Source organism: Esox lucius, chromosome 17 (genome assembly GCF_011004845.1).
Source record: "Esox lucius isolate fEsoLuc1 chromosome 17, fEsoLuc1.pri, whole genome shotgun sequence".
In the NCBI taxonomy this organism is placed as follows: Eukaryota; Metazoa; Chordata; class Actinopteri; order Esociformes; family Esocidae; genus Esox; species Esox lucius.
Window position 1 is genome coordinate 37,895,182 of NC_047585.1, and position 121,071 is coordinate 38,016,252.

The 121,071-nt window shown below is 41.3% G+C and overlaps 9 protein-coding genes and 1 long non-coding RNA gene across 18 annotated transcripts; 5 read left to right on the forward strand and 5 right to left on the reverse strand.

Annotated features, from left to right (window-relative positions):
- Positions 1 to 1,544: 1,544 nt before the first annotated feature.
- Positions 1,545 to 6,063, reverse strand: LOC105028126 (zinc finger protein 709-like). 2 transcript variants are annotated; one of them, XM_020055883.3, is made up of 3 exons: positions 5,987 to 6,063; positions 4,973 to 5,345; positions 1,545 to 4,856 (listed from the first exon to the last, which is right to left on the reverse strand). In XM_020055883.3, exons 2-3 carry the CDS (start codon positions 5,196 to 5,198, stop codon positions 2,413 to 2,415), a joined length of 2,670 nt encoding a protein of 889 aa, XP_019911442.2. In that variant the 5' UTR covers positions 5,199 to 5,345; positions 5,987 to 6,063; the 3' UTR covers positions 1,545 to 2,412. The 2 variants fall into 2 exon arrangements, with proteins under 2 accessions (XP_019911442.2, XP_019911443.2); XM_020055884.3 differs by having other exon boundaries at positions 5,459 to 6,030.
- Positions 6,064 to 6,087: 24 nt separating this feature from the next.
- abhd14a (abhydrolase domain containing 14A) lies at positions 6,088 to 11,172 on the forward strand. 3 transcript variants are annotated; one of them, XM_013138151.4, is made up of 5 exons: positions 6,088 to 6,197; positions 6,781 to 7,063; positions 7,423 to 7,538; positions 7,906 to 8,141; positions 10,032 to 11,172. In XM_013138151.4, exons 2-5 carry the CDS (start codon positions 6,801 to 6,803, stop codon positions 10,212 to 10,214), a joined length of 798 nt encoding a protein of 265 aa, XP_012993605.1. In that variant the 5' UTR covers positions 6,088 to 6,197; positions 6,781 to 6,800; the 3' UTR covers positions 10,215 to 11,172. The 3 variants fall into 3 exon arrangements, with proteins under 3 accessions (XP_012993605.1, XP_010898928.1, XP_010898927.1); XM_010900626.5 differs by lacking the exon at positions 6,088 to 6,197 and adding an exon at positions 6,243 to 6,352; XM_010900625.5 differs by lacking the exon at positions 6,088 to 6,197 and adding an exon at positions 6,247 to 6,372.
- A 1,148-nt stretch (positions 11,173 to 12,320) lies between these two features.
- On the forward strand, positions 12,321 to 26,877 carry LOC105028113 (aminoacylase-1A). The gene is made up of 15 exons (XM_010900624.4): positions 12,321 to 12,414; positions 13,537 to 13,677; positions 15,467 to 15,531; positions 15,612 to 15,716; positions 17,845 to 17,939; positions 18,242 to 18,318; positions 19,470 to 19,559; positions 21,488 to 21,544; positions 21,831 to 21,904; positions 22,416 to 22,465; positions 22,961 to 23,105; positions 23,183 to 23,251; positions 23,403 to 23,482; positions 23,570 to 23,630; positions 23,720 to 26,877. Exons 2-15 carry the CDS (start codon positions 13,554 to 13,556, stop codon positions 23,882 to 23,884), a joined length of 1,257 nt encoding a protein of 418 aa, XP_010898926.2. The 5' UTR covers positions 12,321 to 12,414; positions 13,537 to 13,553; the 3' UTR covers positions 23,885 to 26,877.
- A 2,941-nt stretch (positions 26,878 to 29,818) lies between these two features.
- cacna2d2b (calcium channel, voltage-dependent, alpha 2/delta subunit 2b) lies at positions 29,819 to 74,674 on the forward strand. Of its 2 annotated transcripts, none has more exons than XM_010900622.3 (38): positions 29,819 to 30,246; positions 39,383 to 39,464; positions 44,983 to 45,099; positions 46,888 to 46,947; positions 48,610 to 48,654; positions 48,771 to 48,909; positions 50,542 to 50,673; positions 51,688 to 51,745; positions 51,845 to 51,895; positions 52,032 to 52,131; positions 53,431 to 53,592; positions 53,736 to 53,846; positions 54,977 to 55,055; positions 55,556 to 55,605; positions 55,923 to 56,012; positions 59,528 to 59,593; positions 59,697 to 59,771; positions 61,797 to 61,871; positions 62,075 to 62,146; positions 62,477 to 62,548; positions 62,684 to 62,745; positions 63,142 to 63,218; positions 63,441 to 63,501; positions 63,589 to 63,686; positions 64,629 to 64,719; positions 64,831 to 64,893; positions 65,100 to 65,203; positions 65,469 to 65,567; positions 65,858 to 65,949; positions 66,064 to 66,111; positions 66,347 to 66,418; positions 66,570 to 66,722; positions 67,122 to 67,174; positions 67,630 to 67,685; positions 70,579 to 70,702; positions 70,799 to 70,908; positions 71,160 to 71,242; positions 71,756 to 74,674. In XM_010900622.3, the coding sequence occupies exons 1-38, from the start codon at positions 30,131 to 30,133 to the stop codon at positions 71,849 to 71,851; spliced, it is 3,294 nt and encodes a 1,097-aa protein (XP_010898924.1). In that variant the 5' UTR covers positions 29,819 to 30,130; the 3' UTR covers positions 71,852 to 74,674. The 2 variants fall into 2 exon arrangements, with proteins under 2 accessions (XP_010898924.1, XP_010898925.1); XM_010900623.3 differs by having other exon boundaries at positions 48,774 to 48,909.
- Positions 74,675 to 75,107: 433 nt separating this feature from the next.
- LOC105028111 (interferon-induced protein 44) lies at positions 75,108 to 92,597 on the reverse strand. Of its 4 annotated transcripts, none has more exons than XM_034287160.1 (8): positions 91,685 to 92,597; positions 89,391 to 89,428; positions 86,630 to 86,663; positions 81,995 to 82,199; positions 81,761 to 81,907; positions 77,237 to 77,408; positions 77,030 to 77,130; positions 75,440 to 75,607 (listed from the first exon to the last, which is right to left on the reverse strand). In XM_034287160.1, exons 2-8 carry the CDS (start codon positions 89,416 to 89,418, stop codon positions 75,455 to 75,457), a joined length of 840 nt encoding a protein of 279 aa, XP_034143051.1. In that variant the 5' UTR covers positions 89,419 to 89,428; positions 91,685 to 92,597; the 3' UTR covers positions 75,440 to 75,454. The 4 variants fall into 4 exon arrangements, with proteins under 4 accessions (XP_010898919.3, XP_028969919.1, XP_034143051.1 ...); XM_010900618.4 differs by lacking the exon at positions 91,685 to 92,597 and adding an exon at positions 90,996 to 91,168; XM_010900617.5 differs by lacking the exons at positions 86,630 to 86,663; positions 91,685 to 92,597 and adding an exon at positions 90,996 to 91,168 and having other exon boundaries at positions 75,108 to 75,607.
- An 82-nt stretch (positions 92,598 to 92,679) lies between these two features.
- LOC114828722 (interferon-induced protein 44-like) lies at positions 92,680 to 94,738 on the reverse strand. The gene is made up of 3 exons (XM_034287163.1): positions 94,546 to 94,738; positions 94,311 to 94,411; positions 92,680 to 94,005 (listed from the first exon to the last, which is right to left on the reverse strand). Exons 1-3 carry the CDS (start codon positions 94,625 to 94,627, stop codon positions 93,814 to 93,816), a joined length of 375 nt encoding a protein of 124 aa, XP_034143054.1. The 5' UTR covers positions 94,628 to 94,738; the 3' UTR covers positions 92,680 to 93,813.
- Positions 94,739 to 96,492: 1,754 nt separating this feature from the next.
- LOC114828874 lies at positions 96,493 to 99,808 on the reverse strand. Its single transcript, XR_004574636.1, has 3 exons — positions 99,643 to 99,808; positions 96,892 to 96,938; positions 96,493 to 96,684 (listed from the first exon to the last, which is right to left on the reverse strand). It is a non-coding gene; the product is annotated as an uncharacterized LOC114828874 (long non-coding RNA).
- Positions 99,809 to 101,076: 1,268 nt separating this feature from the next.
- Positions 101,077 to 104,736, forward strand: LOC114828873 (tubulin polyglutamylase complex subunit 2-like). Its single transcript, XM_034287162.1, has 3 exons — positions 101,077 to 101,337; positions 101,540 to 101,653; positions 103,258 to 104,736. Exons 1-3 carry the CDS (start codon positions 101,223 to 101,225, stop codon positions 103,458 to 103,460), a joined length of 432 nt encoding a protein of 143 aa, XP_034143053.1. The 5' UTR covers positions 101,077 to 101,222; the 3' UTR covers positions 103,461 to 104,736.
- A 997-nt stretch (positions 104,737 to 105,733) lies between these two features.
- On the reverse strand, positions 105,734 to 109,279 carry LOC114828948 (interferon-induced protein 44-like). The gene is made up of 7 exons (XM_034287159.1): positions 109,178 to 109,279; positions 108,937 to 108,970; positions 107,440 to 107,644; positions 107,171 to 107,317; positions 106,809 to 106,980; positions 106,573 to 106,673; positions 105,734 to 106,230 (listed from the first exon to the last, which is right to left on the reverse strand). The coding sequence occupies exons 1-7, from the start codon at positions 109,212 to 109,214 to the stop codon at positions 106,039 to 106,041; spliced, it is 888 nt and encodes a 295-aa protein (XP_034143050.1). The 5' UTR covers positions 109,215 to 109,279; the 3' UTR covers positions 105,734 to 106,038.
- Positions 109,280 to 114,744: 5,465 nt separating this feature from the next.
- Positions 114,745 to 119,407, forward strand: tpgs2 (tubulin polyglutamylase complex subunit 2). 2 transcript variants are annotated; one of them, XM_029114333.2, is made up of 7 exons: positions 114,745 to 114,976; positions 115,177 to 115,256; positions 115,375 to 115,462; positions 117,508 to 117,645; positions 117,848 to 117,961; positions 118,142 to 118,305; positions 118,903 to 119,407. In XM_029114333.2, exons 1-7 carry the CDS (start codon positions 114,901 to 114,903, stop codon positions 119,119 to 119,121), a joined length of 879 nt encoding a protein of 292 aa, XP_028970166.2. In that variant the 5' UTR covers positions 114,745 to 114,900; the 3' UTR covers positions 119,122 to 119,407. The 2 variants fall into 2 exon arrangements, with proteins under 2 accessions (XP_028970166.2, XP_028970165.2); XM_029114332.2 differs by having other exon boundaries at positions 114,748 to 114,976; positions 118,900 to 119,407.
- Positions 119,408 to 121,071: the final 1,664 nt, after the last annotated feature.

Here is a 121,071-nt window from a genome sequence, read left to right on the forward strand (position 1 = left end):
AAATAGACTTGAGGCTGTAATTGCTGACAACGCTGCTTTAAAAAAGTAAAAGGTTCTGAATACTTGTTTAAATATGATATTTCGGTCTGTTTTATTCTAGAAATTTGCAAACAAAAGTTTTTGCTTGGTAATTATGGGGTATTATGTGTAGATTGATCAGCAAAAAATATATTTAATCAAATTTAAAAGAAGGCTGTAACAACAAAATCTGGAAAAAGGGATCTGAATACTTTCTGAATGCACTGTAGCCATCTGTTAAATACACATTTCATAACCTCAGTATTAGCAAGAAATAAGTCATTTGAGGGTTTTATAGAAGTATTTGTAGCCTACATCATGTCCTTTGTTTGACACATGTGAACACCACATATCATCGTCACAGACAACAGTATACCAGGCTTCTGAACAAATTTGCTTGTTTTCAATCAATCAAATTTATTTTTAAAGCCCTTTTTACAACAGCAGTTGTCACAAAGTGCTTTACAGAGACACCTGGCCTTAAACCCCAAGGAGCAAACAACAGTAGTGTTGAATTTCAGTGGCAAGGAAAAACTCCCTAAGAAGGTCGAATTTTAGGAAGAAACCTAGAGAGGACCCAGGCTCAGAGGGGTGACCAGTCCTCTTCTGTCTGTGCCGGGTGAGATATTAAGAGTCCAATTGGAATAATAAATACATTTCTCTGAGCTAAATCCAGAGTCTATTTGATTTTAGACTAGGTCAGAAGTGTGATCAGGTGGACAAGGACAGGGACAGCAACGGGCCCCCCAAACCAGGTAACCAGGTGTTTTACCGTGTCTGTGGTGGTCATCCCTGTTTTGAGTGCCTGTTCCATGTTTAGACCCCAGGAAGAGTAGCTTTAGTGGTTAATGGGGATATGGTTATGCTAGGCCTGGCGAACTTATGTTGGCTGTCAGTGTGAATCAGTAGGGACCTCCCAACACGCCAACCTAACCCTAAGTAAGGTGAAACATCATTTGTCATTTGTTTCTATACTGCATTCTGTTGCCTGAAATGTCTCCGCAAATGTCTCTAGCCTTTTTATGGGTTTCTTTAGGGGCCTCTGTCTGGGTCTGGGTGTTCACTGCTTATGAATGCCGTGAAACCGCTAACAGCTTCTCATTTCATAATTATAATTCATATTATTTAAATTTGATTGTTAAACCTGAAATGAGTAATTCAATTTGGATATTGGACAAATGTGTTCAGTTATTTTTCAAACAGAGCCTTTCACCCAGTAATGATGAGTATATCGATTTCATTTTAGTGGGATGTTACTGTTATCATAACAGAAAGGTTGTGTCTAATGTTTTCAAGTTAGGAGCTTTTGTTTGCTGCTTGGTAGCGTTTCACTTCTCTACTGATTCACCCACCCCTCTGTGCCTATTGCCAACAGTTCAGCCCCCCCCCCCCCCCTACATTTTTTGGGATCTCTACCATTTATAAGGGGGGGTCATCTCCTGCAGCCAAAAGCAATATTATTGGGCTTGAGAGTACAGAGAAAGCCTTGTTTTATAAGTAAAACCAGACTCTGAGCCTCTGCTTGTTTAGGGAGCTCCTCAGTTCACCCCCCTGCTCCTCAGCCTTCCATTTCTGACCCCTCAGGATGATGGGTACTGCTGTCCCCTCGTTCAACAGCATCCCCAGAGTTTGGCACGTGCAACACTATTTACGTATACACAGTTGGAATTGCAAAGGAAGAATGTGAAAATTATGCAAATGTCATGAATCAACAGACTGTCAATGCAAGACCGCTTTTTGTGTATTTAGTAGGTGAATAAAGTCATTTGAAAAAAGATTCAACAGAGGCTAGTAAAATGTAAATGCATATCTGACCTTTTTCAGTGAACACAAAACCTTTTTATTGTACTGTTACAACTGTTTACAAAAAGAATCCATCTATAATATAAACAATTTAGATGTAGGAGAAAGAATAGTGACATATGTGTGGATGATGATCAACACATTATCCTCCTGATCTACTTCTATAAGTCTGGGCCACGAATACATTCCGCCATCAACATAGTGGATGGCTAAAAGGAGAGGTATTTCTTCTGAACACTGTCTGTTTTATTAAGACCACAACATTAAGTTGTTCACTTCCAAAAGGAAAAAAAAAGGGGGGAAACCCAGCTTGAGTATTTGCTAAACTTTGCATGCAAGCTTTCTTCCTAAATGCTACAATACCAGTATGTTTGGCTATGACTGGGGGGGCATACGTGCGTTCTCGTTTTCTACAGTAGGCATTTCATACAGTAATCAAGACATTCTAAATATTCTGATTTTATAACTCATAGTGAAAATGCGTTATACCATAAAATACACGCTACAGCTTACTTTGTACAAATACACAGACGAGTTCTACAAAAATGTAAGTTTTGTTTTTAAATATCAGGTTATAAACCTCAAAGTGGGTCATTTAACAGTTTCTTTTCCGTATCGGAATGAATCCATCATTGTATTCCTTTCTCCACCGCAATTCAGTAGACGGTGTCTCTTCAGATAGTAAAGGCCTCTGAAAGTCTTTTTGCAAACATAGCAGGTCTGGTGTTTCTGCTTGGAGTAGCTTTGGATGAGCTTCAATAGGGCAGATGCCTCCGAACGGCCCAGTTTCCACTTCGAGCTCTCAGAAACTCTGCCCTCCATCTTCAACGTTTTACTTCTGCGGCGGGTGCTGAGGTACTCCAACCACTTGTTTCTGTGATTTCGCTCATGCTTCTTGAGGTTGTCTGCCCTGTGGAATACCTTGTAACAGATCGAGCATGAGAAGGGCCTTTCAGAAGAATGCGTGTTCTGGTGGCGCTTCAGATGATCGGCGCGGCTAAAGCTTAGGCCACACTCCTCACACTGGTACACCTTGCCAGTCTTGGTGTGACTGTGATACCTATGCCTTCTGAGGGAGTTGCGGTCCTTGAATGTCATCCCACAGGCCTTACAAAGACAATTTCCCCTACCCAACGTTGTGTGTTTTTTGCTGAGGTGGGTGTTCAGGTCTTCCTTTCTCACAAACGCATCCCCACAGCAATGACAAAGGTGATGTTTCTCGTTGGTGTGCAGGCTCTCGTGCCTTCTTAGGTGCTCTTGCCTCTTGAACCTCTTACCGCAGTGCGAACAAACATGGGGAGTTTTGTATGAATGGATCATTCTGTGTTTTCCCAGATTTTTGACCTTACTGAAGGTTTTGCCACAGTGGTGGCAAGTATATCCATCTGGTCCAGGATGGGCAACTTCACTGTGCAACATCAGTTCCTCTTGCTGTTCGAAGCGCTTCTCACACAGCTGACACACGTGGTTTCTCACGCGATGGGTCTTTTCATGTGTCCGCAACTCTCCTGGATCTCTGAATCTAATACCACAATCAGAACAGATAAAGGAACTGCCAGAATGAGAATAGCTGTGGCGCTTTAGGTGATCCTTTCGTCCAAAGGATTGGCCACATTCCTTGCAGTGGTACCGCTTAAGGTTTTTGCGAACCTTTAAACATTTCCCACAGAAGTTAAACGAAGCATGATACATGAAACATTCCCCACAATCCTTGCAAATGAATTGTTTTGTTGTATCTCCAGCTCTCTCTCCAACTCTTTTGGAGTTTGTTTTAGTTCCTCCCAGACCAGTTGTCTGATTGTCATCCCTTCGTGTCTGCAAGCCTCTCAACGTGTCTTTAATGATACATTTCTTGACATTGCCTACCGCTTTTACAATTTTTCGGTACTGGTCCTGATGTATGACCCGGGCATGATTCTCAAAGTCCATTCCACTGGTGAGCGTTAAGACACAAAGTTGACAATGGAAAACATCCCACTGTTGGCACACCCTACCTGCCTCTATGTAAGCCTTTACGTGTTTACGCAGGTGGAAGCACTTGTGCTTTTGGAAAATATCTGCCTTTTCAAAATGGCGGTCACATTCACAGCATGTTAAAGTATTTGCATTTAAGACAGAATTGTTATTCAGGTGATATACTGTCTGGTGTTTGGTGAGAGTTGTTTGCTTGTTAAATGCTCTTCCACAAACCGGACATCTTATGTTTTCTTCAGGTTTGTGTTTCTGATTAGGAAGCACTCCTTCACTTTTGCCCTGTGCCCAAGCATGTCTTTTCAGGTGTTTTTGGTAAGATTTGAAAAACTGAAAAACCTTCCCACAATCCTGACAAGGAAAAGGAGGACTACGTTTTGAGTCAGGCTTTTGCTGCTCTGCAGTGGTGGCTAGTTCATCGTCAGAAGATATTACAATAGATGCCTCCTGATCCTCAGCATCTTCACTGTGTTTCCTGAAGGCCTGTATGTGAGTTTCTGTGGGTTCTTTCCTAATGCCTGTAATCATCTCAGAATTTGTAGTGTTCCTCTGTTTTTTTCTAGTTAATGTCATTCTGTGAGTCTTCTCATGCTTTATGAAAGATGTTGCATACTTGAACTCCTTACCACAGTGCCTGCAGGAGTGAAGGCCCTTCATTTTTTGATTAACGCTCAGGCCTACTGCTTTGATTGACCTTCTCATTGTTCTTCCTCTTGGTCTTTCTTCTTGGTCTGGCATATGGGTTTCCTGGTGTTTTGTGAATGAAGTTAGGTATTTAAACTCCTTCCCGCAAGTCTTACAGGTGTACAGCGGTTTGACATTATGAGTTTCCTCATGTTTTCGGAATGAAGTTAAGTATTTGAAAACTTTCCCACAAGTCGTGCACGTGTGCAGGGGCGTGACACCTTCAATATCCACTGACTTGGCTTTCAGTCTTCCTCTTTCACTAGCCAAATCACATATTGAATGAGAGCTAATGAAGTGCTGCTCCAGCTCCGGCCCACTGGTGAAGGAAGCTTCGCAAGCATCACAGGGAAAAAACTGGAGTTCCACGTTGGCAAAACCTTAACAGATGACAGAGCCAACACGGACAGCGTTACAAATTGTTCCAAAGTATTTCTATACGTTTTTAGCAGGTTAGCCTGACCTACAATCATACACCCTCGCTGTTTCCTCTTACCATGCCCATCATCGTCATCTTCATCATCATGAGCATCCTCGTGAAAGTCAGCAGCCGTCTCCATGTCTAGGTCGCGATGGATACTTTCAGGTAGGTGGTTGTCCTTTACCTCGAGAACCAGCAAGTCCGGAGATACGTCCGAGATCTCCAGGGTCATGATCTCCCCATTAGCATATCCAGATAGAGAGCTAGGAGGGTCCTTTGTCTCCAAATCAATGGGCTCCATGTTATCCCACGGAATGCAGTTGTGCTTGACTTAAAAACTTAAAAGCAATAAATTACTGAGGAAATGCTCCTAAATATAAGCAGTACTGGCACCCAAAATTAGTACCAGCACCATATTTCAGCCCGTGTCAAGCACCAGATGTATCACCTAAAAAACACAAACACAAAGCATAATTAATCAATTATAATTAATCAATTATGTAATAAATTAAGAATTGTTTAGGGTTCTCCTCTGCACACGTATTTTACTGAAATATTCACCTAAATTAATTGCTGTACCACCCAGAATGTTGTGCGCTTAGGAAAAGTATACGTTTAATAGTGCAATTTGTGCACCGATACTTATTTGTGCGTCAACGTTGACGTACACGTGCCCCTTGCAAAAACAAAAAAAGGTCAGCGTGGAGCCCTGTTGTTGAAAGGCGTACGCAACATTGACACCTTTCAACTACGAAAAGCAGAATGCCAATCCATGTGCTCTGGCATATCTGCTGAATGCTACCTGTGGCAAATTAACTTAATAATTTGGTTTGACTTCACTTTGATATTATTTTGCCGTTTGTGTAGACCAAGCACGGTTGCACTTATCACTTCCATTGATTGTTAGCAAACGTTAGCAGTGGCTAAAGTTAGCGGATGTTAGCAGAAAAATATTAAAAATAATAATGCATTCTATTTTCTACCATAGACTACTTTCAGAGCGAGTAATTATCTAACTACATATCCAAACACCAAATGCACGAAAAGAGAACCACAGCAAAAACATTTACTAATTTGCCAGATACAAACCTAAAACAACATCGAATCAATCGGTACACTTTCTGTCGTGGCTACCCCGCCATGTTGTTGTGCGTCCACAAATGTGCTCCATTAGAAACATTCGTTATTTGCTCAATTTGACAGATATAACAAACGTTATGATTACTAGATCCCATTGATGTCGTTTTTAATTAGTTGCTACTTCTTTGATTACCTGTACTTGTACATCACTTATTTTAAAGTAAGTATCTTGATCTGACTTGGAACGAAAACAACGCATAGCAACATTTCCTTAACGAAATTATTTATGTGAAACACTAACTGCTACTGGAAATAAGCCTACGCTACGCAACTGTCAAGGACTAGTAACACTGGGATTACTTAGCTATTAACTAGGTGTATATATTTTAGAAATTGTAAGTCATGTATGAAATTTGTGTTACAGGATGAATTACGTTATCTGATCAAGGCTATATATTGCATGCTAGCTTGCTAGCTAATGACGTTTGCTAGGTAGCTTTATTTCACATGGATGGGTGACGTTATTGATTGGGTGTATGGGTTTATTGAATGGGTCGTTTCACAGTTGTTATTGTTTACCGTTTACTCTCACATTTCGTGTCCTACATTGGCTGCCATCCAGTTCACTTGCCACCACTGTTATCACAATACTATAAACAAAAACTTCATTATTCAACTTACAAATGTCAAGCTATAGAGGCAGGAATGATTGAGTACCTGTAGCTAGTCTCTTCTATGCTGTAGTAAGAGCTACCTTCGTGGTCACTGCTTACTAAATCACCACTCTCTGTTATTCTCACCAGGTCGGACACGTTTGTCAGAAATGAATTTTCTTAGAAACCGCCTTGTTGTTTTGGGCCTGGTGTTGCTTGCCACTTTGCTTTTGTACCTGCTATTGCCGTCCATTCGGCAGGGCAGCATGGAGCCTTCCCTGGATGTCCAGAGGATGGGCCTGGCGGCTGTTTCTCCCCCTCAGCCATCGGCCATCAATGTATCTGTCCGCACGGGTCAGCTACCCGGGGACCCCCCGCTCTTCTTCAGGGAAGCGTTGCCGGTTGACGGGGCTGGTAGGCAGATACTTCCCAGGTGAGGCTTGTCACCACCACTGGCAACACTAAATATCTACTTTGAAAACTGTCAGACATTCAAATGTGTAATAAATCTCCTCTCATGGCATATCTCATATGAAGTAAAAATTGGTTTACTTGTGTGTCACCATTGGAATTAGAGCGGCAACAACTTATCTGGAAGCTGTTTAGATGTACACATTGTGGCAATACAAGCCCGCAGTGCATGGGCTGAGGCTAATGGACGTGTTGCTGCATTATGCGCTGTAGAGATTGGATAGCTGTGGTTCACCCGGGCAAAGGTTACCCATTTGATTGGCAGTGAGAGAAGAAGGAAGTAAATGGTCACTTAAACACCTAATTGTCTTTCTTTCACAGGCTGCAAGTGGTCCTTCTCCATGGTCAGGCCTTCTCTTCCAAAACATGGGAGGAACTGGGCACCTTGGCCTTGCTGGCCACAAATGGATACCAGGCCTTGGCTGTGGACCTACCAGGTACTAGCTCCAATCACATTCAGGCTTGAGAAGGTCATGTTGTTCAGCTGTCTCAAATGCATTTACATTTCAGCAATCTGCAATGGTCAAACTGCTTCATCTGTTTGCTTTATTGCAAAAATAAAGAAGTTACTTCATACCATTGGTTTAAATGTATCTGTCTTTATATTGCAGCCAGTAATGTTATATAGACAATATACACAGAACACTGACAAAAAGCATAACATGTTCAGCCTACAGAATATGCGATATAGATGCAGTAAAGTTTCAACTCTGAAGTAATAATGGAGATTGAACTGTACCTAATGCAAAAAGTATTTTTTCTTTCTTGTCTTTTTTCTGCTGATCCCTGCCATCCTTCCACAAGGATTTGGGAACTCTCCAGACTCGGACGCTGTGAAGACTGACCAGCACCGGGTCGACCTTCTGGGAAGGTTCATGGAGGCACTGGGCGTGCGGACAGCGGTGCTGCTCAGCCCCTCAATGAGTGGCCACTACTCCATCCCCTTCCTGATGAAACACAGTGCCCAACTGCACGGTTTCATCCCCATAGCCCCTGTGGGGACCCGGAGCTTCACCCCGCAGCAGTACCAGAGCATCCAGGTTAGAGTTATGCTGGCATTCTGGGTAATGGAATTTTACAGTCTGGAATGTGTGATAGGGAACTTGACTTGATTCTCTCAGTCCACAGGGAAGGGCACCAACAGCAGGTTCAGTTCCATTTTGATCTGGGCTTGTCCTTGATTGGTTTAAGATTATCCCTGACTGGGCTCAAATGCAGTCTTAGCGTGTGTTTTAACTCCGTTAACTATTACATTAAATTACTGAGGGCCTCTTTCAGTAACGTCTCTGTGATCTTTTCAATATTTGCATGTTTTTGTTCATTTCTGAAACGTTTACATAACCATGACCTTTGTTCCCTGTTGTACACTCACCTAAAGGATTATTAGGAACACCTGTTCAATTTCTCATTAATGCAATTATCTAATCAACCCATCACATGGCAGTTGCTTCAATGCATTTAGGGGTGTGGTCCTGGTCAAGACAATCTCCTGAACTCCAAACTGAATGTCAAAATGGGAAAGAAAGGTGATTTAAGCAATTTTGAGCGTGGCATGGTTGTTGGTGCCAGACGGGGCGGTCTGAGTATTTCACAATCTGCTCAGTTACTGGGATTTTCACACACAACCATTTCTAGGGTTTACAAAGAATGGTGTGAAAAGGGAAAAACATCCAGTATGCAGCAGTCCTGTGGGTGAAAATGCCTTGTTGATGCTAAAGGTCAGAGGAGAATGGGCCGACTGATTCAAGCGGATAGAAGAGCAACTTTGACTGAAATAACCACTCGTTACAATCGAGGTATGCAGCAAAGCATTTGTGAAGCCACAACACGCACAACCTTGAGGCGGATGGGCTACAACAGCAGAAGACCCCACCGGGTACCACTCATCTCCGCTCACCAAAATTGGACGATTGAAGACTGGAAGAATGTTGCCTGGTCTGATGAGTCTCGATTTCTGTTGAGACATTCAGATGGTAGAGCCAGAATTTGGCTTAAACAGAATGAGAACATGGATCCATCGTGCCTTGTTACCACTGTGCAGGCTGGTGGTGGTGGTGTAATGGTGTGGGGGATGTTTTCTTGGCACACTTTAGGCCCCTTAGTGCCAATTGGGCATCGTTTAAATGCCACGGCCTACCTGAGCATTGTTTCTGACCATGTCCATCCCTTTATGACCACCATGTACCCATCCTCTGATGGCTACTTCCAGCAGGATAATGCACCATGTCACAAAGCTTGAATAATTTCAAATTGGTTTCTTGAACATGACAATGAGTTCACTGTACTGAAATGGCCCCCACATTCACCAGATCTCAACCCAATAGAGCATCTTTGGGATGTGGTGGAACGGGAGCTTCGTGCCCTGGATGTGCATCCCACAAATCTCCATCAACTGCAAGATGCCATCCTATCAATATGGGCCAACATTTCTAAAGAATGCTTTCAGCACCTTGTTGAATCAATGCCACGTAGAATTAAGGCAGTTCTGAAGGCGAAAGGGGATCAAACACAGTATTAGTATGGTGTTCCTAATAATCCTTTAGGTGAGTGTACATTCATATGAAATAACCACTATGTGGCAGGAATGGTGTATTAAATATCTGTTGGGAATTCACAGAAATTGTCATCAGCTCTTGAAAACAAAACAGACTACACTTTCTGGTTTAGGATATAGATGTGCCGATGTAACACTTACATAAAATACTGATATGATTAGTAAAGCTGACTAACATAAAAAAAAATCCATGTGGTCCATGCATTTCTGGCTCATTTTCAGGGTGAAGGATTCTAGGATAACCTGCTTCTTCAACCCTGATTCCAGTTACCTTGGGTCTTGGCTATCTGTTAAATGTTCATATAGTTTCTAGAACTTTGCGGCCCTGCACTGATGTACTGTCCTGACTGCTGCTCTGTCCTGTGTCCCTGTGTAGACTCCTACTCTCATTGTTTTTGGGGCCCTGGACACCAACCTCGGGGCCCAGTCCCACAAGAACCTGATGCAGCTCCCACATCACTCAGTCCTGAAAATGGAAGGGGCGCGCCACGCCTGCTACATGGACAAACCTAAGGAGTTCCACCAAGCATTGTTGGACTTTCTCAGCAAACTGGAGTGAGAGGAGGGATAAGATGGCGGGAAAGAGGGAATGATGGGATATACAGGGTTGCGTTTGTGTCGAAGCAGAGTAATGATACGCAATTTTTAAAAAGTAGTCCTCTGGGATAATAGGGCACTTTTGATATTATACATCGACCCCTCGTCACCCTGGTACAGTGGCTTCCATTACAATGCTTTTGTTGTCATTTCATCAAATCGAGAGAAAGTCTAAATGAAGTTTACTCTTTGAGTTAAGCATTAAGTACAGAATATATGCAAATTCAAAGGCTAGAATCAGTGACTGTTGGGTTTTACTTGGCATCACTACTGGTTCCATGATGATCAGTATCAGTTGACGTGAGAATGAAGTGGTCAAACCAGGGTCGTATTCATTAGTGCATTCCATAGAAAAGTGTTTTGCAAATGAAAAGAGAAAAGGAAAACAAACAATTCTTATTAGATGAGATCAGGTAATTTATTCCTGTTTCGCCTCATTTGCTTTTGTTTGTGTAATGGTGAATATTATCCTGTTTAGACAAATGAACTGTGACAAATGTGTGACATCTGTGGTAAAGAACCTCTCATTTAAGTTATAAAAAAAAAAAAAAAAAAAGTGATTCAATCAATACTTGTCAAAGATATACTGGATCTCAAGATTCAGAAACTAGGACAACGACTAACAATAACATAACATTCATGTTGAAGTTTATTCTGAATTTGTGTGCGCGTGTGTGCGTGTGCATGCATGAGAAAGATGTTACAGCAAAAAAAAGTACACTCCGTTCCATTTTTATGTTGTGACAATGACCACTATTTATTTTAAATTATGACAAATGTGTACATACTAGGGGATTTTATTTTGACGGGACAACAAATGAGAAAAGCCTCAACATTTAAATGGCTTAAACAATCGTCCTCTCTTTGAGTTTGCTGTTACTGCTTTACATTTCCTTTAATAAAGACTACAGAATATTTTATGTATTTCAGTTATTGTCTATTTTACAAAACAATATGCAATGGATCAAATACAAGGATACAGGCGGTTGATGCTGATTAAAACAATCAATGTTTTCAAGATCTACTGGAACATACCTTGTGATTATAACCGTTTGTTACTGGAAATGTACCATACCAGTCCAACGTTTGCACATACTTATGAAAGGGTATTTTTGTTGTACTATTTTCCATATTTTAGATTAGTAGTGAAGACATCAGAACTAAGCAACAGCATATATGGAACCATGTAGCAACCAAAAGCGTTTTTAACAGATCGAAATAAATTTTATAGGTTTCCTTTGCCTTGATGACAGCTTTGCACACTCCGCATCCCCCCTACCAGCTTCATCGGGTAGTCATCTTGAATTCATTTCAGTCAACAGGTATACCTTGTTAAAAGTTTGTGGAATTTATTTCATTCTGAATGCATTTGAGCCATTCAGATGGGTTGTAACAAGTTAGGGTTGGTATACAGAAGACCATCATTATGTCTGTACTGTAGTTGTCCATATTGTGTCAAGAACTGCTCAGATAAGCAAAAAGAAACGACTGGAGAGGAAAGATTAATTTGAGTTACTAGCCTCAAAAAATCTGTCATTAAATGCACCTCAGATTGCAGCCCAAATAAATACTTCACAGAGTTCATATAACAGAAAAATCTCAACATAAACTGTTCACACGATGAATCAGGCATTTGTGGTCAAATTGCTGAAACAAACCCACTACAGAAGGATCCAATAAGAAGAGACTTGCAAAGGTCAAGAAACATGAAAAAAATTCATCAGACCGGTCTTTCCTTTGTTCTGATGTATTTGGAAAGCTGTCATCAAGCAAAAGGGTGGCTGCTTTAAATAATCTATAGGCTATATGCATTTTGATTTGTTTAACACCTTTTTGGTTACTGCACGATTCCATAGGCGTTATTTAATAGTTTTAATGTCTACACTATTTTTCCACAAGGTGGAAAATTGTAATACAAGGAAATAACCTTGAAATCGTAGATGTGTCTTTACCTTTGCCTGGTATTGTACATGTACGTCGTTTCTTTTGCGTGAGGTTGTGTTATGGATTTCCGAGCCAAGCCGCTGGTGAACAACAGTGATTTGATCTATAGCCGCTAGTGGGCGCTGTTTAGCAGTATTTTGACACCGCTTGTAAAACCATCGAAAGTGAGCTGTTAGTCAATAGGACAGCCATTCAGCCGTTTGGGATCTATCTTCAAGGTAAGTAACTCAATGAAATCGTCTTAATCGATAAGCATTTTTTTCTTATCGTAACTATATAGCTCATTTGTATAATTTGCGAATGTTTCAAATTGAACTATGTATGTAGATTATTTAACGTTTAACGTTTTCTATCTTATCCCTTGTAGGCAGGTAGCTAGCTAGCTGCCTAGCTTACAGGTTTTCAATGCTAGTCATGTGGATGTAGCTGTACAGTAGAGTGCAGCAGAGTAGTTTTGTACATATATGATGCGAAACAATGACCATATGCTAAATGGTAAACTAGTAAAAGTAATTTATAGCAACAGTAACTATATAGCTAAGTGTCTCGGGCTGTCTTACACACACACACTTTTAGTGCAATATGAGGGTCTTTTTGTGGAGTAACAAGTATTTTATATTGAACATTTTATTTCCCCTAACATTTGCTCCCCTAATATTTAAAAATATCTAGTCCTAAACCTAAACTTTACTCGAATTATAACCCTGATCTAAAACACATTTGCAATATTTGTAATCCCTACTTTTTGTTTAAATAAAAAAAAACTTATCCTGAAGCCAAACATTGCCTTTAAATATATATATACACTACTAGACTGTTAAGGAATTTTGGTGCTGACAGAATATCACTACATGTGTACATAAATAGAGAGAAAAAGAGAGAGAGCTCCGGAACAGAACGTGGTGAGTCCGTATGGAAATTGGACTGTTACTGTGCCTACATAACAGCCCAATGTGAGGTTAAGTTCCAAAGCTAACACACAGTTGTGTATTCCTGTCCTTGTGGGGACCAGAAAGAAAGTGAATAAATGATCCTTAAACTTTAACCTAACCTTAATGTCAGTATTAGCATTTGCTTAAACATAACTTAGACTAATGAATAACCCTAAACCTAACCCCTTGAAGTAACCTGCTTCCTAACACTAGACCTAATCTTAAATTTGACCCTCAACCTAACCCCCTAAGCCGGAAATAAATGTTGTTCTCGTGGGGATCCGCAAAATGTCAGAATAACAGCAGATGTTTCCTGTTTTACAATCCTTGCGAGGACTTCTGATCCTAATTCAATCTGTTAAACCAAAAAACACACAACTGTGTACCTGTTTCTTTTTTCCCCGGCAGTTAAAGACAGTGATACCATGTTGCCGGATAAAGATGGAGTTGGTGGCGGTGGTGGGCAGGGCACCATGGGTGAAGATTCCTCAGTGACCCTGTTCAGAGAATACCTCCGCCTCCGGACTGTCCACCCAGAGCCTGACTATGGTAAATCATCAATTCCTAAGAATCTGCCAAAGAAGGTTAGATTAAAATGCTGCATGTCTTAGACATTTATTACACTCTTATTGGATGTTTATCAAAACGTTTATTCACACTTTGCACATTTTGACCGTCAGCTTAGCACTGTATAGAGCAGGAACGGGGGAACTTTGATGGGTTTGGGCCAACCAAAAAAAAAATCTAATTCACCATGATGGGCTGCAGTGGCCTGGAGTGGGTCAAGGATACCTGTCTTTTCTGACAGTCCATGTCAATATTTTACTCTGACTGCATGGTATGTGGTTGTTGTACTAAGTGTTTAGGGCATAAATGTCACACACCTGTGAGTGTCTTATAGCTGTAGGCTTTATTTCTCATTGTCTGTCTGTTTCTGTGACTAGTGGCCTAGTGGTGGCAAAAGTCACAGGCTAGTGGTCTTTGCCTCTTTTAATGGAGTCCAGAGTGCCCATTATTTAACTCAAACCTGCAAGTTAATGATTACGGTGACAGTTTGTGTTTGCTGTATATTGAAGTAATTATTAACCAGAGGGACTGCATCGAACTTCACCCTCTTCCCCTTATTGTTGTTTTAGACTGAATTTATATTTTTGCCATCAGTCTTCACACTATAAGCCACATTGACAAAGCAAGAACATGTTTTTAGAAATCTGTGCCAATTTATTAAAAATAAAATAATTTCAATATCTCATGTAAGTATTCAGACCCTTTATTCAGTACCTGAAATCACAGAGTCTTCTTGGGTATGAGTTATAAATTATGCAGTTTCTCCCATTCTTCCTTGTAGATCCTCTTAAGCTCTGTCAGATAGGATGAGGACCTGTCGTCTTCAGGTCTCCTGGCTGTGTATTTTTGTTGTCGTGGTAATATATTAATTCTCACCCCTGTCTAAGATCCTGTGTGCTCTAGGTCAGGTTTTCTTCCAAGGACCTCTCTGTATTTTGCTCTTTTCGTCCTTCCCTCAATCCTGACAATTCTTCCAATCTCTGCCGCTGAGAAACATCCCCATTGCATGATGCTCCCACCAGCCATGCTTCACCATAGGAATGGTATCAGCCAGGCATTAAACAGTATCTTGTTTTCGCCAGATTTAATGCTTGCCATTCAGATTTAGGACTAGGATTAGAACCAGAATCTTTTTTCTGTGCTTCAAGTGGCATGTCATATGCCTTTTAATCAGGAGTGGCTTCTATCTAACCACTCTACCACAAAGGCCTGATTGATGGAGTGCTGAAGAGATGGTTGTCCTTGGCAGGTTCTCCCATAAATGCTTAAGCAAATATTTTAATAACCTTCCACATATCTTTGTTTCGACACAATTCTACTTCTACTGATAATTCCTTGGACCTTTTGGCTTGGTTTATGGTCTGACTCGCTGATTAAAGTGATTGACCTCATATAGAAAGGTCATGTCATGTCCTATTAATCGAATTTGCCTCAGGCGGACTATAATCAAATTCAAGAAAATTCCCAAGGATGATCAAATGACACAGAATACCTCACAGATCAATTTGGGCGTGTCATGGCAAAGGGTCTGATTACTTAAGTACATTAAATATTAGAAGTTTTTGTTAGCAATTTTTTTTACACGTGTTATTATCATGTCTTGTGTGAAGATTGATGGTAGACATTTAAAAGTGTATAACACAGCAAAATGTTGAGAAAGTGAAGGGGTCTGAATATTTTCCAAAGGCACTGTATTTAGGGTCTTCTATATTAGTGCAACCCTCTTCACAGTTTAACAGTATTGCCCCTTGGGTTGTGTTAATCTCTACAGATGCTGCGCTAAGGTTCCTGGATGGAATTGCTGAAGAACTTGGGCTACCCATAAAAAAGATTGAGGTGTGTAGTACCCCCTCCTCTTTGACACAAATGTCTTTCACATGTCAGTTATCACTTCGGCTCCTCCTCCCTGTCCCTAGGTCTGCCCCGGTAGAGTGGTATCGGTGATGACCTGGGAGGGGACCAACCCGTCTCTGAAGACCATTCTGCTCAATTCACACACGGACGTTGTCCCTGTTTATCAGGTAATGACGTGGTCCACAGTCGCTTACCCAGACATTTTTGAATGTTGCAAATAGAAATCCCATGAATAGAACTCACAGTTTTTTCTCTGCGTGAGTGAAGCAGTGTATTTGTTGTGCTTGGTATATTTCTATCTGAATGTTACACAATGTTTCGCAGTACTGAATGTGCCCTGGTAGCCAACCTCAGAGGTCTGGAAAAGGCTCTGTCATCTTAATGATGAGTGAGTAATAAGGGCTAACACTCCTGCTAGGGAGTTTTTCCATGCCACTGTGCATGAACTCAGTTGTTGCTTTCTTTTTGGGGTTTCAGTCTGGGTGTCTGTAAAAGCCCTTTCCGACAACTACTGATGTACAATTATTTGATACACTGCCGATTTTGCAGGTTTTCCTACTTACAAAGCATGTAGAGGTCTGTAATTTTTATCATAGGTACTCTTCAACTGTGAGAGACGGAATCTAAAACAAAAATCACATTGAATGATTGTTTTATAATTAATTAGCATTTTATTGCATGACATAGGTATTTGATCGCCTACCAACCAGTAAGAATTCCAGCTCTCACAGACCTGTTACTTTTTCTTTAAGAAGCCCTCCTGTTCTCCACTCATTACCTGTACTAACTGCACCTGTCTGAACTTGTTATCTGTATAAAAGAAACCTGTCCACACACTCAATCAAACAGACTCCAACCTCTCCACAATGGCCTAGACCAGAGAGCTGTGTAAGGACATCAGGGATAAAATTGTAGACCTGCACAAGGCTGGGATGGGCTACAGGACAATAGGCGAGCAGCTTGGTGAGAAGGCAACAACTGTTGGCGCAATTATTAGAAAATGTAAGAAGTTCAAGATGACGGTCCATCTCCCTCGGTCTGGGGCTCCATGCAAGATTTCACCTTGTGGGGCATCAATTATCATGAGGAAGGTGAGGGATCAGCCCAGAACTACACGGCAGGGCCTGGTCAATGACCTGAAGAGAGCTGGGACCACAGTCTCAAAGAAAACCATTAGTAACACACTATGCCGTCATGAATTAAAATCCTGCAGCGCACGCAAGCTCCCCCTGCTCAAGCCAGCGCATGTCAATCAATCAATCAATCAAATGTATTTATAGAGCCCTTTATACAACAGCAGTTGTCACAAAGTGCTTTACAGAGACACCCGGCCTTAAACCCCAAGGAGCAAACAACAGTACTGTTGGATTTCAGTGTCCAGGCCCAGGCCCATCTGAAGTTTGCCAGTGACCATCTGGATGATCCAGAGGAGGAATGGGAGAAGGTCATGTGGTCTGATGAGACAAAAATAGAGCTTTTCGGTCTAAACTCTACTCGAGGAAGAAGAAGGATGAGTACAACCCCAAGAACACCATCCCAACCGTGAAGCATGGAGGTGGAAACATCATTCTTTGGGGATGCTTTTCTGCAAAGTGGACAGGACGACTGCACCGTATTGAGGGGAGGATGGATGGGGCCATGTATCGCGAGATTTTGGCCAACAACCTCCTTACCTCAGTAAGAGCATTGAAGATGGGTCGTGGCTGGGTCTTCCAGCATGACAACGACCCGAAACACACAGCCAGGGCAACTAAGGAGTGGCTCCGTAAGAAGCGTCTCAAGGTCCTGGAGTGGCCTAGCCAGTCTCCAGACCTGAACCCAATAGAAAATCTTTGGAGGGAGCTGAAAGTCTGTATTGCCCAGCGACAGCCCCGAAACCTGAAGGATCTGGAGAAGGTCTGTATGGAAGAGTGGGCCAAAATCCCTGCTGCAGTGTGTGCAAACCTGGTCAAGAACTACAGGAAACATATGACCTCTGTAATTGCAAACAAAGGTTTCTGTACCAAATATTAAGTTCTGCTTTTCTGATATATCAAATACTTATGTCATGCAATAAAATGCAAATTAATTACTTAAAAATCATACAATGTGATTTTCTGGATTTTTTTGATTCTGCCACTCACAGTTGAAGAGTACCTATGATAAAAATTACAGACTTATACATGCTTTGTAAGTGGGAAAACCTGCAAAATCGGCAGTGTATCAAATACTTGTTCTCCCCATTGTAAATAGGACTTTTGATTTGATTGATTGAACACGGGGAAATTAACCTGTCATGTGACTGTCTTGTTTTAGGAACACTGGAAGTATGATGCTTTTGCTGCTGTGAAAGACTCAGAGGGCAACATTTTTGCTCGAGGAACGCAGGATATGAAGTCTGTCACCATACAGTGAGTGTAGTATTTTAACGATAAGGAAAAAGTCAAAAATTTTGGGTCTGAAAAATTGATTTATCCAAATATGTTTGTGGTAATATTTTTTAGAATGCAGAAGTAATAAGCACAACATCTGGAATTCTCCAATTTGGATTTGTGGGAAATCTTTTAGTAAAGTTACCAGCATGTTGCCACTCTACACCCATTTCTATTTTTCCATGTAAAATGTTACCATGTAAAATGTTACCATGTAAAATGTTACCATGTATAATGTTACCATTTTGGGTGCCATTTAACCAGTAAGACTCTCCCCGTAGGTATATCGAGGCCGTCAGGAGACTCAAAGCAGAGGGGAAAAAGTTAATGCGTACCATCCACCTAATGTTTGTGCCAGGTAGGATGCTTTGCCATTGGCTAAGACAGGCTTTTCAGAATGTAATACTAACTACTTTAGTAATCTAGTCATTTCCTGAGTGCACCCCAAAAGGCACCATATTACTACCCCTGTGGTCCTATTGGTCCTGTTTAAAATTAGAGAACACAAATGGGACTCCCGAGTGACACAGTGGTCTACGCGCTGCCTCCATAGTGCAGCTGCGTCATTGTGACCATGGTTCTAATCTAGATTCTGGCCTACATACAGTGCCCGGGGGTTCCGCAGATGGCGGTGCAAATTGGCTTAGCACCACCGTCTGGGGTGGGAGGTTTGTTGGACAGGGTTGCCCATAGTTAATGCATTGGACCCACGTTTCTGACCATAGACTATTCCAAGCCTGCTGAGAGTTGTTGTGACAAGGCATGACCTTATTCATAAACTTGACACCATGAAATTGTGTGTGTGTGTGTGTGTGTCGGGGGGGATTGCTATTTAAAACCACCTAGCACATTTAAAACCACCCGGCTTCTGAAAGTATTCCCCTTCACCTTTTCAACATTATGCTGTGTTATTGACTGAATTTATTGATTAAATAATTTTTTTGGCCATCAGTCTACATACCTCAAAATGGTGGTATTATTGAAAATAGAAGAACGCTTGCTTGTGCAAATTAGGCTCAGATGCATCCAGTGTCCTTTAACCGTCCTTGAGATGTCTCTAGACCTTGATTGGTTAGAGCATGAAAGCGATTATGCCCAAGAAACTCCTTGATTACTTATTTTTTATAATGGGGTATTGTGTGTAGATTGGTCAGAAAAAAATATGTAGTCAGTTATATGCTCAGTCAAAACAAGAAAATATGGAGAACGTGTTGAAGTCTGAATACTTTTCCGAAGCCAATATCAATCATTCTGATGTATTTTATAAAGCCCTTTTTATATCAGCAGTTGTCACAAATACTTTTACAAAACACCCAGCCTGAAACCCCAAAGAGCAAGCAACAGCATGGTGGATGTAAAGTGGCTAGGAACAACTCCCTAAAAGGGTCGAAACATAGGAAGAATCCTAGAGAGGAATCAGGCTCCTGATTTACAAAAGGGCTTGTTAGTAATTATGATTGCTATTTTGATATACTTTAATACTTTTTGCTCTGGATTTCCATGTCTTAGATGAGGAGGTTGGAGGTCACAAAGGAATGGAGACGTTTGTGAAACTCCCAGAGTTCCAGGAATTAAATATTGGCTTCGCACTAGATGAAGGTAAATAAAAGAAACTGAAGGGGTTTGGGGGCTAAGTCAAAAGAAAATTAAGAAATGGGCAGGACTGGTGGAAAATAACGAGTCCGTTGAGTCAGGCCTGTCGAATGGGGAGATCTGGCCCTAAACAATTTTTTCCTGTGTAACAGGCTCCACAGTTCTCTAAACAAAGGAAACAGCACGGGAGAGAGATAATTATACCTGCAGGTGCCTGATCATTATCCTCCCTGGTTTGTGTCTGATTACCCATTACTTGTGTGCCATATCAGTGCTGGGCCTTAGGCTCCGCCCCATATCAGTGCTAGGCCTTAGGATCCGCCCCATATCAGTACTAGGCCTTAGGCTCCGCCCCATATCGGTGCTGGGTCTTAGGCTCTGCCCCATATCAGTGGTGGGTCTTAGGCTCCTGCATGCAGGACCACACAGGTCTCGTCCCGAAGATGAGTAACGTCGGAAAAACAAATGGATCCTAGTTTTCTTTTACACACAACCCTAACCCTTATTTAAAGAGAGATCACGAGACAAATGAAAATGACTTATGAAAAGACCATCAGATTAGGGTATGTACTGTTACCAAAATCATTAGGCTATATAGACAATATACAGTATAAAAAATTACAGAATTAACATATTTATGTCACTAACAATATAAATATATGAACGTGAAGACGCTGGATCAGCAACAGCAGCAGAGCCTAGTACAGCTTCAGGAAGTTGTGGGAGGGAGACAAACCATGTGACGTCAAGGCAAGGATGGGGAAAGAAATAACGTGACAAGGCTGCCATATATACACTTCTGTTTCGTTTATGCATGTCTATATTAACAATAACATAGCATAACAACGAAAATAGACAACAATAATATTGACTGTGATTAATTATAAAACTGATGAGTGATTTCATATTTCCTTTTAAATAACATGGGCCTAGGTTAAGAATAAATATTTTGCTTGTATATTTTGGTTGCTATTAGGAAGGACATTGTAGCGTGTATGTATGCACACAATAAAAAAAAAATTTAGTCTTCTGAAAAGCAATCTGAAATAATAAACTCTTTGCAATGTGAGTGACTCTACAAGCTACAACCCTACAGCTCCCATAAGGACTACCTGCATACAGTTTGATTCTGGTCCATTTCTGTTAGGAATATTGTCTTGTGTGACCGACAGCGTGAATAAAGTAGACTATTATGTAGCACATCATAGTCAACTTCAATCAAATGAAACTTAATTCCCAACAACAAAATTGTGGCTAGTGAAAATGCTGAGTGGCTAGTAACTGTGGAAAACCTGTAGCCACAGTGGCTGGTGAGCAAAAAGTTAATGTCAAGCACTGATTATGTTTGTTAATAATTAAGTGTCTGACTCAACAGATTCAAAGTAGATAAGTGGAGTTAAATCGTGATTTAATCCAAGAAAAACTGTCACCTTTGCTTGTTTATAACACTCACAGGGGTTAAAGTTTCCTCACACTTTTATGAATTTACATCATTGCTAGAGAGGGTGTTTTTGTGATAACTGAAGATCCCGGGGGCTGGCCACTGATTACAATGGTTGAATTGAGCACTGTATATTTTTTTAGATGAATATAAAGAAATATCCTGTAAATGTAAACTATATTTAGCATAGGCCAGTGAGAATAGTGGAGATGGATTGTACAATATGAGGACAAATGTACAGTGCACAATGTGGTTCTCACTCAGTTGAAACGGTTTCCTGTAAGTATATGTAGAGAGAGGCCTCTGAAGCCACAAAATAAAATGATCTGTTTGATATTTACGTAAAATTGGTTTTATCTTTAGCAGCAGTTCTGGAGCAAAAGCTGAATGATGCTAAATTGTGGGAGAACACAAAATCGGAGACAACCCTGCATTTACTTTCACTTTCTCCCCCCAGTACTTCAGTGATGTGACAGGCTTTTCTGTTTTCCAGGTCTTGCCAACCCTGGGGAAGCCTTCACTGTGTTCTATGGCGAGAGGAATCCCTGGTGTGAGTACAGTGTGTTGTATCATGGCAAAGATTCTCCCCCTTTGGCCCGGGGCGGTTCAGCTACCGCCTTGGGAACACGCGCACAGGTGTGAGCTTAGGTTCGATTCCAGTCCTCTGCTATTCCAGCACGACCCCCCCCACCCCCCCTCCGTGAGATCCCTCCACTTTGACCTTATCCAACAACGGGTTGGGAGTGGGAGATGGGGGCACGGATTGCCTGGAGTCTAGGGACAGTGAATTGACTGAGAGCCTGTGTGTGTGTGTGTGTGTGTGTGTCTGCTTTCAGGGATTACGGTCCGCTGTCCAGGCAATCCGGGTCACGGCTCTAGGTTTGTGGAGAACACAGCTGCGGAGAAACTGGTAAGACTTCCTTGATCCCCAGCCGGGGGGTTTTCCAAACCCCACCACCCCTGGGTGTTGTGCTGGACCACAGGATACAGTGGGGAAAATGCACAGGACGGATTTATACGGACAAAAACGTCTCTGTTTTATAAGGAAATATTTTAAGGTGGATCATGTTTTGTTCTCCTTTGTTCTGTAAGCATTTTATGGAAAATGTTTTAACTCAATGTATCATCTGTGGGTATGGGAACGGGAATGTCAGGGAATTCCCTGTCTGGGAATTATGCTCAGTAAAACTGAGAACATAGTAAGCGCTGAAATGTGCAGCCAACAGAGGACTCGACATGATCTTCCATGATTTGTACTTTTCATTGATACTTGGTGGAAGTATATGTGTAAGTCTGTCTATGTGTTGTATGTGTAAACTGAAATGTCAGGACAATCTCATGAATTTTAGGTGGGGAAATGTACACACACACACACACACACACACACACTTATCTGCCTGTGTCTGTTTCCCTTCTCTCAGCGCAGTATAATCAACTCCTTCCTGGACTTCAGAGAGAAGGAGAAAGGAAGGTTGGTGAGATCAACAGGAAGAGAGAAAGAGATCCAGTCACTAGAGGGAGCCATAACTGTTGTTAACAGGAAGTGCCATGTCAGAGTTAACCAAGCCAGAATAGGGAGCCATAGCAGTTTAAAGAGAAGAGAGACAACAGGATTAAACCAACCACTAGAGATGAGCCATGACAGTTTAGCACAGTGTTTCTCAACCCTTCCCCTGGACGCCCCCCTGCCCTGAATGCTTTAGGACCTGGGAACACCGGTTTAATAGGAAGAGCCATCTCAGAGTCAACCAAGTCATTCTGACTAGAGGAAGCCATAACAGTTTAGAAAGAGAGACAACAGAATTAAATTGACCACTAGAGGGAGCCATGGGAGATGGACAGGAAGAGAGATGACTGTTAATGGGTTTAAAAGGAAGAGAGATGACAGAGTTAACCCAGCCACTAGAGGGAGCCATGACGATTTTAAAGTTCACGTGTGTGACTTCTGTTCACGTGTGTGTCACAGATTAAACACCAGTGAGTGCTTCACTCTTGGTGACGTCACCACGGTAAACATGACCATGGTGAAAGGAGGAGTGGCCTACAATGTCATCCCTGCCGAGATGGACGTCAGCTTTGACTTGAGAATACCGCCCACTGTCAATCTTCAGGTTTGTGCTTTTGCCCGGTTTGTTATTCACAGCTACGCTCAACACTGAGTTCACCATCCTTTTTGTTCTGTTGTCAGGAGTTTGAGGAGCAGATAAAACAGTGGTGTAAGGAGGCGGGGGAAGGCATCACATATGATTTTGCACAGGTCAGTAGTACTCAGTGAGGAGCAGTAGAGGGCGCTATGAGATGTTTTCTTGATGGGGTCACATTCACACTGTACCTAAAGGAAGCCGTCTGTCTAATACTAGAAGGCACCACGTGGATACATCTCCAAATGTTCTATGTCCTCGTTGTAGAAACACATGAATCAGAATATGACGTCCACAGACGAGAGTGACCCCTGGTGGAACGCCTTCAGCACTACCTGCAAAGCCATGTGAGGAGGACAGATGCAAATGCACATAAATTCACAAACACACACACACACACAAGTCAAGCTTCATCTGAATTCTTCTCCATTCAGGAACATGACTTTAGAAAAGGAGATTTTCCCTGCAGCCACGGACAGTCGCTTCATCAGAGCAGTGAGTCGGAGTAGTTGCGATGGACTTTTTGATTATATGACGAAGATTTTGCCATAGCTATGTTAACATTGTTTTTCTTGCCGCTGTAGGTGGGTCTCCCTGCTATTGGCTTCTCCCCAATGAACCGGACCCCTATTTTGCTGCATGACCACAACGAGTTTTTAAATGAGCAGGTCTTCCTCAAGGGCATTCAGGTGTATGAACGCCTTGTGGTTGCGCTGGCCAATGTGCCCGCCATGACTTGCGATGCTTAGAGCACCAATTTGAACTGATGGCTGGTGACCCTAAATTTGATTGCATTTTGGTTGATTGTTGTTAACATTTTTATTTTAATATTGGGTCATGTTTGAAGCTGGTCCCAGACAACACCAGCTTTTAAAGGCCTTGTGAGGACAACATCTTGGCTGATTCACGTTCCTTATCTCTAACTCTCCTTTCGGCATGTGTCACTCTGATCTGACACATCTCAAAGGCAAACAAATCTTTAATCGTCTTTAAAAATGAAAAAGAACCAAAGATTGAGGAGATTTCTCCATCCAGATATCCTATACAAAATAAGCTCTCGTTTGCTTTTGCGACTCTGCCTTCTTTATGCACAGCGCCTATTTATTTACAGTGCGTGCCAACTCAGGGCTCGGTTATACCAAGAATCATTATAACAACAACAATCTGGTAGCAACATTGTATTAATGACAGTTATGTGTTTTATGTGTCTGTCTGAGCGGTCTTAACAAAGGGCGTGATCATTCTCTATCCTAATCAATGTATAGGTTTAACAAAGTCTTAAATTATTATCGAAGATGAGCAAGGTCGTTCTATCAGAAGACACTGTTTGAACTTTGTCCTTGCGATGCCGCTTCATCCAAATATTGCACAGGGGCTTCGTCAGAAGTCCCCTCAAAATACTACATAACCACTTTAAACTACCACCTACTATCCTCTTAGACTAATCAAGAATATATTCCCTTGGATTTTTTTTTTTAACTAAGCAGTCATAGCCAACGTGTTATAACAACTTGTAACAAACCTATAAAAGTTGGGGAAATATAACAATAGATGCTATAACATAATTTGTCAAGAGTTATTTTTTTTATTTTTTTTATCCATTACACGCTGAAAGGAATATGAATGCAACATGTTACGTGATGGTCACATGCACTAAAAAGCATTGTTTACATTAAAAGCATTGTTTACACTAATATTGTTAGTGGGCATGCCAAGATGATATACCTGACAGATATATCTGGGCATATCAAGAAGCTAATTAAACAGCATGATCATTACACAGGTGCACCTTGTGCCGGAGACAATAAAAGGACACTGCAGTACATTACTTTACCGGACATGTTACAGTACACCACTGGTCAGTTATTTAAAACGACTCAGTGCCACAGATGTCTCAAGTGTTGGTTTAGAGAGCAACTGGAATGCCAACCAGAGCTGTTGCCAGACAATTTAATGGCAATTTCTCTACCATAAGCCACCTCCAGTGTTGTTTTAGAGAATCTGTCAGTTTGTCCCACTGACCTCACAGCTGCAGACCTTGTGTATTCACGCCATTCCAGGCCCTACACATCCAACATCTTCACTTATGGATTGATTGAGACCAGCCACCTGGACAGCTGATACATAAACAAACGATCTCTGCACAAAGAGTCAGAGTCCGTCTCAGGGAAGCTACTTTGCATGTTTGCCAACCTCTCAAGGGCCTTGTCCAGACTGCTGTCTGGTTTTATATCCAACTTCAGTGGGCAAATGCTTACCTTTGATGGCCACTGGCACACTGATGAAGTCTGTTCTTCACGCATTAATTCTGGTTTCAACTGTACCAGTCAGGACTCTGTTGGCATCAGGTGGCAACAGTTTGCTGATGTCAATGTTGTGAACCACACAATGGAGGTACATTTACGGTACGGACAGCCACGTCCAACAATCTAATTTAATTTGCCACGGCCTACCAACAAACTCACTTCATTGGCCATGCCCGGCCTACAAACTCATTTCATTGGCCACAGCCTACAAACTAATTTAATTGGCCACGGCCTAACAACAAACTAATTTCATTGGCCACAGCCGGCAAACAAACTTGTTTCATTGGCCACGGCCTACAAACCAATTTCATTGGACACAGCCTACAAACAAACTCATTTCATTGGCCACGGCTGGCAAACAAACTTGTTTCATTGGCCACGGCCTACGAACCAATTTCATTGGACACGGCCTACAAACAAACTCATTTCATTGGCCACGGCCGGCAAACAAACTTGTTTCATTGGCCACGGCCTACAAACCAATTTCATTGGCCACGGCCTACAAACCAATTTCATTGGCCACGGCCTACAAACCAATTTCATTGGACACGGCCTACCAACAAACTAATTTCATTGGTGACAATTGATGAGGGCACCGATTGTTGTGCCCTTCATACACCATCAACACATCGTTTCATCGTGGTGATACGTGGCCCCGTGTTTCAAGGTTCTGCACACCAGTCCTGGAAGCTAAAAAATGTGCCGGTTCTTCCATGGCCTGTATGGTCATCAGACCTGGCAGCCGTTGAGCATGTTTCAGATGCTCTGGATCGACATCTACAACACCGAGTTCAAGTTCCTGCCGATATCCAACTTCTTCTCACGGCCGTTGAAGAGGCGCGGGATGTGTGGCGCTGCTTAAGACAAGTGACGGCCACAGAAGATACTCACTGGTTTTATAATCCAAGCTTTAACCTTTTTTAGAGGTATCTGTGACTGACTAATCTGTGCTCTCAAGCATGTGAAATCCATTGATTAGGGCCTAATTTTATTTTAATGCACAGATGTACTTACATGAACTATAACCTAGTAAAATCTTTAAAGTAGGTTCATGTTGCAATAATATTCTGTTCAGTTTGCTTTTATCTTTAACAACTTAAAAGATACTGAACTGTAACCCCATCCACTCAAGCAAGACTGAAGTGGTGCCATGTTAATGTTAATTTATTCTATGAAAACTCATATCCACAAATTTCTTTGATGATTGTTCTTTTAAAAATAATATTTTCTCTTGCTTCGTAGTATAGCATTTTTTAAATTATTGGTGCTGATTTGAATAAAGGTATTTTTTTTGAAGAATAGCCTTCAACGAACAACAAAAACTAACACTTTGCAAATTCAATGAAAAAAACCTACCAATGAAACTAGAAAATGTTATACACTGTAACCAACTTAATGATGATGTGTTTTCAAATACCTTAACAATGTGAATAAACTTTGTGGTCAAATCTGGTGTAATTTTTACAATTGTGCCTAGTCCCTGAAAAAACAAGCTTGATCATGCACCAAATCTGTGTGAAACATCAACTCTGCAATAACAATGTCAATGCCTCAGTAAGGTAGAGCGTCAATGCCACAATGTATGGTTTCACTATGACAGTAATGGCAAAGATTTGAAACATTCATGATCCTCATGGAGTTTCATTTTCTACAGTCTTAAAATAACGTTTTTAATTTAATTCCTATTTATAGTGGGCTCCAGGGCATTACGACTGCACAACTATCCGTTTCTTACTTTTGTGTTCAGAGGTCATGTTCATTGTATTGTTCATAATATCCATCCAATGGGACATTTAGCTGTGCTGGAGGCTAGAGGGAGGGACAAACATGGTTTCTTCTTCCATTAACCAAGGCTGAGACCACAGTGTTGTCGTAGCGAGAGATGCTAAAGTGGTTCTCCTACATATCTTGTGATGAACATTGAAAATAGGATCTAGCTGGTTCTAGTAACATTTACACTTTCTAATTACCTCTCCATCCAGCTGGACAATGTTCCCTGCGCCAGTGCAAAAAAACACAAAGTACTTATTAATATGGGCTATTATTACACCAATCTGGCTAAACACACACACGCACACACACAAAAGGCCCAGTGGGGAACTACATTTCTATTCCCTTTAGAGATCCATTCCAATTAGGAGAGTAGGGCTCTCCAATGTAGGGATCAGCAGGCAGAGAAGAGATGGTGGTGGCGGGGCAGTAATTAGACTGCTCTCCCAAGGACTTGACAGCAGGATTAAAGCCTGCCTGGCTGTCACAGAGAGTCCTCAAAGTTGTTTCCTCCACCACCACCACCACCCCCCCCCCACCCCCTTGCCTAGAGATTGTAGAAACGGGAATAGATACTCCTGCCACCCACAGACTGTCTTGTTGGGTGGGACAGAGACGGAATTTTCAGTAGTAGTAGTTGTTCTCAGCCAATCACATGCATTAAAAAAATGCACTGCTAAGGTAACTGACGCCAGACCTTGTATTTAGCACATCCACTTGTGCACTTCATGTAACGCCTGCCGTTTTTCTGTGTGTTGTTACATATATGCATTTATGAACTAAGCATACGTTGCACCATGTTGTACATGTTTTCCAAAGGCGTTTTTAGAAAACTGTGGTGCAGACATCAGATGAAAGGTTTCTTATTGGCCTTGTTTCGTATTATTTTAGTGTAAATGAAGGTCACGAACATGGGGTCCCTTTTTCTGCTCTTGTTCATTGGGGGTCCGCCTAACCTGCACATCACAGCATCATTACAGGGCTCCTACACTCAATTTCTTGCTGCGCGGGAGATGTTATGGAACAAGAGGATTGTCAAATTAAGATACAGGATGGGTTTTCCCTGTGCCTGTTGTAGTGTAAACCCAGAGTACTGTGCAGCCCAAGGAGGAAGTGATTATGTTTAACCAGATACCCTAAACCGCACCCTATTTCCTGTATAATACACAACTGTGATCTGGGGCCCATGGCGCTCTGGTCATAAGTAGTGTGGCATATATAGGGGGTAGGGAGGATTTGGGATGTGTGTGTGAAAAATATTCCAAGATTCCTGAGTATTCATTTTCGTTCCAAGATAGAATACATTCCTGAGTATTCGGTTTTATTCCAAGACAGAATACCTTATTGAGTATTCAGTTTCAATCCAAGATAGAATACATTCCTGAGTATTCAGTTTCATTTCAAGGTAGAATACATTCCTGAGTATTCAGTTTCGTTCCAAGATAGAATACATTCCTGAGTATTCAGTTTCGTTCCAAGATAGAATACATTCCTGAGTATTCAGTTTCATTCCAAGATAGAATTCATTCCTGGGTATTCAGTTTTATTCCAATATAAAATACATTCTTGAGTATTCAGTTTCATTCCAAGATAGAAATAATTCCTGGGTATTCAGTTTCATTCCAATATTGAATACATTCCTGGGTATTCAGTTTCATTCCAATATAGAATACATTCCTGAGTATTCAGTTTCATTCAAAGATAGAATACATTCTTGAGTATTCAGTTTCATTCCAAGATAGAAATAATTCCTGGGTATTCTGTTTCATTCCAATATTGAATACATTCCTGGGTATTCAGTTTCATTCCAATATAGAATACATTCCTGGGTATTCAGTTTCATTCCAAGATAGAATACATTATTGAGTATTCAGTTTCAATCCAAGATCTACTGACACTGTTACTTTATTATCCACATAAGACTCCTATTATGTTGAGATATACTACAGGCAACACTTTGTTAGTGAACTGTATAAACAATATAGACCATATCATGTTTGTCCTATTAAGGTTGTGAATCAATGTGGAGGGGTTGTATACTGGTTCCTCTCACCCCCTGCTGGCTCTGTCTGCCTATGGGGTCCCTTAACTTTGAAGCAGCGATCCCATGTAACCTTTTAGTAGGTCATCTTAACAGCAGAGAACTGAGCTCTTTAGTTTGTATCACTCCAAACTGCCCTAAGGGCAGATTCACAGAGAGGTACCTGTGACATGTGTTCACTGGTACAAAGCCAGCGGTCAAATAAGCAATATAGCCTATGTCAATTCAGTTTATTCAAGCTTGAAGAAGAACGGTTACAGAGATACAAGATCGTTTTATTGACGTTTTCCTCACTTGGTATAGGCTGCATTGGCGCTGTGTTATCCAAGATACAGACGGGGGCTACTGCTTCTCAATAGCCAGCAGTAGTAGGAGGAAACAGAGGAGCCAGATTTCCTTCACAAATGTTAAGCACAGTCCTTTATTTTAATGGCTACATTACCAAAGGTCAATATATCTTTAAAGCATGAATATAAAAACAATCACAGGAAGATACAGTTCAAAATGAGATTGTGTTTGTCAACGAAGTATGTACACATACGACTGACAGTGTATCTGAAGTCCAGTTGCTGTGTAATTGAGCGTGTAACCTAAGTTCAAAGTGATCCCCTTCATGCGTACGATGTAGATGTACACTAGCTCGTGCTTGAGCGTCGGAGGTTGCTGATGAGACTAGTGAAGAGTGGGCGAGCGAGCGACTCTGCGGTATCTTGGCAAGAGCATCAATAAGCCTATATAGGCTAGTCCACTCGCCGTAATGGTTGCTTTATCTTCGAAATGAGCTGAGGAACCGAGATGAAATCGAAAGCGAATTGAAAATTGACGATTTGGGATCTTTCGCATTTTTCCAAACCCGTTTTTAAGATTTTTAATGGAAAATGGCGATATGCACTCCGACTTGCAGCATTGCCTGCTTGGTATCTTTCCAGATCATCTTGATATTCAGTGTACCGTGGCCTGGAGCCGAGGGTCTCACGTTCCCCCAGCAATACACGTAAGTAAAATATATTGTCTAACAGTGACTATACCACTTAAAATATACAACTTTGCTAAACCTGCCCCACAAAATGCGTATTGATGTCCCGGATTTGAATGGAACACGGGGTGACCGTGGGCCTAATTCTGGACCCCATCGCCTCTCGGGCTGCCAGAATAGGATACTAAAATCATGTTTCTCGCTATGCTGCGATTGCGAATTAGGGAGTAAGACCGCTACTTTAGGAATTTGAAGTGGATCGTTGGTTGCTGTCATCATACATTACCGAGTCACAGGATGTTGTTGCTGGATATCAGTACATGAAGGAATCAAATGAAGCAAATGCTCTTATTTACAATTAATCAGATATTTTACCATTCATTGGCTGTGTCATGTTTTTGTCACTAGATCCACCAAATTGTCTTTCCTTTCGTGTCTGTCTGGCGTCCAATCTCTGTCAAATCTGGTTGGCAAGAATAGGGTGCTTGTCACTTAATTGATGGTTGTTGTGCTCCGTGGGTGTTTACTCACAACATTCCCCCTCTCTCTCTCTGTGTCTGCCTCTGTGTTTCTTTCTCTCTCTGTGTGTGTGTCTTATGTTATTGTCAATGCCATACCGACAGTGTTTGATCTAAGTTGGCAGCATCTTTCTTCATTGTCTGACCCATCACTGGTCACAGTCCTGTGGGGAGAGTGGAGGTCTGCTGTGTGTAGACATGTTGTCGATAACGGTGACACACTTCTTCCAAGGCTGCGAAGGGTTTAGCTTATGCTTAGAGATGTCATCGTTTTGAATCATGTGAATAACACAACCGCCATCAACAGCACCACGTGGACATGATCTCATTCTGGATGTAGGCACTCTTATGTAATGTGTGTGTTTGTGTGTGTGTTTGTGTGTGTGCGCAGAATGACATAAATATTGATGATTGCTGACAACACGATGGGACTGATTTTTCTTAAGGGAGATGCCACTGGTGATGCCTGTGTGTGGGTCAGAAAGCTGTTTTTGGAGTGTTAATGGTTGGCTTGCAAGGCTAGGCAATTATCACATCACAACGTATGTAGCAAGAATTTGCGGAGTAGGACTGCTGATCTGGGATCAGGTATCCCTGTGAACCTAGGCGAGACAGGTGTGCCGTCTGGAAGGTTAGTTACTGTTGCTTCCATTGACGTTTTAAGTAGGTTTCGGGTGGAAGTGATCATAGAGAATTTGGCGCAACTACTCCGGTTAGGTTGTTACTCGTGTTATTCTTTATGATGAAGTCAAAAGTGGTCCTAAATCAGCAGTCTTAGTTTGAAACGGCCTGAAGCGATCGGCAATGTAATCCCGGACTAAAGCGTGTCTTGCTTTAAATGGATCAATAGAACGAATCAATAATAACCTCTGTAGGAATTAGCCTGTGTTCACATGCCTAACTGGGCCATTTCTCTCTCCTAATCGGTCTGTGAGAGGAGCTCACCACTTGTCCGAGTAACGGTGACAGTGACTTGAAGGATTAGTTCTCTACTTTCAAAGTCGATGTTAGACATTTCCTCATTCTGACATGAGTCTATGAACCAGTAGATCCATGGTTCGGTATTTTTAAACAGCCATTACACACGTCAGCTAACTTCGACCACCACTGGGCTCCTGATAGGCGTGCTATAGTGACTACTTGTGGCAGGTCAGGTACCGACAAGCTTTATTGTGGGATCTGGCCGGTGAATCCTTTCTCCTCCAAGCATGTCAGTGCTGGTGATTACTTCCCGGGTTGAGCAAGCAGTGGGATCAGATGCGGAGGGACTTGGTGAGATGTGCTCTGGAGAAGGACATGCGTCTCATGCCTGCAGTTGCCGCGACGAAAGCTTGGCCGAATGTGTGAATTTGGACTCGACAAAATATTCTATTTTAAGAACAAGCACTGGGCGTTATTTTACTGAAGCTGTTTACATTCCCTGTCACTTTCATTGAGTGCTGCGGCATTTGTGGGGAGTGAGTTGTTTACTGTCGCCTCTGTACAGTGACCCCGGGTCCGACACTCAGGTTGAAAAGGCAGTCAGATAACATCGAGGCTTAATTGGTCCACATTGGAATAATAATCCCTTTGTTACTTTTAATCAACCTCTTTTCAGCTCTTTCTTTCCAACATTTAACACTTTCTCTCATGAGCACAGCTGGCACTTGAGACCACAGCTTTCCGGGCCTTTCTCCAGGCTCTCCAGGCAGACAGGCACTCACCAGATGGGACTGGGATCTCTGGGACGCTAGGAATAAACTCTAGGCCAATCACAGCTGGAGTTACTTGGAGCTGTTTGTCTAACCAATGAGAGCAAGGGTCTTTGGAAGCTGCAGGGACGTGTTGTGTGTGTATGCGTGCGTGTGCATGTATATGTGTGTTTGTGTGTTAGCGTGATCCTGGAGAAGCGTATGGTGTGAGTAATTGTGTTCAGGGGTACGAGAGTACTACGTTTTTTCTGCTGAGTGAGTGCATTAAAACAGTACCATTTGCATCTGCACTGTGGGCCAAATGAAGCAGAATCGCTACATCGAAGAACAGCAGCTCCCTTCAATTAAGAATTAATACTGCAGCAGTCAGTTTTCATCCCCTCTCTCAATCTCTCACAGCCCCATCCCCTCACCCCCCCCCCTCGTCCACTCTTTCTCACAGTCTCTCTTCCTCTGCATCTTTCACTCCCTCGCCTGCCCCTCCCCCAATCGCATGTACTCCACCCTCCTCTCTGTGCCTCATCCACCCCGCCCTTCGCTCCTTCGCTCCTCCACACCTATCTCTTTGGAAGTGAATGTGGGTCACGGTGTGCTGTACGGTGCTACTCCCTGGCCCCCTCTCCCAGGTCCTCTGGGTGTGGTATGTATGCCAGGTAACAGAGACGCATGCAGCAGTCAGCGCCGCAACACGGTTCTCTCCTGTCCCAGGGGTGCCTGGTAGAGGAAATGGAGCGCACTCGGAAAAGCCAGGATCGAGCTTCAGCCGCTTTGAATAACACACGCCCAGAAACCCAAACGGCGTCCTGTTCCCTTAATAGTGAAACACTTTTAGGTATATGTGGGATTTTATTTTCCCCCGGCACATTTATGTTTTATTCAGGACAGACGCGGTGGAGGAAGATGGATGAAAGAGGTTTTGCTCAAAGACCCAAACCCATGCTGCAGTGATACGCGTGCACTGGAGGCAGAGACCCAGACAGCTGGACCTCCCCGGGATTTAGTAGTCCACTGCTTCTGATCGGGGCACATATGCATGGTGGAAATGAGGGCACTATGAAGAGAGTAGATGTTGAATGTGACCACAGACAGAGAGAGGGCATCTGCTCTGATCTGCTCCTTGGGCAGTAGCTGTTGTCATGGAGCACTTTATAAAGCCATTTATTAAAACCTGACTTCTTGAGACTTATATTTCGATCAATCATCAGTCAGATATATTTTATCAACAGTTGTCATAGAGTTCTTTTACAGATACTCAGCCTTGTTCCCCTTATAATATATTATAAACTGACTGTTTTTAATCCTGAATGATGATTGACTGAAAATTGGGATATGAAACGGTTTAACATAGGTATGACATAACATCCATAGTATATTGGCCATATGCCACACACCCCTGTGTGCCTTATTGCTTAATTATACCATGTCTGTTGGTTCGTATCTGTCAATAGACAGGTTGATCTGCTGTACAGATGACAGTTTACTTGTAAACCCACTGAGTGCTGTCATTTAGTCACATCCACATTAATTTGGGTGTAGGCGACTCAGGTTCTGTCCAAAGGCACTTCAGGTTTCTTGATTCAACTGACCTGGAACACCATGTGTATTGAATTTAGGGAATTACTGAGCAAATTAATTGTCTGAAGGCGCTCAGTGTTCTGCCTGGCAATAACAACATGCAGCAATACCTGTGACACTCACGAAAACAGAGCTTACCAATCCTGCACTGCCCACGTATCCTTTACAAATTGCGTGAGTGGCTGCAGGTGCACACGCAGAAGATTCTAGATCGTTAGCTAAACAGAAACGATGGATCTGCTGCCACAGCCCGTATTTGGTCATTTCATGTTTGTCTGTCTTTCTGTGTCCTGCTCCTTTCGTACATCATTGTCACGGAGTAACCTTATTTGCACAGGACAGGACTGGGGATATCTATAAATCATAAAAATATGTATGAATTCACGATAATGTTAGCCATTGTAAATGGATAAAAATTCTGAATTGTGTTAGCCATTGAAAATGTATATCAATTCACGCTAATGGTAGCGTGTCATCCAGCCACCATCATCTGGCTGTGGAATGTGTTGTCTTTCTAATCCATCCCGTATTTGTCGTGTTAGCTGTTCTCTCTGCCAGCTGTAGTGGTGTCGATTTCCTAGTGACCGGCTCTGTTGTGGATCTGGACTGGATGTTTTGCTGCCAGGTTCACGCTGTAGTCTGGTTGTTACATTTTTGTTTGCTTTTTTGATTCCTGTGCCTCTGCACATGACTCATGCCATTCTTGCTACCTACATCGGGTGCCTATTTATAGCACTTGCCTTGGTTATTTTACCAGAGTGTACAAGTGTGGATTAGGGAATACACTGTGTCTCATTGCAGGGGGCCTCTCCAGCTGTTCAGAGTGCCCTCGGCCTAGATCCTGACCTGGTAGTAACAAGTTTGTACTTTAATTACGTTTCACATCATAGACACAGTAATGCAAAAGTTATTCTAGAATAGTGTTTCTTGTGAATGTCAAGCGTAGCATATTGCTATGAATTACCGGTACTGTAGACAAGTCCTTCGCTTGACTTCTGGGCTGATGAATCAGTGGTCTGTATTCTCTCGCTGAATAGGCTGTCATGGATTAATCCCGTCAAAGTCAATCATTGGGGCTTTGCTCCAGTGGCGGAGGCAGATACAGTACCATTCAAAAGATTGGACACACCTACTCATTTAAGGGTATATCTTTAGTTATGCTATTTTCCTCATTGTAGAATATTAGTGAAGACATCAAAACTATGAAAGAACACATAGAATCATGTAGCAACCAAAATAGTGTTAAGCAGATCAAAATACATTTCATACTGTACATTCTTCAAAGTAGTCACTGTTAGCCCTGATGACGGCTCGGCACATTCTTTGCATTCTCTCCACCAGCATCGTGAGTTAGTCACCTGGTAAATTTGTGGAGTTTCTTTCCTTCTCAATGCGTTACGGTGTGCATACAGAGGCTGACCAAGAAGGGTGGAAATACAGAAGACCCTCATTATGCCTGTACTGTAGAACAGCTCAAATTAGCTAAGAGAAATGACAATCCATCTTTACTTTAAGAAAAGAAGGTCAGTCAGTGTGGAAAATATCATGAAATTCAAAAGTTTCTTCAAGTGCAGTTGTAAATACCGTCAAGAGCAATGAAACTGACATTTATGAGGACTACCACAGGAAATTCAGAGACCCAGTTTACCGGTCTCAGAAATTGGCAATTAACATCACCTCAGATTGCTGCCCAAATAAATACTTCACAGTTTATACAACAGACACATTTCAAAATCAACGGTTAAGAAGGACTGTGTGAATCTGGCCTTTACGTTTGAATAACAGCAAAGAAACCACTACTGAAGGACACCAATGAGAACAAGAGACTGGCTTGTGCCACAAAAAACATGAGAAGTTGATATTTCACCAGTTGAAATATGTCCTTCAGTCTGATAGTCCAAATTTCAGATTTTTTATTCCAACTGTTGTGTTTTGTAAGATGCAGGGTGGGAATGGATGATCTCCGCATGTGTAGTTCCCACTGTGAAGCGTGTCAGGCCTTTTACTCCCAAGAAGTTGTTTGACGGTGCTGCATCCGATGACCTGTGCTCCACAATCAGACGACCTTAACCCAGTTGAGATAGTTTGGTATGACTTGGACCGCAGTGTGAAGAAAAAACAATTGCTCAGGACATGTGGGAACCTCTTCAATACTGTTGGAAAAGCATTCTGGAGGACTACTTCATGAAGCTGGTTGGGAGAATGCCGAGCGTGGCTACTTTGAAGAATCTAAAATGTAAAATGTATTTTGAGTTGTTAAACTTTTTGCTTATATTATTATGTTCTACACCGATCAGCCACCTGCCTAATATTGTGTCGGTCCCCCTTCAGCCGCCAAAACAGCCCTGATCCGTCCAGGCATGGACTCCACTTGACCTCTGATGGTGTGTTGTGGTATCTGGTAGGGTTGCACGATATTGACAAAATGTAATGTTGCAACATGAATCATGAAAATTGCTATATCAATATTCATTACATGTGTAAAAACACTAAAGTTATGGGAAAACCCATCAAAATAGAATAATAACATATGAAAACAAGTTTTCTCCCAAGTGTTTATGTTAACTGACAGTCATATTGGACTGGTACAACATGAATAAATAAAGACCATGTCAACAGAACAGGACATGTTGTACTGATGGTACAGCAGACCTGACCACCCTGTCCAGATTTTTATGGTACCAGACGTGCACTGCAAACTGAGGTTCAGAACTCCCATTTGCCTTCATTGCACATTTATACATCCCCCTTGTACATACATTATACTTAATACTTGTTCATTTTCTGTCCTCTTCAATTTGCACTTCTGGTTAGATGCTAACTGCATTTCGTTGTACTGTACTTGTACTGTTCAATGACAATGAAGTTCAATCTAATCTAAAGGTTTTCTTAGGATATGCCCGAAAAATTAGTGTCTACAGTAGAGGAACGCTTGTCAACTCTCAAACAGGGCCAATCACAGTTATTGGCTTTTTTAACCACGATACTCAACCTACACTAAAAGCAAAATCTTTTTGAAAACATAAAAACAAATCATTGCATGGACAGACTGCAAACTAGCTACACAAAGCTTTGTAGGCTACCGCAAAGGGAATCTGAACGCTGTTCCCTAGAATACTCCAGTGTTTCAGCCTTTGTGAAGGTGCCTATTGTAATTCTTGGCAGCGCATACATCATTTGAGATTTTTTTAAATTGATTAAGCCTCAAATCTAGTGCAAAGGCATTTTAGAAGCATTGCCTCTATAGCTAATAGCCTACCGGACACTCGTTCATTCTATATCGTGCGTTCTTCTCCTGACTTAATGCCAAGATTCATATTTATTTAGGATTATACTTTTGTAATGCTTTTTGTGACGTGCATTACTGTTATAGTTTATCACGTAACATTTTGGCCACAAAGTTTCTTCTTCGATCTCCGTTATTTCGTTGTCTCCCTAGGACACACTCATCTTCTTACTTTCCTGTCCTTTCTTTTCTTTCGCTCCTCTGATACGTAATGCTGTCTCTATCTCTCTCCTCTCTCAAACGCTGTCTAATTATGCACACATGTCACGTGGTATGCTCCATAGGGTATGTTCGTGTAATGGACCCGTGGCGCTCACACTTGCATGTGACAGGACAATTGGCCAATTAAACATGATCATTCTGTAGTGGTTTCTAGCAGGCTCTAAATCAAACACAACTAAGCCACACAGCCAACGGACGCGCCTCTCCACAAAATAAACGGAAAATCGCATACTTTGCATGACATTTTTAATTTTGATATCGCGCAACGTGATATTGCGATATAGAGTCAGTATATCGTGCAGCCCTAGTATCTGTCACAAAGACATTTGCAGTAGATCCATTAAGTCCTGTAAGTTGTGAGGTGGTGCCTCCATAGATCGGACTTGTTTGTCCAGCACATCCCACACAGATCCAATCAATTCGATTGAGATCTGGGGAATTTGGAGGCCAAGTCAACACCTTGAACTCATTGTTGTGTTCCTCAAGCCATTCCTAAATAATTTTTGCTTTGTGGCAGGGCACATTATCCTGCTGAAAGAGGCAAATACCATCAGGGAATACTGTTGCCATGAAAGGGTGCACATGGTCTGCAACAACATCCACATGAATGGCAGGACCCAAGGTTTCCCAGCAGAACATTGCCCAAAGCATCACACTGCCTCCGCCAGCTTGCCTTCTTCCCATAGTGCATCTTGGTGCCCTGTGTTCTCCAGGTAAGCGATGAACACGCACCCGGCCATCCATGTGATGTAAAAGGAAATGTGATTCATCAGACCAGGCCACCTTCTTCCATTGTTCCGTGGTCCAGTTCTGATGCTCACATGCCCATTGTAGGTGCTTTCGGCGGTGGACATGGGTCTACATGGACACCCTAACTGGTCTGCGGCTACGCAGGCCCATACGCAACAAACTATGATGCACAGAGTTCTGATACCTTTCTATCAGTACCAGCATTAACATTTTCAGAAGTATGAGCTACAGTAGCTCTTCTGTTGGATCGGACCACATGGGCCAGCCTTCGCTCCCCACGTGCATCAGTGAGCCTTAGCTGGCCATGACCCTGTCACCAGTTCACCGCTTTTCCTTCCTTGGACCACTTTTGATAGGTACTGACCTCTGCAGACCAGGAACACCCCGCAAGGGCTGCAGTTTTGGAGATGCTCTGACTCAGTAGTCTAGCCATCACCATTTGGCCCTTGTCAAAGTTGCTCAGATCCTTACGCGTGCCCATTTTTCCTGCTTCTAACATCAACTTGTTCACTTGCTGCCTAATATATCCCACCCACTGACAGGTGCCATGATAATGAGATAATCAATGTTATTCACTTCACTTGTCAGTGGTCATAATGTTATGGCTGATCGGTGTACACTAGTTTTTTAAAAGTGATGTGTTGTTTTATAGTTTTGATGTCTTCACTTTTAATCTACAGTTTGGAAAATTGTAAAAATGTAAAAATGTAGAAATACCCCGGAATGAGTAGGTGTATCCATACTTTTGACTGGCAGTGTATTTTGATTAGCCTGTTTTTGTTTTCTCGCATTAGAGAATGAATCCCCACCACGTGTAAACTGAATGTGTCCCCATCACTCTTGCTTAACTAGTGTTACTCTCAAGAGTTCCAGTATCCAAGTTCCAATTGGCACCCGACTCCCAATGTTGTGGACTACTTTGAGCAGGGCCAGCGCTGTGGCCCACTATGTGTGTCCGCTTTAATGCAATGCAAGTTACCTAAGGTCGAAGTTGCTTCTGTCAGTCACGCAATTTGACGAGAGTACCAACGGCAAAAAGGACACCCCGGTGTTGTCCCAGCGGATGGGCCGTTGAGGAAGTGACACACTGTCTCCTTCCCGTGTGTCTACAGGATAATGCACTGGGCCAGGCGCATCGAGCAGGAGATCGACAGAGTCTTCCAGCACATCAGTGGAGCCCAGCAGCTGAAGGGGGTGAGTGCAGGCCAAAACTTTCCCAGGCCAATTTGTTACCTTGTTATAATGGTTTGACACACGCACAGTGTGTGTGTGTTTGTGAGAGAGAGAGCTGGCACGCCAACTTGTTTTTTTGTCCTGCTTTTCCTCAACCTAGTATTCAATCATCATAGCCCTTTCAGGAAAAGCTGGAGATTCTAAGTAACAGTGAATTCATTTCAAGTTATTTGGTTGATATTTACACTTTCATTTAGTTTAAGGGTTCTTGATCCTCCTCGTTTAATGTTTCAGAGTAATTCCTGTTCATCAGTCCTGTTGTGTTTTCATCAAGATAATACTGAACAATTACAGTGCTGTAGCTTTAAACGGTAACTTTCCTAACTTTTTCAGCATTCTCACCACCCTTTCAAAATTTAAAAAAATGCATTCAAGGTAAAAGTAGCGGGTAGGAGGAATAGTTTATGAATATACATTTTGGGGTAGCTAAGAATTTTAAAACCAGTTTTTGACTGACCCCCATTCAGTGTAAACAATTCATTTTGTGCAAGATATAGTGATTATTCAGATCTCACAACAGATTTTTACCACACACGCCAGAGATTAACAGTCTAGTGACAAATAGAATTACTTTTTTGGGTGCCCCAGTGAACTTTGGATCCCTTTTTGGCTCTCATATCTGGGGCTGGTGCTTGTATGTGCACAGATCACCAACACAGATCACCAACCCAGAAACCCTAAGTACAATTCAATAACATGGACTTGCCATGGAATGTTTTGGCAACTTACTGTTTAAACAGGTTATAAACATGACTGGCATTGTTGACTGACGACAGTGTACTCTACACCTACAGGTTGTGCATTCTAAATAGATGAATGTATGTGTGCTCTTCTTAAAGTATCCATCATCACAATACTCTATACACTACATACAGACATTTTTCATAAGGATCTAAATGGAGCCTGTATGATGCTTATAAATCTAAAAAGATTATGTACAGCACCAACAAAGTGTTTTGCTACGGTTACGATCGTTTTTTGGACTTTGTAGAGTTTTTTTGAGGATGTGAAGAAATATATTGTTTTTGAAAATAATTTTCTGCAATACAATATTGACAAAATTCTGTAGGTTTTATTATTACCTTAATTAACAAGTTCAACCAAGTGAAGGACGCAAATTTCTTATTGTGTGTAACTTACAAGAAAACGTCTTGTTTCTTCTCAAAAAAGCATATTTTTTACCCTTTTTAATGAGGCTTACGCTCTATCCAAATCCCAATGTTTGAATATTTATTACAGTTTACTCACCACTATTAATATTATATTAGTATATTTAATATGCATTGATATTCATGGCAATTTTACATTTGCTGTGTTATACAGCATGATTTACAGGAATTACATTTACTCTCACTGATGGACAAAAGTATAAATTTTATAGCCATGAATGGCGCTACAATTTAAAATGTATATTTTTGTAATTGAAACTCTCCTTTTACATTTTTTCCCTGTTTAAAAATCTTTCAAATTACGTTTTCTGAGGTGATTCCACAAGTAATCAGGGCTTCCACAAGACATCTTTTTTTTTTTTACTGAAAAGGGTTCCCCAAAGTCTTTCAAACCCCGAAGGGTTTGTTCCTTGTATCAGCTGAAGCGGGCCCCTCGGTCCTGGACGGTAAAGGCTGTGCAGTGTTCAGGGCACACAATGACTGATGAGTGATGGCGGTGGCGCGTGTCCTCTGTATTCCTCCATGTGGGTGTCACAGCAAAACAGATGGTCTGGCAGCAGGCAGTGATGCCTCGACGGGAGCCATGCGTCTTCTCCTCATTCATTTACTCATAATCCTGCGCAGCGTCTGAAACATCCTGGGATCTTTTGGAGCGAATGCTCCACAGCCTGGCGCTACGCTGTGTTTTCCTCAGGAGGAGGCTGTGCCAGGGGAAGAAACAACAACACTTGATATCTGCTCGGACCTATTTGTGCTTTCTACCGTAACTTAAACAAGCTTTGCCCAACAGGAAGAAGTACTTCACTTAGACCAGAGGTGTCAAACCGGTTCCACGGAGGGCCGAGTGTCTGCAGGTTTTTGCTCTCTCCTTGTACTTGATTGGTTAATTAGGTCACTGATTGGTTAGTTTCTACCCTCACCTGGTTGTGTAGGTATGAACTAGGAACCAATTTATAAGAAAAACCAAAAACCTGCAGACACTCGGCCCTTTGTGGAACCGGTTTGACACCTGTGACTTAGACTTTGTAAATTGTAAAATAATAATAATATCATAAATATAGCATATCATATTTTTCCACAAACTTTCCCAAACTTTTTCACTGTTATCATCTGGCAACATCCCACACAATAATGATCCAAATGTACTGACTAAATTAACCTTTTATAAAAAAAGTACTTGGTTTCCCTTTATGTACAGTTGTGCTCAAAAGTTTGCATACCCTTGTAGAATAGGTAATATATGTACCATTTGTAAAGAAAACATGAGTGAGCAGGCAAAACATGTCTATTATTTCTTATGGGATTCACATTCAACTGTAGGTCATAACAGAATGACACAATCATAAAACAAAACCTGGAAACAAAGAAAGAAATGTTCAAAAGTCTGCATACCCTTAGTTCTTAATACTGTGTATTGTCCCCTTTAGCATCAATGACAGCGTGCAGTCTTTTGTAATAGCAAGCAAGTTTATTTATATAGCACAATTCAAAGAAGCAATTAAATGTGCTTTACAAAGAAAAAGAAAAAAAAATATAAAAATACAATAGCATAAAAACAAATACTCAGATGAAAACATCACAACAATATCATAATAATAAAACATAGAATAATAAAATAGAATAAAAACATAGGAAGCTATAAAATCTGTAAGGCTAAACAGTGCAGTTAAGTTTAAGTGCTCAGACATAGGTGTGTGAAAAGGGAAGTGTTTTTAACCTGGATTTAAAAATGTATACATTTGGTGCACGTCTAAGAACTTCTGGTACTTTATTCCAGTTGTATGCAGCATAACTGATGCAGCTTGGCTATGTTTAGTTTGGACTCTGGACTCTACTTGCTGACCTGTGTTCATGGATCTAAGAGCCCTGTTCGGTAATAGTTCTCTATGAGGCCCTAAATTCTGGATTTAGGTCAGAGGACTGACTGGCCCACTCTTGGGTTTGCTCCACTCATTTAGACAAAAAAATGTAATGTCAGTTTTGCCCGACTAGAAAATGCTTTGCCAAATGTCAACCAAATCTCTGGTGTGTTTTATGGCATCCTTCAGACAGTATTCTGAGATGATTTTCTTAGTAGAGTAATAGCTTCTTTCTTGCCGCCTCACATACAAGCCACATTTTTTGAGTGCTTAGGATATAATCACATGTACCCTTGACCGGTCTTTGCCAAAATCGGAGACCTGTTTACCTGATAGCCCTCTGGTATATGATGTCATCAGGATGTATCCCATGTCCTTGTACCGACTCCAGACCCATGACATCATTAAATAAAAATGTTTATGTACTGTGTTTTGTACTGAAAATTATACAGATGTGCCGGGATCCATGTTTCCTTATTTTTCGTGATCAATAACACTACATTCCTAATTTACTGCTACTTACTCTCTTGGTGAAGCTTGTTCCACTAGCTGTTGAGGCTGCCAGGGCGTTATAGGCTATCCGTCCTTGGAAAACATTGTTGACTGAGTTGATGGAGCTGGACTTTCCTTCTCCAGTAGGTCCAATTAGCAGGCCTCTCAGCTGCCCCAAGTTGGGGTCATTCAGATTCAAGTTTCTCAGTGTATCCACCATGGTAACTCTGTTCAGTTTTTCTTCAGAGAAAATTAAGAGGTAATGTTTTTTTTCCAATATTTTGAGACACAGAGCCATAACCATTTGTAGGCTCATTGCCAAGTGGTAGAATAACGGAACAGCATTTCTCAAATGTAGGCAATGTTGTTTAAGCGTGGCAGAAAAATTATTAAAGTATGTTTTAATTTAGTTTTTCCATTGTGAATTCAAGCAACAGGCTACAGTATTTCATGTAATTTGACCAAGTTAGTTAATTATTTTCAAAATAATAATGCAAAGTAAAGACACTTTAAATGATGGACCTGTGTAAAACCATTGTTTAATTATTAAATATTGAGATAACAGAAAATCAAGTAGGAGTCTGATCTCCTTGGAAGAAGTAAAGACAAACGGGATTATTTGAAAACAGTACAATGGTTCAGCAGGCATGGGTGTATAAAGCAAGAAGATTTTAGATTGATAAACAAAGGTAATAAATGCCTCACCCATGATAAGCAAGCTGGTAAATGTCTACAGAACGAAAATCGAGTTTCATACATTATCTTTTAGAGGAGATGTTTTTACATTTATGTAAATATTTCTGGATAAATCCACAGCATTTTTCTGGATTTTGTTGTTGTTGTTATTCTGTCTCTCACTGTTCAAACAAACCTACCATTAAAATTATAGACTGATAATTTCTTTATCAGTCTATAATTTTAATGGGCAAACGTACAAAATCAGCAGGGGATCAAATACATGGGATAGGGTTAGGGGTTATGAAATGGTCATCCGATTGTTTGATAAATCAAACCTATTCTAAATTCTGTCCCTAAGTACAAACAGGGTAGTTTGTATGCAATACTGGTGAAACCCCTGGATTTTATAATATTCAAATTTTACAGTTTTGTTTAATTTCCACTGAACAATTGGGGAATTTTATCTAGTAACCCCAGGACATTTAAGATGGGAGTAAACTGATATATTATTTTATAGCATAGAATCTGCAGAACACAACACCACTTAGTGCTTGTAATTATAACCCAAATGTTATTCATACAGTCTTTTTCATTCTCTATATTTGGCCAACAGTACATTACTTATCTCCAGCCGGTTTCCCTCTAGACCTGGTCAAATTCTGAATTGTACACATTTGAGACATAACAAATCACCTTCATTGTTAAATTTTACCATTCCATTATTTGGTTGCTGTGAACAGAGTAAACTGAAGAAGGGTGTCACAAGTGGAGGTAGCAGGACACAGGCACAGAGGTGATTTAAATAAAAGGCTCTTTACTTAACAGACCTGACAAGACATACCGCAACAACTATAACATAAGACAATGACTGACAAAACATACAAGTGCTGACGATACAGGTGAACTAGATACAGGTGAACTAGATACAGGTGAACTAGATACAGGTGAACTAGATACAGGTGAAACCAATTACAAAGATGAAACTAAACTAAACATAGAAACAGGCAAACTAGAACATACCTACACAGGACATGGTCGGCCGTTACAAAGGGACTGATGAACTGCATCATTCACAATCAGGACTTGAAAATATTTTAGATACATGTCATAGTTTCTTACCCAGTGGTTTAGAATTTTCTGAACCTATGTTTACACTTCTGATGAGAAATAAAGAATTGAAAGATTAGGTGAATAGTATCCGAATCTCATCTGCTAACATGGAACTTTCATCTTACTGCAAACCAGATAATCTTGGCTATGGTTTTCTTTCTTCTTTTGCAGATCTACATTGAGAAAAGAAGGCAATTCAGCCTGGTGAAGAATTCTCCTTATGAGATGGTCGAAAAAGTGGCTTCTGACATTGAAAAGTTGCTGGCCAAAAAACGTAAAGCACTTGATGTAAGTCAGAAATCTAAGTTGTATTTATTTAACTAAATAACACAATTCCACATTCTATGTTATGTATCATCACCACGCATTGTATATTATTCCAATTCAACTTAGCGGTTATTTGGTGTGTTCATTCCCGATACATTGTCCAACACTTGCCCCCAGAGAACTGTAAATGTGCATAATGAATAAAAGTCATTCTGACTTTTCTATTAGAAGAATGAATGCAAATGACTAACCTACCTTATTGTTGATAGTTCCTGAGATTCAGGCTCACAATGTATACCCTGGTGTTGAAAGTGAAACCACAGTACTCTGCACAATCACTGTAACAGTCCTTTAACTTTTTGGTGTTAGAGAAAAATTGATTGTCTATAGAATAGAATAACTGAACCCATATATTCAGGGAAGGCAGTGCAGCTCTTCCTTTGCTACTCCCTTTTCTTGGAAATAAGGACCGTTTACTGGAAAATAAGAGGTTGAACAAAAATATTGTATGAAACGTTTAGGGATTGCAAACATTTTCATACACAGTCCCCTTATTTCAGGGGCTCAATGGTAATTGGACAAATTAATACAATCGTAAATAAAATAAAACAAGTTTATAGTTTGTATTAAACAGCACATAGCAATGAAATCTCCTTAGACAAACATTGAACAGTGATCAGTGAAAAGGAAACTCGGAGGAAAGTGTTATGGACAGACGAATCTCAGGTCGAGGTGTTCAGATCACAGACCAAATAAATAGATGCTGGAAGTGTGCTTGACCCCATCTGTCAAGCATGGTGGAGGCAATGTGATGGTCTGGGGGTGCTTTGGTGGTGGTAAAGTGGGATATTTGTACAGGGTGAAAGGCATCTTGAAGAAGCAAGACTATCACTCCATTTTGCAACACCATGCCATACCCTGTGGATGGCGTTTGATTGGAGCCAATTTCCTCCTACAACAAGACAGTGACAGAAAACCACAGTTCCGAACTACGCAAGAACTATTTAGGGAAGAAGCAGTCAGCTGGTATTCTGTCTATAATGGAGTGACGAGCACAGACACCGGATAACAATCCTAACCTCTGGAGCGGTGGAAACATGATCTCTAGATTGATAATTCACACTTGACTATCTGGCAGTCTGATGGACAAACCTGGCTTTGGCGGATGCCACTACCTACCAGAATGCATAGTGCCAACTGTAAAGTCTGGTGGAGGATCTGGGGCTCTGTCCTTGAGCACAAAGCAGGGCCCATGGAGACATGGTTCGACATGGTTGGTGTGGAGGAATTTGAGTGGCCTGCACAGAACCCTGACCTAAACTTTGACCTTCTCGTCCATCATCAGTGCCTGACTTCACAAATGCTCTTTTGGCTGAAGGGGCTCAAATTCCCACAGAGACACTCCAAAATCTTGGGGAAAGCCTCCCCTCAAGAGTGGTGGCTGTTACAGCTGCTAAGGGGGCACCTCCATATTAATGCCCATGGTTTTGGAATGGGATGTCCAACAAGCTCATATGGGTATGATGGTCAGGTGTCCTCGTACGTTTGGCCATATAGTGTATATTTGAGAAAAATATTTGTTTTATGATAAAAAATAATTTTTTCCTCAATAATTTTTTACTTCAATTAAAGCTTAGATTTTTTGTTAATATTTTGAAAGAAAGATCAAGAGGATGAATAAAAAAATTTTTTACACAACCTTGCTGATATAAGTAATCCTTAAATATTTCTCCCTGCTTTGGCTGATATTAACAAAAGTGCAGGTCCTTTTTTCCATTCTTTTGCTAATCTGTACTCTTGAACATCCAGAGGCTGGCCAGTGAGGCAGAACGTGTTCAGAGAGACCATCCCTGGCATGACAGCGTCAAGGTAACATATTACACCCTAAAAGTACACTGACGTCATCTTTACCCCCTACAGTAAATGTTAACTCCAACATCATCCTCTGTTTCCATACCCTTTATTTACTAAGGGGTTAATAAAAGTCTACCACCATGTTTGTTTTCATCTAGAGTCATATATAACTTTTTTCCCAATAAAATTAACTCAGAGTTGCAATGCTTAGTTTGTGTTCTTGCCATGCTTCTGCATCATCCGTCACCCATCCCTGTGTGCACAGTCAGTCATTATTACTAATTATCACAGACCCTCTGTCAGGGGCTGAGAATGGAGCTCAGGAATGATGAACAGGTTCTGCAGTGCTGGGATGGCTGACTGGAGCTAACATAGCGAACTGAGTGAGCCCAGCACAGCTGGATAAAAGGGGAGCACTGAGTCCTACTCACTTTGACCTTCCACTTGGTTTAGCCCTTTAGCAGAATGAGAAAGGACAGGGCCCGTGAACTCACCTCCCTCCCACACCATCTCAGCCCTCCCTAGGGACAGGTATTAGCAGCAACGGTGACTCCCTCTGCGAGCCTCACAACAATCTTCTCTTAAAGTACTCTGAGAAATAGCAAAGCAAGCTGAGTTCACAGATAACAACGGTCCCTGTCCTTTTGCACCAACATAACAGGCCAACATTAAAGTGCCAGGGCAGAGAAGAGCTTTGAGTGAGTTGAGCGGATTCTACCCTCCCATGTGGGTGGGACGGCCAAGCAATCTTAGTGGCAAGAGCAGGGATCCTGAACAACAGAGATGCACTAGTCCAGACCTGAAATTATGAGTGCCTGGATTAGTTCTTGCACTGCTTTCTGTGTCATTTGATGTCATACTACGAATGTTATATAACATGAACCTGCTGGAGTGAGTCACCATCTTGATGTTTGCTTAGAATGACAGTGTTTTCCTGCGTCAATTCTTTGATCTCTGGAATGGGGACACTGTCTGTTGTCAACCGTGATGGAGATTTCTTGGAGAGGCTTTTCCTCAGAGGAAGATCAGCTTGATCTTTTCAGGTTTAAGCTTGGGCAGATGGGTCCTGCAACAAAGCAGAGAGGTTGTGCAGGAACGCAGAACTATGTGTTGCCTCCTGGGTGTCAGAAGGAGAAAAATAGATTTGTGTCATCCGCATAGAAAAGTTTCCAGAGACTGTGTAAAGGTATGGAGCCAACTGAGGTTGAAGTTGATTAGTAAAAGCTGGTCAAACTCATTGAGGAAGTCACCCAGGGGCACATGGTGAGTGTTAGCAATGTTAAGCTTCCCCGGACAACTGACATTGATAGCCTGGAATTCAAACAAGGACATGGACAGGTGAGTGAGAGAGAAAATATCCACCTTGGAGAAATGAGTGGACCTTGACTACAGCCACCAAAACCTCTTGGACTGTGGGAAAACAGACCAAGACAGAGCAACCAGAGCTGAGGTGTGATCAGGGGGGAATTCATGCCTTGGTCCTAAAAGGACAGCAGATGGACTGGTTCAAACGCTGCTGGAAACCAGAAAATCCACATGGGTTGTGCCGCCACACTGCCCGGAGCGAATGTCATTTGGCGCGACAATACCACCACTTGACAAGAATGTTATTAGCTGCTGTATGTTTTCTAGCTCTGGTAAGTTTTCAAATCTGGTCTAAATTATTTATCTTTCCAGGAGTGGAACATGACGTATTATGACTCCAAGGCAGAGTTAGACTATGTGAGTAGAAAGCAAAGTTTTACTCATCTACACACCTTTGTGTTTTTCAGGTCTCCCGAAGGATGTTACGGTAGTAACGTAGTGTGTGTGTGTGTGTGTGTTTATACGTGTGTTAGCAGTACTCCCTACAGGAGGCTGATGGAGAAACTGCGATCCCTCCACTACAGGTGGAGTTTGTGTACGACCCAAAATTCAAAAATAAGGTCAACTACTCCTTCACAGCTGTACAGATTCCAACTGACATCTACAAAGGAGGTGGGTGTCACGTTTGTTCGCAGTGCTCATGGGAGATTGCATTACTGCCTCCGCGCCACTCTAATGCTGTGGTTTTGTCCAAACACTCGCTGTTTCAATGGGAGTTCCTCAGGGCTCCATTCTTAGGCCTACCCCACACATGATCTGAGTTACATCATGTCAAAATCTTTAAGGACCTTAGTGTTTGGTTGGACTGTTAACCTCTTTTTCCAGACCCACATCAGGGACCGCCAGTCTAAACCTACAGACGATTATGTTTCACATCAAAGCCTCCTGTACCAGTGCTGCAAAACATACTAATTTAAACATGACCATCCTACTTGTCCTGGATGTTGGCAGTGTAATTTACAGGCTTGTTGCTAATAGTCATCTCAGTCAATTAGACATATTTCTTCATAACGCCATCTGCTTTGTCACCAGTGCCCCCTAGAACACCTCTCACTGTGATCTTTACACTTTGGTAAGTTGGCCCTCGCTGCACGCGCAACGCCAGACTCTCTTATGCCAGTTATAACACTCTCTGCCCACTCGGTAGAAAGCTGCACTTAGATGCAGTGCCTCACACTCGTCATTCCTAGAGTCAACATTTTGTTTGGTCGTCATTCTTTTCCATTCTCTGCTGCCAACAACCGAAACTAATTGCAAAGACTTTCATCAGCCCTGACTCCTGAAGAACAGGTCGCCCAATCACTGCACCTACTCAGCATCTTATCCATCCGTATACAGAGGCTTCTGAAAGTTTTCGGACCCCTTCCCTTTCTCCACATTTGGTTGTCTAACAGACTTCATTTATTATTACATATATATTTTTGCAGTTACCTACAAACAGAACCAGCAAAGTCCAGAGGAAGAATTATGTTGGGGCATAGATCTGGGGATATTTATTAAAACAAATGTTTCCAGAAGTGCTGAGTGTTCTATCATTGTAAAATGGAACAGGTTTTGAACCAGCACGGCCCTTCCTACAACTGCCTGTCTGGCCAAAGTAACTGGCCAATAAGGGCCTTTGTCAGGGTGGTGACAAGGATCCCAATAACCACTCTAACAGAGCTTCAGAGTTTCCCTGCAAAGATGAGAGAACCTTCCAGAAGGACAAACAGATTCATCTTTCAGCATGGCAATGACCTGAAGCACACAGCCAAGGCATTGCTTTCGGGGCTTCGCGACACAAGTCTGTGAATATCCTTGAGTAACCAAGAAGACATTAAGCGGTGATCGCTGCCCAGGGCGGTTATACAAATTGCTGAATTAAGGGTCTGAATACTTTTGTATATTAGATTAAAATAGTTTTTTCTTGTCTTTTTTCTGTCTTGATGGGGTATTGTGAGTGGACTATTTAAATTCAGTCTTTAACTCAAAATGGGGAGAAAGTGAAGGGGTCTGAATACTTTCCAAAGGCCATGTATCACTTCATATGGTGTAATTAATTGGTATGATATTGATCCCTTGCCTATTCCATTGTACATAGTGTTTTTGATGTATTCACTTTACGTGAGACTGAGTGCCGTCTTGCATTGTCTTTGGCCAGGTTGCCATTGTAAAATACAATTGTTTCTCAATCGACTTATCGATTGAGAAACAGAAAAAACTGAATTGTGAGTAATATGTTCTCTATGTGGTCTTAATCTACAGCCCCAGTGATTCTGAACGAGTTGAACTGGACCCAGGCGCTGGAGAAGGTGTTTATGGAGAACAGTCAGGAGGATCCCTCACTCCTCTGGCAGGCGTTTGGTAGCGCCACTGGGGTCACTCGCTACTACCCAGGTAATCCATTATAGGTTTACAATTTTAAGGTACCAACACAGCAAACTATACTGTTTAGAATAGTGGAATACACTTGTTTGTCTCTTTTAATAAAGATAGCTGGCATTATGTTTATGAATAGCAACTGTGGGCTGTTAGTGTTTCAGACGTTTTCAGAACATTGGCAGGGCCTCTGTTGGCCTGGCTTCAAGGGAAAGCTGTATCCACTATTGGGATTCCAGGATGGAGAAGACAAACGCTAGTTTGGGTAGGGATGTAGGGTTTGAGCACTATCTGAAGGCAGAATCGGGCAGTTCCCCTTGCAGCTCTGTAGTCAAGAACCATGCTCTTGTAGTGGAGGCCAGCATCAACTGGAAGCCAGTGAAGTGTGCAGAGGAGCAGGGTGACATGGGAGAAAATGGGAAGGTGGTACACCTGGGAGGCAGCAGCAAGTTGCAGGAATTGCAGTAGACCAGACATTAGATAACAAGTGCCTGCTTCCTGGCTGAGGTGAAGTTGCTCTCTGTGAATGTTGTAGAGCGTGAACATGCAGGAGCGAGTCACAGGCTTGATGTTTGCAGAGAATGACAGCATGTTGTGCAGGGTCAGGCCAAGGTTCTTAAGACTCTGGGAGGGGGACAGCCTGGAGTGGATCTTGTAGTGAGAAAGTGTTCACCCGGAGGAAGAGTTGCTTAGTCTTGTCAAGGTTGAGCTTGATGTGGCGGGCTAACATTCATGTGGAGATGTCGCCAGACAAGCAGTTCTGCGTGGAAAAATTGTTACTTGTCATCTGCATAGCAATGATGGGAGAAACCCTTTGAGGATTTAATAGAGCCATAGGATTTGTGTATAGAGACGTACTGTATATTCAACCTAAATGTAAAAAGATAATTTAGCACAATCATGTTGCAGTAAGTTATCTTTAATGTGTCAAAGATTATTAACTGGTGTCAGACTGGCAAGGTAGGGGGCAAATAAAACGGAAAGTGGAGATTTAAATAATAAATTATGTTATTTCTATATTCCTATCTGTAGCAACCCCCTGGAGAGCCCCTGATAAGATTGACCTTTATGATGTAAGGAGGACGTCCTGGTATGTCGTTCTTTTAATCTTGCTGATCAATTTGATAATGTTTGAACAGTTTAAAGGATTGTAATGATGGTAATTTGGGGATTTTCTATATGTTCTCAGGTACATCCAAGGGGCCTCATCCCCCAAAGATATGGTCATACTTGTGGATGTGTGAGTACCCTCATTCCAGTAGTTACATAATTACTGGTCGTGTGATGAGCGCATAGCGTGTGTGTGTGTGTGTGTGTGTGGTTGCTTGTGTATGTGCCGTGCTGTGTCACCATTCCTTTTCTTTGTCTCTCCTTAGGAGCGGCAGTGTGAGTGGCCTCACTCTGAAGCTGATCAAGGCTTCAGTGATCGAGATGCTGGACACCCTGTCTGATGATGACTATGTCAATGTGGCCAGGGTGAGTGTGACAGGCTAGCTACTGTTATTACACCTACTTCAACATGGCCAGGGTGAGTGTGACAGGCTAGCTACTGTTATTACACCTATGTCAGCATGGCCAGGGGGAGTGACAGGCTAGCTACTGTTATTACACCTACATCAGCATGGCCAGGGGGAGTGACAGGCTAGCTACTGTTATTACACCTACATCAACATGGCCAGGGGGAGTGACAGGCTAGCTACTGTTATTACACCTACATCAACATGGCCAGGGGGAGTGACAGGCTAGCTACTGTTATTACACCTATGTCAGCATGGCCAGGGGGAGTGACAGGCTAGCTACTGTTATTACACCTACATCAGCATGGCCAGGGGGAGTGACAGGCTAGCTACTGTTATTACACCTACATCAACATGGCCAGGGGGAGTGACAGGCTAGCTACTGTTATTACACCTACATCAACATGGCCAGGGGGAGTGACAGGCTAGCTACTGTTATTACACCTATGTCAGCATGGCCAGGGGGAGTGTGACAGGCTAGCTACTGTTATTACACCTACTTCAACATGGCCAGGGGGAGTGACAGGCTAGCTACTGTTATTACACCTATGTCAGCATGGCCAGGGGGAGTGACAGGCTAGCTACTGTTATTACACCTACATCAGCATGGCCAGGGGGAGTGACAGGCTAGCTACTGTTATTACACCTATGTCAGCATGGCCAGGGGGAGTGACAGGCTAGCTACTGTTATTACACCTACATCAACATGGCCAGGGTGAGTGTGACAGGCTAGCTACTGTTATTACACCTACGTCAACATGGCCAGGGGGAGTGACAGGCTAGCTACTGTTATTACACCTACATCAACATGGCCAGGGGGAGTGACAGGCTAGCTACTGTTATTACACCTACATCAACATGGCCAGGGGGAGTGACAGGCTAGCTACTGTTATTACACCTATGTCAGCATGGCCAGGGGGAGTGACAGGCTAGCTACTGTTATTACACCTACATCAACATGGCCAGGGGGAGTGTGACAGGCTAGCTACTGTTATTATACCTACGTCAACATGGCCAGGGGGAGTGTGACAGGCTAGCTATTGTTATTACACCTGGTGTTGATATTTCAGAGATCCAACATTCGTTTTTTCTGGATATTTTTTTTAATCATAACCATTGACTTAATACATGTTGCACAACCTTAAACACACCCAAAGACTATCATACACATTTATTTTTAATAATCAACCCCCTTCCGCTAACTCACTGTTATTAATCTTTAATGTTTTTTCTCCATACCTTTTCTGCCCTGTTTCAGTTTAATGAGAAGGCAGAGGCCGTGGTCCCGTGCTTCAAACATCTGGTCCAGGCCAACGTTCGCAACAAAAAGATTTTCAAAGAGGCTGTGCAGATCATGCAAGCTAAAGGCACTACCGACTACAAGTCTGGTTTTCACTTCGCCTTCAATCAGCTGCTAAATGTACATGACTCAAAACTCAACAACTTTAAACTTAGCTAGTGAGGCCCAATTCTTTAGGGTTACTAGTATACATTATTTCTAACGATTCACCTTCATTAATGTTGGTACTCAACCTCTTTCTCACTTGTCTGTGCTTTCCACAGAAGACAAATGTCCCACGAGCTCACTGCAATAAAATAATCATGCTGTTCACGGATGGAGGGGAGGATCGGGCTCAGGACATCTTTGAGCAGTACAACTGGCCTAACAAGACGGTCTGTCTCCGAGAAAACACACACACACACACAGAAAAACACATTCAGACATTAGAAGCATTGGATAATTCCTGTTTCTTTCTCTCTGTCCCCATGTTAACATCCCCCTGGTCCAGGTCCCACTATAAATTACATCCAGTTTCCCAAAAAGTTGGGACGCTGCGCTAATTGCAAATAAAAACAGAATGCAATGATGTGCGAATCATTTAATCCTTACATTTTATTTGAAAATAGCGCAAAGACAACATATCAAACGTTGAGCCAGAGAAACCTTATTGTTTTTGGAAAATATATGCCCATTTGGGATTTGATGTTTCAAATAAGTTGGGATGAGGGCATGTTTATTACATCACCACTTCTTTTAACAATACTCTGTAAGGTTTTGGGAACTGAGGAGATCAGTTACTGTACTTTTGAAAGTGAAATGTTTTTCTGAAGATCACAACCATCCAATATTGGTTTTCAGCCTTGTCCCTTGCATACAGAGATTTCTCCGTATTCTATGAAACTTTTAATGATATTATGTACCATAGATGATGAGATCCCCAAACTCTTTGCAATTTTACATTGAGAAACGTTATTCTTAAATTGTTGCACTATTTGCCCACGCAGTCTTTCACAGAGTGGTGAACCCCTCCCCATCTTTACTTCTGAAATACTCATCCTCTCTGGTATTCTGTTTTTATACCCAATCATGTTACTGACCTGTTGCAAGTTAACCTAAGTAGTTATGAGATGTTCCACCAGGTTATTTTCTTTTCCAGTCTTTTGTTGCCCCTGTCCCAGCTTTTTTGAAACATGTTGCTGGCATCAAATTCAAAGTGGGCATATATTTTTCAATGAACAATGACACTTTTCAGTTTCAACATTTGATTTGTTTTGTATTGAGTTTAGGGTTTATGATTCGCACATCTTTGCATTCTGTTTTTATTTCACACGGCGTCCCAACTCTTTTTTTTGGACAAGGGGTTGTACGACATTTAAGGCTACATTGTGTACCTACATAATCTCTTCATAAACACTACTTTGGTGTTTTATAAAGGTGCTTTATAAAGTTTTATAAGCCCTATCCCCTACCCTGTTAACAGTATGAAGCGGGAATGATGGGCAACTCAATCCCCCCCACACAGGTGCGGGTGTTTACATTCTCCGTGGGTCAGCACAACTACGATGTCACACCATTGCAGTGGATTGCATGTGCCAATAAAGGTGAGTTTGGTCAGTTAATTGAATGTGCCAATAAAGGTGAGTTTGGTCAGTTGATTGAATGTGCCAATAAAGGTGAGTTTGGTCAGTCGATTGAATGTGCCAATAAAGTGAGTTTGGTCAGTGGATTGCATGTGCCAATAAAGGTGAGTGTGGTCAGTTGATTGAATGTGCCAATAAAGGTGAGTTTGGTCAGTTGATTGAATGTGCCAATAAAGGTGAGTGTGGTCAGTTGATTGAATGTGCCAATAAAGGTGAGTTTGGTCAGTCGATTGAATGTGCCAATAAAGTGAGTGGGGTCAGTGGAGGGTCTGCACAGCAGCGTTAGGGAACACCCCACTGGACCGGTCCAAAAAGGTTTTATCAAAATACACAATCTCTGTGCCTAATTAAACACGACATTCTAACAGTGTGTTCCAAGTTGCTGTTGTCTTCGATCGTATAAACACTGGCCATTTTTTTTTGTTCTTGATATAACCTCACCCTCTTTTCTCTCCTTTAAGGTTACTATTTTGAGATCCGCTCCATCTGTGCCATAAGGATTAACACCCAGGTGGGTTTCTCTGGTGCCTCTTACCTTCTGGAAGTATTGTTGTTTAATGGAGACATTAAAGTTACATTTCCTAGTCATGTTGCAGATGCTGTTAATCCAGACAGATTTACAGTTGGTTTAAGATGGAATCGGTGGATGCGTAGTGGTAAATGCATCCCACTCAATGACTCAGCAAAGCCTGTGCTAAAAGGAAAACAGATAATAAACATTGCAGTTATTAGTTCACTTAGGCAACAGTGGGCGTGGCTGTGACGTCAGTGTTCCTCTAGGGCTGATATTGGTGTGTTGATTATTGTTGATGTGTGTGTTGTAACCAGGAGTATCTGGATGTCCTGGGCCGTCCCATGGTCCTGGCGGGCAGCCGTGCCAAGCAGGTCCAGTGGACCAACGTCTATCAGGATGCCTTGGTGAGATCACCTGATTCAGGACGTTCATCTGTAGCCTCTGTCAATCTGTGTGTCTACTAGTACTTCTGTGTCTACTTGTACCTGTGTGTGTACTAGTACCTGTGTGTGTACTAGTACCAGTGTGTCTACTAGTACCTGTGTGTGTACTAGTACCAGTGTGTCTACTAGTACCTGTGTGTGTACTAGTACCAGTGTGTCTACTAGTTCCTGTCTGTGTACTAGTTCCTGTCTGTGTACTAGTTCCTGTGTGTGTACTAGTTCCTGTCTGTGTACTAGTTCCTGTCTTTGTACTAGTTCCTGTGTGTGTACTAGTTCCTGTGTGTGTACTAGTTCCTGTGTGTGTACTAGTTCCTGTGTGTGTACTAGTTCCTGTGTGTGTACTAGTTCCTGTGTGTGTACTAGTTCCTGTCTGTGTATTAGTTCCTGTGGAAACTTAGGTCCCCAAGCATAGATATCGAGATCAACGCAAAACTGCTTTGCTTAATGATGGTTGGAAGACAGGATATTAATCTGACAGAGCTGTTTACTTTGAGGACATTTTTACAAAACATGTACTTTACAACGATGTAGACGGTGGATGTATTCTAGACAAGTACGCCCATACCATCCACTAATTACGGTAGCTAGCTGTCTTATTAAGGACACACTGTCATGTGTGTGACACTATCTTGCCAGCCGTGTTATAGCCATTGTTTGGTATGACAGTGAGCGATGAGAGTTGGCATGGTGGCACAAAGACTGGCACTCGGGATAATTCATATCCATTGAATTATTATTCTACTGGCTGACACACACCGCAGCGCTCGGTTGATGCACGAGGATAATGGGTCTGAAATTTGTGTTCCCCAAGCTGTACTATTGCCTGTGATGGTGTAGTCAGCAGACATGTTATTTGGAGGGTGGCCAGATGACCTTTTATTTCTGTGAGGGATGATGCAGGTGATGGATGGTTTCTTGGAAATGAAAAAGGATATGGTAAATAAACAGTAGACGAAGGATAACTAAATCAAAGGACTGTATAAAAGGATAGCAGGCAACAGAGGCAATTGTGAATAAAAACAGAATGCAATGATGTGGAAGTTTCACATTTATTCAGAATACAACATAGATCAATCAATCAAATGTATTTATAAAGCCCTTTTTACAACAGCAGTTGTCACAAAGTGCTTTACAGAGACACCCGGCTTTAAACCCCAAGGAGCAAACAACAGTAGTGTTGAATTTCAGTGGCAAGGAAAAACTCCCTAAGAAGGCCGAATTTTAGGAAGAAACCTAGAGAGGACCCAGGCTCAGAGGGGTGACCAGTCCTCTTCTGGCTGTGCCGGGTGAGATATTAAGAGTCCAATTGGAATAATTAATACATTTCTCTGGGCTAAATCCAGAGGCTATTTGAATTTAGACTAGGTCAGAAGTATGACCAGGTGGACAAGGACAGGGACAGCAACGGCCCCCCAAACCAGGTAATCCGCAGCTGTGGACCAGGACCTCATCTCCTCCTAAAATTTAAAACTGGAGGAAACTGAGATAAGTTAGAAGTGCATTCCTCATATCCCCCAGCATAATAATATAGCAGTGTAACACCTTGGAACTGAGACGGGGGGGTCCGGCGACACTGTGGCCCTACCCGGGGGAGGCCCTGGACAGGGCTCAACAGGCAGGAATGACATATCAAATGTTTAAACTGAGAAAATGTATGACTTTAAGGGAAAAATAAGTTGATTTTAAATTTCATGGCATCAACACATCTCAAAAAAGTTGGGACAAGGCCATGTTTACCACTGTGTGGCATCCCCTCTTCTTATTATAACAGACTGCAAACGTTTGGGGACTGAGGAGATAAGTTGCTCAAGTTTCTGAATAGGAATGTTGTCCCATTCTTGTCTAATACAGGCTTCTAGTTGCTCAACTGTGTTAGGTCTTCTTTGTCGCACCTTCCTCTTTATGATGCGCCAAATGTTTTCTATGGGTGAAAGATCTGGACTGCAGGCTGGCTATTTCAGTACCCGGATCCTTCTTCTATGCAGCCATGACATTGTAGTTGATGCACTATGTGGTCTGGCATTGTCATGTTGGAAAATGCAAGGTCTTCCCTGAAAGAGACGACGTCTGGATGGGAGCATATGTTGTTCTAGAACTTGGATATAACTGTCAGCATTGATGGTGCCTTTCCAGATGTGTAGGCTGCCCATGCCACACGCATTCATGCAACCCCATACCATCAGAGATGCAGGCTTCTGAACTGAGCGCTGATAACAACTTGGGTTGTCCTTGTCCTCTTTAGTCCGGATGACATGGCGTCCCAGTTTTCCAAAATGAACTTCAAAATGTTGATTCGTCTGACCACAGAACACTTTTCCACTTTGCCACAGTCCATTTTAAATGATCCTTGGCCCAGAGAAAACGCCTGCGCTTCTGGATCCTGTTTAGATACGGCTTCTTTTTTGACCTATAGAGTTTTAGCCGGCAATGGCGAATGGCACGGTGGATTGTGTTCACCGACAATGTTTTCTGGAAGTATTCCTGAGCCCATGTTGTGATTTCCATTACAGTATCATTCCTGTATGTGATGCAGTGCCGTCTGAGGGCCTTTACGCACAGAGATTGTTCCAGATTCTCTGAATTTTTGGATGATATTATGCACTGTAGATGATGATAACTTCAAACTTTTTTCTCTGAGAAACTCATTTCTGATATTGCTCCACTATTTTTCGCTGCAGCATTGGGGGAATTGGTGATCCTCTGCCCATCTTGACTTCTGAGAGACACTGCCACTCTGAGAGGCTCTTTGTATACCCAATCATGTTGCCAATTGACATAATAAGTTGCAAATTGGTCCTCCAGCTGTTCCTTATCTGTACATTTAACTTTTCCGGCCTCTTATTGCTATCTGTCCCAACTTTTTTGGAATGTGTAGCTCTCATGAAATCCAAAATGAGCCAATATTTGGCATGACATTACAAAATGTCTCACTTTCAACTTTCGATATGTTATCGATATTCTATTGTGAATTAAATATAAGTTTATGAGATTTGTAAATTATTCCATTCCTTTTTTATTTGTACAGTGTACAAATGAAATCGGGTTTGTAATTAAATAGAGAAACATTGGGATAAGGTGGGAAAATAAATGAGCCAAACAACCAAGCATAAGTGTCTGTGTTTTGTGTGTATGTAAAGTCCTTCATCCAATTGGAATTGACATGATGCTTTACATTAATGGGTTTTATCGACATTTGAAGGTCCGCCATGCATAACATTTTGTGTTTTCATTAATCCTGTAGATACAGAAATTATTTGTAGTCTGAAAGTTTGTGACAGCAACTGTGAGCTTCACACAGTATTATCGTCACTGCGTGACAGCCAATGACCTTGCATGTAGAATAACCTCTGTCTTCTGTAACTACTGTTGTGTGGCTTGTAACTGACTCTTAGAACTGAATGTGACATTCAGTCTGTAAAGATCTGTTGTTAGCGTGAGACACAATGTGTTGTTCTGTTTGTTTTGGTCCATTGTAGGGTCTGGGGTTGGTTTTTACTGGAACCATGCCTGTTTTTAATCTCACTGTTGATGGAAAGTCACAGGTACAGTACAATCCGTCTCTTTAAACAACTCGTGTTGACCAATGGGCATTCTTTTTTTTAAAGAGCCATTTCTTGTGCTGTTTCCTGCCTGTTTTCTCCACAGAATCAGCTCATATTAGGTGTAATGGGTGTGGACGTACATCTGGACGAGATCAAGAAGCTGACACCACGATACAATGTCAGTATACAATCAGCCGATTTATTCAGTGTATTTTATTAAGCCCCCTTTATATCCCAAAATGCTTACACAGATAGTCAGCCTAAAACTCCAAAGAACAAGTAATAAGACGTTGAAGCGCCAGCCAGTGAGCAGCTGGGCTCTGAGAGACAGACGGTCCTTTTCTGGCTGTCCCAGGTGGAGATTGTAAGAGTTAATTACCTTTTTAGATCAGGTCATTAATCAGTATACAATGGGGCAAAAAGGATTTAGTCAGCCGCCAATTGTGCAAGTTCTCCCACTTAAAAAGATGAGAGAGGCCTGTAATTTTCATCATAGGTAAACTTCAACTATGAGAGACAAAATGAGAAGAAAAAAAAATCGCAGTGTAGGATTTTTTATGAATTTATTGGTAAATTCCTCTATAAAATAATTATTTGGTCACCTACAAACAAGCAAGATTTCTGGCTCTCACGGACCTGTAACAACTTCTTTAAGAGGCTCCTCTGTCCTCCACTTGTTACCAGTATTAATGGCACCTGTTTGAAATTGTTATCAGTATAAAAGACACCTGTCCACAACCTCAAACAGTCACACTCCAAACTCCACTATGGCCAAAACCAAAGTGCTGTCAAAGGACACCAGAAACTAAATTGTAGACCTCCACCAGGCTGGGAAGACTGAATCTGCAATAGGTAAGCAGCTTGGTGTGAAGAAATCAATTATGGGAGCAATTATAAGAAAATGGAAGACACAGATAATCTCCCTCGATCCGGGGCTCCACGCAAGATCTCACCCCGTGGGGTCAAAATGATCACAAGAACGGTGAGGAAAAATCCCAGAACCACACGGAGGGACCTAGTGAATGACCTGCAGAGAGCTGGGACCAAAGCAACAATCAGTACCACACTACGCTGCCAGGGACTCAAATCCTGCAGTGCCAGACGTGTCCCCCTGCATAAGCCAGTACATGTCCAGGCTCGTCTGAGGTTTGCTAGAGAGCATTTGGATGGTCCAGAAGAGGATTGGGAGAATGTCATATGGTCAGATGAAACCAAAATATAACTTTTTGGTAAAAACCCAACTCGTCGTGTTTGGAGGAGAAAGAGTTGTTCTTTGTATCCAAAGAACACCATACCTACTGTGAAGCATGGGGATGGAAACATCATGCTTTGGGGCTGTTTTTCTGCAAAGGGACCAGGACGACTGATCCGTATAAAGGAAATAATTAATGGGGCCATGTATCGTGAGATTTTGAGTGAAAAACTCCTTCCATCAGCAAAGGCATTGAAGATGAAACGTGGCTGGGTCTTTCAGCATGACAATGATCCCAAACACACCGCCCGGGCAACGAAGGAGTGACTTCGTAAGAAGCATTTCAAGGTCCTGGAGTGGCCTAGCCAGTCACCAGATCTCAACCCCATAGAAAATCTTTGGAGGGAGTTGAAAGTACTTGTTGCCCAGCGACAGCCCCAAAACATCACTGCTCTAGAGGAGAACTGCATGGAGGAATGGGCCAAAATACCAGCAACAGTGAGTGAAAACCTTGTGAAGACTTACAGAAAACGTTTGACCTCTGTCATTGCCAACAAAGGGTGTATAACAAAGTATTGAGATTAACTTTTGTTATTGACCAAATACTTATTTTCCACCATAATTTACCAATAAATTCATAAAAAATCCTACAATGTGATTTTCTGGATTTCTTTTCTCATTTTGTCTCTCAAAGTTGAAGTGTACCTATGATGGAAATTACAGGCCTCTCTCATCTTTTTGAGTGGGAGAACTTGCACAATTGGTGGCTGACTAAATACTTTTTTGCCCCACTGTATTTACATGTTTAAATTACCAGCATGTCAATAAATACAGATAGGAACAGGTGAACTGTGTTCAGTCTTCAGGCAGAATCTTGATTAGACACAGCCACGTGGACCTATACCAGGAACAGTCAGGCCAGATAGTTCTGAGGTGTGGTCCAATTCGGCCTCTTGAGTTTACTTCTCACATAAACAAAAACATTATCTTCCTATTCTTCATCCTCTTCAGCTTGGAGCAAATGGCTACATTTATGCCATCGACCCAAATGGATACCTTCTGCTGCATCCCAACCTTCACCCAAAGGTGATGTGTGTTTGACTCTCCAGCAGGAAAGTCACTGGGGAATTTACTGGGAGAATCGTATATTGATTGTACAGTAGTATTCAATTGGATGTAAATTTAAAAACCTAGTCTGTACTGCTTATTGCATGTCATCACAATTAGCTATGACAGGACGCAACTGAAATTCATTCAATTGAATGTGGGACTGGTGCTTTCCTCAATAGCTGCTTGACATACCAGAGCCTGTCACACTTGACTTCCTGGATGCTGAGGTGGAGGACAACGCCAAACATGAAGTGAGTATAGTAACACACAACGTATGAACTCTGTAGTGTCCCCTGTATTTTATGCAGTAATAATTTATTATTATTTATGAACACATTTCTACCAGATCCCTGATGATGCATAGTGTTGCTATGGGTTTGCCAAGTGGAACACGGCCTGAAATGTAGTTCTGCCATGGAGACAGAGCATTCTGACATTCTGACGTTCTGATGTTCTGACATTCGGACGTTCTGACATTCTAACATTCTGACGTTCTGACATTCTAACATTCTGACATTCTAACATTCTGACGTTCTGACGTTCTGACATTCTGACGTTCTGACATTCCGTTTTCATTCCAGATCCGTAGACAGATGATTGACGGTAGACCGGGTGATATGCAGATTAAGACGCTGGTTAAATCAAATGACGAGGCAAGTTGTGTGTGTCGTGTCTCTTAAAATAATAAAACGCAGGTGACCCAACAGCCGCTAGGCATGGACGACTAAAAGTTCATGGTATTTCTGAGTGAATTTACACGTACATGATTTGTCCCTGTTTCATTTTAGCGCTACATAGATGACGTGGTTCGGAGTTACACCTGGACACCCGTCAATGGTACAGACTACAGGTGAGGAGGAGCTGGGGATTAATGGGTGAACGACAAGTAATGGTAACTACAGGAATGGGATTTAAACTGCTACAGATGACAGTACCTGTCTGTTTGTTCCATCATACCATCTACTTGTTCTGCCTATGTTTGGCTTGCAGCAGCATTAGGGCCCGAGGAGACTAGTTCAGAGGCTACATTTTGACTGGCAGCCCAATTCGTTTATTCGTTGTCTTTTGACAAATCAGATCCGAGTAATATCAGAGGTGAAAAGATCTAACGCGGGATCGATCGTAATACCTGCTTGTGGACAGAAGGTCATAATTTGGCTGCCCGTGTCAGCGCATCCTCATTTTATGGAGGCTCAGACTTTGATTTATTTCCTGGGTTTTCTGCTGCGGATACTGCCACCTGCAGCCTGGGCCTGGTACTGCCGACCTACAATGAGTACTACATCCAGGCGGACCTGAGTGATGTGATGCTACAGCTCCAATGTGAGTACAAGGGCCCACCCATTAGCCTCTGCTTCCCCCCCCCCCCCCCCCCCCCCCCACACACACACACGCCTGTATCTGTGCCCCTAGCTCTGGCCCAGGGTGATACATGGATCTGTCCCAATGCACGTCCACCTCCTTACGTAAAGACTCAAGTCTAGCTTTGACATACCTCTGACTTAAGTGTTGGGTAATGACAGACCCTCTCTCTCTCTGTTGCAGATCTACAATCTCTGCTGCCCAGTTCTTTTGAATCAGGGGGACATGTGTTCCTTGCTCCCAGGTACAGAGGTGTTTGTGTGTGTGTGTGTGTGTGTGTGTGGGTGTGTGTGTGTGTGTGTAATCTGTGTCTAAACCCTTCATTTACTAGGGAATACTGCAAGCGCCTGCACATCTCCGATAACAACACACTGTTCCTGGAGAACTTCCTGTCTCTCATGGTGGAGATCACACCTGAATCTGAAGACTGTAAGTTTATCCTCTGTCTCAGTGAGCTTAGAGTACAGGTGCCTGGTCTCAATTGAACCATTTCAATGTGTTTGTAGCAAATGCTAAGTGTATTTACAGTTTTTTTTTTTCTGTCACTTTGGTACTATTATCAATAGAATGGGGCAGTGTTTCCAAACTCTTAGTACTCCAAACAGATTATACTAAAAAAGCATCTTGCATTCAAAACAAACGGATTTTGCTTTCATTTGGTTTGTAAACATCTTTCACCACAAGATCAGTGATTCAACCATTAAGGTTTTGTTCAGTCAAGAAAACATAACAGTGCAATTCTGTCAGTTACGTCATTCTAACAGTCAGTTAGTCCAAGACCAAACAATGTGAGACATGTTTCAAAATGACTTTTTGATCAGCTGAAGGTAATCTTTTACAGTTTATTTCACATTAGGCAACACTCTAGCTGTACATTACCCATCACAGTTGACAGAAAATAATTTCCATAATTTCTATCCCATAATCAATAAATGTGAGAAATAATTTACTGCAAAAACATACATGCTTACCAGTTGTGGCACTACTGTGGATGGCAGTCATGTTTTGTTCATGACAGTATTGTGTTGTGCATAGGCAATGCAGTGGTCTTTTGTGGCGCACACTACCAACCAAGATTGTGGGTTTGAATCCCACTGAGGTCACGTACAAATCTATGGCCTTGGAGAGGTGATTCTGTCATGTTTAATCTGAACCAAGTAGGCAAAACAATGTAAAATACATAGAGTATATTAACCAAATAGTTGAGTAATGATCAGTTAGGAACAATGAACGTAGGGATGCATAGTTAATGGTATTTTAACAATAGAGAAGAACATCTTATAAAAACTATGCATGTATGACCATAACTTATTTCAATGTGAAATGTCTTTCTGGACGTGTGTGTGTGTGTGGTGGGGGGGGGGGTCACAGGTGATCAAGGACTCATTCACAACCTGATTTTGGATTCTGGAATCATTTGGCAGCTGGCATCTAGAGTATGGAAAAACAAGGATATCCAAACGTGAGTAAACTCAACATGTATTTGCCCTATAGTATTCATATGGATACAGGTACATATGGATATTTATTCTCATCATTTGTAAAGAGTGAATGAAATAACCTTTTTCTTCAGATATGGCTTCCTGGCATTATTTGCTGCCACTGATGGAGGTGTCACCCGAGTCTTTCCCAACTCGTAAGTGTTTCTGACCATGAAGTGACTCACATTTCTTTATTAGTACTGCCTGAACACTCAAGCATCAGTACATCAATAGTGTCCAAACGGGGACATTCTGGCATCGGTACTGCCTGAACACTCAAGCATTAGCACATCAATAGTGTCCAAACGGGGACATTCTGGCATCGGTACTGCCTGAACATAAGTTGCCTTGTGGTTCCCAGAGCAGCTGAGTCGTGGGATGAGGACCCTGAGCCCTTCAACTGTAACTACTACCGCCGCAGCCTTGACAACAAGGGCTACCTGTTCAGAGCCCCGCCCAGAACATGTGAGTGACACATCCATATGGAAAGGGCATCTTGTAGACAAAAGATTCACGTTTTCAGTTATCAACCAGGCTGTGGGCATGTGCAACGACAATGAGCGGCTCCCAGATTAGATTGATAACTTCTAAGGAGAACATAGGAACATCATTCAGTGGAATTCATTCAGTGGAATTCATTCAGTGCTGTTAGATAACTCGGTGTTCACATAATATTGTACATCAGTTCTTTCTCGTTTTGAACGTTTACCGTGTTTGACGTTTTCCACAGACGTGGAGGATCCAGTGACATCTGAGAATGGCACCGTCGGAATCCTAGTCAGCACTGCCGTGGAAGTCAACCTGGGTGGCAAGAACCTGAAACCGGCAGGTAGAGGTTTTTTTGTAGTTGGGTAATACAGTAATCAAAGAAGGCGTATAAAACTCAACGGCCCCAAGGTTAACAGAATTCCACTGACTGTCCCAAAACTCCCAGGGAATCTGAAACCCTCCCACCTGGATTGACTGGAAACCTGTGCATTTTGAGACTGTTACCAGTATTTAGACTCACGCAGTTACATGTTTGCTAGTCCTTCCGCATGTTCTTTACAGCTAACCTTCCCATATACCTCTATCTTCCATGATCTGGGGGTTGTGGTCCTGTCTGGTCCTGATGTCCAGTGGTCGGGGTGAAGCTGGACTTGGAAGCCTGGGTAGAGAAGTTCAAGATCTTGGCCAGCAACGTGTCTGACAATCGCCAGGGTGCACAGAAGGTATAGAATGAACGTCACTGGTACCAGGAGGTGGTGAACAGGTCCTGTCTGTTTCGAATGTTAGCAGTATGTTATTATTGCATTAAAAATGACTCTCTGACTTGCTTTGTACAGTGTGGCCCATCACGAAGTTGTGAGATGGACTGCGAAGTCAACACGGATGTAAGAATGCAACCCTGTTTAGAATAAAGAATCCTTTGCTCTGCACACCCCTGTCGGGGTACGCAAACAGACACAGCGTATGCACACGCACACCCTTGCACACAGGACTGGGAGCATTACTGGCCCAAAGTAGTGCTTCGAGTAGTTCATGTCAGGTTAAGGGGGGGGCATGAGAGATCTACTGTGCCTGTCAGTGGTGATATGATAATCCAATACCAGTTCCCTTTGTTTCTAGGACTTACTCTGCTATCTGATTGATGACGGTGGCTTCCTGGTCATGTCCAATCAGCGAGATCACTGGAGGAAGGTATGCTGGTCCAGCTCAGTGTGCACTAACCAGGTCTTATAACACTGGTAATCATTAAAGAGTCGAATAGGGACCTGTGTGTTGAAGCACATGGACAGTAACCCTGTGTGTCTCCGGGCCTGCTGGTCGTCCCGGTCTCTGGTTGTCCCAGGTGGGCCTCTTCTTCGGGGACGTGGACCCCTACCTGATGCACGCGCTGTATAACAACTCCATCTACGCCCGGCGCCAGTCCTTCCAGTACCAGTCAGCCTGCGAGCCGGTCAGCAGCAGTCACACGGGCGCTGCCCCAAGGGGCGTCTTTGTGGTGAGAGTTGAGAAGTAGAGCACCACATTGAGCTGGGGGCCGGGTGACGTTTGGGAAGACGCCTCCTGCTTCCCTACGTCCTCTGCGGAGACCAGCTCCTCCCTCCTTCGACAGGGAGTCGCGGAGGAGTTAGTAGGAGTGAGAAGTGTGGAAGCTGTAGACCCTTTTAATAATCCTAGAGATCTTTTGCTAGGAACGTGTTGTTTTTCAACATTTAAAAAGGTCTATTTCAGCCAGCCTATTCATGTGGTGCTACGCTGGCATGTTTCATACTGATGAAGAACCTTTGGAAGTGGGTTATATTTACCCTGGCTTTATTTCTTTTTTGTCTCAATGTTTAATTGCTTGTCCTCCCCTCCTGTCTTGTTTTCCTCCCCTCCTGGCTCCTGTCGTGTCCAGCCCTCTGTTGCAGACATGCTCAGTCTGGCCTGGTGGACTTCAGCAGCAGCGTGGTGAGACTGTCTGGATGTTAAAAAAGACTGCATGACTTGGAGAACTAGTCCCATCGGCCCCTTTAAATGGACAATAGTTTTAGAACTTTTATATTTAGGAAAAGCACGAGAATTTAACTGAGTTTATCAAAACACAAAATATAAGTTATATATAAGTTTTCCTCAACTGTTTGTAAACAAGATACATTTAAACAAGAACGGTGTGACATCAAACTACAATGACACTATCATGCGTCCAAAGCTCCGTTCATGAATTTAAGAGCGGTAACATTTCTCAAACCCCGTCCCTCAGATGAACTGTTGTTGTGGTTGTTTGAATCCCAGATGCCCCTTTTAGTCATATTGGCTGTTAACGAGGTGTGATGTCACATTCACGAGGCCAGAGAGCCGTCCTGTCTATTACTGTGGTTGTCCTTCACACAACTCTCCACCCTCTTTTCCACTGTGTCTCCCAGGTCTGTAGTTCAGCAGCTGTTCTATGGACTGGCCTACAACAGTTGGCTGTACACAGGTTGGTGCACGTGTCTTTCAGGGGTTTCTGTGTGGCCTTGTTGGTGGAGCAAGGCGTTCCATTCGTACACTCACTACTGTTGGAGAAGTTGCTTATTAATTATAATCACTGTTTCATTTAATCAACGTGGTGGTCAAGGCGTATGAATTATGGGAGAGGCCACTAGTGTTGATTTGAAAAAGTACCCTGTTAGATAAAGCTACCTTACCTTTGTATTTTAATATTCATACAGTCACACGTTTCCTTGTCTGAACTGGTGAATGTTACTGCAAGCACCCTTTCGTTTGCTAATGACAGGATGCTTGAAATAGGAGCTCCGAAGCACTTGCGCAGAGTTTGGGGGGGGAGTACTGCCCCCCCCTGGTGGCTGAAACGAGTAATTGCATATTTTCAAAAATAATTAGTGGAATAATTATTTTAATTTTGTTTTAAATAACACAAAACAACTAAATGGTGGTAGGTAATACACATCTGATTTAGTAAAAAATTATGTTTTTTTTGTTGTTTTTTGCCCCCCCGCTCGAATGTCAAACTCCGCCTATGCCGAAGCACCGTTCAGTTTTCAAAGCTTTACCAATTGTACACAGTTGTGCATATGCTTGTTGAAAAGTGTCAGTAGCACGTGATTAATGACATCTGCAGCTTTGTTTGATCACATGCTGTTCCAAAGTATGTTGCTAAATGTAGTCTTCCACTGTTCTATATACCAGTGTTTTTCGACCATGCTCCTGGGCGCCCCCCATTCAAATGATCAGCTCATTGTCAAGTCCTTCATGAGCTACCTCAGGTATGTTAGGGCAGGGAGAGACCCAAAACATGCAGGGCAGGGGGGCGTCCAGGAGCAGGGTCGCAAAACACACGAAAAACACCAACTAAAAGGTAACTGGAAAGGCAACAGGGACGTGGGATGTGAGCCCCACATTCTGTCTCGTTTTCCCTTATTAATGCGCACACCTGTCCACAAGATCCAATGTTATGGCAAAAGACTGATACAAACACGAAACGTGTGATGGTTTCTTCTGACCAGCAGATGCTGCTACAGTAACAGGCGCTGTGTTTAAAAGCTTGGAGTGATTAACTGTTTTTCAAAGGTTTCCAAACGACACTGTCAGAATAAACCCAGACGAGCAATCAATTACATCTGACCTTGGGGAACACTGTGGCGTCGACTTTCAGACCCATTTACATTTAAGTCATTCAGCAGACACGCTCATCCACAGTGACTTGCTGTAGTGAATGCATACATTATCATGTTTTCATACTGTAATGGCTGCTGATTACTCGGATGACCAGATTCATTAGAAGGAAATACTGGAATGTCAGACTATGACTACCCCCCCATGCACACACCAGCCACATACACACAACGAACACCAAAGTAGGGCCTGCTATTGTACTGTACATGCAATTGTATTATCAAATGCACAAATACAGTATATTGTGTGTGTGTGTGTGTGTACAGTCATTACCTAGATACAGTGTCTAGACAATGACTGAGACTGAATCAACCAAAAAGCGTTTCACTCAGAACAACACATTATGCGTTTCTCTGAAAAAGGCAAAGATGAACAGTAGCCTATCCACTGTAAAAGCCATAGGCCTACTATAATACAAGATTGCATATGTGACAAACTCATAAATTGGATTGAAACAACAACAAAAGACCGTTTGCACTCTTGCTCTGAAGAATGAACACAGCCTACGTTTCAGGTGTACACAGCAACAACTGTAAAAACGTAACAGGACCAGGCCTATACTCCCTTGGTCAAGCTTTATTCGGGTGCGTGGAGTCCGGTGGTATGTGGCATATTTTGCATGAGGCAATCTTCATATATCTTCCTCAGAATATGCTTGTCTTTGACGTGTTTGTCATAGGAAGCTGTGCACTTCAATCCAAATTGTACTCGAACAAATAGCCTACCATTGCCTTCATGGTGGTTACATCGAGGTGGTATTTTGCACGCACAGCCGCTTGGGCTTGGCAGCTTTTGAGAAGTAAAATGTGACTGGATCATGTTTGGACTGTATAAAATAAGGAACTTTAAGACTGACAGACGTTACTATTCATGATAACCTGTCACATTCGAATGGGCAGTAGGTCGGACCAATCCAAAAAACAGGACCAAGTGAAAATATGGGACAAATCATGATTCATTCTAAATAAGTCGGGACACCTGAAAACGGACTGAAATACGGGACTGTCTTGGGAAAAACGAGACATCTAGTTACCCTACTGATTACAGTATCAGATACATGGTATAATACTATTTGGTATGTTCTATGAATCACACATCTCATGGTCATATTACAATCCAAATTCCCCCGTATTCAGTGGTAAGAATGAGCTCTGTGTTTACTGTTGAAACTGTGATGTTTCCAGTAAAGAGCTGGAGCCACTGTTGGCTAAGTACGGTCTTTGGTAGGTAGTGAGACGTGATGGAGGCTGGGGATTCCCACTAACCGACTGATCACTTGATGACGATGGTGCAGAATAATGCCCAGGTTGATCGTGAATGTTATTTCTCTTCTCTGTCTTTCTACTTCCCATTTCTCTCTCCCACGACCACCTCTGGTTCCAGCCGGATGTTCTTGAAGTTTAATAACAAACAAACATTCCTGAATAAAAAGGCGCTTTGATGCCTGAAACATGTTTTGCCCCAACAGATCTCTTAGGGCTTAAATTACAGTGTCCAAGTGTTGTACATCCTACAGTTTATTCTCCTTTAGTCAGCACCTCTTAAATACAGCTTTTTGGGTTTGTGTCAGTTTATACCTTTTGCCAAACATACTTCCACACGGCCTTTAAATTAGTCTATCAACTCAATGATTTGTTCTTTGAGAGATTTACAGAGTAATCAAAGGGATTCTGTCCCTCATTTTGTCTTTGTTGCAGGTGATGTTCTAGCAGACGGGTTTGACCAGCGGGAGAGCAGGTGTGTGACCATCCAAAGCCAGTTCTACTTCACCAACACCACCAACTCGTACAATGTCCTTCAGGACTGCGGGAACTGTTCAAGGTGTGTGTGTGTTTGTGTGTACATGTGTGTGCGTGCCTGCATGTGTGTGTTGTGTGTTTGTGTGCATGATGTGACTTCGTTTTTTCTCTGTCGTAGGTTATTCCATGCCAAGAGGATCGAGAACACCAACCTGTTGTTTGTGGTGGCTGAGACACTGCCCTGTAGCTCCTGTGAGATCGAGAAACTGACCCAGGTCAAAACAGAGTGTATCCTTCCTTTGGTCACCTAGGCTACGGCAAACCTTCGGGGTCAGACGTGGGGTCAAACTACAACACTGTCACCAGGACGGCCATGTTAAATAATCTGTTCTGAACGTCTGGCTGCCGATGAGGTCATGATCCCTTGCATGATTCAAAAACACAATGCATTGACTTATTATACGACATTCCTTCTAAATTTTTCTGCATTTTCATGTTTGCTGGCTCGATTAGTTCACTGCCTTAACCAAAGCTAACAGTTCAGGAGGAGGACCCCTGTGAGGTGTTGAACTCCGCTCGCTACCGGAGAGGCCCAACTGAATGCTGGGACTACAACGTCTGGGTGAGAAAGGGTGTAGTAGTCCGCCAAACTAAAGATCAGGAACATCCCAAAGTGCACGTGTGGGCAACACTCAACTGCGCGCCACTAGACCAAATACATGCTAGAGTTTTACACCATCTGGTATAGAATGTATTCATAGTGATCAAGATGTATCCCCATGAATTGAAACAGATTGAATGCAAATTAGTAATATACTGAATGTTCCTGTGTTGTCTTTGTCTCACAGTAGTGTAATCAGCGATAGCAGACCACACATGCAAAAACCTTTGTGGAAATCCCTGTCCTTTACTCCTGCAGGCTAAAGAAAAACGTTGTAACTGCATTTCATTGTACTGTACTCGTACTGTTCAATGACAATAAAGTTTAATCTAATCTAATACACCATGTCATATACCATCAGCCAATCAGCATTCAAGATTCAAACCACCCAGTTTATGATATATGATATATAGCAGTATATAATATGATATATAGTTGTCCTCTCATTCTCCTTTCTTTATTCCTCTATTCCAGGAGAACACATCTGAGTGTGGAAGTGGCCATATCCTACAATGTTCAGTAGCAATCCTGGTCTCTCTCCAGCTGATCCTGACTCTTCTCTCACTCTGACACCTGGACTAGATCCGTATCGCGGTCATCTGGTTTCTCCTGCCATACATCCTCGTACTCTTCCCTTTCTTCTTTAAAATGTCAAAACACTTCCTTCATATTTACAATTTGGTGTTTTGTCATTTTCTCCTCTCTGTGATCTACCTTCTTCTCTGTCTCTCTAAACTGCCATTGCAATATGTTTCATACAACAGGCCACTTGGAAAGATTTTGTCTTACTTAGAAGCCAGTACATTCTTCTCATATGGATTTTTTTTTAATCACCCATAACCATTTGAATGTGTGATACAAACTAATGTACTGACTAAGATGTTAACTACCACCAATGACTACTAAAAGTGCATCCAAAAGCCAAGGATGGTAGACTATTGCTATCAATTGATACTAAAGAAATTGTGTGAATTTAAATTAATGAACTGTTTACAAAAATACGAAAATTTAATTAGATATATAAAAAAAAGAAATACATATGCAATTTACTACATATCACAAAATAAATCTGAACTATATAGAAAACATTTGCCAAATAATATATTTCTTTATAAAGGTATTTATTTAGAATATATTTAGAAATGTCATGCATCTAAATACATGTCAAATGCATAAAAATACATTATTTGGCAAAAAAAAAATTATTTCACAAGTATCCAAAATGCATTAAAAAATATACAAAAAATTTAATAAAACATTTGGATGGGAAATACATCTGTTGAATCAGATAAACTGTATATTATAAATATTTAAGAAATTAGATGTGTGAACCAACATGCATATATCAGAATATACAATTCATTTGGAGGGTTGAAGATGACCATCTTGTACAATGATTTGTCTGTGATCTGAAAAGCTCATGCATTTGTGTATGCTAACTTCTGGAGAATGTAGCTTATGTATGGGCAGCTTTCAGTGTAGACATTTGATAATGCCACTTCCACTCCCTTTTGTTGATATTCCCTCCTTGTCCAAGCAAAGCTCATATAGCCCCAGAAGCCTTCGTGAAGAAACATATTTGGGTTAGAGAAAAAGGGAATAATATTTTTGACACGCTTTTTTGAATGAAATATTTGTATGATGTTTTTTTGTTCGTGTCTGACTGGTGTTCCACCCAGCAGTGCCTTGGTGCACTCCTATTGGATGAGAGGGACTTTGGGATCTCATATCTGGACAGTGGACACTGCTGTAGCCTGGAGAAAAGCACACTCAACTATTTCGATTCTGTGGACTTACGGATGGAGAAAGCCAGGGCTGTGAAAGGTCAGCCCTCAATGGACTTGGTGGGCCGGGGAAATGTTGAGGGGATGTGGTCTTATGTATCGTGTGAAACGAAGGGGAAAAGGTGTATGATGACATTTCAGACTGCATTATAGATATAGCATACTTGAAACCGTGCACAGTTTGAACATCACAGTTGGAGACCAGTTGCGTTCCCCTGTAACTGCACCACAGACACACAGACAACGCCTGAGTACTACTTCTGTCTCCGGAAAGGTTCACTCACCCATGTGACCAGGAGAGGTGTCTTGATGAAGGACTGCCTAGATAGCCTGGTTCCCCAGTGCTCCCGTGTCATTTTCCTCTACCCTGTAGTAGTTCAAAACAGCTCTGGGCCGAAGCAAAGACACTATTCCTATTGACTTCATTGTATAAATGAGACATATAAAATGGGACTTGTCATCAACCAAACAGAAATATGACAATTCAATCACAGTGACTATTAGAATTTAGTCTTAGTACAGTATAACTTGTGTTCTGCAATTCTCTACTCTGCAGAGCCGTTGTTAAATAGACTGAAAAATATTCCGTTTGGACTATGTTTTTAACATTATTATTTCATGTATTTATTTAATTATGAAACAAGTAAGATAGGAAGCGACAAAGAAAATCACAAAGGATATCAAAATAATCTGCTAAACAGGATGTTTACAAAAGCTACTTACTTACAACTCAGCACCTACTCATCCCACACCATGGGCTTTTAAAAAACGGAATAGCATTTTACCTGGGCATTTCACCTTTAATTTGGGGTAGTTACTTATTGGAACACCTCAAGTGTCAGATGCTCTTTATACAGTGTCCTATTAACTCTGAAGTCAGTGTTTTTGTTTGGTACATTTAATTTATGATATATTTACTGCATGATTTAATGGAACGTTTCCAGGTTGACGTACTGAACGAAGTAATGAAAAGTATTTCACGTTTCCTTATAGTTGATAGCGAGTGGCCTAAACACTCTCCCACTACGAGGCGATTCACCAACAGTTGCCACCGTTGCTCTGGCCTGACCAGGGCGTTGACAGTCTAGTGTTAACTTACACTATGAGTCTTCTGGAATATAGAACAAAGACTCGGGCAAAGGTGAATCAGCAGCTGCCAGACTTGCAGCGGTTTGGGTTGATGACCTTTGTTAAATCTCTGATTATGCTTCATATGAACTGTTATTAATAAGGTAACAGCATCGGTGATGTGACAATGCCCTCAGTGGGCTGGTTGTTCATTGCAATATTGAAAGAATGTTGAATGTTTTTGAAAATCATTGGGGCGGGGGGCATTTTGAGCAGTTCATAAAATGAAGTCCGTAACAGCTTACCTAGTTGTTTTGTTTATTAGGCTGTGAAATAATATGAATGTTAATGTCTTTCTGTACTTTTGGTTCGGTTTGCGGCTATTGTTGTTTGCAGTCTTTAATGTCACCTCATGTTTTGTACAGATGACTCCAAGCAGTCTGCTGAAGAAGGCCAACTTTGTCTGCCACATAAAAATGTATCTCTAAATGTTTATATATGATATTTGGTGATTAAATGCTGTTGATATTTTTCACTTGAACTCTGTTCTCTGTTTTTTTTTCAGCTACCATATTTTAGTATCTAATGGAATATATTTATTTTAGCTTTCAAACACTGGTTGGATAGTTAACCTCAACAGAGATGTTTAACTGTGTTTACAATATGCCCAACAACACATTGACATGCCTCACAGCTTCTGGCACGCTATAATTTGGAGTGACGAGACCAAAATAGAGCTTTATAGTCACAACCAGGAACTTCGCTAGACCTATTTTAGGGGGATTCCTATTTGTGTGTGTGGAGTACTATACTTACACTTGGTAAATTAATAATAGTAGCATTAATATATGGATAATAATATGCTACAACCTTTCCCAAACTTTTTCACTGTAATAATCTGGGAACCTCCAACACAATAGTGATCCAAATGTAACATGTTAAGAGTACCTGGTTTCCCTTTTAGTATATTTATTTATTATTATTGAACTGTTCAAGTGTACATTCACTACTGATGGTGACTATACTTTCTATTAGATTTTCTCTGATTAGATGAAAAGTAAAACAGTGATTATTATGTTCCAAACACATGATTACTTCTCTCAGATTAGGAGGGAATGATTGCTACTACATCGCCTAGGAATTTAAGTGGCATATATATATTTCTGTAAATGCTGTAAATTTCAAGGTACTGTAAAGAGCATCTTTTAAAATGTTAATGCTAAGGTATAAATAAGCCTTGCAGTTTTCCCAAAATATGTATTGCCTCAGTGGTGTGAAATTCATGCAGTTATGTCATTCTATTGTTGGGTGGTTTTATTTTTTATATACAGTCATTGGCAAAGTTCATGATCTGAGAAATGGCGTTCAGTATCAGGATGTCCATGTCATTATCCAGCCCAACCTCCTCATGGTAGTTCTTCACTGGCAGGATGCAGTTCACTGGAACACCCAGCTCATTACTGCAAGTCTGCATCTGAGAAGCAGTGGAGATAGAAATAACTTATATTTCAAAATCACATCATAATTGAATGACTCAATCCGTTCTTTTTCAAAGGACAGTAGCTAATTGTTGAGGTGGTCTGTCAACATGTGAACCCACTGAATTTTTTATCTTACTGATAGTGGAGAAAAGACAATATTCAGTGGATATAAAAAGTCTACACCCCCCTGTTAAAATGCCAGGTTTTTGTGATGTAAAAGAATGAGACAAAGATAAATCATGTCAGAACCTTTTCCACTTTTAATGTGACCTATAATGTGAACAATTGAATTGAAAACCAAAAAAACAACACTGCACATCATCCAAAGAACACCATACCCACAGCGAAGCATGGTGGTGGCAGCATCATGCTTTGGGGCTGTTTTTCTTCAACTGGAACCTTAGTCAGGGTGGAGGGAATTATAAACAGTTACAAATACCAGGCAATTTTGGCACAAAACCTTCAGACGTCCGTTAGAAAGCTGAAGATGAAGTTCACTTTTCAGCATGACAACGACCCAAAGCACACATCCAAATCCACAAAAGCATGGCTTCACCAGAAGAAGATTAACGTTTTGGAATGGCCCAGCCAGAGCCCAGACCTGAATCCAATTGAACATCTGTGGGGTGATCTGAAGACGGCTGTGCACAGGAGATGTCCTCGCAATCTGATAGATTTGGAGCGCTTTTGCAAAGAAGAGTGGGCAAATATTGCCACGTCAAGATGTGCCATGCTAATAGACTCCTACCCAAATAGTGCTGTAATAAAATCAAAAGGTACTTCAACAAGGTATTAGTTTAAGGGTGTGCATACTTATGCAACCAGGTTATTTTGAGTTTTTTATATATATTTTTTTCCCCCTCAAAGATTTCAGTTTGTTTTTCAACTGAATTGTTCACTTTATAGGTCACATTAAAGGTGGAAAAAGTTCTGACATGATTAATCTTAGTTTAATTATTTTACATCACATGAACCTGGCATTTTAACAGGGGTGTGTAGACTTTTTATTTTATTGATAAGAACTCAGTCTCTTCAAGTTCAGGAAAATATATTTGTAAAAGGTGATGAGCGATATATAGGTTCAACCCTCATGTAGGCTACCTTTCATTTGACCTTCTGTACGAAAACATTTAAGTCTGCATCCTCCACAGAAATGCATAAATGAGGGAGAGGCAGCCTAGCATTTAGAACACCAGACCAGTCACCAAATGGTTGGTTGATCTAATCCCTGAGCAGCCAAGTTTGATTCCTTTAGGAAAATGTCCCCTAATTACTGCGATAAGTTGCATTGAATGCCAAAGTCTGCTGAACAATTACAACGAAAAATGTGTTTGTCCCAGGTGCTGAGCAAGATAGGATTTTGCTTAACCAGCTCTGAACAACCACAGTTTAAAAAGTGACTAAACTTGACTTACTTTCTTTTTGATTACAATGCTGGTGTAGATTTTCTTCACATCTTTTTCCACCAGGTCACAAGCCTTGTCTGGCATGGTCATAACAACAACTTGAGGGATTTCTGTTGTAGAGATGATTGAATAGGAGGCCTCAGATATATGTAACACTGTTCCATAAGGTATTGATCATTCAAGAACCATTGTCAGCCAAAGGCTGTTTGAACTTACCCAGTTCACTGGCTTTTTCCCTGATTTTCTTCATTTTGGTTATGACTTCACTTGACATAAGAGCTATTTTGTCTGCTGATATCACATTCACCAGACAGTGAACCTTGTCACTTGACTTGGGATGCTTATTGTATTCCAGACATTCAGTAGTTAATGGGTGCAGAGGACAAAACTGTCTCAAAAAAGAGAGAACTGGTCAGTTAGTACTTGCAAAAACAAATATTTGGTATTTGTAGTCTAATATTACAGTATTGGCATGTGCATTTATACATTTATCATTCCTACTATAAGGTGCCATTTTTGTTCCCAGGAAAATATATACCATCATTCAAAAGTTTGGAGTCACTTAGAAATGTCCTTGTTTTTGAAAACAATGTTGTCCATTAAAATAACAAAATGTATCCGAAATACAATTTAATGTTACAAACAAATAGGAACTACATTTATTTATTTAAATCTATTTGTGGATTGTATTTTGTATTTGTAGATCATGAGACATTTTTATGTGGATGTTACATTCATTTGTAAATTCTATTTTTAGTTTACACATTGTAATATACATTTGTAAATTGTGATCTGCACATTTGCAATAATTTAGAAGCAATTCTATCTCCACAAAAAAACGTTGTGACGCTGTGTAAAATACAAATAAAAACAGAATGCAATGATGTGCATATCATTCATCCTTATATTTATTTGAAAACAGTAAAACGACAACATATCAAATGTTGAAACAGAGATTTACAGTGGATATAAAAAGTCTACACCCCCTTGTTAAAATGCCAGGTTCTTGTGATGTAAAAGAATGAGACAAAGACAAATCATGTCAGAACTTTTCCACCTTTAATGTGACCTATAACTTGAACAATTCAATTGAAAAACAAACTGAAATCTTTGAAAAAATACAAATAAATAACCTGCTTGCATAAGTATGCATACCCTTAAACTAATACTTTGTTGAAGCACCTTTTGATATTATTACAGCACTCAGTCTTTTTGGGTAGGAGTCTATTACCATGGCACATCTTGGCGTGGCAATATATTACTCTTCTTTGCAAAAGCGCTCCAAATCTGTCAGAATGCGAGGACATCTCCTGTGCACAGCCGTCTTCAGATCACCCCACAGATGTTCAGTTGGATTCAAGTCTGGGTTCTGGCTGGGCCATTCCAAAACGTTAATCTTCTTCTGGTGAAGCCATACTTTAGTGGATTTTGGATATCTGCTTTGGGTCAATGTCGTGCTGAAAAGTGAACTTCCTTTTCATCTTCAGCTTTCTAACGGACACCTGATGGTTGCCTGGTATTTGGAACTGTTCATAATTCCCTCCACCCTGACTAAGGTTCCAGCTTAAGAAAAACAGCCCCAAAGCATGATGCTGCCACCACCATGCTTCAATGTGGGTATGGTGTTCTTTGGGTGATGTGCAGTGTTGTTTTTGCACCAAACATACCTTTTGGAATTATGGCCAAAAAGTTTAACCTTGGTTTTATCAGACCATAACACATTTTCCCACATGCTTTTGGGAGACTTGATGTTTGTTTTTGCAAACTTCAGCCGAGCTTGGATGTTTTTCTTTGTAAGAAAGGGCTTCCGTCTTGCCATCCTACCCTATAGCTCATTCATATGAAGAATACAGGAGATTATTGTCACATGTAGCACACAGCCAATACTTGCCAGATATTCCTGCAGTTCCTTTAATGTTGCTGTAAGCCTCTTGGAAGCCTCCCTGACCAGTTTTCTTCTCGTCTTTTCATCAATTTGGAGGGATGTCCAGTTCTTGGTAATGTCTCTGTTGTGCCATATTTTCTCCCCTTGATGATGACTGTCTTCATTATATTGCAATGGTATATCTAATGCTTTGAAAATTCTCCTTTCTCTCTTCTCCTGACTGATATCTTTCAAAAATGAGATCCCTCTGATGCTTTGGAAGCTCTCTGCGGCTTTTGATCTGAGATGCATGAGTTTTAATGTGTTTTAATGTGATTAGTTAATTCTGAACACAGCCACCTCCTGTTATTAGAGGGTGTGCAAACTTATGCAACCAGGTTATTGTAAGTTTTTTATTTTTCATTTTTCAATTGAATTGTTCACGTTATAGGTCACATTCAAGGTGGAAACATTTCAGACATGATTTATCTTTGTCTCATTCTTTTACATCACAAAAAAAATGGCATTTCAACAGTGGTGTGTAGATTTTTTATATCCACTGTAATTGCTTTTGAAAAAATATGTGCCCATTTTGAATTTGTTTCCAACAACATGTCTAAAATAAAATCATGAAGAATGAAGTTCCAAATAATAATATGAAAAAAAGAATTACATGTTCCAAAAAAAGTTTGATGTTACTGTAAACACATGCACTCAATATAGAAGAGGTGCTAGCTTGACTAATAGATCCACTTAAAAATATGTTTTTTCATTTTCATAATCACAATATGTCACCTTTATTGAAATACTATTGCGTATTTGCTTAGCTAGATTCAGTGGCGTAGTCAATTCTTAAGCAGAACGGCTTAACTGAAAATAATGAATCTAGCTAAGCAAGTACACAACAGTATTTAAATAAAGGGGACATTTTGTGATTATGAAAACGAAAAAACATTATTTTTAAGAGGATCTATTAGTCAAGCTAGCACCTCTTCTATACTGTGTGCATGTGTTTACAGTTCCAGTTTATCCTGCTCGTTTTACTCGCTGGGAAAAATCGTCTACTTTTGACTGATACTTTACTAAGGGGATTGCTGATGTTTGACTGGAGGAGGGCTGATCATTGACAAGGGGAGGACTGACTATTGACAAGGGGGAGGGCTGATGACTGAGGAGGAGGAAAGAACAGAGTTTATGGGGAGGAATGATAATGTTCCTAATATGGATGCTGTAAGGGTGTATGATGACAACCTATAGTCAACCGATGTCCTTATGTAATGAATGGGGAAAGGGAGAGGCTAGTTCAAATCGCAGAGCAGGCGGTTATTCAAGGAGACGAACTCCCGGTAGGGCAAGGCTAAGGCTAGGGTCAGAATAACGAGATACGAATCGATTCAAAATCATAGAGCTAGAGACGGAGTCGAGGAGCAGATCAGGCAATGGTCAAAACACGGGAAATCAATATAAATGTAGCACTAGACGATAGCGAGAGTAGAAGGCTCAGTAATGATTGGTGGAGTGACAAACAATACCTCACAAAGGTTAGGGAGGACTGAACAGAACTTAATAGGGGCATAAACTAGATACAGGTGGAAACACAGGTGCTCAGAATGAGGGTGTTAGGAATCTGATGACTGGGGTGCGTTCAAGAGCGGTGGAGCGAGGGGTGCGTTCAAGAGCGGTGGAGCGAGGGGTGCGTTCAAGAGCGGTGGAGCGCGGGGTGCGTTCAAGAGCGGTGGAGCGAGGGGTGCGTTCAAGAGCGGTGGAGCGCGGGGTGCGTTCAAGAGCGGTGGAGCGAGGGGTGCGTTCAAGAGCGGTGGAGCGAGGGGTGCGTTCAAGAGCGGTGGAGCGCGGAAGCGGGTCCACGCGGGGGAGGACGTCACACCTTAACATTAAAAACACAAAAATATTGATGTTGAAAGGGAATTGTTTGCATTTTCATCAATGCTAATTCCAGGCTGGGACTGAGGTGTATAATGGCTTGTTGTGAAAAATGAATCCATGGGCCTTAAAGAACAACTCAGGGTAAGCAGAATTTTACCCAAATAAGAAACCAGGTCAAACTATACCTTTCTCGCCTCACATACCACAATAACAGGCAGAATCTATTTGTAGCCTGCTATGTTAGGCGGGGTTGTATGGAGTTAGATTTCTATCAAAATGTTGTATACTTGTCAGTAGCGAGTCACAAATATACAGTATTTGTGATTAGCATTGCATATTTGTGAGTCAAATTTTACAGATCAGTGGCATACGGAATCAAAATTAGGACCTCTTAGTTCTGGCTAGGCTTTGGCTCTGGAACCCCTATATGTTTTAAACATACTTTCAAAATAACACAGCAGCTCATTACTTGCTTATAGTGCTGTGTAATAAGTAGGATTTATATTTACATGTTTTACAATTCAGAATAACTTTAGGCTGCATTTTGTTGATTACAACCGCTTACAGCCTTGTGTGGACTACAGGTTAACTTGGGGTTAAACGCCCCCCCTTAAGGGAAATCTGTTTTTTCTGACAAAAAATAAAGCAAAGTTTGGTCAGATTTTTATGAACATATTGACTGTAGTCAGATATACCATACTGCCAGAAATTATTGACTAGTATCCTTTGGCGTCTGCTGCCGTTGATGTACGTAGCTATCAACTTACGTTATGCAGCCGTTAATACACGTAGCTATCCGTCACAAATTACGTCATTTATTTGGGTGGGTGTAAACAGCCGATTAGCTGCCGTGTGGCTATTCTTACCCGGGAATCACATGACCATGTTGTTCTTATTCTCAAAGCATATATGAAAAATGTTGAGGTCAAAATGTCATTTTGAGGTCCAAATGGCACTGTATAGTGGGAATGACCTTGTGTTTTCTGGTTTACCTTATAGCCATTTGGCAAGTGGCCCTTCAAAGCATTAATGATGTCATCAGGATGTATCCCATATCCTTCTGATGGTTCCAGACCCATGACATCACTTAATGCAAAGGGCAGACGGTTTGTTCCATTTCTTATGTAGCATGTTTTGTACTGGAGAAAATATTTAAACAAATAGTAGTTTTAACAAGGATCCATATCAATGTAAATGTTTTTTTTCCCTAGTTTACAGTAACTTACTGTATTGGTGAAGCCTTTGCTAGAAAGGGCTGCTGCCAGGGCACCATGTGCCATGTATCCTTGGAAGACGGATTTCACTGAGTTGATGAAGCTGGACTTTCCTGCTCCTATTGGTCCAATTAGCAGGCATCTCAGCTGCTCCATGTCAGGATTATTCAGCTTCATGTTCTTCAGTTCATTTACCATGGCATTTCTTTTTTCTTTACTGTCAGAGACAATGAAAAGGTCGTGTTTCTTCTGGTCTTGTTAACATTGTTTAAAAAGTGCTTTCGGTAATACTTCATTTGAAGGTGTCCTTATTACAGTGTACTTACACTTGTAATTACACTAACAAGCAGAGATGGGGACAAGTCACACATGGTCAAGTCCAAGCAAGTCTCAAGTCTAAACCATCAAGTCTCGAGTCAAGTCTCAAGTCACAGTTCAGATAAATCAAGCAAGTCAAGTCAAGGGTTCACCCTAAGCAAGTCAAGTCGAGTCCTTATAAGTTTCAAGTCAAGTCAAGTCACAGTACTAAAGAGATGAACACACACACACACACTGTCCTCTGTTTCTGACGTGCGCTCGGTGCGAAGCTCGAATTCAAAATCAAATATTTTTCTCCTCCGCGGTACAATTTTTTGGGGGGACGAAGCGGAGGGATCTTGAATCAGCCTGAAGGGATTGTATTCGCTATAACAACCGCCTCGCTGTATTATCTTTTTCATGGCAACGGTCTGTTATCAAGAAATAACACGCATTCTGCACTGGAATTCAGCCAATCCATGTAATAAGGGCTAATAATAACAACCTTATAAACTAATTATTGTGACTGAAAAACTGCCTAATATGTAATTACGCTGTAATTATTCTTGTCTGTATGAGTAAAAAAAAAAACCTCTTCGAAATGTTTAGGTGCTAGTAATCACATCGGCGCCTCCATGTTAGCCTTTCATGCAGTAAAGTTAACTGTTATGGTGCAAGCACAATGCTTTTTGGTTTCCACACGCAGTCCACAAACACTTGAAAAATAATACAGACATTATAGCCTACGTGTAATAATATACATGCCCGCTCATTTTAAGATGCCCATCCACATTAAAATTCAGGCAATGCCACTGTTATAGTCAAATTCCATTACATCTATTTACCAGACGTATTCAGTAATGATAATGGTCACATTTCTAACAAGAAAAAAAAACAAACATAATATGCAACCAAGGCCGAATTATGACAAACAAAAGATTAATTCATTACATTAGTAACTTAATCGTTATAGATATTAGTGAAACTGAATATAAAGAGACTACTTTCTTACCTTTCCTTGTGGTTCTTAAAATAACGAATGAAATTTGACATTGTTGCATATTTTGCATCTGGCAAATCTTTTTTTATTCACACGGTCCAGTTCAAAGTCTTTGTATCCAAACGATACTATTTGTGGAGCTACACTAACGTTACAGTCTGCCATGTTTGGCGCGGTTTGAATTGTGCAGCGTTAAAGGTCCCCTGACATGAAATTTTCATTTTGTGAGGTTTTTTTAACATTAATATGAGTTCACCTAGCCTATATATGGTCCCAAATTTTCAAAAAATTCCATTCGGTGTAAATTGAGCATTTTCTATCTTTCTCTGACTTGGAGAAAATGGAGAATCAAACAGGCTGATCTGGACCCGTCTCTTTGTGACGTCGCAAGGAGAAATTGTTAACTCCCATGGTAACTCCCCTTTTTCTGCTTTGCCCGCCCAGAGAAAGAATTTAAATAGAGCCAGGTGTGAGGCACACATGTGTGTGAGCGCGACTTCAATTTGTCTACGGGACGAGGAGGGGCATCATGGCTTTTGAGCAAAGGAAACACAATAATTGCTCAGTAATAGGATGTAGAGATGAGCAACTAAGCCTTTTTTTACTTCCTTCATACATGCCACAGAAGAACCAGTGGAATGATTTCATTTTCTCCGGAAAAGCGCCGACACAGCTTCCCAAAGTTTTGCATGTCTGTGGCAAACATTTCACCGACAACTATGTACATAATGTTACACAACAAAATTATTTACTCCTGCGCGCACATAAATATATAGGCTTTATATATCTTGTGTAACGTGACTTCATGATATGAAGGGAGAATTTTTACATTTAAAAATGCTAACACAGCTTTAAAATCATCACAAATCAGAGAAACATGAAAAGGCAAAAGCAGATTAGCTTTAGCTTTAACTTACATGATAATCAGACATCCTAACAAAGTATCATATAGACATAATATTTTTAACTAACCATTCGGAAACATCCTTCTGGAGGCGCTGAGTTGCAACTTCTTCATCCGTTGCTTCTCCATCTGGATCGGATTCTGGGTCAAACTGAAATGCTTCAATGTGTCTTCGTGCCATTGCAATATGATCCAGACATACCGGTACGTTACCTTTGCCGCAAGATAGTAAAGGCCACGCCCACCCACCACCTTGCCCCGCCTTTTTCATCCTCATTAAAATTTAAAGTCACAGACACCAATACGGGCCGTTTGAAGGAAGCTCATTCTGTGACTGTATTGTAGTGGCTATAATTCTGCAGCAAGGCTGAATTTTTGAAAAAAGATTTCAGATACAGTACTAGGGACCACTATGGCCTATATTAAAGCCTACAAAAAGTAGCATGTCATGGGACCTTTAAAGGCACATACGCTGATTAGTGGTGCTGATGTCACAACATATAAAATAATGTTATTGCTGTTTGTTTATTATAAGTTCAAGTCATTGTCGAGTCTTACACTTCAAGTCAAGTCAAGTCACAAGTAACTTGTTCTCAAGTCAAAGTCAAGTCAAGTCATTTTCATACTTTAATCAAGCAAGTCACAAGTCCTGAAAATTGTAGTCAAGTCATGTGACTCGAGTCCCCCACCTCTGCTAACAAGTATTGTAACTGAGGGTAACAACCCATTTTTACAGCGTAATAATATAGTGTAACTGGTTAAGTTATAGTGAGTTTAAAAATGATTTGATCCCCTGCTGATTTTGTATGTTTGCACACTGACAAAGAAATGATCAGTCTATAATTTTTATGGTAGGTTTATTTGAACAGTAAGAGACAGAATAACAACAAAAAACTCCAGTAAAACGCATGTCAAAAATTTTATAAATTAATTTGCATTTTAATGAGTGAAATAAGTATTCGACTCCTCTGCAAAACATAACTAAGGGTTTTGCTTGGTGGCAAAACTCTTGCTGGCAATCACAGAGGTCAGATGTTTTTTGTAGTTGGCCACCAGGTTTGCACACATCTCAGGAGGGATTTTGTCCCACTCCTCTTCGCAGATCTTTTCCAAGTCATTAAGGTTTCGAGGCTAACGTTTGGCAACTCAAACCTTCAGCTCTCTCCACAGATTTTCTATGGGATCAAGGTCTGGAGACTGGCTAGGCCACTCCAGGACCTTAATGTGCTTCTTCTTGAGCCACTCGTTTGTTGCCTTGGCCATGTGTTTTGGGTCATTGGCATGCTGGAATACCCATCCACAACTCATTTTCAATGCCCTGGCTGAGGGAAGGAGGTTCTCAACCAAGATTTGAAGGTACGTGGCCCCGTCCATCATCCCTTTGATGCTGGGATGTTGTCCTGTCTCTTTAGCAGAAAAACACCCCCAAAGCATAATGTTTCCACCTCCATGTTTGACGGTGGGGATGGTGTTCTTGGGGTCATAGGCATCATTCCTCCTCCAAACACGGCGAGTTGAGTTGATGCCAAAAAGCTTGATTTTGGTCTCATCTGACCACAACACTTTCACCCAGTTCTCTTCTGAATCATTCAGATGTTCATTGGCAAACTTCAGACGGGCCTGTACATGTGCTTTCTTGAGCAGGGGGACCTTGTGGGCGCTGCAGGATTTCAGTCGTTCACGGCGTTGTGTGTTACCAATTGTTTTCTTGGTGACTATGGTCCCAGCTGCCTTGAGATCATTGACAAGATCCTCCCATGTAGTTCTGGGCTGATTCCTCACCGTTCTCATGATCATTGCAACTCCACAAGGTGAGATCTTGCATGGTGCCCCAGACAGAGGGAGATTGACAGTTCTTTTGTTTTTCTTCCATACGTGACTAATCGCACCAACTGTAGTTACCTTGTCACAAAGCTACTTGGTGATGGTCTTGTAGCTCATTCCAGAATTGTGTAGGTCTACAGTCTTGTCCCTGACATCCTTGGACAGATTTTTGGTCTTGGCCATGGTGGAGAATTTGGAATCTGATTGGTTGATTGCTTCTGTGGGCAGGTGTCTTTTATACAGGTAACAAGCTGAGATTAGGTGCACTCCCTTTAAGAGTGTGCTACTAATCTCAGCTTGTTACCTGTATAAAAGAAACCTGGGAGCCAGAAATCTTTCTGATTGAGAGGGGATCAAATACTTATTTCACTCATTAAAGTGCATATCAATTTATAACATTTTTGACATGAAACTGTGGCCCTGGACTGTACATCATGATGTAAAAAAGGGGAATTTTCAAGATAACAGCGGGACATACATGATGGTGAGGAAACTGATATCAGATATTTATCATAACACGCTATCTACAGTACACAATTCAACAGCTGATAGTAATATGAATGAATCCTATTTGCACTTGCTCTTTCATCCTCCATATTTGGTCAGTCAGAAAATTACTCACCTCCAGTCCATTTTCCTCCATTCGGTATGAAATTCTGGTGACAGACATGGAACCCAAATTGCCACATATTTGAAGAAAACAAGAAAAATATACTTGGACAGTGACAAATTATTTATTTTTTCACTCTGTATTCCAGCATTTCCAGAATTTCATATGATAGAATTACTATGTGTTTAAAATCAGCTTTTTTAGCCTGGTATTTTCATTGATGAACCCAAAGAAAGATTAATCAAGGATCAGTCTTGATTCATTATCAGAATCAGAAAGAGTTTTATGGTCAAGTTTAACAACAAACTAGGAATATGTGCTGGTCTGTTGGTGCAAAAGAAATACGAACAAATAGGAATGGTGGACTGAGCATAGAACAATAGGTTTTGTTTCACAGTCCTCTCCAGGGTGCGGTTATCCCTATTGCTTGTACACTTTTTTCTACCACATCTTTTCCTTCCCTTCGCCTCTCTATTAATGTGCTTGGACACAAAGCTCTGTGAACCGCCAGCCTCTTTAGCAATGACCTTTTGTGTCTTGCCCTCCTTGTGCAAGGTGTCAATGGTCGTCTTTTGGACAAGCTGTCAAGTCAGCAGTCTTCCCCATGATTGTGTAGCCTACAGAACTAGACTGAGAGACCATTTAAAGGCCTTTGCAGGTGTTTTGGGTTAATTAGCTGATTAGAGTGTGGCACCAGGTATCTTCAATATTGAACCTTTCTGAGATACTGAATGTGGGGTTTTCATTAGTTGTCAGTGATAATCATCAAAATTAACTGGGAAAAAAACACTTGAAATATAATCAGTCTGTGTGGAATGAATGTATACATTATACAAGTTTCACTTTTTGAATGGAATTACTGAAATAAATCAACATTTTGATGATATAAAAGTGTTCTGACCAGCACCTGTACATGGAGTGTACATATGAAGTGCAAAGGTAAATATGAACAAAATTGGCTCTGACAAAATGTCATTGTGGTTTATCAGCTTGATTTAACACTCAAAAGGCCATATTAATCCAACCTTTAATTGTGATAATTGATCATTGTTTTGAGAAAAGGTCAACTGTGGAGCTGAGGTGAAATGTTGTCTTTAAAAGTGGATAACTTAAATAAAATCCGTTATGTGTAGCCCATATCTTGAATATTCATATTGATAAGCACAACCAGAAGGCTGTTGAATCAACCAGTGTAGTCATGCAAGAGAGCGGTGGAGCTTGGGAGGTGAGGTGAAATTTAAGTACAGTACATGCAAAATGTACAAGTAGATCACATATCAGCCACACACATTCAAATACAGAGGACTGTTGTAGCTCTTCACTAAGAGCACTCATCATAGACAATACGTTAACTAAGTAATATTAAATGGAAGATGGCTGCATTTTACGTGTTCGTTGTAGCAGAATCAATGAGATGTGTCCATCAGTGCACATACAGCATATGGCCAAAAGTATGTGGACACCCGACCATCACACCTATATGAGCTTGTTGGCCATCACATTCCAAAACATGCAAAAACATTTGTCCCCCCCCGGTGTTGCTATGGGGGGTGCGGTTGCTCTAGGGCCCGCAGAGGGTGGGGGCCCGTGCTTGACCTCTATAAACGTGTTTTTTGTAATTTTATTTTGCGTGTTTCTGTGGTTATCACAGTCAGACCTCAGGATCAGTCTTCCATGTGTACATAACGCCGGTGTTTGTCCTCCTTATGCTTTCTGATCTCCCCTGTAACTTTGTTGCAAGAGACAAGACCGCACTACATTTTCTGTCAACATACCCGGTAAAATAAGGGTTCATAACTACTCTAAGAGGGGCCTATGCATCAGTTTGATTTAAATAATATGGGAGTACATTTTAATGACTCAGTCACATCAGAATAAAATAATGTAATAAAGATTTATTTTCATTGTCCATTAATAGCAAAACAGGCACTTTCATTGTGCTTCCAGAGGAGTGTGCCGTCTTTGATCAGTGAAGCCTACTGCTGCTGTTATTTTGTATGATCTTCTGTTTTATATGATGTGCTGCACTGAGGTAAAATTTTTCAGAATGCACACAGGCAAGCCCGGTAGCTCCTATAGGTAAAGATATACTTGCCAAGGTCACGCGCTGCGGACACTTCGCTACCATTCATCACCAACGACAAAGCTGGACTGTGTAACCCTGGTGTGGAATCTCTTCTCTGTTGTGAAACCAAATTTTGATTCCAAATCACCCGCCACCATTTCAAGTCAAATTAATGCTCAATCCCAAATCAATATGTAGCTCCTCTTTCAAAGCTTAATTAACAACAAATGACAATGCAAATGACTCAGCACTCCAAAAAAGTGCATAGGGCAGTGGGACTGTTGAGGATTCCCAGATATACACTAAAGTTAACCATTACACCATTACAAATGTGCAGTTTGACTGTATGTGACAGGTGCACTTCTGCCAGAGAGCTAGCTTTTGCCTAATTTCTGTGCCTGTAATAAGAACCTTAGATAAAACCTCCAGAGTTATAAAAATATATTGCTATCACATTGATCTGTCTGTTATATTGGGGGGGGGGGTCATGACCCCCTGTCCCCCCATAATTCTACACCCCTGTGTGCACATGCTTTTGAGGTTCACTCTGTGATATATTAAAATGTCTTGGTATTTTTTCACTGCATTTTGTAAAATAGATTAATTCAGGTGAACAGGGACCAATACATTGATGTGCGATTTGGATTCACACCCAATTTTCATAACAGCATTTGACTGTATTGTACAGATAGGTAATAGATGTCTTACCCTTTTGTGCTGAAGGTCCCCCACTCATGTTTACATTTCTGTTGGGGAGAAAGATTTATGTTATTATGGAGTCATGTACGCACTGCAGGAATGTACAGTTCCTTGTAACGAATACGACTCAGATCCAGGAAGAGAGAAGCCAGAGGCCTAACTTTAATCAGCAAGGCAGTAAAACAGAGTACAGGCAGGCAGAGGTTGGTACACGTCACCAGAAGGCAGCAGTACAATCCAGAATCCGAGAGGGGTAAAGGGGAGGCAGGCAGAGAAAGGTCAGGCGTCAGGAAATCCGATGGGCAACAGTATAGAATCAGGAGGCAGGTAACAAAGTCGGGATAGGTAAAACAGGTCAGTGCAGTAATTACTCGAGAATAGGAAGAACCGGGCTCAGTATCACAAACAATACCTCACTAGGAGAGAAGGAAACAGGCAGGCTTAAATGCACTGGGCACAATTGGGAAAAGGTGTTCTAGAATTGGGACCGGGAGGATGTGCTGCGTTCAGGGTGAATGGGAAGTGGTGGTTGTACCGGTGTCGGAGTTTGGGCGGCAGGAGAAGAGACGAAGAGACTGTTATAAATTGTTTATACCATTTTTACAACCCTGTTTCTAAAAAAGTTGGGATAAATAAAATAAAACACGATGCTACGATGTGCAAATCATAATGAAAACATTTCACTTTCAAAACTTCAGCAATTGGTCTCCTCACTTCCCAAATGCTTACAGAGCGTTGTTAAAAGAAGAGGTGACGCAACACAGTGGGGAACATGCCCCTGTCCCAACTTTCTTGAAACATGTTGCTGGCATCCAATTCAAAATGAGGAATATTTTTTCCAAAAACTATAAGAATTAGCAGTTTCAGCATTTGATATGGTGTCTTTCTACTATTTTCTATTTAACATAGGGATTAAATGATTTACACATCATTGCATTCAGTTTTTATTTACATTTTATGCCACGTCCCAACTTTTTAGTAATTTGGTTCAATGTAAATTTGTTAATCTGTTCATCATCTGTAAAATAATGTACAGTGTGGGAATGATGTGCTGGAATACAAAGTAAAAATAGATCAATTGGCACTGTGTTTACTGTATAGTCACCACTGATCTCCTGTTATTTTGGTAACATGTTAATGTACTGATTCCGCATTTCTACTCTTGCATTTTATTTTAACTATTCAGCAGATGCTCTTGTCCAGATCAAATTACATAAGCTTGGTGGGACAACCAAACAACTCAGTAATAGTAAATACATTTTACTTGATGTATTTATGGTCAACAAGATCAGGGCTAGAAGGGACTAAAGTTGAGGTGAATGCATAGAAAACATAGGAAGCCACTCAAGTTAGAACCAGTTTACTGAATATACTGCTGTAAAAAACATTCTCCAAAGCTGTAAGGTGATGATTAAGTAAAACCACCACAAATCACAACTAGTCAATTGTCAATGTTCTACTCTTCAGCAGTGTTGAAGAATGTCCTCTCTTTTTAATCTGTCTCACATTCAGGTCAAAATTTGTTATAAAAATTGTTGGCCACAGAACCAGACAACGGAGGGCAGACTTGGTCAAACCTATTATCACACTCAAAAATTGAAATTACAGACTAACCTTGTACGTTCTCAGTCTAAGATTCAGCGTTTTCTTCATATATTTAAAGTGAAAAGTGAAACTAGAGACCACAGCTGCTCGCTCCTGCCACCCCAATTACCTTCACTTTCATTTTTAGATACACTGCCCTGCAAAGTTTTGGCAACCCTTGGTAAAAATGAGCAACCCGACATTGTTCATCAGCTTGATCTTACACGGAAATACATGCATCCTCTTAACGGCAGGTTCATAACAGCTCCTTTGGATTTAAACGGCTTCAATATAGTGGAGATTGTTTTATTTCCTGTCATGTTTGTGTTCTCTGACCTTTAACACATTGACAGAATTATATTTTTCATATCGTTCTTGTATATTAGACTATATAGCCATCAGACATTGTGCACTGGTAGGAAGTGGATATGCATTTCCAAACTCTCATTTCTTTACTGCTGTGAAGAAAATTCACTATAACACCACAGCAGTACAGTAGGCTGTCATGTTATTGAGCAGAACCACAACAGGAAGTAAAGGTTTTACTCTGTAGCAATATTCAAAACTTCACTCTGCATACTCAAAATACTTACGCGTGCCTTCTGTGTTGTTCAAACAAATCATAAAACAGTCACTAAACAAATAACATTTGAAGCAAGGGTACATACTTGTAAACACATTAATTTAGACTTTAAATAATTAAGAATCCTGTACCATACCTGAAAGACTATTTTTATTATGTTAAGTTTGAATCCCAATATTACACTTCATAGACATCACAGAAAACAGAAATACATTTTAAAACATTATATGGTATTCATTTCCCCCAACAGGTCAGGTTCTAAAAGACAAAGCATAGCGTTTCCCTTGTGGAGAAAAGGTTTTGCCACACAATTTCCTGTAAAAGTCTCTTCTGTTAACCAATGCACATAGGGCGGAAGTGTCTAGTATTGATATCACTCTGCTGCATATTTGTTTTCCCTCTCTGGTTGCTGAACAAATGACAACTGGCTGTACAATTTTGTGTGCCAACAAACTGCTCAGCAACATGGCCAAGGTCAAGAAGGCTGAAAGACCACTACCAGTGATAATATATGTGGTTGTATTTAATTACCTACCAAAAAGACTTGGGTGGCCGCCATTGCCAAATATTCTATGCTGTGGATAGCCATGTGTGTGAATTATTGCTCATGATCTACAAGCTTCCAATTGTAGATGTGTGCTACTCCAGTCATTGCCAGTACAAAGACGAACATCTTCAATCAAACACTAGTCGCAGGAAACGGATTTGTTTTACCACTCCACAAGGGAGATGATGGCATTGAATTGGATAATAACCGGCCCACCTCTAAGCTTGCTGTTTGGCAAAAATTCTAGACTTGGTGAATAAGGAACTACAATCATTTTAAACGATTAACACCATTACAGTTTTTTTGTAATCCATTACTCCCCAACATCAGTCACCTGGCGAGGTGTAGAGAAAGCCTCTGATATGTAGATAGAAATTAATAAATGTTGTTACTAATTATGAAAATGTCATATTGATCACATATATATCACTTGTCAGCAGTGCCCCAGCCGCTGGTTATTCGTTAGCAGGCAACAGTCTTCATAGAAAAAGCTTAGTTATTTCAAAGTTTGATTTAATTTCTCAGACACTGTATACTTTTTATAACAAGAAAAGATGAATAGGGAGACATGGTGAACATAAAGATTGAAGTGAAATCAATGCAGTTTATTGGATAGTTATAGGTAACACTCTTAGCATTTTATACATCAGAAAGAGGAAGAGAAAGAAAAGTTTATCATCACTATCAAAGGTGTTGACTAATGAAAGAAGCATGGTTATTCTACAACAAGGATGCAGGTATTTCATACAGAAATACACTCAGACTTACAGCCTAAAACATAAAAATGCCAATGGGCGAATAGAAATGAATAAACCATATTGATATTGCTTATGTAATTCCTCTGCTCAGGTTGAGTGGGTTGCAGCCTGGGAGATCTTTCTAAGCAGTTTGGTCCTTTTCAGTGGCAGATTTGTTGTTTTATCTGAGGTCGATGTGGACTTAGACAAGACTTTTACCAGTCCAGTATTACTGTAGCTATAAAAACTAACTGTCCAATGATGGTTTGTTATTCTCAAAATATTCTCCGCCTCTGAACAAGATTCTGGCAATGGGTCTGTTCCCCATGTTCTGGAACAAGAGATGTCATTTTCCATTCCACTGTGTCCACACAGGGTTCAGGTATTTAACTCAGACCACGAATTAGAGCAGAGACTAATTGTAAACAGGGTTGAAGACCAGAAGTGAAGAGAACAGCTTGCCAAAGAGAGGGGCCTTGTGTTTGAGCGGCAAGTGTTTTCCCACTAAGCTCTAATAGTTCCATTCTAAAACAAGAGGTCTGGACTAGGCACAGAGTTTACCTCCTGATTGGCTGACACATTCTGTGGCAAACGTAAAGTGTCCCTGTTTTCAATATATTGTCATGTTTGTGCTGGATACAGTAAATCAGATCAGGGAAGTGGGGTCAGTGTTGTGGTTGTAATATCTCCTACCTGGGTTAACCAAATATGGTGAACTTAAAAAAGAGAAACATTAAAGGAATACACAATACAATTTCTACAGCACACAATGCTCAAAGCACGAGTACATATATTTTTTTATATCTTAATCATCCAAAACGTTCTAACTCTCCAACAGAATGCGGAAGCTACCAATTAATTTGATAGTTCATGCCAGCTAACTGAAAGCCCCATAAAGACTAATTTGACAGGTTATACATATATGGGAGTATACTGCAAGGCTTGTTAATCTCTTTATATTTTATTTAGGTGGTGTGAAACCTATGAAGGTCCTGAGGGACGAGGATTTTGTCGGCAGTCCCAGAGGTAGTCATTGCTATGGTGTACAATCTGAGAAAAGGCGTTCAGTATCAGGATGTCCATGTCGTTATCCAGCCCGCCCTCCTCATGGTAGTTCTTCACTGGCAGGATGCAGTTCACTGGAACACCCAGCTCATTACTGCACATCTGCATCTGGAAAACGTTTGACATACATTTTACTTATTATTGAGTAGCGTTTTTGCTTTTCCTGACTTAGCAGGATTGTAGCTTTACCTGAGTTTTTAGGGGTGTTTGCCTTACCTTAACGATCAGAAAATGGTTGGTTTACATGACTGTTGCTTTGCATAACATGAGCAAGAATTTAGCAATTTCTTAGTGAGTTTGCTTTATCTAAGTAACCAGAATATTTCCTTTTCCTGAAGTCAAATGGGATTAGCTCTAAACGACCACAATATTTGATTTTAATTTAGAATGGCATATCATGTTATGCATGACACCTTCTTTTTGATCTCCATGCTGGTGTAGATTTTCTTCAGATCATTGTTCACCAGTGGACAAGCCTTGTCTGTCATGGTCATGACAACAACTTGAGGGATTCCTGTTATAGAGATGATTGAATAAGAGGGCAAGATAAACATAACAGTGTCCCGCAAGGTACTGATCACTTTATAAACACAGTGTGATATCAGAAGACACAGAGAAACATAAAGGGGGTTGGAACAGCTCACTCACCCAGTTCACTGGCTTTTCCCCTGATCATCTTCATTTTGGTTAAGACTTTCTCTGACATGAGCTGTATTTTGTCTGCTGGCATTACATTCACTAGACAGTGAACCTTGTCACTTGACTTGGGTTCCTTAATGTAATACTGATTTTCAGTGGTTATTGCTGAAGAAGGATTGAACTGTCCCAAGAAAAGAGAACACTGGTCTGTTTGTATCTATTACTTTTTTGTTTTGCAAAATTTGTCATAGTATAAACAATATTCGACTGGTGTTAGTAAAAAGCAAGACTGCTGACACGGTTCTTGAAGTTCTACTATTATTTGCATGTGTATTAATTTGGGTGTCCTGGTTTACCACGTAGCCCTCATTTAGATGCCCCTGGAGTGCTTTCATGATATCATCAGGATGTATCCCACATTCATCTTCATTCTCCAGGCCCATGATATCATTAATTGCAAAAGGAAGATGGTTTGCTCCATTTCTTATGTAATGTGTTTTGTACTGGAGAAAAAAATAATTCAAACAGAAATACACAAAAATTAGCAAAACTATGCCAGGGCTCCATGTTTTATCAAAAGTAATGTTTTGTGATGAGTAGCACCACACTACAAATTTAAAGCAACTTACTGTCTTGGTGAAGCTTTTTTGAGAATTTGATGCTACCAGGGCACTTTGTGTTATACGACCTTGGAAGATGTTGTTGACTGAATCAATGAAGCTGGACTTTCCTGCTCCTACTGGTCCGATTAGCAGGCATCTAAGCAGCCCCACCTCAGATTTATCCAGATTTAGGTTCTTCAGTTCATCCACCATGGCCTTTCTCTTTTGTTTACTGTCAGAGACAATGAAGAGTTAATGCTACTTCAAGTTTTGTTTTACTAGTTAACCTGGTCACAGTTTCCATAACATACCAAATCGCATTTCTGGTATCCAAGTCAATTGTAAGGATATTCATAGTTATATACACTGATCAATTTTTTTTTAAGGGAACACATAATCATCACAGTAGAACACCAAGTCAGTTAAACTTAAGGGATGTCAATCTGTCCAGTTAGGAAGCATAAGCGATAGTGAACTAATGTCACCTGTATTGGTGCGAATTAAAGTGACAACAGGTGCACTTTAGAGGCAACAGCAAGACAACCCCCTAAAAAGGGAATGGTGTTGCAGGTGGTGGCCACAGACCACTGCTCTCTCTTTATCCTTCCTGGATTTTGCTAGTGTCCTTTTCACTACTGGTAGCATGAGGCGGTACCTGCAGCCCATTCAGGTTGCACAGGCAATACAGCTCCTCCTGGATGGCACATCCATACGTATGATGTACAAGAGCATGGAGGAGATACCAGGAGACGCGCTCTTACACGAGGAGAGCTGGACAGAGCCGTAGAACGGCATCAGCAAAGGGCATCTGCTCCTTTGTGTGAGGAGGAACAGGAGGAGCACTGCCAGAGCCCTACAAAAAGACCTTCAGTGGGCTACTGGTCTGCATGTTTCTGACCAAACTGTCAGAAACAGACTCCATGAGGGTGGCATGAGGGATCACCATCCTCTAGTGGGACCTGTGCTCACAGCCCAGCATGGTGCAGCTCGATTGGCATTTGCCAGAGAACACCAGAATTGGCAGGTCCGCCATTGGCGCCCCGTTTTCTTCACAGATGAGAGCAGGTTAACACTGAGCATGTGACAGACTTGAAAGAGTCTGGATCTGCCGTGGTGAACTTAATGGTGCCTGCAACATCATCCAGCATGACTGGATTAGCGGTAGGTCAGTGATGGTCTGGGGAGGCATATGCTTGGAGGGTTGCACAGACCTCCACATGGTAGCCAACCCCTTAATCATTTGGTGATTTCGGTTTCCATTGACCGTTGTTACATCATTCTATTCTCAACAAATAACAAAATGTGCAGTAAAGATTTTGATCTTTAATATATTTCCTTCATTGAGAACCGTTGTGTGATTTAAGTGTTGCCTTAATTTTTTTGAGCAGTGTGTTTTTAACAGTGGCCATAGACTGCATATAATGATCTACCACATCTACAGAACACAACACTTAATACAGATTGTAATTATAACCAAAACTTTCTTTGTACCTCCAATACAGTAATACATACCTCCAGTCAGTTTTCCTCCATTCTTGGTCAAATTCTAGGTAACACAGATGGAGCACATTTTGAAAAAGTTTACTTTATTATTTTTCACATTCCAATGCAGTGTTTTCAATGCATGCTATAAAGCAGAGTGCCCTGATTCAAAGATTATGTTAGAAGGGATTGATTATTGTCACAGTTATTTGTGTTCCCACCTTAAATTCACAGTCAGGACTGATTCACTGATGTGTTATAAGTGTCTAACCTTTTGGTGGTGGTGGGGTTGACTTTTTGTTGCCCATATGTGCTTTTCTGCAGGAAAATAAAACAAAGATTGTTGTAGGTGAATAGCAGCTAATACTTTATTTTGAGTCCCAGCAGTGTTTCTTTTGATGTTCTACAGATTATGTACAGATTATCAGTAACATTGTAACTATCTACTAAACATAACCTGAAATGTAACCCTAACCCTTACCTTAAACCTTATTCTGAAAATAACCCTAACAGTGGTAAGCATTTGCTTATCAACAGATAGTTTGTTGATGATATTACTTAATATAGAGCATCTACAGATGTAAATTGGGACTCTCAAAATTAAGTGTAACTGAATATCACGAACAAAAAATACCTCTCTTTGATGTGTGAATTGTGACAAACTTTGAAGGGGAACTTCTTAGAATTGAGTCAATCCATTATTGCTTCTCACTGTTCTTCATATTGCTGTGTATGATGTATGTAGAAAAGCTATATATTTAAAAAGGATATTTTAATCATTTTGAAGTTGTGCCTAAGAGAAGCTGCCGGGTTACAAATGTGTTAACTAAATGCTAGCTTACGTTTGCAAGCTAGCTAGGATAGCTAATGTAGAGGATAAGAACATTTTAGTTTACCATGTATGTTTTCTTACTAAATCTGTTATTGCTATGAGTCAAAAATTAAGTATTGAAATATTAATGAGAATGAATCCCCGGAAATACATACAAGAACATTTAAAATAAAAGTAAAAAATGTAATTATTCTGTGATTTACTATATCATTGTCTAAAGTGCTTCTGTTGACTGTACTCGTCTGGAAAATATAATTTATAGGTTTGCATTTCCTTTAACATACTTAAACATATGTTCAGGAGTTCTTTTTGATATGTGTGGAAATAAAAAAATGCATATTAAATAGAACATACAAGTGACTTTACCTTAACTGTTGATGTTGGTGTTACAGTAAATTTATTATAAATGAGGAAAAAGATTTGACTACTTTTGACTACTCAGAATTAATACATAAATGAACATTTCTCAATAAATCTCTAGGCACCCATCAAATAGGGCCTAGCTCCCTCAAACGCAGGAAGATATTTTCATAAGCCGAGCCGGCTAAGAAGAGCGAATATCTTTTACTGAGTGCGTCTGTGAGTGAGTTAAACAGTGTAGTGTTTAGAGAAGCAGACTTGTGAACTATAGGTCTCCTCGCAGGAGAAGCAAAGTATGCATTATGAATTACTCCGTATAGGTGAAAACTTTGCTGGCCGAAACTGTATACGGTTATATTGTGACTGTTTCTTGCATGGAATTGTTCATCTTCAGTCTCGCTAGCAACTCCTATATTCTTATGATTATTCCAGTACGTTAGTAGATACCAGTAAAGCTTATTACTGGCTAATACGCGGTTAAAACGGCCAGTGGCAAACGCAATACATAGCCGCTATTTGTTGTGGAGGTAAACTTAATAAGACATTTCAGTCAGTTTAACTGTATCAATGTCCTTCACAAATGGCCAATTAACTATTAAAACAGCCATTGGCAAAACAGGATTTGTTCAGGGTAGAGACAAGAGGCCAGCAAATGTACAGCCTTTCACGTGGGCCACCTGGTTTCGAATCTTGAGATGGCAACACTTTCTATTGCGGGCCAATTGAACTAGGCTCGCCTGGTTATTGTTCTTATCAGCAATTCCAGTTTGGAAGCTCCAAATCCTCCTATTTCACTCAATGGCCTTTGTGTCTCGGCATGTGGCCTTTGTGCCCTAAACATTTTTGGCCTTGCCCTTAAAATGCTGAAATTCCAAATTTGCTCCACAGGCTTCCTGTATACTTAACATCTCTGTTGACACCTAGATCCTCTGGCATCAGAACAAAATCACAGAATTGGTTAGTGTTACAGACCCCTTTTGTAGCTACTGAGTTGGGTAGTTCTGCCTTTTCATATAAAGCACCTCAATAGTCATTTACAGCATTAACAATGTCCACACTGTATTTCTGATCAATCTGATGTTATTGTAATGGACGAAAAACATGTGCTTTTCTTTTGAAAATTATTTTTTGGGATCAGTAGTGTATATTTTCATATATTAGAAGTATTATACTTCGAATACAAGCTGTACATTTCTAGTAAACATAATTAAGACGTTACACTCCAGAACACCTTTACGGAGTATACTTTTACGAGGGCAGCAACACAGAAATATGAGCACACGAAGCAGAAGCACACTTAAGAGCAGGCCTTTTGATTAGATTAGATTCAACTTTATTGTCATTGAAAAGTACAAGTACAGCAAAACAAAACAGAGGCAAATGCAGTACAAATGGCTGTACTAAATTTGCAATTAAGGCCAATAGTGGAGGGCAGAAAATGTACACGTATTAAGTAATTTTTAATGGCAGTATGCTGTAATTATAATAAGAAATCTGTTTGTGCCTAAATAGTAGAACTTGCAAAGCATGACTTGAATATTATTCTTATTGATGTGTTATAAACATATTGAACTAACCTTTAATTGGGTCCTTTTATTAAACGGGTCCAAAGTGATCAAGTTAAATCCTTTCCAAATATCTAATATGCTCTCCACCTATTTTTCTATTTGAAATGCACATACATATTCTGTTTCCTGTCCATATGTTGTCTTACACTAGCAGCTCTATTACACCAAGTAACATTTGGGAATGTATAAATGAACTTATTAAATGAAGATAATTCTGACTATCATTTGATTACAAAAATAAATAGAAATCACAAAGACTTACCTTGTAGGCAGTAATACCTTCTCAGACTGATTGTCAGATTGAGCCTGATATGTTCTGTAGCCTATTAGAAAAACAGACCACTTTGCTTTCACTTTCTGTTGTTATACCACCTTGTTTCCAAAAAAGTTGGAACAATGTGTAAAACACAAATTAAAAACAGAATGCAATGATGTGCAAATCATTTAATCCCTATATTTAACTGAAAATAGACATTTAACTGAAAATACATATGTAACTGAAGACGACATACCAAATGTTGAAAAATATTTGCAAAATTTGAATTTGACGCCAGCAACACGTTTTAACCCGTTTCAAAATAGTGAAAGTGAAACGTTTCCCCTACTTGCTTGATATAGGATTTCAGCAAGTCACCCATGTGTTCACAGTGGTTTTCAGAAGTGTTTCTGAGTCCATGCAGCGATTTCTACTCTATAGGGGATATGTGTTTAGTCAATTGCTGCAATCACCCAGGGGATTCCTGTGGAAAATATGTTCTGTAGATACACTGCTCAAAATAATTAAGGGGACACTTAAATCACAGAAGTATATTATAGATCAAAATCTTTACTGTACATTGTGTAATTCGTTGAGAACAAAATTACATAACAATGGTCAATGGAAACCAAAATCACCATCCGATTGAGGGCTGGATTCAAACTCACACCAAAAATCTAAGTAAACAATTGAAATCATAGGCTGTTCCAACTTCTGTGAATTTCTTCACAGCAACTCATAATGTGATTCAGTAGTGTTTATGGCCCCACATGCCTGTATGCACTCCCAACAACGTGTTGGCATGCTCCTGATGAGACAGCGGTTGGTGTCCTGGGGGATCTCCAGCAGTTCAGTGAGAGCAAGTACTACCTTGCGAACTACCCGGCATGTAATATACACACTGCTTTGTTTATCTTAGGGGGAACAAATACAATTTGGGGTGAATAGTATGCCATCATGGATAAGGAGGGGCGAAGGAAGAGGAAGAGGAGTCCTTCGAGGACCGCAAGAGCCGGTGGACCAGGAGGTGACAGACCCTCTTCCCGGACGCAGAGCCCAGCCCGGAGCTCCCTGTGCCAATACCCAGTCTGGTACTTCCAGTGCTGGGTCCATGCAACATGGCTGCTGCGTCGATCCCCAGCCCGGAGCTCCCAGTGGGATGACCAGCCATTGCTTCCTCAGATTCACACACTTTGGATTATTTATACCAGTTTACTAATCCAGGATGTGACTTGTAACACTGTGTTCTGCCCTCCCTCATTTGTGGCCTGTGATATCAGACTGTACACAAACACGGTACTCTGTCAGAGAGGAACTGGAGGGTAACATGGGGATTGCATAATCGGCAGTGTATCAAATACTTGTTCTCCCCACTGTATCACATACAAAAATTTAAAACAATGATGTCAGAATTATTATTTTTTTGGGGGGGGGGGCTCAATCTGTGTTTAATTCAAAATAATATCTGGCAGAATGTCTTATTATGGTTTGTTGGTTTTTACAAGGGTATTTATTTTTGTATTTGGTAGTTCTCGCTTCAACACGCTTCCTCTATTTCCCCAGAGGACTGTGTGCCTTTAGGATGCATGGTGCTCAACAGTGTGTCCAAACTGCGTCCTCTGTGCCAATCCATGTCCATGTTCTCCCTCCCCAACGCGCCCTCGCTGGCTGATCTGGACTGGGACGAGGACCAAGCTGAAGGTGACACCACCACATTCAACTACTCTAATGTTGGGTTACACTGAGTTGTTTTACTACTGGTTCTTTTTCAGATATGGGACATTGTGTAGAACATGGGGGGTTTAAACTGATGTGTCATGATATGGACAGGTCTACTCCGTTTATCTTAGGTGGACCCACACATACAGACACAAGAGTGGAATTAACACATTATTTTCCTCAGAGCCTGAGTCCGGGCCAGCTGAGCCCCATTTTGATTCCAGGAGCCGTATCTTTGAGCTGGACCCTTGTTGTGGAAATGGCAAAGTGTGCCTGGTCTACAAAAACTGCTTAAAAGGTACTGTATATGCATACGTTAACATGAAAGTGTTAGATTGTATGATAATTTCAACGTTTCACATCCTAATTGATTAGTGAAAAGGACACAAGACTGTTGACCAGTTAACATGAATGACACGCCTGTGCAACATCGCGTGGCAGTCGGGGACAGTGCCTCTGGGATGGCAGACCGGGGTGGTGGTCCTTCTTTTTAAGAAGGGGGACTGGAGGGTGTGTTCCAACTATAGGGGGATCACACTTCTCAGCCTCCCCGGGAAAGTCTATGCCAGGGTTCTGGAGAGGAGAATACGGCCGATAGTAGAACTTCGGATTCAGGAGGAACAGTGTGGTTTTCGTCCAGGCTGTGGAACACTGGACCAGCTCTATACCCTCTACAGGGTGATGGAGGGTTCATGGGAGTTTGCCCAACCAATCCACATGTGTTTTGTGGATTTGGAGAAGGCATTCGACTGTGTCCCTCGCGGCATCCTGTGGAGGGTGCTTCGGGAATATGGGGTCCTGGGTCCCTTGCTAAGGGCTGTCAGGTCCCTGTATGACCGAAGCAGGAGCTTGGTCCGCATTGCCGGCAGTAAGTCAGACTTGTTCCCTGTGCATGTTGGACTCCGGCAGGGCTGCCCTTTGTCACCGGTTCTGTTCGTAATTTTTATGGACAGAATTTCTAGGCGCAGCCAGGGGCCGGAGGGTTTCAGGTTTGGGGACCACACGATTTCGTCTCTGCTCTTTGCGGATGATGTTGTCGTGTTGGCCCCTTCAAGCCAGGACCTTCAGCATGCACTTGGGCGGTTTGCAGCCGAGTGTGAAGCGGTGGGGATGAAAATCAGTACCTCCAAATCCGAGGCCATGGTCCTCAGTCGGAAAAGGGTGGCTTGCCCACTTCAGGTTGGTGGAGAGTGCCTGCCTCAAGTGGAGGAGTTTAATTATCTAGGGGTCCTGTTCACGAGTGAGGGAAGGAAGGAACGGGAGATTGACAGACAGATCGGTGCAGCTTCTGCAGTAATGCGGTTGATGTATCGGTCTGTCGTGGTGAAGAAAGAGCTGAGCCGCAAGGCGAAGCTCTCGATTTACCGGTCAATCTACGTTCCTACTCTCACCTATGGTCATGAGCTTTGGGTCATGACCGAAAGGACAAGATCCCGGATACAGGCGGCCGAAATGAGCTTTCTCCGCAGGGTGGCTGGGCGATCCCTTAGAGATAGGGTGAGAAGCTCGGTCACCCGGGAGGAGCTCAGAGTAGAGCCGCTGCTCCTCCACATCGAGAGGGGTCAGCTGAGGTGGCTTGGGCATCTGTTTCGGATGCCTCCGGAACGCCTTCCTGGGAAGGTGTTACGGTCCCGTCCCACCGGGAGGAGACCCCGGGGAAGACCTAGGACACGCTGGAGGGACTATGTCTCCCGGCTGGCCTGGGAACGCCTCGGTGTCCCCCCGGAAGAGCTGGAGGAAGTGTCTGGGGAGAGGGAAGTCTGGGCATCCCTGCTTAGACTGCTGCCCCCGCGACCCGGCCCCGGATAAGCGGAAGAAGATGGTGTGGTATGGTATGGATAATGTGCACCACATTTCTTTGCATACTTCTGCTCTCCCTGTTCCCGGAACATTTGGTTCCAGGTGTGGTGGCCCAGCAGTGTGAGGTGTGGTTCCTGGACCGTTCTCTGTACTGGCAATTCCTGACACCCACCTTTACCGCTTACTACCGCTTGATGATCACTCATCTGGGCCTGCCAGAGTGGCAGTACGCCTTCACCCCCTATGGCCCCAGTCCTCATGACAAGGTAATGCAGTGTCCCTCTAAAACAGGCCTGTCCTCATGACAAGGTAATACGGTGTTTCCCCACTAGAAGGGGCTATTCCTCAGGCAAAAAGGTGATTCACTGCATACAAGTTAAACATTTATTTGATTGTCTCTTTCACTTTACAAAATAATAACTACCATAAAAAAGTGTTGTATTCAACTACCAATGTTTACTTTCTTGACTGAAGCGCTGTCATTAGGTCTAATCATTTGTTTTATTGCACTGCCGCCCTCACATACATTGACCAGGTCTCACTGAAAATTCCCATTTCAGTAGTTTAACTGAATTTTATTGTAAAAGGATTTACAGGAAGTTCATAGAAATGTACCTACTTTTTATGGGTGCTAGCTACAGAACTCACCACTGCAGTTTATATCAAAGTTTGGGCTGGGCTGGACTATGTGCTTGAGACAAAAACAACATGCTCTCATGTTTATCTATAAAGTGCTTCTAAATAAACTGCCTTCTTATATAGTATCGCTTATTAGCATTAGAAATATAACTCAGAAAAACAGATCTCAGTCCTGGATGACACTGGAGGCACCTGCAATCTTCAAATAATTGGGTATTACTGCCTTTTCCTGTTACACTCCTTGCATATGGAATAGTCTGCAGACCAAACTTTAACATGTGACTCTCGTCCACCTTGGCCATTTTAAACATTTATTATTGAAGGATTTTTGTTTCTGTGTTGCTTTGTGTAATTGCTTTGAGTAATGCAAGTTATTCTGCTATTAGGGGAATAACCTCTTTGTACAATCTGCTGCAATGTTAACTGTGATCGTTTAACCATAAATTTGTTTTGTCTTGTTGCCTTGATGCAGGGTATTATCTCAAGTTTATCCAAGTGTGGGGAACACAAGGATTGAGATACCAGGGTGGTCAGAGTCCCCATGGAGACAGGTGGTCAGAGTCCCCATGGAGACAGGTGGTCAGAGTCCCCATGGAGACAGGTGGTTAGAGTCCTCCGCAGACATCAATGCAGTGATAAACTCACGAAAGGACTGACGAGTTTATCCAAGCGCTTGCAGCTCAAGGATTGAGATTCCTGTGTGGTTAGAGTCCCCATGGAGGGTGCTGCTTTATTTTCTATACAGTATACATCCTTTTATTTCAAATGTCACTTGTTTTTTGCTATCCTGTGATTGTTTTGTTTTGTCAGTTTTATGTAACTTTGCTGTACCTAAACTGTATGCCTAAGGACGGATTACTGTTACAGTTTTTTTGTAATCCATTACTCCCCAACATCAGTCACCTGGCGAGGTGTAGAGAAAGCCTCTGATATGTAGATAGCAATTAATAAATGTTGTTACTAATTATGAAAATGTCATATTGATCACATATATATCACTTGTTAGCAGTGCCCCAGCCGCTGGTTATTCATTAGCAGGCAACAGTCTTCATAGAAAAAGCTTAGTTATTTCAAAGTTTGATTTAATTTCTCAGACACTGTATACTTTTTATAACAAGAAAAGATGAATAGGGAGACATGGTGAACATAAAGATTTAAGTGAAATCTAGGCAGTTTATTGGATAGTTATAGGTAACACTCTTAGCATTTTATACATCAGAAAGAGGAAGAGAAAGAAAAGTTTATCATCACTATCAAGGGTGTTGACTAATGAAAGAAGCATGGTTATTCTACAACAAGGATGCAGGTATTTCATACAGATATACACTCAGGCTTACAGCCTAAAACATCAAAATGCCAATGGGCGAATAGAAATGAATAAACCATATTGATATTGCTTATGTAATTCCTCTGCTCAGGTTGAGTGGGTTGCAGCCTGGGAGATCTTTCTAAGCAGTTTGGTCCTTTTAAGTGGCAGATTTGTTGTTTTATCTGAGGTCGATGTGGACTTAGACAAGACTTTTACCAGTCCAGTATTACTGTAGCTATAAAAACGAACTGTCCAATGTTGGTTTGTTATTCTCAAAATATTCTCCGCCTCTGAACAAGATTCTGGCGATGGGTCTCTTCGCTATGTTCTGGAACAAGAGATGTCATTTTCCATTCCACTGTGTCCACTCAGGGTTAAGGTATTTAACTCAGACCATGAATAAGAGCAGAGAGTAATTATAAACAGGGTTCAAGACCAGAAGTGAAGAGAACAGCTTGCGAAAAGGTCTGGACTAGGCACAGAGTTAACCTCCTGATTGGCTGACACATTCTGTGTCAGCCAATCAGGTCAAGCGCTGCCCAAATGTAAAGTGTCCCTGTTTTCAATATATTGTCACGTTTGTGTTGGATACAGTAAATCAGATCAGGGAAGTGGGGTCAGTGTTGTGGTTGTAATATCTCCTACCTGGGTTAACCAAATATGGTGAACTTAAAAAAAAGAGAAACGTTAAAGGAATACACAATACAATTTCTACAGCACACAATGCTCAAAGCATGAGTACATATATTTTTTTATACCTTGATCATCCAAAAAGTTCTAACTCTCCAACAGAATGCGGAAGCTACCAATTCATTCGATAGTTCATGCCAGCTAACTGAAAGCCCCATAAAGACTAATTTGACAGGTTGTACATATATGGGAGTATACTGCAGGGCTTGTTAATCTCTTTATATTTTATTTAGGTGGTGTGAAACCTATGAAGGTCGTGAGGGACGAGGATTTTGTCGGCAGTCCCAGATGTAGTCATTGCTGTGGTGTACAATCTGAGAAAAGGCGTTCAGTATCAGGATGTCCACGTCGTTATCCAGCCCACCCTCCTCATGGTAGTTCTTCACTGGCAGGATGCAGTTCACTGGAACACCCAGCTCATTACTGCACATCTGCATCTGGGAAACATTGGAGATACATTTGACTTATGATTGATCAGCGTTTTTGCTTTTCCTGACTTAGTAGGATTGTAGCTTTACCTGAGTTCTTAGGGGTGTTTGCCTTACCTTAACGATCAGAAAATGGTTGGTTTACATGAATTCAACAGGACTTTTTCTTTACCATAGCAACCAGGACTGGTGCTTTGCATAACATGAGCAGGAATTTAGCATTTTCTTAGTGAGTTTGCTTTATCTAAGTAACCAGAATATTTCCTTTTCCTGAAGACAAATGGGATTAGCTCTAAACGACCACACTATTTGATTTTAATTTAGAATGGCATATCATGTTATGCATGACACCTTCTTTTTGATCTCCATGCTGGTGTAGATTTTCTTCAGATCATTGTTCACCAGTGGACAAGCCTTGTCTGTCATGGTCATGACAACAACTTGAGGGATGCCTGTTATAGAGATGATTGAATAAGAGGGCTAAGATAAACATAACAGTGTCCCACAAGGTACTTATCACATTATAAACACAGTGTGATATCAGAAGACACAGAGAAAAATAAAGGGGGTTGGAACAGCTCACTCACCCAGTTCACTGGCTATTCCCCTGATCATCTTCATTTTGGTTAAGACTTTCTCTGACATGAGCTGTATTTTGTCTGCTGGCATTACATTCACCAGACAGTGAACCTGGTCACTTAAGCTTGGGTTCGAATTGTATTTCAAATCTTCAGTGGTTATTGCTGCAGAAGGATTGAACTGTCCCAAGAAAAGAGAACACTGGTCTGTTAGGACAGCTCTGTTTGTATCTATTACGTTTTTGTTTTGCAAAATTAGTCATAGTATAATTAACTATTCGACTGGTGTTAGTAAACAGCAAGACTGCTGACACGGTTCTTGAAGTTCTACTATTATTTGCATGTGTATTCATTTGGGTGTCCTGGTTTACCATGTATCCCTCTTTTAGATGGCCCTTGAGTGCATTGATGATATCATCAGGATGTATCCCACATTCATCTTCATTCTCCAGGCCCATGATATCATTAAATGCAATAGGAAGACGGTTTGCTCCATTTTTTATGTAATGTGTTTTGTACTAGAAAAAAAAAAGAAAAGAAAATACACTAAAATTAGCAAACCTATGCCAGGGCTCCATGTTTTATCAAAAGTAATGTTTTGTGATGAGTAGCACCACATTACAAATTTGCAGCAACTTACTTTCTTGGTGAAGCTTTTTTGAGAAATTGATGCTACCAGGGCACTTTGTGTTATACGACCTTGGAAGATGTTGTTGACTGAATCAATGAAGCTGGACTTTCCTGCTCCTACTGGTCCAATTAGCAGGCATCTCAGCAGCCCCACCTCAGGATCATCCAGATTTAAGTTCTTCAGTTCATCCACCATGGCATTTCTCTTTTGTTTACTGTCAGAGACAATGAAGAGTTAATGCTACTTCAAGTTAACCTGGTCACAGTTTCCAAAACATACCAAATCGCATTTCTGGTATCCAAGTCAATTGTGTGGATATTCATAGTTATATACACTGATCAAAAAAATTAAGGGAACACATAATCATCACAGTAGAACACCAAGTCAATTAAACTTAAGGGATGTCAATCTGTCCAGTTAGGAAGCATAAGCGATAGTGAACTAATGTCACCTGTATTGGTGCGAATGAAAGTGACAACAGGTGCACATTAGAGGCGACAGCAAGACAACACCCTAAAAACGGAATGGTCTTGCAGGTGGTGGCCACAGACAACTGCTTTATCTTTATCCTTCCTGGATTTGCTAGTGTCCTTTTCACTACTGGTAGCATTAGGTGGTACCTGCAGCTCATTCAGGTTGCACAGGCGATACAGCTCCTCCTGGATGGTACATTCACACATGCCGTCGCAAGGTTTGCTGTGTCTCCCAGTACAGTCTCAAGAGCATGGAGGAGATACCAGGAGACGCCCTCTTACACGAGGAGAGCAGGGCAGGGCCGTAAAAGGGCATCAGCAAAGGGCATCTGCTCCTTTGTTTGAGGAGGAACAGGAGGAACACTGCCAGAGCCCTACAAAATGACCTCCAGTGGGCTACTGGTGTGAATGTTTCTGACCAAACTGTCAGAAACAGACTCCATGAGGGTGGCATGAGGTCTCACCAACCTCTAGTGGGACCTGTGCTCACAGCCCAGCACCGTGCAGCTCGACTGGCATTCACCAGAGAACACCAGAATTGGCAGGTCCGCCATTGGCGGCCCGTTTTCTTCACAGATAAGAGCAGGTTCACACTGAGCATGTGACAGACTTGAAAGAGTCTGGATCTGCCGTGGTGAACGTAATGCTGCCTGCAACATCATCCAGCATGACTGGATTGGCGGTAGGTCAGTGATGGTCTGGGGAGGAATATGCTTGGAGGGTTGCACAGATCTCCACATGGTAGCCAACCCCTTAATCATTTGGTGATTTTGGTTTCCATTGACCGTTGTTACATCATTTTATTCTCAACAAATTACAAAATGTGCAGTAAAGATTTAGATCTTTAATATATTTCCTTCATTGAGAACCATTGTGTGATTTAAGTTTTGGCTTAATTTTTTTGAGCAGTGTATTTTAAACAGTGGCCATAGACTGCATATAATGATCTACCACATCTACAGAACACAACACTTAATACTGATTGTAATTATAACCAACATTTTCTTTGTACCTCCAATACAGTAATACATACCTCCAGTCAGTTTTCCTCCATTCTTGGTCAAATTCTAGGTAACACAGATGGAGCACATTTTGAAAAAGTTTACTTTATTATTTTTCACATTCCAATGCAGTGTTTTCAATGCATGCTATAAAGCAGAGTGCCCTGATTCAAAGATTATGTTAGAAGGGATTGATTATTGTCACAGTTATTTGTGTTCCCACCTTAAATTCACAGTCAGGACTGATTCACTGATGTGTTATAAGTGTCTAACCTTTTGGTGGTGGTGGGGTTGACTTTTTGTTGCCCATATGTGCTTTTCTGCAGGAAAATAAAACAAAGATTGTTGTAGGTGAATAGCAGCTAATACTTTATTTTGAGAGTCCCAGCAGTGTTTCTTTTGATGTTCTACAGATTAACCCGAAATGTAACCCTAACCCTTACCTTAAACCTTATTCTGAAAATAACCCTAACAGTAGTAAGCATTTGCTTAACAACAGATAGTTTGTTGATGATATTACTTAATATAGAGCATCTACAGATGTAAATTGGGACTCTCAAAATTAAGTGTAACTGAATATCAAGAACAAAAAATACCTCTCTTTGATGTGTGAATTGTGACAAACTTTGAAGGGGAATTTCTTAGAATTGAGTCAATCCATTATTGCTTCTCACTGTTCTTCATATTGTTGTGTATGATGTATGTAGAAAAGCTATATATTTAAAAAGGATAATTTAATCATTTTGAAGTTGCGCCTAAGAGAAGCTGCCGGGTTACAAATGTGTTAACTAAACGCTAGCTAACGTTTGCAAGCTAGCTAGGATAGCTAATGTAGAGGACAGGAACATTTTAGTTTACCATGTATGTTTTCTTACTAAATCTGTTATTGCTATGAGTCAAAAATTAAGTATTGAGATATTAATGAGAATACATAACATTTCTCAATAAATCTCTAGGCACCCATCAAATAGGGCCTAGCTCCCTCAAACGCAGGAAGATATTTTTGCCGGACCGAATAAGCCGAGCCGGCTAAGAAGAGCGAATATCTTTTACTGAGTGCGTCTGTGAGTGAGTTAAACAGTGTAGTGTTTAGAGAAGCAGACTTGTGAACTATAGGTCTCCTCGCAGGAGAAGCAAAGTATGCATTATGAATTACTCCGTATAGGTAAAAACTTTGCTGGCCGAAACTGAATACGGTTATATTGTGACTGTTTCTTGCATGGAATTGTTCATCTTCAGTCTCGCTAGGAACTGCTATATTCTTATGATTATTCCTAGGAAGTTAGTAGATACTAGTAAGCCTATTACTGGCTAATAAGCTGTTAAAACGGCCAGTGGCAAAAGCAATACAGTTCATAGATGCTATTTGTGGTGGAGGTAAACTTAATAAGAAACTTAGGTTTAACACAATCCTCAATGGAGTCTAGTGACTGCTGAACTATGTAATGCCGCGGCGTAGTGGTTAAAGACGTGCCTTTCATGTGGAAGAGTTGGAAACTTTTGAGAGCAACAAGATTTATAAATTATTTCTGGTAGATTCCACGATTCTCTCGTATTTTCACTTGATGAAAAAGTTAATTATCGTTGCCTTTATTGATAGTTATTGTATAAATGTCATTCACAAATGAAAGAAAAAAGTATGTTGTTTGGCAATAAAAGACAAAAAATACCATCTTATGCCATGAAGGATAGAGACAAGAGGCTATACTGACACCCGGCAAATGTACAGCTCTGTGGTGTAGTGGTTAACAGCACAGCCTTTCACGTGGGTGACCTGGGTTTCTTATCTCGAGGTGGCAGAACTTTCTATTGCGGGCCAGCTGAACTAGGCTTGCCTGGTTTCTTGTTTCATCAAGGGACAAAATCTGCTTTGAGAAAAGGGAATACTGTTGTAAAACTTGAATCGACAAGTAGGTCAACTAATCTAGGAAGATCTTCAATGGAAGCAGTTGCAAAAAGGCCTAATTTAGCTCTTATTCCAGTTAATTCTATATCCAGAGAAATAACCAAATAGGTAGATCAGATCAAGTATAGCTGATATTTTAGACTGGAGTTCTAAATGGAATTTCCTCACTTGACTTTAAAAGCTTTAAAACTACAAGCAAACTGTTTAGATGAAGTAAATGCTATTCAGATAAGAATTTCCTGAATATAGCCTCCAATAAAGGCTTTTCTGATCTTACTGTGTTCAGAGTAGCAATGCATTTCTAATGTTAGAAGTAGCTTCAGGAGTCTAGGTCCTACCGTAAACAAAGTTGTAGTCAAATAGTAACCTAAGTTGAAGAGGTGTGAACCCCATAGTCGAGTTTATTCTGATAATATTCTTGAATGAGGAGCCTTAATCATTGTTGTCACAGATGAACTTGGACAACACTGTAGACCTTAAAATGTATGTCTGTATGTGTGCATAGAGGGTTTTGTTATCACATAGTGGCTTTAGGAGACAACACACCACAGTACCATGGGAACCAAAGCTGTGCCTATACTGGTAACTTCCACAAACAAACCTCTATGCACAGACCTCGCACAACATACATTCTTTGAACTTCATTTATTTTAATACATATCACAATGGGAAAATGCTTTTTTTCAATAAACCATACTTCTAGATACTAGGAAGACATAAAAGCTTGCTTTGGCAACAGCTGATGGGGATCTTAATAACATCCTAAACCTTTAGGTCATGGACATTCAACGCTTGCCCTCTTCAACTTTTTGACTTCTTACATTGTAAAGACTTCTTACATAGTAAAGACTTCTTGCATAGTAAAGACTTCTTACATAGTAAAGATAGCATTTAGACATACAGGAAAAACTACAACCAGGTGTCAGTTGTAGTACAGCGTGGTAGCACAGAAACAAAACAAAAATAAATATATATATCGAGGGAAGTCTGGGCATCCCTGCTTAGACTGCTGCCACCGCGACCCGGCCCCGGATAAGCGGAAGAAGATGATGATGATGATGATGATGATATATATCGTTGCCTTTATTGATAGTTACTGTATAAATGTAATTCACAAATGAAAGAAAAAAGTATGTTGTTTTGACATGAAAGAAATGAATACATTCTTATGCCATGAAATGAAATAGACTCGCTATTCTTATGATTATTCCAGTAAGTTAGTAGATACCAGTAAAGCTTATTACTGGTATCTATTAATATGCGGTTAAAATGGCCAGTGGCAAACGCAATACATAGCCGCTATTTGTTGTGGAGGTAAACTTAGTAAGACACTTTAGTCAGTTTAACTCTATCAATGTCCTTCACAAATGGCCAATTAACTATTAAAACAGCCATTGGCAAAACAGGATTTGTTCAGGATAGAGACAAGAGGCCAGCAAATGTACAGCTCTGTGGTGTAGTGGATAACGACACAGCCTTTCACTTGGGCCACCTGGTTTCGAATCTTGAGATGGCAACACTTTCTATTGCGGGCCTGCTGAACTAGGCTCGCCTGGTTATTGTTCTTATCAACAATTCAAGTTTGGAAGCTCCAGATCCTCGTTGAGAACAAAATTACATTACAACGGTCAATAGAAACCAAAATCACCATCAGATTGAGGGCAGGATTCAAACTCACACCGAAAATCTAAATAAACAATTGAAATCACAGGCTGTTCCAACTTCTGTGAATTTCTTCACGGCAACTCATAATGTGATTCAGTAGTGTTTATGGCCCCACGTGCCTGTATGCACTCCCAACAATGTGTTGGCATGCTCCTGATGAGACAGCGGTTGGTGTCCTGGGGGATCTCCAGCAGTTCAGTGAGAGCAAGTACTACCTTGCGAACTACACAGCATGTAATATACAAACTGCTTTGTTTATCTTAGGGGGAAAAAGTACAATTTGGGGTGAATAGTATGCCATCATGGATAAGGAGGGGCGAAGGAAGAGGAAGAGGAGTCCTTCGAGGACCACAAGAGCCGGTGGACCAGGAGGTGACAGACCCTCTTCCCGGACGCAGAGCCCAGCCCGGAGCTCCCTGTGCCAATACCCAGTCTGGTACTTCCAGTGCTGGGTCCATGCAACATGGCTGCTGCGTCGATCCCCAGCCCGGAGCTCCCAGTGGGATGACCAGCCATTGCTGCTACCCCCCCCCCCACCCCTGAGCAGTCCAAATGCACTCACTGGACTGGCTAGAGAACTGTGAGGCTTTTGGTTTTTGTACACATGCACTTACAGTTCTGCTAAAAAGCCAGTAAAGACCATCATTCCCTCTTCTCTCTCTCTACTCATCCCTTTCCCTCACTTTTTCTCTCTCCATGTTTTATTTTCACTTTCCCCTCCTTCTCTCGTTTCCTCAGATTCACACACTTTGGATTATTTATACCAGTTTACTAATCCAGGATGTGCCTTGTAACACTGTGTTCTGACATCCCTCATTTGTGGCCTGTGATATCAGACTGGACACAAACACGGTACTCTGTCAGAGAGGAACTGGAGGGTAACATGGGGATTGGAGCAGCCATATCCTGATCACCCAGAGAGATTTGACTGCAGTCAACTGGTACTTTGCAGAGAGGGTCTGACAGGGCACTGGGTGCTGTTACTGGGAAGTACAGAGGACTGGGAGGGGAATTGCTATAGTGACATACAAAGGAATCCTCAGGACAGAAGATGGTGATCACACAATACAATAACAAGTCCTGTTGTCTGAGGTGGAGTGGTGTCAGTTACATTGCCTGCAACAATAATGTAACAACTAACATATCTGTCTCCCATTATTATATTTGGTGAGGGAATTGATACTTTAAATTTGAACTCTGTGACTTTTTTCCCTTCTTGTTTCCTTCTTTCATATAATTAGATTCAATGTAATTGCCATGCACGTTTTGTCACTTCTGTTTTCGTCTTTGTTAGAAATCACAACTAGCTGCAGACGGGTAACAAAGTGAAGGAAAAAATGACATATAGTGTCACAGTTATGATCAGCACGAGCCGTCTGAAGAGCTTCAATATCCTTGGCATAGGTTCTATGTTTCTCTGGAACTCTACTGGAGGGATGGATCCATTTTTTACAAAAGATATTCCCTCATGTGGTGTTTTGATGATGGCGGTGGAGAGTGTTGTCTAACATGTTGGTCCAAAATCTCCCATAGGTGTTCAATGGGGTTGAGACTTTGTGACTGTGAAGGACATAGCAAATTATTCATATCATTTTCATACAAATCAAACCTTTTAGTGACCCCTTGTGCCCTGTGGATGGGGCCATTGTCATAATGGAAGACCCAATAGTGAACCCTCTTTTAAAGTCAGTTAGATCCTTTCTTTTTGGCATCTGGATCCAAAATCAAGGTAGACTGGGCCTGCCCAGCATTTTTATAATTGCTTAATTGTAACATGCAGTACACAGGTGTGGAAGCATCTGCTATGTTCTTCCACTCATTTATTCAGGTTTCCCTTGAATCTTTTACCCGTTTGTAGCTCTCATTTATGAAAGCTGTTGAAAAATGTGGTGCCTTTCAAATAATATATTTTATAGAATTAAAATTGTATAAAAAAGGCTCTCTGTATTTTTCTGGAGAATATAAAGGAAGACCAAACAGAATATGATGAATAGGCTTTTCAATGTGATATTAATGAACATAGTAGGATTTGAAGTGGTTCAAAGCAGTTTGTGTTATTTTGCAAGTATTAAAAAATAAATAAAACTGAAGACAATATACACTGACACGTATTATTAAAGTTTTATTATTATTGTTGTATATAGGCAAAACACCTTGTTTTGACCTTCAACTCAGGTCCGCTATTTCTGATGAAAGGCAGTTCTCTGGCGAACACAAACAGTATGTGAAAGTTATGGTTACGCCTTTTCTCTGCTGTTGTGATTCTATTCGCTAATCTCATAGTCAATCACAAGTAGCGCATGCTGGTATATACATTTTTCAATGTTATCTGTGATTAGTAATCTCCGGTTATCTGTGTCTACTTCAGACGAGAAATGGATAAACGGATCATTTTAACATTTCTATTGTGATTGAATAATATGAAATGGAGGAAATAAAGGAAGGCTTAACATGTAAAGGGGTTGCAGAAAGGCTAACACTTGGCGTCACTAGAATGCTTGGTAAGCATCCTCTTTCGCAGGCTAACGTAGTTAGCATTGTATCAATCATTGGTGTGGATGTTGTTGCGTAGTGGTTGGCTAGCTAACATTAGCTAGTCATAAAGTCTGTTTTTGCAACACATTCTGTTAACTAGCTGTTTGTCTATATTTCCTTGCCGATGTGGTTTGCTAGAATTCTCATAAGTGTCATATTGCCACAGAGAGTATGCCCGGGGTAATGGACGTGCGTTTTGTGGAGAGGGAGCCTGCGGAGAAGCGATGCCTACAGTCATGGGAACAGGTGAACACATCCCCCCTTTTTCAGTCACGCCTGTGCGGTGAAAGAAAGGAGACGAGGCCCGTGGTACTTGTTTCGGAGTGTATGCTGTGCTTTCAATTATTGTGTGTGCATTTCACAGAGAAACGCCTGTGTTCTGCCTGAGGACCTCAGAGACTTCTATCTCACAACAGACGGCTTCACCCTTACCTGGAGTGCCAAACTCGAGAGTAGGTTTCCCCAACTGTGATGTACTAGTGTTTTCTTTTAGTAACTGTGATCGATGGTATTGGTCACTGATCCAAAACAGTCGTTAATTGTTTTTGTCAGGTCAAACCTGGGAAAATGAAACTAATGCACTGATCTGGATATGCGTATTCGAGTTTGCTAGCCAACGCAAATGGCTGGTCCTTAATTTGTGGTTCTGAACAAACACCTAGAATCGATATTTTCAGTATCACTCAAAACAGCCTTGTTTGGGTTAGTGTTCTTTTCCATATTCGTTGTGGTACTTTTAACAGGGCTCTTGTCAAAAGTAGTGTGGCAGCTCGACTTGGGACGAGAAACCAACCACACATTCCAATCGCTTATTTTCTTGATATTGTTTATTATTGTAAGTAACCTATACAAGGGAAATTCGAATGAAACAAGTCCACTAAGATGCTGATTATTTGGGCAATTGATGACTATAGTAGAAAGCAAGTTTATTTATATTGCACAATTCATACACAGAAGCAATTCAATGTGCTTTATAAAGAAAAAGAGAAACATAAAAATACAGTACTAAACAAACTAATTAGTGGTAGTTTCATGTGTAAGAAACAAACTGGTGCACATTGTTATTACTGTGTTGTGACGATTATGGTGGGTGGTTTCTTTTTATTCAATGTATATTTAAACAACTTTTTGGTAGTTGGTAATTGACATTTTCTACAGTCAAATCTAGGCCAATTTTCAAGAAAGATTCTTTATAGAGTTGAATTTTCTATCTTTCAGTGCACCTAATAGAAATGTGTTCTCAAATAGGGTGGAGCTTATTTTGAGAAAGTATATTTAATTAAAGAAATGGAAATAAATGAACAACTACATACAGTGGGGAGAACAAGTATTTGATACACTGATGATTTTGCAGGTTTTCCTACTTACAAAGCATGTAGAGGTCTGTAATTTTTATCATAGGTACTCAACTGTGAGTGACAGAATCTAAAACAAAAATCCAGAAAATAACATTGTATGATTTTTAAGTAATTAATTAACATGTTATTGCTTGACATAAGTATTTGATACATCAGAAATGCTCCTCTGGATCATCCAGGTGGTCATTGGCAAACTTCCGATGGGCCTGGACATGCGCTGGCTTGAGCAGGGGGACCTTGCGTGCGCTGCAGGATTTTTATCCATGACGGCGTAGTGTGTTACTAATGGTTTTCTTTGAGACTGTGGTCCCAGCTCTCTTCTGGTCATTGACTAGGTCCTGCCGTGTAGCTCTGGGCTGATCCCTCACCTTCCTCATGATCATTGATGCCCCACGAGGTGAGATCTTGCATGGAGCCCCAGACCGAGGGAGATTGACCGTCATCTTGAACTTCTTCCATTTTCTAATAATTGCGCCAACAGTTGTTGCCTTCTCACCAAGCTGCTTGCCTATTGTCCTGTAGCCCATCCCAGCCTTGTGCAGGTCTACAATTTTATCCCTGATGTCCTTACACAGCTCTCTGGTCTTAGCCATTGTAGAGAAGTTGGAGTCTGTTTGATTGTGTGGACAGGTGTCTTTTTTACAGGTAACGAGTTCAAACAGGTGCAGTTAATACAGGTAATGAGTGGAGAACAGGAGGGCTTTTTAAAGAAAAACTAACAGGTCTGTGAGAGACAGAATTCTTACTGGTTGGTAGGTGATCAAATACTTATGTCATGCAGTAAAATGCATATTAATTATTTAAAAATCATACAATGTCATTTTCTGGATTTTTGTTTTAGATTCAGTCTCTCACAGTTGAAGTGTACCTATGATAAAAATGACAGACCTCTACATGCTTTGTAAGTAGGAAAACCTGCATAATCGGCAGTGTAACAAATACTTGTTCTCCCCACTGTATCACATACAAATTTTAAAACAATGATGTCAGAATTTTTTTTTTGGGGGGGGGGCTCAATCTGTGTTTAATTCAAAATAATATCTGGCAGAATGTCTTATCATGGTTTGTTGGTTTTTACAAGGGTATTTATTTTTGTATTTGGTAGTTCTCGCTTCAACACGCTTCCTCTATTTCCCCAGAGGACTGTGTGCCTTTAGGATGCATGGTGCTCAACAGTGTGTCCAAACTGCGTCCTCTGTGCCAATCCATGTCCATGTTCTCCCTCCCCAACGCGCCCTCGCTGGCTGATCTGGACTGGGACGAGGACCAAGCTGAAGGTGACACCACCACATTCAACTACTCTAATGTTGGGTTACACTGAGTTGTTTTACTACTGGTTCTTTTTCAGATATGGGACATTGTGTAGAACATGGGGGGTTTAAACTGATGTGTCATGATATGGACAGGTCTACTCCGTTTATCTTAGGTGGACCCACACATACAGACACAAGAGTGGAATTAACACATTATTTTCCTCAGAGCCTGAGTCCGGGCCAGCTGAGCCCCATTTTGATTCCAGGAGCCGTATCTTTGAGCTGGACCCTTGTTGTGGAAATGGCAAAGTGTGCCTGGTCTACAAAAACTGCTTAAAAGGTACTGTATATGCATACGTTAACATGAAAGTGTTAGATTGTATGATAATTTCAACGTTTCACATCCTAATTGATTAGTGAAAAGGACACAAGACTGTTGACCAGTGAACATGAATGAAAATGTGCACCACATTTCTTTGCATACTTCTGCTCTCCCTGTTCCCGGAACATTTGGTTCCAGGTGTGGTGGCCCAGCAGTGTGAGGTGTGGTTCCTGGACCGTTCTCTGTACTGGCATTTCCTGACGCCCACCTTTACCGCTTACTACCGCTTGATGATCACTCATCTGGGCCTGCCAGAGTGGCAGTACGCCTTCACCCCCTATGGCCCCAGTCCTCAGGCCAAGGTAATGCAGTGTCCCTCTAAAACAGGCCTGTCCTCATGACAAGGTAATACGGTGTCCCTCTAAAACAGGCCTGTCCTGATGACAAGGTAATACGGTGTCCCTCTAAAACAGGCCTGTCCTTATTACAAGGTAATACAGTGTTTCCCCACTAGAAGGGGCTATTCCTCAGGCAAAAAGATGATTCACTGCATATAAGTTAAACATTTATTTGATTGTCTCTTTCACTTTACAAAATAATAACTACCATAAAAGTGTTGTATTCAACTACCAATGTTTACTTTCTTGACTGAAGCGCTGTCATTAGGTCTAATCATTTGTTTTATTTCACTGCCGCCCTCACATACATTGACCAGGTCTCACTGAAAATTCCCATTTCAGTAGTTTAACTGAATTTTATTGTAAAATGATTTACAGGAAGTTCATAGAAATGTACCTACTTTTTTTAAATTTGACATCTTGCAGTGAGGTTTAAAACAATTCGGTCTCATGAGAGCGATTTCTGTCACCAGGAAAGCTGGATAGGAACACATTGACAACAGGAAACGTCGGTTTGGTTTATGTTCCAATGGTGCTTGTGTTCCCCCCCCCCCACAGCAGTGGGCTTCTCTCTACCGGCCCCTCACATTCCACAGTGAATCCACTGTGGCCGATCCAGCTGGGGAGCCACCAGTCAACAAGCTGGACCCCAGTAAAGCCTTCCGGAGCAAAGCCAAACTGCCCGCCCCCAAGAAGAAACAGTCGGCCCAGGGAGGGGGCGGGGCCACTGCCAAGGGCCTGGGGGGGGGCTCTGGGAGACAAAGTGGGAGTAGACGATGAGGGTGAGGAGACTCACCCCGTCCCGCCCAAAGAAAGACATCCCCGATGGTCTGTGGCAATGTTCCTGTGGATTGGTTGAGTGGGTGACGAAAGGACATTTAGGCCTTTTTTGCTTTGCCCTTTTAAGTATTGACGCTGATGTTGTATGTGGTAGCAAATGGGGCTACGCCACTTGGCTTTCTGGGTAATGGAAAGGAACTAGTCCCTGTGAAGCCTTGTGAAATAGTTGATTGTGTTCCCATGGCTGAATGTGTATTTATTAAAACATGATGTTTATCAAAGTCAATCCAGATATCCTGCATTGTCCTTCTCACAGGCACAGCGCTCAGATGTTTTCTTTCCCGATGCTAAGGAGGATCTTGATAAATACGTGGGGGGGCTAAGAAAGCAGTTGATATTCATGAATTCAGAGTTATAAGGAAGTTCTGTTATTTAAAATACAAAAATGCTTGAGGGGGCTGAACTGAAGCTATGCAGATTTGTGACATGGCTACAACCCCCCAGCCCCAGTGTAGTGTTGTGCCTGCCCTCTCAAATGGGTTTTACAAAATGACTTGGAAATTGAGCCAAAATGAAAAACACTTTACCATCGGATTTAGGATTACACACTTCCCTATTTATTAAGATCTGCAACCCTCCCTCTATCTTCAATAAGCTGCTTGACGTTACGCTAAACAGTCTCATTCACCCTTAAGCCTTGGATCCAAACAGAATTTGTGCTTTCATGTTTCACTAACGTTTGACCACTCAGTCTGGACAGCCTGTGAAAGACTGCTACCTGGACTGTCCAGAAAGGGACCAGGCTAGTGTCCTCTCACAACTACTCAGAACCTCTTCAGCCCGTCTGGTTGTTTTTGGCGCAGTCACTTTATATATTTGTGTTGCCTGTATAATGCATACAAGTCAATTGGTTGGTGTCGTTACTGTAATAAAGGGAGTAGATGGTCCCAGCCGCCAGGAAGGAGCCTATCAGCTGGCAGATTACCAGATATGCACATGGTGAATGATACAGCCGCATTCATGTGAGCCCCTAGCATAAAGAATTCAAAAACACACGCTGTTTCTTTGATGTTAAGTTGATCTGTGGTCATGCTGTAGGGCGATGAGTCGGAGCAGCACCGTACTATTCAGTCAAACTCGCACGGATGTATTTACGCGGTAGCTGTTTTTCTAGGAGTCATATTAACTCATCGGCAGGCCTATAGCCTACCTGCAACCACAACCCAGGAGATGCCATACTCACAGGTTTGTTTTATATTTATGTGTTGGCCCAGTATGAATTTTTTAAATTAAAATATGGCATAAATATTCCCATGGCAGCATTGAGTGAATCCCCAGCCTCAAGTTTAAAAAAAACGGTGGCGTGTTGTTTTTTTACATACCTGATACCTTTCTGCCAATTTGCACTCCCATGGCCACGCCCAGGCCAAAGCCAAGGTTGATACTGAAGGATTCAAGGGAATGTTTTGCATTCTCAAGAAGTTTTTCAGGGGCCTTTGCAACCTGTCACTTAAAGATGCAGACTGGGACTTTAAAAAAAAAAAAAAAACGTCCCTTTTGGGCTAGATGTGTAATATGTATCATACTGAACCTCAGTTCATGATATTTCATGTTTGAAAACATGTGGTTTCGATGAAATAGGGCAGATATCTGTACGTGACATAGTAAACTCTTTTCAGGGACCCCTTTTGATCCGACAGTGTCACGTTTACCTCCAGTGGCCAAACACATAAGGTTCAGTTGAACTTAAACAGCCATTACCAACTTCAGCCACCTCTTGCTAAGAAACTGGAGGAACCAGCTAAAATCAACTGGAAAAAAGTGACCTCCTTTCATTACTAATTCTAAAAATGCAATCAACATAGGCCTTAGGCGAATGTGATTCTTGCGCGTACAGAATGTTACATAGTATGTAGGTTACTAGAGTAATGGCCTACTTCCAATCCACAT

Excerpts from the sequence above, each read along its gene's own strand:
- LOC105028126 (XM_020055883.3), bottom strand. The coding sequence starts at position 5,198 with ATGGAGCCCATTGATTTGGAGACAAAGGACCCTCCTAGCTCTCTATCT. Across the intron at positions 4,857-4,972 it reads AGATGACGATGATGGGCATG|GTTTTGCCAACGTGGAACTC; the intron begins GTAAGAGGAAAC and ends TCATCTGTTAAG.
- abhd14a (XM_013138151.4), top strand. The coding sequence starts at position 6,801 with ATGAATTTTCTTAGAAACCGCCTTGTTGTTTTGGGCCTGGTGTTGCTT. Across the intron at positions 7,539-7,905 it reads CTTGGCTGTGGACCTACCAG|GATTTGGGAACTCTCCAGAC; the intron begins GTACTAGCTCCA and ends TCCTTCCACAAG. Across the intron at positions 8,142-10,031 it reads AGCAGTACCAGAGCATCCAG|ACTCCTACTCTCATTGTTTT; the intron begins GTTAGAGTTATG and ends GTCCCTGTGTAG.
- LOC105028113 (XM_010900624.4), top strand. The coding sequence starts at position 13,554 with ATGTTGCCGGATAAAGATGGAGTTGGTGGCGGTGGTGGGCAGGGCACC. Across the intron at positions 23,106-23,182 it reads CGCCCACTGTCAATCTTCAG|GAGTTTGAGGAGCAGATAAA; the intron begins GTTTGTGCTTTT and ends TTCTGTTGTCAG. Across the intron at positions 23,483-23,569 it reads AGCACTACCTGCAAAGCCAT|GAACATGACTTTAGAAAAGG; the intron begins GTGAGGAGGACA and ends TTCTCCATTCAG.
- cacna2d2b (XM_010900622.3), top strand. The coding sequence starts at position 30,131 with ATGGCGATATGCACTCCGACTTGCAGCATTGCCTGCTTGGTATCTTTC. Across the intron at positions 39,465-44,982 it reads GAGCCCAGCAGCTGAAGGGG|ATCTACATTGAGAAAAGAAG; the intron begins GTGAGTGCAGGC and ends CTTCTTTTGCAG. Across the intron at positions 55,056-55,555 it reads GATTGCATGTGCCAATAAAG|GTTACTATTTTGAGATCCGC; the intron begins GTGAGTTTGGTC and ends CTCTCCTTTAAG.
- LOC105028111 (XM_010900617.5), bottom strand. The coding sequence starts at position 91,034 with ATGAAGAAAACGCTGAATCTTAGACTGAGAACGTACAAG. Across the intron at positions 77,131-77,236 it reads GGAAAAAGCCAGTGAACTGG|AAATCCCTCAAGTTGTTGTT; the intron begins GTAAGTTCAAAC and ends TCTCTACAACAG. Across the intron at positions 75,608-77,029 it reads GCATTGTAATCAAAAAGAAA|ATGCAGACTTGCAGTAATGA; the intron begins GTAAGTCAAGTT and ends ACTGCTTCTCAG.
- LOC114828722 (XM_034287163.1), bottom strand. The coding sequence starts at position 94,627 with ATGCCAGCAGACAAAATACAGCTCATGTCAGAGAAAGTCTTAACCAAA. Across the intron at positions 94,412-94,545 it reads GGGAAAAGCCAGTGAACTGG|GAATCCCTCAAGTTGTTGTC; the intron begins GTGAGTGAGCTG and ends TCTCTATAACAG. Across the intron at positions 94,006-94,310 it reads GCATGGAGATCAAAAAGAAG|ATGCAGATGTGCAGTAATGA; the intron begins GTGTCATGCATA and ends AACGTTTTCCAG.
- LOC114828873 (XM_034287162.1), top strand. The coding sequence starts at position 101,223 with ATGGTGCTCAACAGTGTGTCCAAACTGCGTCCTCTGTGCCAATCCATG. Across the intron at positions 101,338-101,539 it reads GGACGAGGACCAAGCTGAAG|AGCCTGAGTCCGGGCCAGCT; the intron begins GTGACACCACCA and ends TATTTTCCTCAG. Across the intron at positions 101,654-103,257 it reads CTACAAAAACTGCTTAAAAG|GTGTGGTGGCCCAGCAGTGT; the intron begins GTACTGTATATG and ends ATTTGGTTCCAG.
- LOC114828948 (XM_034287159.1), bottom strand. The coding sequence starts at position 109,214 with ATGGGCAACAAAAAGTCAACCCCACCACCACCAAAAG. Across the intron at positions 108,971-109,177 it reads AACCCCACCACCACCAAAAG|AATTTGACCAAGAATGGAGG; the intron begins GTTAGACACTTA and ends TGTGTTACCTAG. Across the intron at positions 107,645-108,936 it reads TGGAGGAAAACTGACTGGAG|TAAACAAAAGAGAAATGCCA; the intron begins GTATGTATTACT and ends TGTCTCTGACAG.
- tpgs2 (XM_029114332.2), top strand. The coding sequence starts at position 114,901 with ATGGAGGAAATAAAGGAAGGCTTAACATGTAAAGGGGTTGCAGAAAGG. Across the intron at positions 114,977-115,176 it reads TGGCGTCACTAGAATGCTTG|AGAGTATGCCCGGGGTAATG; the intron begins GTAAGCATCCTC and ends ATATTGCCACAG. Across the intron at positions 115,257-115,374 it reads GCCTACAGTCATGGGAACAG|AGAAACGCCTGTGTTCTGCC; the intron begins GTGAACACATCC and ends TGCATTTCACAG.